General features: G+C 43.8%; 10 protein-coding genes and 2 long non-coding RNA genes across 18 annotated transcripts; 6 read left to right on the top strand and 6 right to left on the bottom strand.

Moving 5' to 3' along the window:
* Nucleotides 1–8,409: 8,409 nt before the first annotated feature.
* LOC133911345 (uncharacterized) lies at nucleotides 8,410–12,565 on the bottom strand. Its single transcript, XM_062353550.1, has 10 exons — nucleotides 12,348–12,565; nucleotides 10,945–11,937; nucleotides 10,225–10,309; nucleotides 10,040–10,135; nucleotides 9,789–9,941; nucleotides 9,594–9,701; nucleotides 9,274–9,393; nucleotides 9,032–9,157; nucleotides 8,834–8,917; nucleotides 8,410–8,743 (listed from the first exon to the last, which is right to left on the bottom strand). The coding sequence occupies exons 2-10, from the start codon at nucleotides 11,925–11,927 to the stop codon at nucleotides 8,618–8,620; spliced, it is 1,881 nt and encodes a 626-aa protein (XP_062209534.1). The 5' UTR covers nucleotides 11,928–11,937; nucleotides 12,348–12,565; the 3' UTR covers nucleotides 8,410–8,617.
* A 2,139-nt stretch (nucleotides 12,566–14,704) lies between these two features.
* On the top strand, nucleotides 14,705–18,408 carry LOC133911347 (uncharacterized). The gene is made up of 2 exons (XM_062353551.1): nucleotides 14,705–15,061; nucleotides 15,877–18,408. Exon 2 carries the CDS (start codon nucleotides 17,464–17,466, stop codon nucleotides 18,211–18,213), a length of 750 nt encoding a protein of 249 aa, XP_062209535.1. The 5' UTR covers nucleotides 14,705–15,061; nucleotides 15,877–17,463; the 3' UTR covers nucleotides 18,214–18,408.
* Nucleotides 18,409–29,439: 11,031 nt separating this feature from the next.
* On the top strand, nucleotides 29,440–31,311 carry LOC133911348 (tubulin beta-2 chain). Its single transcript, XM_062353552.1, has 3 exons — nucleotides 29,440–29,880; nucleotides 29,967–30,236; nucleotides 30,336–31,311. The coding sequence occupies exons 1-3, from the start codon at nucleotides 29,487–29,489 to the stop codon at nucleotides 31,013–31,015; spliced, it is 1,344 nt and encodes a 447-aa protein (XP_062209536.1). The 5' UTR covers nucleotides 29,440–29,486; the 3' UTR covers nucleotides 31,016–31,311.
* A 2,052-nt stretch (nucleotides 31,312–33,363) lies between these two features.
* LOC133911349 (uncharacterized) lies at nucleotides 33,364–37,663 on the bottom strand. Its single transcript, XM_062353554.1, has 3 exons — nucleotides 37,357–37,663; nucleotides 34,517–36,424; nucleotides 33,364–33,992 (listed from the first exon to the last, which is right to left on the bottom strand). Exons 2-3 carry the CDS (start codon nucleotides 36,413–36,415, stop codon nucleotides 33,666–33,668), a joined length of 2,226 nt encoding a protein of 741 aa, XP_062209538.1. The 5' UTR covers nucleotides 36,416–36,424; nucleotides 37,357–37,663; the 3' UTR covers nucleotides 33,364–33,665.
* Nucleotides 37,664–61,994: 24,331 nt separating this feature from the next.
* Nucleotides 61,995–64,482, bottom strand: LOC133911350 (voltage-dependent chloride channel 1, chloroplastic-like). The gene is made up of 4 exons (XM_062353555.1): nucleotides 63,762–64,482; nucleotides 63,497–63,664; nucleotides 63,085–63,291; nucleotides 61,995–62,603 (listed from the first exon to the last, which is right to left on the bottom strand). Exons 1-4 carry the CDS (start codon nucleotides 64,476–64,478, stop codon nucleotides 62,400–62,402), a joined length of 1,296 nt encoding a protein of 431 aa, XP_062209539.1. The 5' UTR covers nucleotides 64,479–64,482; the 3' UTR covers nucleotides 61,995–62,399.
* A 2,283-nt stretch (nucleotides 64,483–66,765) lies between these two features.
* Nucleotides 66,766–80,740, bottom strand: LOC133911351 (mediator of RNA polymerase II transcription subunit 12-like). Of its 4 annotated transcripts, none has more exons than XM_062353558.1 (14): nucleotides 80,428–80,739; nucleotides 80,281–80,361; nucleotides 79,861–80,173; nucleotides 78,714–78,773; nucleotides 78,358–78,463; nucleotides 78,094–78,165; nucleotides 77,097–77,150; nucleotides 76,859–76,966; nucleotides 75,950–76,099; nucleotides 75,508–75,858; nucleotides 73,124–75,423; nucleotides 69,472–72,006; nucleotides 67,986–68,304; nucleotides 66,766–67,794 (listed from the first exon to the last, which is right to left on the bottom strand). In XM_062353558.1, exons 3-14 carry the CDS (start codon nucleotides 79,980–79,982, stop codon nucleotides 67,360–67,362), a joined length of 6,612 nt encoding a protein of 2,203 aa, XP_062209542.1. In that variant the 5' UTR covers nucleotides 79,983–80,173; nucleotides 80,281–80,361; nucleotides 80,428–80,739; the 3' UTR covers nucleotides 66,766–67,359. The 4 variants fall into 4 exon arrangements, with proteins under 4 accessions (XP_062209542.1, XP_062209541.1, XP_062209540.1 ...); XM_062353557.1 differs by having other exon boundaries at nucleotides 80,261–80,361; XM_062353556.1 differs by lacking the exon at nucleotides 80,281–80,361.
* A 12,344-nt stretch (nucleotides 80,741–93,084) lies between these two features.
* On the top strand, nucleotides 93,085–96,072 carry LOC133911353 (uncharacterized). 2 transcript variants are annotated; one of them, XR_009908643.1, is made up of 5 exons: nucleotides 93,085–93,164; nucleotides 93,376–93,823; nucleotides 94,756–95,308; nucleotides 95,379–95,508; nucleotides 95,579–96,072. It is a non-coding gene; the product is annotated as an uncharacterized LOC133911353 (long non-coding RNA). The 2 variants fall into 2 exon arrangements; XR_009908644.1 differs by having other exon boundaries at nucleotides 95,191–95,308.
* On the bottom strand, nucleotides 94,898–100,176 carry LOC133911352 (uncharacterized). 3 transcript variants are annotated; one of them, XM_062353560.1, is made up of 7 exons: nucleotides 100,036–100,176; nucleotides 99,234–99,498; nucleotides 98,788–98,846; nucleotides 96,443–98,006; nucleotides 96,251–96,363; nucleotides 96,053–96,164; nucleotides 94,898–95,445 (listed from the first exon to the last, which is right to left on the bottom strand). In XM_062353560.1, the coding sequence occupies exons 2-7, from the start codon at nucleotides 99,388–99,390 to the stop codon at nucleotides 94,898–94,900; spliced, it is 2,553 nt and encodes an 850-aa protein (XP_062209544.1). In that variant the 5' UTR covers nucleotides 99,391–99,498; nucleotides 100,036–100,176. The 3 variants fall into 3 exon arrangements, with proteins under 3 accessions (XP_062209544.1, XP_062209545.1, XP_062209547.1); XM_062353561.1 differs by having other exon boundaries at nucleotides 96,251–96,358; nucleotides 96,441–98,006; XM_062353563.1 differs by lacking the exons at nucleotides 99,234–99,498; nucleotides 100,036–100,176 and having other exon boundaries at nucleotides 96,443–97,860; nucleotides 97,941–98,006; nucleotides 98,788–98,847.
* LOC133911354 (uncharacterized) lies at nucleotides 98,410–100,041 on the top strand. The gene is made up of 3 exons (XR_009908645.1): nucleotides 98,410–98,443; nucleotides 99,209–99,365; nucleotides 99,487–100,041. It is a non-coding gene; the product is annotated as an uncharacterized LOC133911354 (long non-coding RNA).
* A 9,334-nt stretch (nucleotides 100,177–109,510) lies between the features above and the next one.
* On the top strand, nucleotides 109,511–110,511 carry LOC133910849 (major pollen allergen Cyn d 1-like). The gene has a single exon (XM_062353087.1). It carries the CDS (start codon nucleotides 109,511–109,513, stop codon nucleotides 110,336–110,338), a length of 828 nt encoding a protein of 275 aa, XP_062209071.1. The 3' UTR covers nucleotides 110,339–110,511.
* Nucleotides 110,512–115,007: 4,496 nt separating this feature from the next.
* On the bottom strand, nucleotides 115,008–116,049 carry LOC133911605 (uncharacterized). The gene is made up of 2 exons (XM_062353924.1): nucleotides 115,918–116,049; nucleotides 115,008–115,823 (listed from the first exon to the last, which is right to left on the bottom strand). Exons 1-2 carry the CDS (start codon nucleotides 116,047–116,049, stop codon nucleotides 115,008–115,010), a joined length of 948 nt encoding a protein of 315 aa, XP_062209908.1.
* A 1,559-nt stretch (nucleotides 116,050–117,608) lies between these two features.
* Nucleotides 117,609–118,012, top strand: LOC133911641 (major pollen allergen Cyn d 1-like). Its single transcript, XM_062353973.1, has one exon. The coding sequence runs from the start codon at nucleotides 117,632–117,634 to the stop codon at nucleotides 118,010–118,012; it is 381 nt and encodes a 126-aa protein (XP_062209957.1). The 5' UTR covers nucleotides 117,609–117,631.
* The last annotated feature ends 10,440 nt before the right edge of the window (nucleotides 118,013–128,452 follow it).

Here is a 128,452-nt window from a genome sequence, read left to right on the forward strand (position 1 = left end):
CCGGAGGGTCCGTGTTAATTCGATTTAGATTTAGAAGAGAATCCTCGCTCGGACCCTCACCCGGGTATTTTGGCCTAACCTGGAGGTTCCGAACTCAGCCCAGACCTTCCTAGTTAATTCAAAAATAGCTACCGAGAACCTCTATCCGGAGTACAATCCAGAGGTTCCGAGTTCGACTCGAAGTCTTCGGCCTCCTGTTAGCTTTCTAAAGTCGTTTAGATAAGTTTACTATTATTTCATATGTCTTACAATTTTAGCTTGGTGTTATGCATATTATAGCATACATTGTTGCACCTCATCTATGCTCATCATTGCATGGGTTCTTCTTTAGTGAACGAGGATCTGGAGCGTGACCCGGGTGTGGTTGAAGGTTACACCGAGCCACACGGGTTCTGTGAATTCTACGTGGGTAGCATCAGGCAGCAGCCTGAGTAGCAAGACAAGCATCTAAGCATGTTTCTCTCATTAATTTGGATCATATGTGTCTAATGTGATAAAATGTGTTTTATGTACGTTATGCATATTGTTGAGTCAATGTCAGGTCTTATATGGGTAGAACCTATGTTGATGTATTATACCCTATTAGTTATTAGTGATCCATCTCCTTGTAACTGAGGTTTAACTTGATGATTGTCTAGTTTAAAATTTAATCAAAATGCTTAGCCATGCATAGATTCTTCGGTAGAAGTCAAGCGATGGTTCAACCCCGTTCACGAGCTATAGGCTTTAATTACTATCACATTAATAACTCTATTGGGTTGATGGTGTCAGTTGGTTGAGTAGTGAGGATGAGACGAGATGTGGACGGTGTTAGGAGTAGGTTAGGAGAGGAACCGAGCACCGTAGACCGCTTACGTCGCTTAAGCACCGATCATTATTGCAGTTGGCTCTAGCACTTACCGTACTTATCACATATTGATCTAATGGTAAGATAAGCCGAATACCTTTGTAGCTACGATTATTTGAGCTTGCACATCGATGATGTGAGCGGACGGGTTTGTAAGAGACACTTTAGGTTGCTTCAGGAGTTAACCTAAGTGGGCTCTATATCGAGCGATGTCTAATTCAAATGGTTATGGCTTATTAGAAAAAGTTGACACGAGTACCCCTTGGATGGACCTATATGGTCACTCAAGTCATATGGTCCTCGAGTCTTGTGGTAAAGTTATACCCTCCTGCAGGGTGTAAAAATATTTCAAATATCGTGCTCTCGGTCATGAGCATGCTTTTGTCTATTTGCAGCAGTTGTAGAGTTACGAGTTTGGTTTGAGGTGGTTGTTAGATTGAGATGGTTCTTTACAGATATTATTACTATGGTTAATTTTACATATATGTTTAGTTGATAGTTATGAGTTAGATAGTTGTGTTGGTTAAGTCTAGATACTCATAGATGTTTTTGTCAAATTTTGCTTTCGCATATAAATTTCCTAAACTTTGTGGTCGTATTCTTGACAACATCCTAATTCATAATCCTTGGAGTTGGGTTATCTATAATTACCCAATATAGATTAAGTCTTGCAAGTACCTTCCTACTCACGCTACTCTTTCAGGTGCTACCGGTGAGCATGAGCTGATCTTTAGCTACTTTATGTCCGCCAAGGGTGGTGACGGGCATGAGTATGCAACTACTCGGAGGTCATGCTTTTGTGATGAAACCTAAGGGCATATGGCTCCATCCTCCTTTTGTTGTTTATAGCTTTAGTTTCCGTTGTATAGTTCTCTTTGTATAGGAGTTGTTTAGTTTCAGTCTCCTCCTAACTCTCTTTTGGTGTAAATTGTAAGAAATTGTGGATGTTTAAGAACTTGTAATATAATTAAATTGTTCACTCTTTGTTAAGCTTTGTTGTGATGTGATATGTTGGAAAGGTATATGTTCCGATCTTAGGCACAAAACACGTATCAGGACTACCAGAGCGGTATTCTGATTAATCATTGAATTTATGATTAAGTAAACGATCAATTTAAAGATTAATTAGAACACTATTTGGATATTTACTTACAAGCAGCCACATATTTGACATATTGTAGAGACAGATGTATCAAAAACAAGCACGAATGGATTACATGCATGATAGAAAAATAGAGCTTGCAACTCAAATCATGGTCCAGAGAGACATACCAAAATGCATAATATGTTTTTGACTGGAGAATAAATCTGTTGACGTGAAAAGATATCACGCCAAACACTGAGCACCTCGTGTGCATAATTCGGCGAGCAGTACCTAGGACACCCTGGTTGTGACGATGTGTTAACGGACCTTTATCGTCACCCATACTCAGGAGGGACCCATCGGAGCGCGGATGGTCGGCGGCCTATCCTTGCTCGTCAAGATCAAGAACATATAGCAATGTAGATTGGAAGAGAGAACAGAACTACAGAAGCTAGGTAAAATAGATAAAAAAAAAAAGCAAGATAGATTGTATTTTTGATCGATTGGTTCATTATTTTCAATCGACCATGGCTCTCTCATATTTAAAAGGTGACAGGTCTTAGCCATAAGAGATCAGAACTCCTAATTTAAATCGAACCAGACTTACAGATATAATTCGACTATGACTTTTGATCTCCACACTTTCTATAACTAACATAACTTTTCTAATCGACCACGTAAACTCTCATATATCTACCCTAGTATCTTTTATTGTAACTCGGCCTTCTTAGATTCCATTACATGCTTGACATATCCATGTGCTTGAATTCGATCAGCTCTTCCACCTGTCTGGAGACCAATTGCTGAAACAAATCGTGATCACTGATCGTAGTCACTGGTCATGGTCATGAAGTACTTGTTCACTGATCAGAGTTACTGTACATATGGTCAGAAGTACTGTCTATTTGACCGAGCACGGTTCACTATGGTTGGAAGACTGTTCATCATAGTCGGAACATTGTTCATCGTGGTCGGAGATACTGTTCGCTGGTCGAAGTACTGTTCATCGATCAACCAGGAAACTTCCAGAATCAAAATTCTTCACAATATGTCAATTTTGGTCATCAACACATGCCCTCCCATTTTTTTTTTTTGGTAAAGCTTGCGTACCAAAAAACATATGTTCTCTACTTCTACATTTCTTAAGATGATAATCAAGACATCGACCGTGAATATCTTAGGATGATAGTAACTAATACATCGATCTTACGTCTTTGCTTATTAATTCACTACACCATTTAACGAAACTCTGAAGGTAACATAAAATCATATTAATATCCATACCTTCGATTGGTGAAGCATCATTAGCATGCACCAGCGACTCTCTATAATCAAGTAATTCTTCATCTTCCTTGTCATCTTGCATAGGCACCAGCATTGTTGTTGGTGAAAGGGTTGTTGTAGGAGCTGTTATAATATCTTGTTTTAGTCTCCATATTTGCTTCACGGGTTTCATTAGTTTAATCTCATTGAAAGTAGCATCTCGTAACTTTTCAACTTGTTACTCCACCAATTCTTGCTTGCGTAACCACTGCAATCTTTGTTTCTTTGTGTGAGATAAGCCTGAGGGACACCACCTCAGCTGTAGGTATTTAGAAAGCATTTTGGTTCTACTTGCTTCATAATCATTAGCCCTTGAAATAACTTGGACAAGAGTATATATGTGTTTAGACTTGACCGATTTATCACAAAAAATAATCGGTCCTTTGCCAAGTTCTTCTGCCAATATTTTCATTAAACCACTCTTAATAATATCAACAGTAGTAGCACATGCTTTATCAACATTACAATCTGAAATTTGAGTAGAAGCACTACCCTCCTCAGCCCGGTATACCTTCTTCACATCTCTAGTATATTGAACATCACTAGAGTGATTTGTACGCTTTAATCGGTCATGAACTTGACATGATATTCTATCAAATACTAGCCTCTGTGGTGCTATCTACATCGAATAAAAAGGATTAAATTGCATAGGTAGGGGTGGCATCCATATATTGTTATAGCCTCAAGTTGGGCAAGGAGAAAAAGGCAGTGGAAGAGGAATCCATGACCATGGCGCCATACCGAATGGCAGGTAGATGTTAGTAGCGTTATCCTCCCTTGATTGGTGATGATTATGCTCTCCTCGTCTTGAAGGTGATATTGATAGCTTAGCTCCACTTGGCTGATTTGTATATGCTTGGACGGCCTTATCTTTATTTAGACAAAAGTTGCTTGAAAGTGAGCTTGAATTTCTCAACCTTGTCATGTTTCTTCATCTTGTTGATTTTTCACCTGCCAACCTCCGGATTCTTTGGCTTGATCATCTTTGGCTTAGCATTAACATGCCCTCAGGCGGCTGAAGTGTTCTCCGCAATCTTGACCAATCCTTTGCCTTCAGGAGTTTTCTCAAGTAAAGTCTCTTTCAACAAGTTTTTATTCTCCCCCAAAGGCTTTGGCCTTTCTTCACCAACGATTACATTTTTTCCTTTAGTTGATTCGGCTTGAGTTGGCCGAATTAATATACTCTTGTCTTGTAGATCAACCATGTTAACTGGGAACGGTTGAAGGTCTACTTGCATCTCTGCAAACTTCAATCGTCCTTCTTTAATAGCCGATTAAATCTGTCGACGAAAATATTGCAATCGTTAGTAGCATAAGAATATGAATTATGCCACTTACAATAAGCTCACCTCTTTAATTCATCTAATGGTGGAATCATATAACCATGAGGCAGTTTAATCTATTTTTCATGTAGCAAGTAATCAAATATTCTATCACACTTTGCTACGTCAAAAATAAACTTAATTTCTTCTTTCCGATTCTTAGGAGGCGTCGGCTTAAGAGTAGAGCAAACGAATGGTTTAGACTTAGAAGACCAGCCCATTCGACCACACATACATCAGTATCGCCATCGTTTGAATTTACAGATTCATACTCAAGCATGTGCACATTAGGACGATCCTCTCTTACTCTATCATTTGATCTATGAAAAAATTTAGACTCTTTAGCCCGGCTTTTTTGAGCCAGAGCTTTTTATAATACTTGGCTAACATCTAAGAAATCTTGATTCTCAAGCTTTTCCTTTAAATGAGAAAGTAAACCAGAATAAGCTAAGGCGGCCAAATCTCTATCAGAAATTGTCATATTAAAACATCGGTTTCTTGTATCTCTAAACCTTTGAATGTATTCAGTGACGGACTCATTGTGTTTTTGTTTAACTGATATTAAATATGAAAATCTAAGCTCAGTGTCCCCAGTATAAAAATACTCATAAAATTTCTACTCTAATTAGGGCCACATATAAATAGAATTAGGTGCCAAAAAAATAAACTAGGTAAATACAGAGCCATACAATAATAAAGAAAATAATCTCAGTTTTAACATATCACTAGCACTAGCTTCACCATACTGCAAGATAAATTGAGCGATATGTTCCAGAGTAGTTGTCTACCATCATCCCCAGTAAACTTAATAAACTCAAGCACTCTATACCCTCTAAGATATAGAATATTATCATAGAAATCAGGGTATAATTTTTTATAAACACATACTCTACCCTTAGGTTCTACCCTAAAGTGTTCCTTCAAAATACTAGTATTTTGCTCTCTAATATTTTCATGCCCCATAGTTTGCTCTGCCGGGGGCCGAGTAGGAATCACATTAGTTTGTTACTGCTGCCCAAAAGAATATGGTGGTGTATCATGAGAATGTGGCACAATGAGCTGCGTATATAGAGCACTTTATGTAGGCACTTTGAAACAAGCTTTCGTTAATGGACCATAAGAGATACTGGAGCCTTGTGGAGTATAGGTAGTATACTATATGCAACGGTATTATATTGAGCTACCAGCATGTTTGTTAAAATTTCATTAACTCGGCTGTTACCACTAGCTACATGTGGAACCAAATTAATTATATTGTATGTAGTGTTTGATAATGGAAAAATAAATAGTGACCTCCAGTTTAGTGGCATCTAGTGAAGTAGGTGGTGGTGTTACAGCATTGGCCGAACCTACAACATTAGTTCGGTTATAAATTTATTCAATCGGCATACTTTGTTGTGTAGGCATAGGTGGTATAAATTTTACTAATGAATCAAACAGACCTTGCCGAATTCTACTGTCATTATTAGAAGTTGAAGCACCAGCATCATGTGATAGAGGCCGTTTAGTGTATCCTTAACATTTTGCATCTCAAGAACTATAGACTCTAAACGGGTACTGAGTGATTGCTTAAAATCCTTAACTAATACATCAAACTTGTTACTCATAATAACACCTACTTGTTGATCAATCATCAAAGCAATTTTCTCTTCAGAAGGAGGTGTCTTACTTCAAGTGGGAGTTACCTCGAGCTTGATATAGATAGGTGTGAAATCTCCTCCCTTTTGGACGATGCCCCGCCTCATCTTTTGGTAGCGCGAAGCGAACGCCCTATCGAACTCCATCTTGCGTTTTTCATATTCTTGTTGTGCCTCCTCATCTAGCTCCTCAATGGCAGGCATAATGACGTTGCCGGGGTCGACTTCGGATCCATTCGTCATGGCTAAGGTTTTAAAATTTGGCTAAAAGGCAACCAAAAGTTTCTTCCCTAGCGGAGTCATCAAAAGGTGTGTTGACGCGAAAAAATATCACGCCAAACACTAAGCACCTCGTGTGCAAAATCCAACGAACAGCACCTAGAATACCCCAATCGTGACGCTGTGTTGTCAGACCTTCATCGTCACCCACACTCAGGAGGGATCCCATCAGAGCATGGATGGCTAGTGGCTTATACTTGGTCATCAAGATCAAGAACATATAGCAATGTAGATTAGAAGAGAGAATATGATTACAGAAACTAGGCAAAATAGATAAAAATGAAAGATAGATTGTGTTTTTGATCGATTGTTTTTTTTTCAATCGACAATAGTCCTCTCATATTTAAAGGGTGGCAGGTCTTAGCCGTAAAAGATCAGTACTCCTAATTCAAATCGAACAAGACTTACAGATATAATTCGGCTATATCTTTTGATCTTCACACTTTCTATAACTAACATACATTTCCTAATCCATAACGTAAAATCTCATATATCTACTCGAGTATCTTTTATTGCAGCTCGGTCTTCTTAGATTCGACTACATGTTTAACGTATCCATGTACTTGAATCCGACCGGCTCTTCCACCTGTTAGAAGACCAACTGCTGAAACAAACCATGGTTATTGATCGTCTCACTAGTTATGACCACTGGTCGTGGTCATGAAGTACGTTCATCTGATCGGAGTTACTGTTTATCTGATCAGAAGTACTGTCCATCTGGCAGAGCATTGTTCATCGTGATCGGAATGGAATACTGTTCATCATGGTCAAGGTATTGTTCATTGATCGGAGTATTGTTCATCAGTCAACTAGAAAACTTTTAAAACCGAATTTCTTCATAATATGCCATTTTTGGTCATCAACAAAATCCAGGCAGGATGATTCATGATAATTTCTTCAAAAGCAAAATACTGGGACTCTGAAGCGCAGACCAAGGTTGCTCTCTAAAAATACCTTCATTAATTTAACATGTGCCACGTATGAAACACAAATCCAACAATTAGGGAAGGAATTGTCAGTGAAAACTGGACCCTCAGTCTAATACGAAACTTAGAGTGGATAATCGTGATTAATTTCTTATTGTACCAGCGTCCGATCTCCAATCTCGCAGGAAGCGAGCACTGACACAAAATGTTTCTTCAGAATGTCAAGCCATGCCGACACTTGTCGTCCCCCACTCCTGAAGACGGGCACCAAATAGAAAATTCTGCTCATAAAATGAAGTAGACATACCTTTCAGTCAGAAATGACCATGGACACCAAACACCTAGAGCCATGCTTTTCCTCTATGCCAATGTGCGCAAACTAAGTTTGTATCAGAGTGCTCCAGTAAATGCCGAACAATGTGCAGACTATTTGTCATCTCTTTTTGCCATTTTTCAGAGGTGCAGCACAAGTTGCAGGGTGCTTCGACACAAGGATTCTGCAGCTACAACATAAAATAAAACTGATGCTGCACAAACGATATCGAATTACCAACTGATCGATGTTGCAATCTACGGTGACACGGTTGCCACACCGCACAATGAACGAAACCACCCTGACCACCATTCACGCAACACCACAGCTGCAAGATTACCACCACATTCAGACATAGCGTCATCAGTCACGCAGAATAAATACCATGGTTTACTTGTTCAGTGGTCAAGTTAGGGAAGAAGGCATTCAAGGGTGTTGTAACAATCAGTTTTGAAAGTTCAAGTCATGCCACCTTAACATGCACATATTTCCACCTTAACATACTATCAGGACACCTTAGAATATGGTGCTTTTGCTTGTCACTTCGCACTAGCTAGTGCTTGCATCTCTATTGTCTGTTTCTCCGATCTGTACTCACTGGTTCAGAAATGGCTCCGTCATTTCTTCTTTCTGAGTTCAGATCAAAGCAACTCGACCTCAATCAATTAAATACCACCGTTCACCCAATTACCAATTTGAAGCAATATATACTTGTTCTGTTATATGGTAAACCAAGTTAATACGCTGATACAAGTGCACGCATGACCATAAGCTTCTACAACAAGTACTTGGGATACATCCTCGTCCAACATGACGATGACAAGGTCACGGGGGATTTAGAGGTAACAAGCTTAGGCAGTACACATCAGAGGGCAGCACATAGCATTCACTTCAGGAGGGTCTTAACGATGGACTTGACGTTCAGTTTCTTCAGGTCAGTGTAAGACTGACCGCAACCAACGAACATGACTGGGGCTCCAGATATGTAAACCATGGAAAGTGCTGCTCCAACCTGCATGGTTTTTAAAGTTTGTATCAGGGTGCTGCAAAAGGTGTATCCATAATAATTATCTTCTAGCAAAAAATTTGTACAAGTTCAGACCTTGTCGTCAATGGTGTCAAACTTGGTGAGCAGGATACCATCAATCAATCTAGCAGCAGGAACAGCAGACAGGTCTGCCAATTTCTGTTCAACAAATAAAAATGTTCAATACAGTCAGTAATGAAAACTAAATTCCATATGGCTAATGTGTAGGCAGCATTCTATAATATTCATTCGTCTTTGAAAGACTATCCATACCTGGTCAAATTTAGTGAGCTGATCCACTGCATCATTTCCAACCAATGCTTCACCAACAAATAAAACCAAATCTGGGCTGTTGAGATTGATGAGCTTGGAGAGAGCCCTCATGAGTGGCTCATTGTCCTGACAGATTCGATTAAACAAAAAGAGAAGGTCAGAGCAGCTTGAAAGCAAGATTACATTTTCCCATACAAGCACTGAAAGATACTTAAAACATAGAAACTAAACCACATAAGTACCTGCATACGTCCAGCAGTGTCAACCAGAACAACATCTGATTTATTTCGGCTTGCTTCCTGAATAGCTTCCCTTGCTACAACTGCTGGGTCCTTTTCATAACCCTTCTCGAATATAGGAATCTGTGCACAATGCCATCGCGTAAATTTCCATGTACAAAACATGCCTATGGGGGAGAAAAAACACATAGTATAACTTAAAAGCATAGCTCAATCCATACATAAGTGAAACTAATCCCCTATTATGTTCTTTTCAGATGGCCCTCAAGAAATATAACTGGGCAGTGCAATTATCGGATTGTCAGGTAGAAGTTAGTCACTACCTGAAGCCTACGAGCATGAGTACGCAGCTGCTCAACAGCACCAGATCTAAACGTGTCACATGCTGCAAGTGTGACACTGAGGTTATGCTGAAGAAGCCAATAAGCAACCTGTGAAGTTCCAAGAGCACACGAAATGAGCGAATTTCCAAGGAACGCCTGTTTTCTTTTTCATGGATGGTATTTGGAAATGCATACCTTTGCAAGATTGGTGGATTTGCCAACTCCATTCACCCCAACAAAAACAATGACATATGGTCTCCCACGTTCCTTGGCAGCATGTACATCTCTCAGTATGTCAATAGATCGCCTTGGAGTCAAAATGCGAAGAAGAGCCTCCTCCATAGCTGTCTGCAGAAGTGACCATCAAATAAAGCATATTAAGAACCTATGGAATGCACAGGTAAGATAAAAGATGCAGATATTTAGTACGAAGGTGTGATAGAAACCTGGACGGTAGAGGATATTCTTGTGAAAGATCCTAGCTTCTTGCCCTCAAGGCTAGCTGCAACCGATTCACAAAGCTTTTCTGCAATTTCCTCTGCCTGCGTAAAGATGGCCAACCTTCTTTATCCGAACTAAAAAAGCAGTCTAGTTAGTATAGCAAATATACAAACTCCGAATAAGCACATACCACATTCTTGGTCATCAGCCTATCTTTAAGAGCTTTGAGCGCCGGTTGCAGATCAGACTTCTCCAGTACATTATTACCCGCAATACTGAGCACACCAAAGTACAAAATATTTCATTAAATGATATGTTCGTAAGAAACCAGAATGCAATATGTTCAAAGAAAGCAAAGCTGGCAATTTAACAGTTTGTTTGGTGCCACGAGTAAGGTAAAAAATGAGAGATGGGCAACTAGCTCCCACCACAAAAATCTATCAGCACGTCATGATTGATATGTTTATATTCGAACTCAAACTACCATTCTGCACTGCATTTGATTTCTAAGCTTTATTACTTGATCAACTAACAACATAGCACAAAAGGACAAAACATAATGTTAGTAAAGCGGTTTCCATGATGTATCAGGTCTTCACATATGAAATGCTTTAGCAATATTTCCCTAATCACGCAATGCGGCCATCTAAGTTAAGGTAAAAGATCCGGGGCCGGTCTGAAACTAATTCCAAAGCATCACAAAGAAGACACCTGATACACAATCATGATTTTGGTTGCAAGACCCAATACTGCAATCCATCTTATAAGCCAATTATTAAGAAAACAGTATGCTCTAGCTCAGATGACGTAAGTGTATATTAAAGTGAACTGCAGCAGATTTAAAGCCTAAGTAAACTGAGCATAGCTTATTCAGCTAACAATATCAGCAAACAAGGAGCACATGCAGTACCTCTGAAACATTGAGGAGATCCATCCTTTCTTTTTTGGGACATCTTCCACCCCTTCCTCCTCGCTGTCGCTGCTGACATAGTCATCATTATCCATCATGCTTTCTCCCTGGTTGACCACCACATGCTCTGTGACCTCGTCCTCTCTCTCATCGGCTGGGTCTGTGAAATCCAGTTTCTTGTAGGAAGGTGCGTCATCCCACACCCTCTGTGGCTTCCCTTTTTTCTTTGGCTCGGGGGGTTTAGTCAGCTTCTTGGTTCCATTGTCAGTAGCATCATTGTTCCTAACTTTCTTGTGGTTCCGCAACTTCTGTAACTTATTTACATCAAAGGCCCCATTATCCATGGGTCCTCCATTCTCCTTCCCTTTAACAACAACAACATCACGGGCATGAGAATTGTCCTTCTTAAGACCACCATTCTCTTGCCCATTGAAGATACCATTTGGCAAAGTAGTGTGCTGCTCCTTCCCGGAGTCTCCATCAGAGTCATCCTTCCCAGAGCCACCCTTCTTCCCACCAGCAGCAGGACCGCCGCGGACCTTGCGACCACCAATCTTCTGGGAAGCAGCCGGCAACGGACGGGACAGCACGGCCTGTTTAGACTTGTTCATATCCTCGGCCCGCGCTTCAGCCTCGAGATGTAGCTGCCGGAATATATCACTGAAGTCATCGTAGTTGGTGCGCTTGGGGTCGTAAATCTGCGAGAACTCCTTGCGGACAGCAGCAAGGAGGTCATCGACGTAGAGGAGGTGGAGCATGCGCTGGTAGACCGCCACAAAGACAAGTCCGAGCTCGTTGTGGAAGGTCCACTTGAGCGCGTGGTTGTCCTGGGAGAAGCTGGCGTCGGCGGATCGCTCCTCGAGGAGGCAGGAACGGATGAGGGCGTCGATGGGCGAGCCCTTGAGGGCGGCGCCGCCGAGCGCCCGGCATGATGACCACAGGATGAGGCCGCCCCGCGTGAAGATGAGCAGCTCCTCCAACATCTTTGCGAACCTGATGAGATCAAATTACCGAAACATGAAGCAGAATTGCACAGCCGTATAGATAGATCAACTAGTAGTTGATTTGGGTTCTGTTGATTTTAATCAACAAAGCAGTTACAGATCGAAAAATCGTACTAACAATTTCGAAAGGAGAAGAAGGGGAACCAGATCGGAGCAAGCACGAACGGATCCCCCGAATCTACAGGGCGGCGCGAGAAATTGGCTAAATTTGGACGGTTACTATTGGATTTGACATGGAATCGGAAAGGAAAGACGTGTTTTTTTTTCATAAATTGGGGAGGGGAGGGGAGGGTACGCCGGAGAAGCGGGTGACGATTTGATGATCCGGATGAGGATGTAAGCATGGCGGACGGGATTGAAGAAGAGAGAGAGGAGAAGGCGAGTTGTTGTTGTTGGTACCTTTGGACGCGGAGGGAGATTCGATTCCTTTGCTTGTCCCGACGAACAAGAACCCTTGCCCAAACAGGTTGCTGGGAGAAGAAGATCGATAACCTGCCTCTGCCTGCCTGTAATACTATACTAATAAGAAAAAAGGGCTGAGATCCAGAGTCTGGCCCACGAAGCAATTTCGATTTGCAGCAGGAGCACAAGAACGATTGCCAAAGTCGCCTCGCTCAAGCCTGAGATTTCACCAAGGATTAGATTTCGGGCAGATCACGAGTACACAAGGACTCAATCCACCCAATCGGAGCCCTTCCAGCCACGCGCGCCGGCCCAACACAAACGAGCCAACCTCACGCACACCCTGTGCGCCCTTGCATCACGCCCGTGACTTTTTTTTATATTTTAGCCTTTTTAAAATTAATATTTTAATAATAGCCTATCGAAACTTAAATTTTCAGAAACTAACCCTTTTTATCAAGCCAAAATACCTGACGTGACTCCCCAATATAGTCACATCATATTCATTGGCATGACTAAAGTGGTCACGCTGGCGGAAACTCCGACGCCTTTACACGTGGATACGACGAACAGTATTTTTCGGATGAACAGTATTTCCTACGGTTTCAATTGTTCTCTTTTTGCTTTCTCTATTTGAACAGTGAGGTTGCTGTACTCTAAAATTTATGAAACTTTTTCTGTATGTCTTATAATTCATGATAAATCTATTTTAAAAGGATTGTCATTTGTGGTCTAAACCATACCAAATTTATTGTATGAATAGTTCAGAATATGTTTTAGCCGAACCACATACATGATTTTTAAGAAAACTAATAAACTTTAAATAAGTAGACTAAAGAGAAAGAATAAATAAAAAAGAGTAAAGATTGGTATATAAATTACAATAAGTTATTTTATGTAGTTATACCTACCATCCGAAATGTAGAGGTGTCATATTGTCTTCTTAATACATTTGACATAAGTTGTTGTAGCAGGTTCAATAGAGACCCTTTATCCTATTGTGTCTGTATAATGTTAGATTATATGTTATTTTATTAAAGTTATATGATGGTATTACAATAGATAAAATGTATATTAGGAATGGTAGATGTAATATATAAATGAATATATAGTTACCTGACATATCTCTAGTGTAATCAATTCTGGTCCTTAATGTATCAACGGATGCTAGAGTATATGCATACTTGGGGAACGTTGGAGAAGCACCAGGGAATTCAATTACCTCAGTGTGACCCGTGAATTTTATCATGTATATGTAGTCAACTGCTCGATAATTATTCTTAGCTAGGAACACTTGAAAAAACTTTATGAAATATACAACTCCTTCTCTAAGGTGTGGTTTGAATTGATCTACATGGCGTTGTGGCACTTGAGCTTCCATTACATTTCCCTATACATTTGCATAGAAAATTATTTTAAATGATGTATACTCTTTTATTTTTTCTAAAGTACCTAATGTTTGTGGATATCTCTTGATCCAATAGTACAAAATCAAGTCTATGGACCTTTTCTGGTTTGTCATCCAAAATATATTCGGATAATCTTGCCACGACAGATGTGTCGTCATTTCATGCTAAAAGCTCTGTCGTGTAATCACCATCGGATGGCTCATTCCAATCCACAGTTAAACTACTTATGGATAATAGTTGCCACTGTTTCATTCAATATAACCTAAATTGTGTATAGATTCTTGATGAACATATCTCATGGCTTAAACCTAAGAACATTAATGTTATCAATTGTCTACTTTCAACAAAATTGGAAATTCTTTCCTAATTTAAATGTACGTTTCAAAATGCTTAATTCACACTGTAGTCTCAAAGGCTGTGGGTAGCCATAGCACTTAGCCATGTTTGAACATACGCAATTTAAAGTTTATTAGTTTTCCTAAAAATTATGTGTGTGGTTCGGCTAAAACATATTCTGAACTATCCATACAATAAATTTGGTATGATTTAGACCGCAAATGGCAATCCTTTTTGGCTCCACAAGTCACCTAAGTATTATTGTTATAGATCAAATTGTAACATATACCAACATTTGAAATTGAATAATTCAAATTCTACGACTCTTGTGACGCCCGTTTTCTCTCCGCAGCCCAGCCCAGCCCACCCCGCGCGCGCGTCGCTGCCAGAGGGGCCCGCCCGTCAGCTCCTTCGTCCCCGCAGCTCCCGCGCGCCGTATCCGAACCGAACCCGCAGCTGCCGCGCCGAGTCCGATTTCGCCGCGCCGTCCGCCCTACGCGCTGCGCCCCGCAACAACCCGTGCCTGCCTCGCCTATATAACCCAGCAGCGCCGCCTTTTCCCCCCTGCACACGCGCAAAAACCCGAGGAAGCCGAGCGCCATAGCCGCCGTCGCCGAGCCATCCGCCGCGCCAAGTCCTCCCCGCCGCGTCCGAGCTCGCCGCCAGCTTCGCCGAAGCGTGAGGAGCTCGTTTTGCTGCTCGCCGAAGTCTCTCCGCCGTCGGAACCAAGCTCTCACCGATCGCCGGTAATCTCCGCCGCCCTCCTCCGTCGCTAGCATCGCCCGATGGTCCCCGCGGTCAGCTAACCCCCCCTCCGGCACCTTATGTCTCCCAGGAAGCTTCCGCGCCCGTCGATTTCGCCTCTCCGCCGTCGCAGCCGGATCTCCGTCGACTTCCGAGCGCCGCCGCCCGCCATTGTCGTCGCCCGTCGCCGTCAAGACCTCCCCGGCCGTCGACAAGCCCCCGGTGAGCTTCCCCGTGCGCTCCCCGTCCGTTTGCGCCTTTCCCCGTAGAGTTTGGTAGCCCGTAGCGTGGTTTAGCGTGTCTCCGGCGATCCTCCGGCGAGATCCGAGGCGGCGCCGCCGTGTTCCGATCGCCGCCGGCCTGTTTTTCCCCCAATCAATCTCAGCCGTCGGATCCCCTTTGAACGCTCCTGATTAGATCGCAAATACCCCTTCGCAACCCAGTAGAAAGCCGCCACGTGTCCTCTTTAATCCAGTCAGCAGCAGAGACATGTCAGCGCGCCACGTGGATGTCCCTGTCCTACGTGGCAGAGCCCAGTCAGCAGTGGATGCCCAGTCAGCAGCCCAGTCAGCCTGTGACGTCAGCATTGCGCATTAATTAGGATTTTCAGTATAAAAAGAATTCCACCTATTCTCGGAAAATAGGGAGATTTGCAAGGAAACCCCTAGGCTTCACTGTTTTTGCATATAGGCCCTTAGATAGTTCTGGATAATTGCAATTTGGCCCCTGGACTATAGGATAATTGCAATTAGGCCCCTGGATTTTAGGGTAATTATGTTTAGGTCCCTGAACTTTGCACTTAAGCCCCTAGAACTATCTGTTTTACAATTTAGTCCCTGCAAACTTTCAGAAAAGCCCCTGTAGAGTAGAATTAGTGTAACTTTTCCATACGACCTCCGATTTAGGTGATTTTCGCGCCCCCGAGATCGTAGCTGCGTGTACTTTCCGTTCATAGCCTTTTTAGAGTTAGTTTCTCCTGTTTAGTGTGTTGTGCTTAGCTGTTTTGTTATTTCTTTCCGGTGTGTTCTTCGGCTTAGGAGGAGAGCAGAGTGCCAGCATTCAAGACCAAGTTTTCGAAGATTTTGAGCAGCCAACTTACGAAGGCAAGTGTCCTTGATCACCTTGATTTAACCATAGATCATTATAGTTTACTTTTCCTTAGTTGCATGCTTGTCTAATTTTGAATCCCATGAATAGGGTTTACTAGAATTTGTATGGCCATTCCTTGTAGCCTTTTTGGGGTTTTGGGTCTTGTAAAAGGGTAGTCATGCTAGTGCAGTCATGGATTAGAATCATTATGAACTTTGATTAATAACTATGGAACAAGTACTTGGGAGAATTGATAATCTTGTAGTAACTTGAATTTAGGGATCCCAACTGGATGGCTAGTATGTGGTGGAGCTATACAGCAGGGTTTGTGTATGTTCTTGTGTGGGATCCTAAGGACCGGTTCTTGGAGCCTGTAACCTGGCAAAACAGCACAACCATGAGGCCTATATGGGTACGGCCTGGCTAAGTAACTAGTGTTCTTCGCATTCTGTACGCACCAATGGTTGGTTCGGTGGCACAAGAGGGGGTCTCTGCAGTGGATGGGATCCCTGTTAGCGGTGAAACCTTAGTGGGTGCTTATAGATGTGGAGATACTTTGTAACAGCCTTGTAGTGAAACCCCGGCCATACACCCCGGAAGTGTAAGGCAAAAAGGGAATCACGACTCGTGGGTAAAGTGTGCAAACTCTGCAGAGTAAATAACTGATCGATCAGCCGTGCTCACGGTCAAGAGCGGCTTGGACTTCTTCAGGATTAGATGAGAACTTTAAGGGTTGGTTTGGGTAGTCGGGAGGTGGTACTCCCGATGAGTCGGTAGCCGGATATGGGATATCTGGTGAGTCTGGTAGTCGGATGGAATCCGATGAGTTATGTCCTTATATTGTTGGAATAAAATCTAGTAAATAGGATTGCTAGGTTGTCTGAGTCTGTTTTAGCTGAGCATAGTCGCAGTAAATCCCCAAGTTGAACTTTCCTTGTCAATAGCCTGCATGTCATATTTTTCCTCCACTTGCTGAGTACTTTATGTACTCACGCTTGCCTTTTTCCCTACCCTCGGATGCTGCTCAGAAGGTGAAGTCTTCGAGGAAGTCCCGGGCGAGGACGCTGATTTCTAGAAGGAAGAAGGCGTTGATTGAAGACCATGTCCTAGGCTGGTGTTTCCCCCGGACAACGCCTGTGGATGGATGGGTGTTCCGCTGCCAATTGAAGATTTATTAGTATTTTCTTTCAGACCTACGGGTCCTTTTGTAAGGATTGTTTACGTTATTTGAGACACAGTTTATGTTATCACTAATGACGTCGCTGCATGTATGTAAACTTGATCCTGGCATACATGTGGAATACATCTGGTTGTTTCCTTTAAAACCGGGTGTGACAGAAGTGGTATCAGAGCCGTGTTGACCGTAGGACGCAAGCCTAGTTAGAAATGGTCGATATTAAGGACTGAGCTTTGCAAAAAAAAAAGGGGGGTTTTAAAAATTCTTTTACTCCACCAGTGTTATTGTCCTCCCTTCCTTGGCCCTTGTTTATAAATCTTTAAAATGTTTACTGATTTTCACTTCTTCAAAATTTTAGATGGCCCGCACGAGACTGACAGCCCGCAAGCAAGTGGGAGGCTTCACCCCTGCAAGAGCTACCTCAGACGTCACATGGGCACATCAGGCACCTGCAGAGTTCCACACCACCGGACTGCATGCGGGAGAGTTACCCCGCAAACTCTGGTCGATCCTCAAAGGCTTGGGGTATCAGGAGGCCCCGGTCTACAAGGGGGTCAGGACGCCACTGAGCAACAATGGATATTCTTGGATGGTGGAGGTGGCTATCTACGAGAAGATTCCGGATGGCGACGGATGCAAGGTACGGAGGATCCATGCAGCCATCGCTCCGAGGGAGAGTTTTGCTGCCGGGATTGGCGATGCCGCTCGCCAGGCCCTGGCAGTGCTTTGTGCAGAGTACCATGGCATTCTTCAGACCACCCCCTACCACTACTACCCTCAGCGAGCCAGTGGTAGCCTGGAAGTCACCTTCGCCCCCTCCAGCAGAGAAGGTGATGCAAGGTTGGTGGAGCAGGTTCGCTTCACGGATATCCTGACACTGGAGCTGGACGGAGCCCTCGACGAGTTACACGATACACACCTGAGGCTCGCCGAAGCTGAAGCAAGAGTTCGAGATCTGCAAGCAAAGATGTCAGAGGATTCGGAGGAGGAGCCAGAGGAGAGGCCTGACCCAGAGCTGCCACACTCTCCTTCCCGCAAGAGGCTCCGCCTGGAAGCTGCTATACGGATTTCACCTCAAGATTTGTCAGAGGGTGGCGACAGTTCCTAGGCAGTAGTTTCCCTAATAATAGTCAGGATCGTTAGAGTCGTTGTTTAGTGTGATGTTTGCTTGGTGCTTTGCTTTGAGTTAGTTGTTAAGGTTGCTTAGTTAGTGTCGGTGTGGTGTCTTTCGCTATTGTTTCCCCTATCAATCAATCAATCAATAAATCAGTTTTGAGTTTGCCTTTATATTTCATCTGCTTTTGCCCTACTCTCGAGCTCAATCGCATAATCTTGCAATCGCCAGATGGTGAACATGAGGAACCCGAATGGTGCTGGTGCTAACCGAAACAACACCGAAGACAACAATCCAAATGCTCACCCCCAGGATGACAACCAGGACACGTTCCCCTCCTGGAGCAGGCGGACCAATCGGAATGGGGTGGATGCGTTGCAGATGATGCTGCGCAGACTCAGATCCTGCAAGGATTGGCACAGACAGTGGCGAGACTTCAACAAGCGCCCCCAGTTCATCAGGCCCCGCCACCACAGATGCAGCCACAAAACAAGTTGAAGGAATTCCTGAGCACCAAACCTCCCGTCTTCGCGCAAGCAGTAGAGCCGATGGACGCAGATGATTGGCTCAGGGCAATTGAAAGCAAGCTGCAAATATCTCAATGCGCCGGCAGAGAGAAAGTCCTATTTGCTTCACACCAACTGGTGGGACCCCGTCGGAATGGTGGACGGCGTACACAGCTGCCCACGAGGACCCACAGGAGATTAACTGGAGAGAATTCAAGGACAGTTTCAGGAAGCACCATGTGCCAGAAGGAGAAGTGAAGCTGAAACGCAGGGAGTTCTTGGCATTAAAGCAAGGCTCCAGGTCAGTGCGCGAGTACCTCACCAAGTTCACGCAGCTGTCTCGCTACGCCCCTGAAGATGTGAACACGGATGAGAAGAAGCAAGATTGCTTTTTGGAGGGTCTAAACTCGGGACTCAATTACTCTCTATCGGTCTGTGAGTATGCAAGTTTCCAGAAGCTGGTGGATAGAGCATTCATTCTGGAAAAGAAGGAGCAGAATATAAATGAAGAACGCAAGAGGATGATGCCTGGACAGTCTTCAGGCAGCAATGTCCGTCCCCGTTTCAACCCACCCCCTCTAGGACAGGTGTATCGTCAGTCTGGCCAGAACCAACAACAGAGAGCACCTAACCAGGCTGCAGGGACCTTTAATCAGCCAAAGCAGCAGTTCCAGCAGCAGCAACGCCCGACTAATCAGGCCTCACGCCCGGTGAACCAGAATCAGCAGCAGCAAGGCCGCACTGGCCAAGGGACCAATACCATTGGCCCATGTTTCAGTTGTGGGAATTTTGGACATCTCGCTAATAGGTGTCCTCGGAAGCAGCAGGCTCAAGCAAACCAACAGCAGCAGAATCGCACCGGAGGGCAGCAGCAGCAGCAATCTCGTCAGAACTTCATGAGCGGGCGAGTCAACCACGTCGCAGCAGAGGATGCTCAAGACTCCCCAGATGTGGTGCTTGGTATGTTCCCCGCCAACTCCCACCTTGCTACAGTCTTATTTGATTCCGGAGCCACACACTCTTTTGTTTCAACTAAGTTCGTAGAAAAACACAAGCTGCCCATAGCCGTAATGAAAAGCCGATTGTTAGTTAGCTCTCCAGGAGGAGAGATGGAATCAAGATATGTGTGCCCTAAGATAAACCTGACCATAGAAGGAATAGAGTTTCCTACAAACCTTATCGTCCTGGAATCAAAAGGGATAGATATCATTTTGGGGATGGATTGGTTAGCCAAGTATAATGGAGTAATAGGATGTGCCACCAAGACAGTTCAGTTAACACATACCTGCGGCACCAAGGTGGAGTTCAAGGCCACAACAGAATCTGGAGGAAATGTAAAGATCAACCAAGCCAAGGCAGTAGAAGAAGTCAGGATAGTTAATGAATTTCCGGACGTCTTCCCCGAGGAACTGCCAGGTATGCCACCAGATCGAGACATTGAGTTTGTTATTGAATTAGTACCTGCCACTGCCCCCATATATAAAAGGCCTTACCGTATGGATGCTAATCAATTGGCTGAGCTCAAGGAGCAAATCCAAGAGTTATTAGATAAGGGGTTCATTCGTCCTAGTACTTCACCCTGGGGAGCCCCGGTTATCTTTGTGCCAAAGAAAGATGGAACCCAAAGGATGTGCATTGATTATCGTGCACTTAATGAGGTGACCATTAAGAATAAGTACCCCTTGCCTCGAATTGAGGATTTGTTTGATCAGTTAAAAGGAGCAGGTGTCTTCTCCAAGATTGACCTACGGTCGGGGTACCATCAGCTAAAGATCCGAGCCTCGGATATCCCTAAAACTGCTTTTGTCACCCGCTATGGTCTGTACGAGTTTACAGTGATGTCTTTTGGATTGACCAATGCCCCAGCATACTTTATGTATCTCATGAACAAGGTTTTCATGGATTATCTAGACAAGTTTGTAGTGGTGTTCATCGATGATATCCTGGTCTTCTCGAAGAATGAGGAAGAACACGAGGAGCACTTGAGAATGGTTTTGCAGAAACTCAGGGAGAATCAGTTATATGCCAAGATGAGTAAATGTGAGTTTTGGTTGACAGAGGTGTCCTTCTTGGGACATATCATCTCGGCAGGAGGAGTAGCCGTGGACCCTAGTAAGGTAACAGAGGTTCTAAATTGGAAGCCACCACAGACTGTCTCGGAAATTCGGAGTTTTCTGGGTTTGGCGGGATACTATCGCCGTTTCATAGAGGGATTTTCCAAGATCGCCAAACCAATGACAGAGTTGTTGGAGAAAGGAAAGGAATTCAAATGGACCACTGCACGAGAGGCCAGCTTCCATGAACTTAAGAAGAGACTAACCACTGCCCCAGTGTTAGTTATGCCTGACACCCAGAAGCCATTCTCGGTGTACTGTGATGCCTCGCGGCAAGGGTTAGGGTGTGTGCTAATGCAAGAGGGCCATGTGATAGCCTACGCCTCAAGGCAATTGAGGAAGCACGAGGAGAACTACCCTACCCATGATTTGGAACTAGCAGCTGTGGTTCATGCACTCAAGATATGGAGACATTACCTGATCGGGCAGAGGTGTGAGATCTTCTCTGATCATAAAAGTTTGAAGTATATCTTCACCCAACCTGACCTTAACCTTAGACAGCGTAGATGGTTGGAACTTATCAAGGATTACAACTTAGGAATCAACTATCACCCAGGAAAGGCAAATGTGGTAGCAGACGCCCTGAGCAGAAAGGCTTATGTTAGGATGATGACCCTACGGGAAAGACAGCCTGGACTGTGTAGCGAGTTTGAAAAACTTAACCTGGGTATTGTGTCCAATACAGAAGCAGTTGTGATGGAGGTGGATTCTGCACTAGACCAGGACATAAGAAAAGGTCAGAAGGAAGACGAGAAAATATTGGAGATCAAACAACTCATTAAAAGGGACAAGGCTCCAGGATTTACGGAGGATGAGCAGGGAGTGGTATGGTACAAGGGAAGGATATGTGTTCCGAACATTAAAACTATTCGAGAAACAATTTTAAGAGAAGCCCATGACTCAGCTTATTCTATTCACCCTGGAAGCACTAAGATGTATCAGGACCTCAAGGATCAATATTGGTGGTACGGGATGAAACGTGAAGTAGCGGAATATGTGGCCCTATGTGATACCTGCCAGCGAGTCAAAGCTGAACATCAGAGGCCTGCCGGATTACTCCAACCATTAAGAGTACCCGAATGGAAGTGGGAGGAGATTGGTATGGATTTTATAGTGGGATTGCCCCGAACCCAATCCGGGTACGATTCTATATGGGTTATAGTGGACCGGCTGACCAAGGTCGCTCACTTTATACCAGTCAAGGAGACATACAAGGGGCAAAAGCTCGCAGAATTGTACATGTCTAGGATCGTGTGTTTGCATGGGGTACCCAAGAGGATAGTATCTGATCGTGGTACCCAGTTCACCTCACGATTTTGGCAACGACTGCATGAGTCTATGGACACCAGATTGGACTTTAGCTCTGCCTACCACCCACAGACCGATGGGCAGACAGAAAGAACCAACCAGATTCTAGAGGATATGCTGAGGGCATGCGCCTTAAAGAATGGGAAGAGTTGGGATAAGAACCTCCCTTATGCAGAATTCTCATATAATAACAGTTACCAAGCCAGCCTGAAGATGGCCCCTTTTGAGGCACTATACGGAAGAAAGTGCAGGACCCCACTATTCTGGAATCAAACCGGAGAGAGCCAAGTGTTTGGCCCAGAAGTCTTAAGGGACGCAGAAAGGCAAGTGCAGGAAATCCGGGACAATTTGCGGACCGCACAATCTAGGCAAAAGAGTTATGCCGACAATCGACGTCGAGAGATGATCTTTGAGGTTGGAGACTTCGTATATCTCAAGGTTTCCCCGATCAGAGGTCTTCGCAGATTCAAAGTCAAGGGTAAGCTAGCACCTCGATACATTGGACCCTTCCAAATATTGGAAAGGAGAGGGGAAGTGGCCTATCAACTAAATCTACCACCTCAGCTCTCTGGTGTGCACAATGTCTTTCATATCTCGCAACTGAAGAAATGCCTGAGAGTCCCGGAAGAGCAGCTGCCCATGGAGGAACTGAATATTCAGGAGGATCTTTCCTATTCAGAATACCCGGTCAAGATTCTCGAAATATCTGAACGGGTTACTCGGAACAAAAGGCTCCGGATGTGTAAAGTACAATGGAAACATCACTCAGAAGCAGAAGCTACATGGGAAAGAGAAGATGATATTAAGGCAGAGTTTCCCGGCCTTTTTCCCGATCTTTCCGAATCTCGAGGGCGAGATTCATCCTAAGGGGGGTAGGTTTGTGACGCCCGTTTTCTCTCCGCAGCCCAGCCCAGCGCCATCTGCTTCCAGCCCAGCCCACCCCGCGCGCGCGTCGCTGCCAGAGGGGCCCGCCCGTCAGCTCCTTCGTCCCCGCAGCTCCCGCGCGCCGTATCCGAACCGAACCCGCAGCTGCCGCGCCGAGTCCGATTTCGCCGCGCCGTCCGCCCTACGCGCTGCGCCCCGCAACAACCCGCGCCTGCCTCGCCTATATAACCCAGCAGCGCCGCCTTTTCCCCCCTGCACACGCGCAAAAACCCGAGGAAGCCGAGCGCCATAGCCGCCGTCGCCGAGCCATCCGCCGCGCCAAGTCCTCCCCGCCGCGTCCGAGCTCGCCGCCAGCTTCGCCGAAGCGTGAGGAGCTCGTTTTGCTGCTCGCCGAAGTCTCTCCGCCGTCGGAACCAAGCTCTCACCGATCGCCGGTAATCTCCGCCGCCCTCCTCCGTCGCTAGCATCGCCCGATGGTCCCCGCGGTCAGCTAACCCCCCCTCCGGCACCTTATGTCTCCCAGGAAGCTTCCGCGCCCGTCGATTTCGCCTCTCCGCCGTCGCAGCCGGATCTCCGTCGACTTCCGAGCGCCGCCGCCCGCCATTGTCGTCGCCCGTCGCCGTCAAGACCTCCCCGGCCGTCGACAAGCCCCCGGTGAGCTTCCCCGTGCGCTCCCCGTCCGTTTGCGCCTTTCCCCGTAGAGTTTGGTAGCCCGTAGCGTGGTTTAGCGTGTCTCCGGCGATCCTCCGGCGAGATCCGAGGCGGCGCCGCCGTGTTCCGATCGCCGCCGGCCTGTTTTTCCCCCAATCAATCTCAGCCGTCGGATCCCCTTTGAACGCTCCTGATTAGATCGCAAATACCCCTTCGCAACCCAGTAGAAAGCCGCCACGTGTCCTCTTTAATCCAGTCAGCAGCAGAGACATGTCAGCGCGCCACGTGGATGTCCCTGTCCTACGTGGCAGAGCCCAGTCAGCAGTGGATGCCCAGTCAGCAGCCCAGTCAGCCTGTGACGTCAGCATTGCGCATTAATTAGGATTTTCAGTATAAAAAGAATTCCACCTATTCTCGGAAAATAGGGAGATTTGCAAGGAAACCCCTAGGCTTCACTGTTTTTGCATATAGGCCCTTAGATAGTTCTGGATAATTGCAATTTGGCCCCTGGACTATAGGATAATTGCAATTAGGCCCCTGGATTTTAGGGTAATTATGTTTAGGTCCCTGAACTTTGCACTTAAGCCCCTAGAACTATCTGTTTTACAATTTAGTCCCTGCAAACTTTCAGAAAAGCCCCTGTAGAGTAGAATTAGTGTAACTTTTCCATACGACCTCCGATTTAGGTGATTTTCGCGCCCCCGAGATCGTAGCTGCGTGTACTTTCCGTTCATAGCCTTTTTAGAGTTAGTTTCTCCTGTTTAGTGTGTTGTGCTTAGCTGTTTTGTTATTTCTTTCCGGTGTGTTCTTCGGCTTAGGAGGAGAGCAGAGTGCCAGCATTCAAGACCAAGTTTTCGAAGATTTTGAGCAGCCAACTTACGAAGGCAAGTGTCCTTGATCACCTTGATTTAACCATAGATCATTATAGTTTACTTTTCCTTAGTTGCATGCTTGTCTAATTTTGAATCCCATGAATAGGGTTTACTAGAATTTGTATGGCCATTCCTTGTAGCCTTTTTGGGGTTTTGGGTCTTGTAAAAGGGTAGTCATGCTAGTGCAGTCATGGATTAGAATCATTATGAACTTTGATTAATAACTATGGAACAAGTACTTGGGAGAATTGATAATCTTGTAGTAACTTGAATTTAGGGATCCCAACTGGATGGCTAGTATGTGGTGGAGCTATACAGCAGGGTTTGTGTATGTTCTTGTGTGGGATCCTAAGGACCGGTTCTTGGAGCCTGTAACCTGGCAAAACAGCACAACCATGAGGCCTATATGGGTACGGCCTGGCTAAGTAACTAGTGTTCTTCGCATTCTGTACGCACCAATGGTTGGTTCGGTGGCACAAGAGGGGGTCTCTGCAGTGGATGGGATCCCTGTTAGCGGTGAAACCTTAGTGGGTGCTTATAGATGTGGAGATACTTTGTAACAGCCTTGTAGTGAAACCCCGGCCATACACCCCGGAAGTGTAAGGCAAAAAGGGAATCACGACTCGTGGGTAAAGTGTGCAAACTCTGCAGAGTAAATAACTGATCGATCAGCCGTGCTCACGGTCAAGAGCGGCTTGGACTTCTTCAGGATTAGATGAGAACTTTAAGGGTTGGTTTGGGTAGTCGGGAGGTGGTACTCCCGATGAGTCGGTAGCCGGATATGGGATATCTGGTGAGTCTGGTAGTCGGATGGAATCCGATGAGTTATGTCCTTATATTGTTGGAATAAAATCTAGTAAATAGGATTGCTAGGTTGTCTGAGTCTGTTTTAGCTGAGCATAGTCGCAGTAAATCCCCAAGTTGAACTTTCCTTGTCAATAGCCTGCATGTCATATTTTTCCTCCACTTGCTGAGTACTTTATGTACTCACGCTTGCCTTTTTCCCTACCCTCGGATGCTGCTCAGAAGGTGAAGTCTTCGAGGAAGTCCCGGGCGAGGACGCTGATTTCTAGAAGGAAGAAGGCGTTGATTGAAGACCATGTCCTAGGCTGGTGTTTCCCCCGGACAACGCCTGTGGATGGATGGGTGTTCCGCTGCCAATTGAAGATTTATTAGTATTTTCTTTCAGACCTACGGGTCCTTTTGTAAGGATTGTTTACGTTATTTGAGACACAGTTTATGTTATCACTAATGACGTCGCTGCATGTATGTAAACTTGATCCTGGCATACATGTGGAATACATCTGGTTGTTTCCTTTAAAACCGGGTGTGACAGAAGTGGTATCAGAGCCGTGTTGACCGTAGGACGCAAGCCTAGTTAGAAATGGTCGATATTAAGGACTGAGCTTTGCAAAAAAAAAAGGGGGGTTTTAAAAATTCTTTTACTCCACCAGTGTTATTGTCCTCCCTTCCTTGGCCCTTGTTTATAAATCTTTAAAATGTTTACTGATTTTCACTTCTTCAAAATTTTAGATGGCCCGCACGAGACTGACAGCCCGCAAGCAAGTGGGAGGCTTCACCCCTGCAAGAGCTACCTCAGACGTCACATGGGCACATCAGGCACCTGCAGAGTTCCACACCACCGGACTGCATGCGGGAGAGTTACCCCGCAAACTCTGGTCGATCCTCAAAGGCTTGGGGTATCAGGAGGCCCCGGTCTACAAGGGGGTCAGGACGCCACTGAGCAACAATGGATATTCTTGGATGGTGGAGGTGGCTATCTACGAGAAGATTCCGGATGGCGACGGATGCAAGGTACGGAGGATCCATGCAGCCATCGCTCCGAGGGAGAGTTTTGCTGCCGGGATTGGCGATGCCGCTCGCCAGGCCCTGGCAGTGCTTTGTGCAGAGTACCATGGCATTCTTCAGACCACCCCCTACCACTACTACCCTCAGCGAGCCAGTGGTAGCCTGGAAGTCACCTTCGCCCCCTCCAGCAGAGAAGGTGATGCAAGGTTGGTGGAGCAGGTTCGCTTCACGGATATCCTGACACTGGAGCTGGACGGAGCCCTCGACGAGTTACACGATACACACCTGAGGCTCGCCGAAGCTGAAGCAAGAGTTCGAGATCTGCAAGCAAAGATGTCAGAGGATTCGGAGGAGGAACTCACTTTTTCACAAGTAAACTAGGGTTGAAAATAATTTTACAAATTATTACGCCACATGATAGGAATCTTAATGAATTTTCTCAGATTTTTGGGAATTCTTTTGAGCCTTAAAAATTACTAGAATTTCTAAAAGTAACCATTTTTGGAGTTTTTATTTTGAAACCAAATGGGGTGTTGAGGTGAATCCTTTTAAAATGGATTCATCATGAATTATAGGACATATAGAAAAAGTTTCATGAATTTTAGAGTACGACAACCTCACTGTTCAAATAAAGAAAGCAAAAAGAGAACAATTGAAACCGCAGAAAACACTGTTCATCCGAAAAATATTGTTCACCCGAGTCACACCAACTAATTTGGCGTGACTCAGGCTGCCACGTTGAATCCACGTGTAAAGGTATCGGAGTTTTCGCCAGCGTGACCACTTTAGTCACACCACATTTTGGCGTGATAAAAAGGGCTAGTTCCTGAAAATTTAGATTTCGGCAGGTTATTATTAAAATATTAATTTAAAAAAGGCTAAAATAAAAAAAAGTCCCACGTCCGTCGCATGTCCTCCCTCTCCTGTGCGCCTCCGCCCCAGCACCCATTGGCCATTGCGTCCCGCCCCCGCGCCTTGGCTCAGAGCGTCGCGCCCTTCCCAAGGCCACAGTGTCACCCTCAATCGCATCGTCCTCAACCGCAACCCCTCGGCCCCAGCCGTTACGCCTTTAGCCATCTTCAATATATACTTTAAAAATGTATCTTCTATAATACTATTACAGCATCCTCTTATATTATTACAATATTTTTTATTTTTCTATCTCCAACAGACACCCTATTTCCTACCTTCTACTACTCTTCTCCTCTTCTCGGACCCATAGTCAACCTCTATAAACATTATTGCGGGGTGCTACAGTGTTTTGGCAAATTTGAAGTACCTGATTATCTCTCCGCAACACTGTAGCACTGGATATTGTATCCGCTGGAGAGCAAATTCGAGTGCTATAGTGTTTTCGGGGGTATTGTAGCAGTGGAAACCTCCTCTATTGGAGATGTCTTTAGCCCTCTTCCATCAGAATTAGCTACTTAAAAAACTATTGAAGCTCTTGAATAACTTAGAACTAGTAACAAATACTGATAAAAAATACTTATATTACTGAACAAACTACTTAAACTACTGGCACAACTGACAACTACTAACACAAATTGATGAACAATTTTAACAACTACTGACAAAAAATCATTAACACTACTTAAAAAAATATTAATAAGTACTAACACTATTGACATACTACTGAACAATTACTATAATTTAGAACTACTGACACTATTGAATAACAATGACTACTATACTACTGAACAGTTTTTTAGTGACTTAAAACTGCTATCATACTAAAAATTACTAAACACTACTTAGCAGCACTACTGAACAAAACTACTAACATACTAAACCATCTAAATTAAAAAAAATTACTAAAAATCTACTGAACAATAACTACTACTGAAAAACTAATAAACACTATTGAGCAGGACTACTAAACAAAACTATTGATATACTAAAACATACGAATCATAGAAATTGCTAAAAAGATTTATTGAACGACAACTGCTGAAAAACTATTGAATACTACTGAGTGACACATGTCAGGCACCGGGCGCACTCGATTGGGCAGCCACGTGGCGTTGTGGGCGCATGCTGGTGCGGGTGGGCACACGCTCAGGCAGGGCGAGACACATGGTGGCGATTAGATGTAGACATGGGCGTGGGAGGGATTGAGCTAGACTATATTCGTTGCTAGTCTTCGCCACCATTTCATGAGTTTGTATAGTGGATGGATATTGAGCAGTCATCAGCAGATGTGTTCCTTATTTACAACGAGCACCAAACGTCATGAAGATGATTCCAACAAATGAAAGCAAATAAGAGGAGCGAGGCTGAGCACAAACATGTGAAGGGGGAGCAACGAAAGCTGAGAGAGGAACAAACCCGCCAAAACGAGGAGGCCTGTGAGGCGGGGAGAGATAGAGGAGGTGCGAGACGGCATGTTGGGCTTGTGAAGCAGGACTAGATGCTGCGAGAAAAGAAAAGTATCCCTGATGCACTCAGTAGAGTAGCGATAATAATCAGTTTGTTTATATTCCCTAATGCATATTAGATTTAGAAACGGTATATAGCTAGGCTAATATGAAAATGTACTGTATATGCCATCTTGTCTGTTGTTTCATGAATAAAATTATTATATTCAACTATTCTTCTAAAATGATTCCACATTAGGTTGTTCCGCATATGTCCGGAAAGAATGATGTTTGAAAATTGTTTTCTCCTCGTTAAAGTAATAAAGTTTTTAAAAAGTGTTAAAAAAGTAAAAGCAAATATCGACATTTTGTGTGTCAACAAGCCCCTGTTGGGAAAGCAGGCCGGCCTATCGGCACTCCAGTATGTCTTACGCAGATTGTAGGTTGAAAGAAAACCCAACCTTTTTAGCATTATAACCGTTAGGCAGAGGCAGTCGCCCACCGGAAGAAAACTCCAAGTGAGAGAGAGCGCACAGTGCCCCAGATGATCTCATCTCACAAACGCTCCCTCCTCTCCCCAAAATTTCAAAATTCGAATTCCCTCGTCTCCTCTCCTCGCCTCTCCTCCAATCATTCCAGGAAATGGGCTCCCCTTCCTTCCTTGTCCTTGTATAAATAAAGCCCCCACCTCCCAAACCCTAACACTCCCAATCCCCCCCCCCCCTCACCCGCCGCCGCCTCCTCCTCCACCACCCTTCGCCCAAGATGAGGGAGATCCTTCACATCCAGGGCGGCCAGTGCGGCAACCAGATCGGTGCCAAGTTCTGGGAGGTCGTCTGCGCCGAGCACGGCATCGACGCCACCGGCCGTTACGGCGGCGACTCCGACCTCCAGCTCGAGCGCGTCAACGTCTACTACAACGAGGCCTCATGCGGCCGCTTCGTGCCCCGCGCCGTCCTCATGGACCTCGAGCCCGGCACCATGGACTCCGTCCGCTCCGGCCCCTACGGCCACATCTTCCGCCCCGACAACTTCGTCTTCGGCCAGTCCGGCGCCGGCAACAACTGGGCCAAGGGCCACTACACCGAGGGCGCTGAGCTCATCGACGCCGTCCTCGACGTCGTGCGCAAGGAGGCCGAAAACTGCGACTGCCTCCAGGGTCACTCTCCTTCCTTCCTCTTTTGTCCTTGCAGATTCGCCTTTCCTTTTGATGAGGCTCACGGATCTGATGAATGGACGCTGCAGGATTCCAGGTCTGCCACTCGCTTGGTGGCGGCACCGGCTCCGGGATGGGCACGCTCCTCATCTCCAAGATCCGCGAGGAGTACCCGGACAGGATGATGCTCACCTTCTCCGTCTTCCCCTCGCCCAAGGTCTCGGACACCGTCGTCGAGCCATACAACGCCACCCTCTCCGTGCACCAGCTCGTCGAGAACGCCGACGAGTGCATGGTGCTCGACAACGAGGCGCTCTACGACATCTGCTTCCGCACGCTCAAGCTCACCACACCAAGCTGTAAGTGCTTTTTTTGCCCCTTTGTGTTGCTTTCTTCCTTGCTCCTGTGCCTTGCCTGCTTCGGTTGCTGATGACCCCAACCAACAAACGCAATGGCAGTCGGCGACCTTAACCACCTCATCTCTGCCACCATGAGCGGCGTCACCTGCTGCCTCCGCTTCCCCGGGCAGCTCAACTCCGACCTCCGCAAGCTCGCCGTGAACCTCATCCCCTTCCCGCGCCTCCACTTCTTCATGGTCGGCTTCGCGCCGCTCACCTCCCGCGGGTCGCAGCAGTACCGCGCCCTGACGGTCCCCGAGCTCACCCAGCAGATGTGGGACGCCAAGAACATGATGTGCGCTGCAGATCCACGGCACGGCCGCTACCTGACGGCCTCCGCCATGTTCCGCGGCAAGATGAGCACCAAGGAGGTGGACGAGCAGATGCTCAACGTGCAGAACAAGAACTCGTCCTACTTCGTGGAGTGGATCCCGAACAACGTCAAGTCCACCGTCTGCGACATCCCGCCCACGGGCCTCAAGATGGCCTCCACCTTCATCGGCAACTCCACCTCCATCCAGGAGATGTTCCGCCGCGTGAGCGAGCAGTTCACGGCCATGTTCCGCAGGAAGGCCTTCTTGCACTGGTACACCGGTGAGGGCATGGACGAGATGGAGTTCACCGAGGCTGAGAGCAACATGAATGATCTGGTGTCGGAGTACCAGCAGTACCAGGACGCGACTGCGGATGAGGAGGAGGGCGAGTACGAGGATGACGAGGAAGCTGAGCTCCAGGACTAGTGCAAAATCGACTCTTCCCTAGGTTGAAATTTCAATGGAGTACTACCAAGTGTTGTTTAGGTTAATACCCAAGTGGGGTACTATGTTTAATTAATTTCACTCACTGTCATGTCATGTCAAGTCATGTGTCTGACTACTAGTAGTAGCAGTAGTGGTATTCTGTTAATACCATCTTGTTTCCAATTGCAGATGGTCTGTCTGTTTACTGGTTGGTATCTGTTCATTTCCTTGTCGATTTGATTGTATTATGTATGCTGCTACACATGTTCTAGTGCAGAGCTGTTCTTTTCCTTGTCGATTTGATTGTATTATGCTATGCCCTATGCTTTTGTGGTCTGGTAGTACTCCAACAGCTGCTCAACATGCTCGAGTACTACCAGTACCAGAATGACACGCTGGTCCAATCATCAGCCACTCCAGAAAACCTTTCAGGCAGTCTAGAGAACCTTCCCAGCCAAGATTATTTCACCAAGCTTCTTCCACAAAGTACAGAAGAACTTCCAGCGATGAACACAACCTCTGGTTGTGCACTGCTCAAAACATCGATACAGATCATAATTGATCAACAGAAATCAAAAACAACGTTAACACTTAAAGCTATCAGAAACCGCCCAAGATATAGATACTAAGCCATTCCTACAACTTTCAGAGATACTTTTGGTGATACGTAACAGCTGAGCTATCTAAAACATCTACTTCAGAGGAAAATGTATTGCAGGTTGAGCTAAATCACCTACAGAGAAGCTAAGTTAAGCCACCGCAAGCAAGGGCCTTCGACTCATCCTGCTCCACTGCAGTGCAGGATGAGAATCGGGGTGATGTGCACTCTCCCATATCGCCAAGGGTATCCTGAGAATTGCCCTGTCATCACCGATGGTAACCTGCCAACTGGGTTCATGGATTCTCCCGTCGCCAACAGTAACTTGAGCTCCCATCACCAATGCAAACCTGAGAACCAATAGGATCCTGAGAATTGGGTTCATCTGTGCTCCCAGTGCCAATGGAAACCTGAGAACCAATGACATCCTGAAAATAGATGATGACAGGGCAATTCTCAGGATGGTCAGAGTTGGGTTGGGTCAGCATGGTCCATCACCACCTCAACTGTTTGTTCTCCTTTGGCATCTATCTATCTACTACTGCTACCACTAGTACCCCGCTAGCAAATTCTCTAAACAAAACAAAGATGCTTCTGCCTTTTGTTGTAGGGTACCAACAAACACAGTGAGGACAGCAACGCTACAAACGAGTTCGTTTTCATTCTGCGCAACCAACCTCAGCCAAACCACAAACTTTCAGGTTTTATTCAGTAGCCACCAAAATTTTCGCCGTTTCACAGTTCTTATCCAAGCTTACCATGCGTATCGACTAAAGAAACACTAAGTTTAACAACCGACCACATATACTCTTGTTGAATGACACACTACCAACACTTGATATCTTTCGTACCATTGACGTATGGATGAAGAGTAAAAATGTTGTGATTACCAAACTCATATTTCTCTTATTTTTCTCAATCAACAAATATTTTAAATTAACGCTTCCGGATGACGATCAAAATACTGTGAAACAGATGAAATACCCGTCGGAAATGTAGCTTGAGTAATGAACAGCAGTCAGTGCCTTAGAATTGCTACCAGAACAAAATAAGGCAAAGAGTCCCGCTTCAAAATAAGCAGACCTTGATATGCGTGCAACAGAAATCACTATGCATAATTTGTTTGAGAAAGTTGGTTGTCCCATCCGCTTTCTTTTGTCGTAAGGGTTTTTAGCCAATTTTTTCTTTTAAAAAAAGAGTACGGTTTATATGATTTTAGATCTAGTTTCTCTCATAAACTGTATCAACTCCACTCTTCTAATATAATCCATCACTTTGTGGCTCTTGGAAGCTTTAGTAGCTTTAGGAAAAAAAAGATATACGTGCAACAGAAACATCTTTTTACTGCCAAAGCTCCAGCTTCCGTAGAGGCCAGGCCAGGTCAGGCTCCAATCAGCCAAAATTTCAAAAAATTTCAGTCAACTCATAGGATTCTGCAGTGCAGCAGACATAAGCGAACACGCAAGATCCCGACAACATTTTGCGCTGTCGTAACCCCTAGCTCGTGGCCCAAACCCAACGCTGTCAAACAAATCACTATGCATAATTACAACACCAGGAACTTCACTGTGCACAACTGGAACGGGCACTGCATTCCACAAAGCCTAACAGTAGATTAATGGACACTGTCAGTACCAATGTGCCTTCAGTTCAAAACTTCAAAATGCAGTCAGAACTGCAAATTTGAAATGCACAATCAAAATGAACATTAAGCTCAGAGATGGGATACTAAAATCTTTGAAATGATTTTACATACAGAAGCGATGGCCAGCTATTTTTATTTATATTCTTCCTGTTGGAACATGGAACTGGCTTCTAAAATTTTCTACTTGACATTTCAACAGTACATTATGGCCTTACTGCTTGCTAAAGGCTAAAGACTAGAAACTACATGCAATCTCCATCCTATGAACAAGAAAAAATTGCCCCTTTAATAAAAAAAAAATGATCATGAAGCCAAATCATGACTGATGAATGATGTTACACACAATAAGAACCACAGGTTTTTATTATATTTTCCCCAGGGTTCTTCATGCTTCAACCGCTCACACCCTATACTCTTCCAATGGGAGAAAAAGGTGGGTCGAGCAGAACAGATGGAGGCGCCTTTTCTCTCCTCTTCCTCGGCTTCTTCTCTTCTGCTGTGACTGCTTCAATCAGGTGCCTCACATCCTCCTCAAGGAGCATCTTAAGTGAGCTGGAATAGAGCTTGTGCTTGCCCTTCTCAAGACTGACGGCCATCGAAGCTTCAGAACAGTGCAACAGAGAAATGCAAACTGAGAATGCCTGTAACGCTGATAACCGCGCATGGAAATCCACCAAAAACTGTCCTTTCCCATTGGCCTTCATGGAAAGGGCAGGGAGCTCTTCTTTGCTACCCTGTTTGAAAAATGAGTGCACATGACAACTGCTCTTGTTTGTAGTATGATCAACATATGGATGGACTAGATTGCATAAGCATATAATCGTCAGTAAAATGAGCTTTATGACCCAACACCGTACTTGTTGTGCTTAATATTTATAGTATGCTTGCAAAGGCCTAAATTATTGAGTTCTAGGCTATAAGCCAATAGAAAACTTGAACGTTATGCCTAAGCCGGTCATATGGTCAACAAATTTTTTTTCTCGAACCGGCAAGAGAGCTGCCTGTCATTGAATTAAGAAGGAATAAAAGTAGTACATGGTGATATGGTCAACAAATGATTTTATGGCTAGAGCGAATGACCGCAAAAAAACAAGTGGGTCTGAGGATAATTGTCCTGAGCAGCAAAGTATTAGTTACTTCTACAATACATTTAGATCATTTTTGGACTCTCTTTTGGGACATCACAGTGTCCTTATAAGCAATCATAAAGTAAATTACCAAAACAAAAATCCATCAATATGGGGATTGCGTAGTGTACCTGAACGAAGAGCTCCATAGGATGCTTCGCATTTATCGTTATAGACTCAGCCCAGTTATTATCATATGCATTGCCAAGGACAACAATGGGACAAGACATGTCCCATCCGCCACAATCACAGCCTCCACCATACCTCCATCTATCTAGCAAGGGTGATGGGGTGGCTTCATTGTCGCTCGGTAAACCATGTAGTCCACTATGTGTAATCACTTTGACAGTACAAGGAGATGAACCATTCTTCATTTCTTTGGACTTAACTTTATGAAACGGAACCTGGATTACAGTTGCCGCAATCTCCAAATGAGGATAAAGATCTTCTTCAGACCATGGGCAAGATGTTGATACATCTGAGTTATTTCTTGCATTCTTTTGCTGGTCCATCAGATTAATCCTCCGTGGAGATTCACCAGAGATTGATTTATCAAGGACACTGCACAGTGGCGGTTGAGTGGTCTCTGTGCATTGAGTCTTCTCCTCAACAACACGCCTTGCATGAGCAATATCATACGAAACAAACTCGTTGACGACGGAGTTATTCACCGTACCATCTTTTCCAACTTCAGAGCATAGATAAGAAGAAACCTGCACCTGGCCTACAATTGGGGGTGAACACCAACCTCCATCTTTGGAGATCCTTCCAGCAGCGCTTGATCGCTGACGACCACTATGGAAGGTGTAAATAGAGTTCAACTCATTCCCAGTTTTCCAACTCCTGGCAGAAATGGATTCTTCAGGGTCCTTGACACAAAATTCAAAAACCTGTATACCATTCCTGGAATCCAATTTAAGAACCGCTTGAAGATGAGCAGGTGACAAAGCAGATTTGATATGCTGTATCTCTCCATTTGGTTGGCAATTAGATGCTTGTTCAGTTCTTGAAAAATCACTCAGCAATGATTTGCGGGATATGGGTTTTTTCCTGCTAACAGGCACAGTTGAGTTGGGGTCTCCCTTTTCCATGAGAGATGGGCTCCTAAGAGATTTGGACTTCATGATAGGGTCCAGAATCTTCTTGAAGGGGCTTGATCGAGCTTTAGTGTTGCTCTCTATGCCATGCTGAACATTTTCAGATGGAGGGGTACCATCAAAGGAGCTTACTTTCACTGACATGGACTTAGAACTGCTTGCTGAATCTCTCTCCCTCTCACCACAGTTATTCTCGCTAGGACATCCACTGGTCTTGAGTTGGTAATTTGTTTCTCCACTGGTCTTGTGTTGGCAATTTGTTTCTGTACCTTTACCTGACTCAACGTCTAGCAAATGAGCAGCTGCATTTCTGCAGGAGCCCTTTGTGAGCTCTTTCTCAAGAGAAATCTCCAAGAAACCATTACCTCCATCATTTTTCAACAAGGTGCAGTCCAAGCGTGGTCGGTCTAGCTTAAAATTCTCGTCAGGTAGCTCCCGGAATGAAAGATCCAGAAAGTCCCTCGATGCTCGATGAATCCTACGATTAGTTTCCACAGAAGACTTAGTCCCTGACCTCCGATTCTGGTGGGAATGCAGGTAAGCTCCACTTGTGCTAGGCTGGGAGGTTGAGTCGACAATATCGAAGGACAGAAACGCATCCCCGTCAAATGCAGAATCTATTTTCCTCCTGCCCTCCTGGATTTTTCTGATTCTGCTAATTTCACTAGAGCTCTGGTACATAGAACCACGCTTCCCCATGATGCTTTGTTCTGCATTTGTATCGTGGCTTCTTGTTGGCAAGCTCTTGCAGTGGAAATTTGGGATGCGGTCCAGGCGTAACTCCCCTGAGTTGCTCTCTGAGCATTTCAACTGACTGTATCTTCTGCTTCGACTCTCATTTTCTTCACTGATGCAGTGGGAGGACTGCAAAATTTCAGGACCTGCTCCCAATCTGGAATGATTCTCGCATTTCAAGCCAGCATCATGCTCCATAGATGAAACCTACCATATGAGCACATGATGTAAAATTAGACTCCATGAAATGTGATGCAGAGCATTGCCAAAAGAGGGGATGGAATATTTTGTTAGGACATGTCTTTCTTTTACTTTCAAGTTGCACATAGCGAATTCCTCTAAAATATTCCCATTTGTTTTAGTGGAAACATGCACATTGTGGCATCAGCTATTCAACTCTCAATTCTCAACCAGAGATTAAGCATCATGGATAACCCTTGAGCAACAAAATAGACAGAAATAAGAAAAAGGAGAGCATAGAAAACGGGAAACGAATGAGCAGCATATACATCAGATCTCTTGTTCTGTTTGACGGTATAGAAGTATCGAATATAAACAAATGAAAAGATAGAGCAAAACTATGAACTCCAAATTCCAAAAGCTCCCAGTGTGCTCCAATACGGTGCCCAGAGAAACAAGTTTTCTCCCTTTGGACAAAACAATTCAGGCTGTGCACACCAGATCTCACCAAAGAGCCTAAAGATTACCAAATAAATACTTGAAAAATGAGGCAAACATTGAAGGATAACAAACACAAAGACATTTTTTTTCCGCTCAAATAGTGTCAGGGATGATACGCAGTACTAACATCGATTAGAAAACAGAAACCACGCTATTTTAAACTCCAAATGAACCTGCTACATTCAGGGGGGAAATCCCATCTTTCGTCACGGAAGTGCAGAGAGACTCAGATTTCCGCGCTCAAATCATATTATTGCAACCTAAATCTCTTCTATGTGAAAAAAAAACCCAACAGTACCACATCTGCAGCATCTCGCACACATTAAAAATCCCATCTTTGCCGCAGAATCCCACCTCCCCCAAATCCCTAACTCAGCACTTGAGACACTGCAAAGAACAACAGGGCCTCTGCAGTCTAGCGCCACTCCGGAAGTGGTAGAAGCAAGAAGCGCCATTACCTGGGGAGAAGCTTGCCGCCGGGAATCAGATCAGCACGTGAAATGGGGACAGACTCCCCTCTCTTCCTCACCTCCCCCTCATGGAGCACAAGGGCATGGGGGAAGATGCTCGTGTTCCTCTACTCTGGCTCTCACAGTACCACTACCACTGCACTTGGCGGCTGGGCTGCCTGCTGAGGTATACTAATACTGGCACTAACAGGTAACAGTAACCTCCTTGTGCTGAGGCGAAAGCGAAAGCACAGGGCGAGAGAGAGGGGGGTAGACAGAGGAAAGAAATACGAGGGACAGTTCCTCCAGGGATCTTCTCCTCCGGCCGCTCATTAGACCACAAAATGATTAATTAACACCTTTAACTAGGATAGGAGGGAGTAATTTACTGGCTAGTAGCATTCTTTGACGACGATGGGAGGATTTACCGTTTTGCCCTCTTTGGGCCGTTTGTCAGTCATAGCCTCGTAGGGCTGTTTGCTTGGTTGGCATGGTTCACATACGTCTTTAAAAAAAATGTAGATTTTAGGTATATATATATAACCCTTTTCCACATCCTGCCATTGAATAGTTCTTGTTCTTGGACTATATGCTAGAACTTTATAGCTTATAGCTTTGTTGTATTAAAAAAACGCAGCAAATATTAATCGAGCATGGATTCTTTCTCCAGTAACGTTTCCACGTGTGATGGCGATCGTGGCACAATTGCGCCACTGCCTCATATGGTTGCAAAGAAGGGCAAAGGAAAAGATGTGCGGGATCTTGTTGATCTACCACAAGATTCTCTCGACCTCTCCGAATCAAAAAAAAAAAAAAAAAGAAGAAGAAGGGGAGAAGCATCTAAGTATCTATCTAACGGTATCGATGTTAATGGCAGGCGAAGTAAATTTTTGAAGGCCAGATGCCTTGGTAGGAGAAGTAACCACCTAATAAATTGTGTTTAACTGTCTATACGGATGCCAGAATTAGGCTCCCGTATCTGTACATCCATGAGTACATGGTGGTGGAGGCAATACGATAAAATGGAAAAAAAATAATCTAAAATTAGATAATATATGTGACCGTATTTATCGAAATAGATAATATATCATCGTATTTATAATTTTAGCATCCGTATTTGATACCTTATTTATCAAAAACTGACTTTCGGTACACTGTAAACAAAAAAAATGCAGATCCGGACATATTTGACACATGAGGTACCAAATATGACACTATAACCCATATTCAACATCTCATATGCCGAAAATCAGGTGTATTCAGTACACGAGGTGCCGAATATGGGACACAGTGTCATATTCGACTCCTCGTATATCGAATATGGTCTGTCACTTCGGTGCATGCGGCCACGTCCTGCTTTTATAGTGTCGCCGTTGTTTTGGTGCTTTCCTTTCGACGCGAATGGCCGGCAAGCATGCATGTTGTTTTCTTTTGCATGTCGGTACATCGTTTTGTTGCTGTCGGTGCTTTCGGTGCATCACCTGTAGCCCGCTACAAAATGAGGAGTGAGGAGGAATGGTAGAGGCGAGTAGCGGAGCGTGAGGTAAGGAGTAGCAGCGCAGCGCGAGGCGAGGAGGGGCAGCATCGCAAGGAGATGAGGAGCAGCAACACGAGGAGAGGAGGAGCAGCAACGCGAGATCAGTAATAGTAAGTACTTAGATTATGTAGGTAATTAATATAGATTAATAATAATAATTAGAGTAAGTAGATTGTTTAAGCCGATCAATTAGATTTGATAAATTATATTAAGTTGATAAATTAGAGTACTTAGATTATATATCTGATTAATACTTAGATTAGTAATAGTAATTAGAGTAAGTAGACCGATTAATCTGTTAAATTACATTTGTTAAATTATATTAAGTTGATAAACTAGAGTATTTATATTATTTGAATAGTTTGATTATACTAATTTAATTAGTCAGTGTAATTATATTATTGACTTAGTTTAATTAGTCAGTGTAATTATATTGATTATATGAATTTAATTAGAAGACGACGAAGATCAGCGAACCTAAGGGGTACAAGGGCACCTTATACTATTCAACCAGAAAATGACGAGGTCGATGAGGACAATGATTTTATGCCACCAATATCTCGACGTTCTAGCAGTAATATAGGAGAATGTTCAAAGAAAATTGCAAGAGGACGTTCACGCACCATATCGATATGGCGTACGACCAATAAGAAAATATGATGTGCTCCTACTGTGATAGCTCAAGATGATGACAAGGACAACGATTTCATATCACAATGACCCCTCCCTCCGAGGCCTTCATCTCTGGAGGACACTGATGACCCTAAATATTATGGTGGATTTGCTTCTACCCATCCTCACAACTTCTAATCACTAACTCGGCGACGACAACCATCTTACCCTTATAGCATGGATTGACACAACTGACATTCTTTCACTAGTTTACATCGCCACTTTCCACCACCATATTGAGATAATCTAGGTAATCAACAACTATAAACTATGATAGTAAGAGTGGAGACGTCCAAGAGGATAAGACGGGCCCCGCAGTACCATCGGTGCAAGGTACGGTACGCACGCTTCACATGATGATGGCTTGAGAAAAGTATATCTAGCTAGGTGTGGGTTAGCGAAAAAGGGACCACATGTAAGTTCTCATTCTCTTGTATACAAAGAGGAGAATGAGTCTAGCAAATGGGGACTCATCTATAACCAGGTCACAAACACTGATAATAAAATACATATGACGTAGTGCTGTTATCCTTTAGGAGGCCTGAAGCTGGATAATCCTCGTGTTGTTGAGTTCATCATAAACACACGCACATTGCAAGCGTTGTTCACGTGCCCATCGACTGATACACACCAGAATAATTGTTAGGGACTAATCCTCGATATTTGGCGTGCCACGTAGGGGGCACATTTTTTGTGTTTCGATAAGTGTTGGAGATTAGTTTGGGCAACCCATGGCCTGATCCATGGTAACCACTTAATCCCGTTCTGAGTACCCTAGTCACCGCAAGGTATTTTTCATGAGGTATGACCCAGATGAGCCCGATGTGCTCCGGTTATGGGACACGGAATCAGAGTCCAAAGGCTCCGAGGCTCAACGAGAAGTTTGCATGATAGTTCATGCAACGGGGGCAGCGAAGGCTCCTGTGTTCCGGGTTCCGGTGATGATCCCCAAGCCATACGTCCATAGGGGAACCAGACTGGCGCTGGACACGGGGACGCTTTGGCACAGCCCAACCACCACAGCGTCTCCTGGAGGAACCATCATAGAGGATGCGGTCCTTGGCGGTCAGCCGTCACGCCACACAAATGCCAGGTGCTCCCCCTCTCATGATATGTCACCACTTCGCACTCGATAGCTCGACTATGAGGCACCCACCGGTAGCGAATTCTTCTTAGCCACCCACCGGTAGCAGTATCAGAGGGTTAGCTAGTAGTGCTATGGTTGTGTGACCTCGCCCTCTCGGTTGAGATCGTGCGACACCAAACTACGGCGGCAAACACCATGTCCATTACTAGAACTGGTGAAGGTCACAATCACCAAGAATCGCGACAGGCCCCATGGCAAGAAAGATCCCATCCTCCCTCGGTAACGGAGAGTGCTCGGAGACTCCCACCATGTTGGGATAGCCAATCCTTTGACCTGCATGACTCTCTATGCCAACATGACCTTCGCAGCATGATCCAGAGCGAGGTGGCAACCCGAGAGCAAGAGGACCGCGCTTGGCGATAGCAGAAAGAGGGCAAGCCATCCTATCACTTGACTCCCTCAGAGATGGCCAAATGGGCCATTCGGGCTGGCTCGGCACGGACCAGCTACGGCACGGCCCGAACGGCCTATCTACTGTAACAGGTCGTGCCGTGCCAGCTCGCATGCCTCCCCCTCAGCCCACGACATGGCTCGTCGGTCACCGTGCTGTGCCGGGCCGACCCGAGCACGATTTCGGCCAGGCGGCATGGTCGGTCCGGTGGGCACGGTGCCACGGGCGGCCCGTTGGCACAGTCAGCCCTGAAAACATAAAAAATAGCCACAAAATTAAAAATATATATAGAAAATAGATAAAAATATAAAAATAGATAAAAACTTAAAAATACATATAAAAAATAGAAAATAAACGGGCATATGTGTGCCGGGCTGTGCCGGGCCCGTGCCGACCTGGGCTGGGGTGTGCCTATGCCGGCCCAACTCGGTCGGGCCGTGCCTACAGTGTCGTGCCTCAGGTCGGCCCAGTAGGCACGGCCCATTGGGCATCTTTAGCCTCCCTCACACAGGGGCATTAGATTCCTCCATCCCCTCCCTAGGACCGCGTGACCGTCATCTCTCTCCCAAAGCAAGCGTTGTTGCTCATCAACGGGTGACTCGCCATCACAGAATGGGGTGCAACGCCCTATCAACCCGGTTGTGAGAGGTGCGCTGGCCAGATAAGTTCTTACCAGTTCTAGATGAAAAGTATGATGGCTCGACGAACCCCAAGGAGTTCCTACAGATTTACACCACCATGGTGCAGGCCATGGGAAAGTCATGGCTAACTACTTCCCGACCGCCTTGACTGGTTTAGCCCGGTACTAGCTTATGAAGCTCCCCCGTGAGTCGGTTCACTCATCAGAGGATTTGTGCGACCAGTTTATCGCCAACTTTCAAGGGACCTATGCGCAACTCAGGGTCAAGGACGACCTATACCAAGTCAGACAGTGACAAGGTGAGTCATTGCGAGACTTCAACTGACGCTTCACCCAGTGCCAAAATGCCATTCCAAGAATCATGGGTGAATTTGTGGTCATAGAATTCAAGAGAGGGGTTAGAGAGCAAAAGATGATTGAGAAGCTAGCCACCAAGGAAATCCAAAGCACTACTAAGCTCTTCGGGCTTGCATACAAGTGCGCATAGGCCGCTAAGGCTCAAAAGCCTCAAATTGATGCCAGGTCATGGCCGACCTCTCACGAGCCCTTCTCCTCCAAAGGGGTCAGCTGGAAGGAGAAAAAGAAGAACAAACGCAAGAAAGAATCATCCGACATCATGGAGGTCAAGCAGACCAACCCAACCGAATTGGCGCTTCGAGAAAAAAAGGAGGGGAATAAGGGTCGTGGCTACTACCTGATCCACCACATAGATGCGCACGACATGACCGAGTGTAAGGTTGTGCGGGACATCATCGACAAGGAGCTTGAAAGGCATAAATCCAGGCACAACGAGGATGGTGAGGATGGAGCCGACCACGACCAGTCGGTACTGGGGTACCAACAGGCCAATCACATGGTCCACCATATCTTCGGGGCACCGCAATATATTCCTCGAACAGGGAAAACAAGTCGGTGGCTCAAAAGGTGTTGGCGATCACATCAGGCCAAAGCCCGTGTCAGAAGTGGTCATAAGTGTCTCTTACCTTCAGTCAGGTTGACCACCCTATGAGTGTCAAGCGACCTAGTCGCTACACTATTGTGGTTGAACCCACCATTCAGAATATCCAACTGGGTCCCGTGCTGATCAATGGACGGAGCTCCATAAACCTCATCTTGGTTGAAGCGTGAGACCATCTCCCCCTTCTTTGGAATTAACCCGGGCTCTTTGGCTAAGCCCTTGGGGCAAGTTGAGCTGCTCGTCACCTTCGGCTCGACAAGTAACTTTAGGATCGAAAAGGTCATGTTTGATGTGATAGACTTTAGGATCACCTATAATATGATCCTAAGGCAACCAGCGATGGCCCAGTTCTTGGCCGTCGCCCACAATGTGTATTAGGCGATTAAGATCCCTGGTCCAACCGGGGCCATCACCATATTTGACAATGCAAAGATGACCCTGCACTGCGACAAGAGGAGCCTCGACATGGTCGAGCTAACTCTCGGGTCACAGCTAGAGAATGCTACGTCTAGTGGTCACCCGGTGAAGATTCACGTCGAGACCAGCTAGGACTAGCAGCTCAAGGCAATATTCCTTTATGACTCTGACCTGACTAGGACGGTCCAGATAGGGGCCGACCTAGACCCCAAATAGGAACTCACACTCATCACTTTCCTTCGGACAAACGCATACGTCTTTTTATGGAGTTCGTATGATATGCTCGGAGTCCCTAGGGATGTGATCGAGCACAAGTTGTCAATACGACCTGACACACGACCAGTCAAATAAAAAGCGCGTCGGTTCACAACAGACCGAAAAGAAACACTTTGTAAGGAGATCGACAAGCTCCTGGAAGCAAGCTTCATCCGAGAAATATAATACCCAGAGTGGCTGGCTAACACAGTTATAGTACAAAAACACAATGGTAAGTGGAGGATGTGCATCGACTTTACCGACCTCAACAAGGTGTGCCCGAAAGATCTCCTCTCTCTACCCCGGATTGACCAACTTATTGATTCAACCGCTGCCAATGATCTTCTAAGCTTCTTAGATACAAATTCGGGGTACCATCAGATTAGCATGTATAGGGAAGATTAGGAGAAGACTGCTTTTCTGACACCCTTCGGGGTCTTTTGCTATGTAAAAATGTCTTTTGGTTTAAAAAGCGTCGGTGACACTTACCCGCATTGTATTCAGCTCATTCTACGAACACAACTCGGTTGAAACTTTGAGGCGTATGTTGATGATGTGGTCGTAAGGAGTAGAATCAGGGGCGACCTAGTCACGAGCCTCCAAGAAACGTTCGACAAACTTCGAAAGTACCTCATGAAGTAGAACCCTGAGAAGTGCAAGTTTGGAGTCCCATTAGGAAAGTTGCCCGGCTTCCTCGTTTTCAGTCGAGGAATAGAGGCAAACCTTGATAAGATCAGATCCATCGACCAGATGAAATCCCCGACTAGTCTAAAAGAAGTCTAGAAACGAACAAGATGTGTGGCAGCTTTGAGCAGGTTCATCTTAATGCTGGGAGAGAAGGAGTTGCCACTCTTCAAGCTCTTGAAGAAGAGCGGCCACTTCTGGTGGACTCCAAAAGCAGAAATGACTCTCCAAGATCTAAAAAGGTACCTCTCCTCCCCTCCTGTACTGACCACACCTCGACCAAACGAGGAGCTCTTTCTCTATGTTGCAGCTACCCCATAGGTCTCGAGCGTGGTACTGGTTGATGAGCGAGAATGTCTTCAGTGACTAGTGTACTACGTCAATGTGGTCCTACATGACGCGAATGTTTGGTACCAACAAGCTTAGAAGCTGCTATACATCATTTCTGATGGACTCCTGCAAGCTCAGACGCTACTTCCAGACCCACAAAATCAAGGTAATCTCCTGGTAGAGGGACACCTTTACCACAAGGGGAGCAACGACCTTTTACTGAAATGCATCACTCAAGAAGAGGGGAGCATAGTGCTCTCTGATATCCACAGAGGCATATGTGGTAGCCATGCTTCTTACCGCGCTTTGGTCAGAAAAGCATTCCGACAAGAATTTTATTAGCCTACTGCCCTCCAGGATGCTTGCGAGCTGGTGAAACAGTGCGAATCAGGTCAATATCGTGGCCGACAAACCAACCTACCAGCCCAAGCATTGCAACATATACTACTTTCTTAGCCTTTCGCTGTATGGGGGCTTGATATTGTGGGACTGTTCCCTAAAACCTGAAGCGGTTTTGAATTCCTATTCGTGGTAGTCTACAAATTTACCAAGTGGATAGAGGTTGAGCCCATCAAGAATATCATCGCCGTAACAGTGATTAATTCATATGGGGGCTGGTAGTGCGGTTTGGCAGTTCAAATCGCCTAATTACAGACAACATGACTCAATTCGTTAGTAGTGCTTTCCAGGACTACTGTGAAGAGATTGAGGCCAAAGTTTGCTATACGTCGGTGGCACACCCACAGAGCAACGGACAGGTCGAAAGGGAAAATGGGATGATACTACAAGGGATCAAAATCCGAGTCTTTGATTGGCTTAAAAGTTGTTCAAGATGTTGGGTGAACGAACTACCTACAGTAGTCTGGTCGCTACATATGACTCCCAGTAGGGCTACGGCCGAAACATCTTTCTTCCTTGTTTTTGGCAGAAGCAATGCTTCCCTTCGAGATCGCCTTTCAATCACCTCGATTGACCAACTAGTTGGACGACAGCTAGGTGGCGCGATGAGAGGATGATGTAAACCTGATCGAAGAGTTCCGTGAGTGTGCTCTAATTCGAGCTGCCCGATATCAGCAAAGCCTCAGATGCTATCACAACTGCAAGGTGTGGGAGGGGAGACTGGTCATAGGCGACCTCATCCTTAGGCAAATTCAGAATAAGGCTGGTCGAAATAAACTCTCCTCCAAATAGAAATGGCCCTACAAAGTGGTCGATGTCACCTGACCTGGTGCGGTCAAGCTAGTCATGGAGGACAACCGTGAATTACACAACTCCTAAAACATCGTCCTACTACGCAAGTTCTATGTGTAGAGTTGCTCGGAGACATGCATCTTTCTCTATTTTGCAGAACCTTCTGGACAAACGTGGAATATAACATGTAAGCTTTTAAAGTTCAAAAGATCAGACTCTATTTTGTAGGATTTCACAACCAACAACGGACCCCTACCAAACTCTATTTTGTAGGATTTCACAACCAACAACGGACCCCTACCAAAGTGGCTTTCCAACCACAGCACGCGACAACGCTCGACGGCCACTACGGGATCTGGCGACCAGGAAGTTAAAACAACCAGATGGCCGATGGCTCTTGAACAGTGTGGGATCTGCTCACGCAATGTCAAAGGTACGAACGACTCGGGATAAAGACCACAAGGCCACAAGCCCCCACTCGGGACGAGTGCTATTTGCCACCGAGAGACTTGTCGTGCTAAGGGTTGTTCCGTGCTTCAAAAGCCTAACTAATGAGCAGGATGGAACAATTAGAACCTACTCGCCGCAATAGCATAGGGAAAACTCTATGAACACTCTGAACTATGGTTCAGACCAGACGGTCCAAAACTCACAGGGTTCCCGTATGGTCTTCCAGTCATCAGCGAGGCCATCAGAAAGGGCCAAAATATTTTCATTCATGGAAAAGATAGGTTACATGCAGGTCAATTACATTCAACTGGGCTAACTACCCTATTACATGCTTGTTCCTTCCCTCTCGACAAGAGTGGCTAGAGCCAGGTTGACGGAAAGTTTCTGCCTAACTCTTGCAAATCGTAAAGATCCGCCACCTCAAGAATTAAGAAGTATATTGTCAGAGGATGAACTCCTGTCGCAGGGATCCCGAGAGACCCCTTTTTAGAGATTCGGCCGGGGGGATGATCCTGAACGAGCTTGTTTGGGAAATAAACGGGAACGGAAATAAATGCCGTGGCTGGTGGTGGGAGATGATCGACCTAGTGCAAGAAAGATGGGTGCACCGGGGTTTAGACAGGTTTCGGCCGCACGAAGGCGTAACACCCTACTCCTGTGTGAGTGTTATCTCTCTCTTTGAGGGGAATTCTTCAAGGATGTATCTGGCTACAGGGGTGAGCCGTCTACAGAGAGCTTGAGGCTCTCGTGTTCTAGCTTGGCTTGAGCTTGTTTGTGATGTTCTTCATCTTTTGATCTGGGCTTCGGGTGCTTCCGGGTTGTCCCTTGAGAGCTTCGGGATCTGAGGCGGAATGTCTTTATGTGTTCTCCATCCTTTCCTTTTATAGGCGCGCCGACCTTGACTTATCCTGAATGGGAAAGAGGGGGCGCGAGTGCCAAGGCGCCACGGAGAAAGGCGTCATCATTCCGTCTTGGCGAAGTGACAGGGGCGGTGGAAAATTGCGGTGTGCACCCAACCACCCGCCACTATGGAGGTCCTCCGGCGCCATTAAGAGGGCCCACCGGGCAGCCGCAGAGGTGCCCGGTGAGCCCACCCTGTCTTGTTCTTCTGTCAGGGCAGGGTGGCAGGCGGAGCGCTTCGATTTTGGCAACGTTATCCCGAGGCACCCGGGTGAAACGGGACGGGACCCGTGCATTTAATGGACCCACGCCTCCCCCTGCCAGAGCATGGCAGGGTCTGACACTAGGGCGTGGGCAGCTGAGAATGTCATGATGTCAGGCCGCGCGTGCCTATTAAATACGGCATTCGGGCCTTTGACTGGCTGACACCCCGACGATGGGACCCTTCGGGTCGTCGAACGATCTTGCGCGAACCTTCGGGGAACCGAGTCCTCGGGGGCGGTCACGTGCAGCCCCGAGCACTCTCTCCCGAGCACTCCGGTGAGACCTTCGGGGAACCGAGTCCTCAGGGACTGCCACGTGCAGCCCCGAGCACTCTCTCCCGAGCACTTGGGTGAGACCTTCGGGGAACCGAGTCCTCGGGGGCTGCCACGTGCAACCCCGAGCACTCTCTCCCGAGCACTTGGGGGAGACCTTCGGGGAACCGAGTCCTCGGGGGCTGCCACGTGCAGCCCCGAGCACTCTCTCCCTAGCACTTGGGGGAGACCTTCGGGGAACCGAGTCCTCGGGGGCTGCCACGTGCAGCCCCGAGTACTCTCTCCCGAGCACTTGGGGGAGACCTTCAGGGAACCGAGTCGTCGGGGGCTGCTACGTGCAGCCCCGAGTACTCTCTCCCGAGCACTTGGCCGTTTGGGTCATCGGGGGACTACAATACTCGAGGGTAGGCGAGGACCCTTCCGAGCACTTCCTTCCCGGTACTTGAACTCTGCGGATCATCGGGGAACTGGGGTGCTCGGGAACCAGAGGCGGTGGCCCCGAGCACCTTCTCCCGGGACTTAGCTTCTTCTTATCTTGCAGGGCGGACCTCGCGGGATGGTGACGTGTGGCGGATGGCCGGCCCGGTCTCGGGACTCAGGGACCCCTGGTTCCTGATACACCGACATATATGGACCCCTACTTGGCCTTAAACTAGTCAAGGAAGCTCTTATACTCTTCCTTAGGGTGGCAGCTGGTCACCTTGGGAATCAGACAATGACCTGTGTGAGGGTCAGGGAGGGTGGCCGGCGCGAAGACCCTGCTGGAGCTGCTGACCGGCGATGGCAAACTTGGCTGACCCTCCTTCCGCTTATCCTCCACCTTCTCTTCTTCATCGGTCTTCTCCTTCAGAAGGTCCCAGTTGATCTCCTCGTCATCGGGGATGTTGATAACCTCGACCGGGGCAACTGCTCGGGCTAGAGACCAAGCAGGAGCGGCAGGGGAGACCCTCTCTATATTGAGGGAAAAACGATGGCTGTCGGCTCCAACTTTGCGAGCAGGACCTTGAGATTGTTTGCCCCTAGGAGCACCACAGCAAGCGGAGCAGGCGTCAGAGGTGACTTGACCCTTGCTAAATCCTCCAAAATCATTGACCTTCCCAACGAAGAATGGAAGGAGGACATTATGATCCACAAGAAGAGTTGTCTTCTTGCATTGCAAAAAGCATCGATGGGTGGCCGGCTAGGTAAACTCCTACTTTCATAGCATGACCGACTATTGATTCATACCTAGGGTGGAAGGCGGAGCCACTGCGGGAAATATCTCCGATCCTATCATTTACTACCCAGGGGGCTCATGGCTGATTCCCGGTCAAACCGTGCATGCGTGGAAGCGTCTGGACACCAACACCTTAATTTTTTATACACATCTTGTCATGACACCTCACTCTCGAAAGTACTGAGGAACCTTAACCGGTGTGGCATCCGAACCGCTCAAAATCCAAGGGGGCACGCATGGGAACCAAAAGTCTCTTGGGCCCAGCGGCAATCAATGTTTCTTTCTCTCTTTCTCAGGACATTTAACCTCCCCACGCGACGTGAAGTTCAGAGTCAAACTCTGAAAGCTAACGGTGTCGACGACCACTCTCTGGTGGACTATGTTCCCTCGGGGCCTAAGTGGTGCGATCAGACCTGACCACGACCATGAGGAAGATTTGGGACTGCTGTCAGAATATTGAGTAAGGGGGCATCCTACCTAACAGGCCCCACATGGGATATGGCGTCCAACGGGGGATATCTCCTGAACCTTGGCCCATCGCATGACCAGCCCTTGGCTCGCACGACTAGTGCGAGGTTTGCGCGACTAGCCTTCTTGCGATTTAATGTGATCCCGCCATCATCCCTTGCTGGTCACAGGGCGTCCATATATAACTTGTCTAATCACATTTATTGATATCTATCAAGTGTTTTCCTTCACGAGGCTCCTTCTCCAGCAAACAAAGTCCTGGTCGGCGCAGATGGGCAGTGCCTCATCCCGTAGCATTAATTACTACATAGTAGGGTGTTGCGGACCAACTTAGCACCACGCGACAGATGGGATAGGGTCTGCAGAACAACTAGGAAAGTGGATGAGTTTGCAGATAGACTCACAGATGGCTGGGATAGAACGACTTGATAGATGAGCTTGCGGCGCACGTCGAAGGGACAAGTAGGGCTACCGAGGTAAGGTAAGAGTGGAGGTGTCCAAGAGGATGGGACGGGCTCCATAGTACCACTGGTGCAAGGTACGTCACGCACGCTTCATGTGATGATGGCATGAGAAAAGTACATCTAGCTATGTATGGGTCAGCGGAAAAGGGTCCACTTGTAAGTTCTCCTTCTCTTGTATATAAAGAGAAGAACAGATCTAGCAAAGAGGGACTCATCTGTAACTAGTTAACAAACTGATAACAAAATGCATAGGGCATAGGGCTGTTATCCTTCAGGAGGCCTGAACCTGGATAATCCATGTGTTCTTGAGTTTATCACAAACACACGCACACCAAAAGCGTTGTTCACGTGTCCATCGACCGGTACATTCCAGAATCATTTTCAGGGACTAACCCTCGAGTATGTGCATGCCGGACTATTTTTTCTAGAGATGTTGCAGATAGCTTGTTGAGGACATTGCACACATCGGATGATCCGACTCTTAGAGGTGTGAATGCTGGATCATACAGTCTTCACTATTTTTCTGTGTTGTGCTATCAATTGAGCATTTTCATTTTGACTGATCTATAATAAAGTTGGAGATCGTGTTTACTTGTCTCATGATGTGCAACTTGGCGGTCGATGATGAGATGATCGGGGCTAAGTGTGGAGCTTGGTGCCGGACAATTGAGGAGGCCAGACGTAGTCAAGGGTAATATTTGTGGTACATATGGAGGGCAAGTGGAGCGTGAGAAAATAAATATGATATATTGATAAAGTCAAGCGAAAGGAATGCTGGTGCAAGTGAAGGTGGCCTGAGGGATCAGGAGCAGAAGAGACTTATCGATGACCAAGATCATATGATGGAGTACACGCGTCGACATCAGAGCACTTGCTTATTGTGTAAGCAAGTGACGGTGAGTCATGCTTTGAGAAGCGTGCAAGGCGGTTTCGTAGTTTTGGCTCAAGATAGTGGAAGGATAGAGTACATGTGGTATCATCGTGAAACTTGCATTAAGTCGAAGCTAAGTCATGAAAAAATCATGGTCACCCGATGGACGAGGAGAAAGATTGACAAAAATACCATCGGTGTTAAGTAGGAGTATATTGGAAGAAATGAGCATTTTAAGAACAATCTAGAAAACTTAGCAGTCAATGAACCTAGGATATAAATAGAGGGAGAGGGCTGATTGAGTCATTTGAGCCAACCATTTAAGAGATGTAAGCTAGGGTTTTAGAAGGGTGAGAGGGGTGCTTAGCCTATGTATTAGGTGAGAGTTTTTGTGAGTAAAAATATATTCTGTAATCTGCCAAAAAGAGAGTTGACTTTTGTAAAAAAAATGAAGTATTTGTTTTCTTGGATGATTGTGTTCATCTCCTTCTAGTTTTCCTCTATTGACTCATTTGTTTTGTTGCAAGTTTTTTTTCTTTTTGATTGTGATTTTCGTTTTGGTTGTTGAGTTGAAATTTTCCTACCTTGAGAAGTCATTATCCTTGTTGTTAGAGGTATAAAATTCGCATATAAATGTATATAAGTGGGTCTTAAATTCTCTTACCTCTAAATCACAAATTTGAAAAAAAAACACTCGGTGACTATCTTTTCTGTTCAAAATGTTTTTTAGTCGTAAGCTTTTGTGTACGATGATGTATGTATTGGATTTTAATATAACCTAGTGTTCAATTCTAACCATAAGAGACATGCTTCTCTTGCGTTTTTTATCGTAACTTTTTTCCTCTTTAGTTTTTTTTAATTTCGCTTGCTGTTTTGAGGTTGTATTGGATGAGAAAGAAAAATCCATTTCGAAAAAAATAATAAGATGACTATTTAACCTCCCTAGTCGACATTCTCCTTCCATTAGTCCTCCTTAATCCTGTAGGATCGGATCAGAGTACGTACTGCAGTAGTACTAGCTTGTTCCATCAAAGCGATGGATATATCGAAGCTCAAAGTAGTATTGGAAATTAATCGCATGCACGGGCAGACCGATCGGCCGGCGTGAAGGCATTATACATTGTCCAAACCAAAGTAATGCAGCAGCTTCACCGTGCAACGCGTGATCTTGATTGTGCATGATAAACCCATTGCGTGATTTACTTGTGATTGATCAATAACGTAGCCAACAACCTATGGCTGGCATGCATGCATCTGTGAAATTAGCTCCAGAAGCCACATATCAGTACTAGATCACTTGCATATAAATTAAGGATCATCATAAAAGAAAAAAAAAATTCGTCGCTGAACTGTGAATAAGATGCTTTTGATAAAGTTCCTTCTGAACAACAACCGGCCGGTTCGTTGGTCCTCTTTAATTGGTACGAATTGCACGGCAAATAGTAATTCGTATGGTAAAGAAACTGTTGGATAAATACAAACTTTTATATTTAATTTAACTTGTAATTAGTGTCTCATTGTAATATTTTGTCATGATAATTTTGATTAAAAATTAGTCTATTTTATAATTAATTTTATTTTACTTAGACCCTTTATTTAGATATTTTGCTTTTTAAACCAAATTGAAATTGAACCGCTAATTTTGCATATCTGATATGGACTCTTTGGTCAAATCTAGACTATTAGATATTCGTAATAATGAGTGGTGTAGATTTTTTTCATATTAACATAGTAATTTTGTAGTCTTACGAATGAATGTGGTGGCTCATTTTCCCTTCAAATAATAATATAATAGATTCCTAGATAAATCGTAAACTCGAACTGATATACCATCATTATTATGCAACAACAGTATAATATATATATATATATATATATGCATATAATATATCTACACATGTCTAATATACTCTATAATATAAATGAAAAAATATTGCACAACATGACTAAAATTAGATTGAAGATGCATAAGGCGACGAGAACCTTATTCGCGCAATGATGCAGTTACATGCCATGATTTCACACAGGTGTTGTGTGCCACAGCCCGGTGAGACGAGCACGCATGTTCTTTTAGTGCTCTCATCCACATATGATAAGTGAGTGAAGTAGACAACTCTTCATAACTTGGCCTCCTGTAGCAAAAATGACATTATTAGGCTATAATTGTGATTTTATTGATTAATAATAATATAGTTATTGAGACTAACATGTTTGTCAAGAATATATGTTAGTAGGTCTTATAGATGTAATACATCAAGAAGTCATCGTATCCGGGACAAAGTTTGATTGAATTGGAGAGGTCTTAGCAGAATTGACCTCACCGGATAGTCCAGTGCAGTAGAGTTTGCACTCACCGGAGTATTGTGTATAGGGACTGATAGCCTCAACGAATAGTCTGGTGCTCAGTGTGTTGAACTCACCGGAGTATTTCTGAAAAAGGGGAGAAGACTGGGGACCTCACCGGTTAGTCCGGTGATCTGCATTGGATAACATCGGAGCATTTCTTGCAGATAAGAATGCAAGTGTAAAGACTGAAGATCAACCCACCGAAAGATCCGGTGATTGGTTTGTGCACACCGAAGTATTGCACTGTAGCATTTCTTGTAGAGGCGACTGTAAGTACCGAATAATAAAGATAAACTCACTAGATAGCTCGATGATCACAAAGATGAATGCACCAGAGCATTTTACACAAAGAAGAAATGAAGCGGTCTGGCTCAAGATAACTCACCGGAAGGTCAGATGATGGATAAAAATTTCTTGTGTCGAGTTTGTCTCTCTACCTTATTTACGTTTTCGTATTTACATACTTGCAGTTTACCTTGCTAGAGTAGGTTGCAATCCTCTTAAGCAGTAGAGTAGACACACTAGATAAAACTAGAGCACATTTAGATAGAATTTGAGATAGGTTCATCTTGTGAAAGTTTTTGAAGCCAATTTGGTTTAGATTTCTAAGTGTCCTAATTCATCCTCCCCCTCTTAGGATGTCACCGTTCATCACAATTAGTATCAAATCCTAGTTCTCTTGATAAGCTTAACATCTAAGAGTTGTGACATCCGAGATTGGGATAGATACCCATAGTGCTCAACTTTTCGATGGCATAAATTTTCTCCGTTGAAAAATTCTAATCTCTTGTTATTTGTAAGTTAAAGGTTTAAATGTTTGGAGAGTCACCGAGGAAAGGATGAGATCTCGCATCACCAACAAGGAGAGATAATTAGATGAATTGGTGAAGATTATCCTTTTTATCATCTTTAAATATTGATATATTTAATCATGTTTATTCTCTCACCAATGCACATAATATTTGGACTAGTATCATTAAAATACATGAATGCACAAAGGATATGCGCAATGAAAAATATCTTATGCTTGTTACTAAGCTCGATAGCATCAAATAATTTGCCCATAAAAATGCTAATGACATGTACTTACATTTGAATATTCTTGTTAATGAGATCAATGGGTTAGGTTTGACGCCAATTGACAATGATTAAGTGGTGAGAAGAATACTTTAATCTCTTCTTTAAAAGTATGAATTGATAGTCTCCATCATCTATGACACCAACGACATCAAGAAGATAACTTCGAGTCAAAGGCTTGGCAAGATCACCACCCATGAGATGACCATGAACATGGGGGTGAAAATATCCTCCTCATCCGACATCAAAAACCTTGTTCTCATCAGCAAGCAAGCTTCATGTCTACACATAAAGACGAAGATGAGGAGGCAAGAACAAGAGTCAAGCTCAAGCGAAGATGATGAAAATAAAGATAAAGATGAAAAGAGTAATGAAGATGATGAACAAAGCACATCAAGTTATGAAGAAATTGATCTCAAAGTCATTAAGCTCATCTCTCAAGTGGAGAAGAACATCAAGAAGATAAATGATAAGATTGATCAACGAATCTCCATGAAAGACTTAGTCAAAACTATTGATTGCATCAAGAAGGAGAAGAAGACCAAGAACAAGAGGGAGACAAAGGGAAGTGCCAAAGTATTTGCAAGCATGGGAAGATGGGTTAGTGAAGATGAAGATTCAAGCTCAAGTGATGAGAGCTTTGCCACCCACTCCTCCAAGAGAAACTCTTCCTCAAGGTCATCATCAGGAAAGTCAATGTGCAAGTTATCACACAAGTGCCTTATAGCCAAAGGTATGAAAAGTAATGTAAGTGATGATAAATCTGACGACGATTCTCCCTCCTATAATGAACTCCTTCATTTGATCAATGAGCAACAAAGGGATCTTAACAAATAATCAGAAGAGTTTAAGAAATTCAATCCACTTAATGACATTCATGCTATATTTATTCCTAATTATGAATAATTATTGAGCAAATTCAATTTTCTAAACAAGGATCATGGTGAGCTTAAGGTAAAATTTAAGTGCATTGAATCTCAATCTAATACATATCTATTTAATTTTAATCCTAAGATAGATACTTCTGCTTCTTGCAATGATTTAATTGATATATCATGACCATCCCTTTGCAATGAGATATCTATTGAGGATGTTCTTATAGAACCATCTAATGAACTCATTGTGCAAAAAAATGATGAGCTCAAACAAGAAGTCGAAAAGCTCAAGAAGGAATTGGCAAGATTAAAGGGCAAGAACCATGTCCAACCTCCTCAAGATAACCGTGCAACCATAGTGAAGAAGCTTATGGAGGAGTCCACCATGATATGCTTCAAATATTATCAAGAAGGCCACAAGTCCTTCCAATACAAGCAAGTTAAGAAGTAGACCAAGGAGAAGAAGAAAATAATGAACCTATCCAACAAGACATCCAACATCTACACCAAGCCCAACTACAAAAATACGACCAAGAGCAACCACTATAAGCTCAAGAAGAAGAAGAATGGTAAGGTGGTTGCACATATAGTTAGGAGAAAAAATTAGGGGTGGAACCAACCTATTTGGATGCCAAAAAAGTCATCACTAACATGAAAGGGACCCAATCAATTTGGGTTTCAAAGAAGACTTCAAGCCCGATGTGGCTATGGGGATTGCTCACAAGATGAAGTCAAGGTTTAATCAAAGAAGCCATGTACATAAGTTTGGGTGCTTTGATAAAAATCATGATCATCATATACTCAAATATCTATCCAAAGGTAATGAGGTAATAGTAGCTAGACTTGTGTTCATGTTTTGAACCATGATCTTGTCTAGGATTGCATGTGCATATTTTAATTTATTGCAATACCTAGTTTTCATATGGTAGGTTGCTTGTGCTTGTCTCTAACCTATGACCAACCTACATGGTTTATTAATTGTAGGTTCTTTTCATGGCATTAGTTTCACAATTGGTATCTTTTATATGGCATGAACCAATCTATATGATACCCTCCTTATTGTTATTAATAACAAGTGCATATGTCTCACAAGTATTCAACGTTTGTACATATTTATAGGAGTATATCCTATGGGTTGTGATTTTGAGACTAACATGTGTTACTAGATGTATCTTTTGTTTTCTCATAGAGAAATCAACATGTCCCCAGAGGTATACAATGCTTAAATGCTTCAATTGGTATCATTGTTAATTTATTTTTACATTTAAGCCACCTTCATGCATGATATGACTTAAATTTTCTACCTCTACTTATTATCTAGATGTGCATATATTACTACATTCCTACAATTGGTATTCATAAGTAGGTCTCATTACATCTATGCACGCATAAATGAGGAGTTTAGATTATATCATGTAAGTTTTATGAATTATGATCCTTGTTTGTATTTTTAATTGATATCAATACCTCATATCCTCACAATTGGTATCATGAATTATATCTTTATAATTGGTATATATTTTCAATTGGTATAATTTCATTGAATCATGATTTATGAAACTCTCTCCCATGTGCTCTAAAGTTCTTCCTCGAGTTCAATATATATTTGTAGCACTTTTTGAGATTGTTGACAAAGGATGAGTAGTTTTATGACCAAAGCAAGATACAAGATGTCTTGAAATATCTAAATTGACAAAGGGGAGAAGAAGAAGATACAAAAAGCAATTTGAGGCACCTAGGTTGACAAAAGGGATAAGCTCTTGCATGGATCGATCAAGGGAGATAGTGGCAATGGAGAAATGAGAGCCACAACAAAGGAGGACTAAATAGTAAGAATATGCATCCAAGTAATGTGGCAAGACTTTGTGATCTTTATGATTGGTATTATTTATTATTTACCACTTGTTTTGGTTGTGTTGTCATCAATCACAAAAAGAGGAAGATTGTAGCGAAAATTGCCCTATTAGACTATGATTGTGATTTTGGTGATTAATGGTAATATAGACATTGGGACTAACATATTTGTCAATAATATATGTTAGTCTCATGGATATAATACATCAAGAAGTCATCGCAGCCGGAACAAAGTTTGATTGAATTGGAGAAGTCCTAGGAGAATTGACCTCACCGGATAGTACGATGTAGTAGAGTTTGCACTCACATGAGCATTATGCACAGAGGTTGATAGCCTCACCGGATAGTCTGGTGCTCTATGTGTTGAATTCACTGTAGTATTTCTAACAAAATGAAGAAGGCTGAGGACCTTACCGAATAGTCCGGTGGCCTGCATTTGATAGCACCGAAGCATTTCATGCAGAGAAGAATGCAAGTGCAAAGACTGAAGATCAACCCATCGGAAGGTCCAGTACTTAGTTTGTGCACACCAGAGTATAGCACCAGAGTATTTCTTGCAGAGATGACTGCAAGTGTTGAAGAATGAAGATCAACTCACCGGATAGTCCGGTGATCACAAAGATGAATGCACAGGAGCATTTTACACAGAGGAGAAGTGACGCGGTTTGGCTCAAGATAACTCACTGGAAGTTTCGGTGATGGATTTGAAAGTACATCGAAATGTCTGAGTGTCCACAGAGGCTTTGAGTGGAGTTTCAACGGCTAGTTTCTAAGTTTGTACTCACGAATGATCCGGTGTTAGTATTATTGTTCTCACCGGATCATCCGGTGTTAACAGCTTTTATGAGTCGTTGGGAAAATGGCTAGTTAGCGGGTTTGAGGCTATAAATACCCCTCTACTCAGTCATTTGACGTGTAGCATGCTGCTAGAGTCTAGACATCCAAACCACTAAAGTGCTTAAATTGATTATCCAAGGCAATTAAGCATAAGATTAGAGAGTGTTCAGTGCTAATAGGCCTAGAATGAGTTGTAGCTAGATATTGCAACTTGAAGAATTGATCAAGAAGTGATCCTAACTTATACCCAGTGGCACGTCGGCGCTTTGGAGTCTTTATGACTCACCGACATCTTGAGCCTTAGCGGCTCAAGCTTATTGATACTCCGACTTAGTGTGAAACGGCGATAAGATATGTGTACGGAGATGCGGAGACCCTTGCCTTAGTGATTCAAGCTCTAAAGTGATCACGACAGCAAGTGACTGGAAGAGAAGCTAGAGATGAGATCTTACCTTGGTGACTTATCGTGCTTGAGATCTTGTCTTGTTAACTTGGTAGCGCAAGAGCTGTGATCGAAAGAGTCGTGCCGACCGGGAGCATGTCCTTTATGGAGCTCCAACATAGATCAGTGGTGGCATTCATGACATCAATACTACGGGATAAAAATCTCTTATAGTAAGTTTGTCTCTCTATCTTATTTACATTTCCGTATTTACATATTTGCAATTTACCTTATTAGAGTATATTACAATTTTCTTAAACGATAGAGTAGACATATTGGATAAACTTAGAGTATATTTAGATAAAATTTAAAATAGATTTATCTGGTGAGTTTTTAGAGCCAATTTATTTTAGATTTCTAAGTATCTTAATTCACCCTAATAGGATGTCAAGATGAGACTTAAAAAATGCACCCGCATCTATTTAGTTAGACCTTTAAATTTATTTGAAATTCTTTTTAAATACAATGGACTAGGCCCGTATATTTAACAGAAACTAACTAGCTAGTCCTTGAGTACGTACATACGTACGTACGTCTCTCCATCTGTACGCCTGGATTTGGTGGATACGCACAATGAACACTTAGGAGGCATTGCCGTGTTGTTTAGCCAGTTTGGATGGCCAATTATGCTCTGTGCGGCCTGAGACATAGCGTACGACTCCTACGTTACTCAGCTGTCGATTTGGTCACTCTTGCACACGCAGCTAGCTCCCTCTGTGTGTGTGTGTGTGGAAGATGTCCAAAGTGAAGTAGACTGGAGTGGGACAGGACAACTTTGACAACGTTTTGTGTTGGCCCCTTGCCTGCCCCTCACCCAACTTTTGCCCTGTCGTGTTTTTTGATTTGCACCGTGCCGTGCGTACACGAGACTAGACGCTCTTCCTTTGCTTGCGGTGGTGTTCAGTTCAGATGGGCAGGCAGGCAGGCAGGAGCCACATGACCATCTGGAATTCTGGATGATGCCATGCAAGTTTCCCTCCCATCCCGGACAGAGAGTGAGAGGAGAGGCCGACAGTAATGATGATTCCGGCAAGGCAAAAGGTAATCACGTAGACCTCAATCAACCTGCCCATCAAATTGTCTCCGCTGCAACATCTTTTCTTCTTTTCCCCTCCTGCATGCAGCATCCATCATACCCGATGGTCCGCCGCGCCATACATCTGCAGAAGCAGAATACTGGCGCAGTACCACTACTTGTACTCTTTGCAAACTAGGAGTATATGTATACCAAGGAAATTAAGTCCATCTGTACATGCACCTTCGATTCCTTTCTCTACATGAATCTTCTCTGATATTCTGATGATAGCATGTCAGCAACCAGTTAATTAATTATAAGATAATTAGAGGTTTGGCTAACTAATTAATTTAAGATTTGAATTGACCCATAAATAAATTTAATGCTTAAGAATAATGCAGCTTGCATTATCAAAATAACTCTATTTTTTTTATTATTATTAGTCTAAATCAATCCTTTACTAATCTAATTTTAATCTTTGATTAATAATAAAATAATAATATATTAAGAATATAGACTTACATGTGGGACCCATGTGTTGACTTTATCCCTAAAAGTTTGCCTTAACTTTCACTCCAAGAAACATTCTTAGTGACAAGGCAAGATTTCAAACCTTTCTTGATAGCTAATGAAACTCTTCTTCTTGCCTAAGGAAAATGATAGTGATAAGAACAAGAAAACTTGGCTCTCAAGAAATTGAACACTATAAATAAGATCATGATAGTTCTCCATTCATCATACCTCCTCTTCTCATCCTTGAGATATAGTCTCACACATAAGCTCTAACGGATACTTTGAGGGCAAGATAATTAGTGGTATTCTCGGATTTCTAGTTATACTATATCTGGTATTATAGCTTTCAACAAGTTATTAGATCGATCTTTATTGAAGTATTAATAATATCAAGCTAGATTTATACAAGGGGCAACTATTTCTTTGAGATTTTGGCATAACCTAGCCAAGCTGCGTTGGCATCCTACTCTATTACTATTATGATTTTATCTGCAACCTACGTTGACACCCTATTAGAGTAACATATTTATATCAGAATTATTGTCTATTTATATTTCAATATTGTTGATACATTTTAAGTTACCAGGAGTGCCTAGTGAAAGATCTAGTCATATAGTCGGGACTATCTTATTCACCTATATGGTGTGGTATGTGCATTGAAAGTATCATTTAGGACTATCTATAGGAAAAGCTCAGATCCCGTCGTGGTACAAAACACAATGTGATATTAGTGATTAGACAATCTCTGCAGAGATAATGAATAATGAAGTTTGAATATAAAAATAATTTAAGTTTATTTATATATGTAATGTCTTTATCTTGTTAAGTATTTTATCCTCTTATTTATCTTGGATGTTAAACAAAGAATCTCAAACTTATGACCAAGATATCGATAATAGTGTAGTATTTAATATTTTATTTACATCAAAATAAGTTATATAAGCATACATTTAATCATGTAAATTATGTCTTCTTATATAAATAAAGCTTCCACTAGTTACTCTGTAAACCACATTTTTATTTAAGTATTTTTTTTGCCTTAACATAGTTATGAATTTTTAATCTATAATTTTGTAACGGGCATATATTTGGGGCGTGACATAGCATGAAAAAAACACAGGGCACCGTACCTGTACGAGAGAGAGGGTCGTTTCAGCTGGCATCTCTCGCAAAACTGGGACTTCAGGCGTCGTATCGTATGTAGAGGTTGGGTGATTCTTGTGTGCTCGTCAAATTAGAACCCCCGGTGGAAATCCCACTCTCCATGAAACCCCCCCGCAGGAAAACATGTTTACAAGTTGCCAAAGCATAGGATTAATAGCTGGATCATTTCATAGGATTTTTATAGAATTATGCATGGCGTGCTACTTTGGTTCTGGAGGAGTACCTCAAGGTTGCATCGCATGGCATTACATTTTGATTTGGTTTGGTGGGCAGGAAAGTTGCCAAAGCTGAGGACAGGATTAGGTGAGACTAAACGGCATCTTAATCTGGGTTTGCGTCCACTAAGTCCATTGTAAGCAGTGGCGAAGCTTAGGCTGAAATTTAGAGGGCGCTGATGAAACTAAATGGTTTCAAACTAGATCACAGAGGGAGCCAAATCAATAAAATATAATAGATTAGATCAAAATACACTACAAAATAAAAAAAAATACACTATAAAATATAGAAAATTTGTTCAACCAGGAAAGTCACAGCCAACTAGCCAAGCATATGCATCGACGTGCCCTGCAAGCATCCACGACCCCAACCAACATAGCTAACCCCACAGGCCCAGATAACTTCGTTGTCATCTCATTTCACTGGGTCATATCCGAAATCATAGATTGTCTTGCAGCTTTTTAACTGAACCCTGGCCTTCTTGATCGATGCATCGTCTTAATTTCATTCTCCCAGGGCTGAGGCTATTATTTTCTCTTTTTGGCCAAACTTAATTACTGCAAATTCAACATGTACGTGTGCAAACTGTAATTAGATACTACGTACCGACTGTCAAAATATACTCCTCTACAAGCTAGCTAGCTAATATATTTAGGACAGATATACAGTAGTGTATCGATCAGTGCAGTACCTCATGTAAACCTTGTACAAATAGCTGGCTAGCAAGCTCATGGATGGATTCAACTGCACGTAAACATACAGCAGCTAGAAGCTAAATAAGTATATGATGCATGGTAACGCTTGCCATGCAATGCCGTCCTTGATGAATATTGGGTTCACAGGTCACACAACCATGCATGCCATGGCAGTTCAATAATCAACCTTTTCGCTTGTTCACTTTCGGATTGGAGGTACCCCAGCCCAGCTGTTGTCTGAACTGACAGCTCGAGCTGATGATGTTCCAAGGAGACCCCTCCTAGCTCACTGCTGACAATATGTAGTAATCCAGGCTGCTGGGTGGATACACATCAAGGTTGGACTATATTCATCACTCTACTTCATTTCATTTTAAATAAATAACCCAGGGCCATATTTACCTTTAATAAAGCCATCCAGTACTGATGACAGTACATACACAACTCCTGGTGTCGATATATTGTTAGAAAGACACAGCAGCACCCCATAGTAATCTAAGCAGATAGATAGCTCATCAAAACTATATACAACAGCTAGGAGCTTTGTGTTTGTTTATACAGAATCTGGTCTTCTCACCGTCTTTGTGCATGAGTACTTCTTCTTGCATGGTACCTTACCTACTCGACGGAAGTACACTACACTACACTACACTAGCACAGTTCCTCACTTTATTCTACTCTAGTCCAACTCTGCTCTAGACCACCAATCTCAGCTCAGCTTTAATTTCCCACCTCCAAAGCTATCACATACAACGGATTTACATAGGATATACCATACCAGGAACTGAGCCACACGACCATGGAGGTATGATACACACCATCTCTAATTAATCGATATAGCAATGCGCCTGGATTGCTTGCGATGCCATCCTTGTATTATTCACAACCTGCTCAATCAATCTTCACTTCTTCCCTTTTGGAGCTAGGCCAGCCATTTTCTGGGCATCTACTGCCTCCATGGCCCTTAGTCTTGGAGACTAGTCGTGTGTGAACCGAGTTCTGCACTGCCATCATATCCTTCATGCCATCGTGGAGCTGCTTGCACAATGCGTCAAGAGCTAGCATGGGGAATGGTTCCTCAATAAGAACACCAACCTGAAATGCACTAGTGTTAGTTGTAGAATACAGGCAAGGGGCAGGGTGAAATACGGAGACTCATAAATTGGGCACAACAAACTGAGTATTGGATTTCTGAAGATCAATCGGCAGACTTGAGAGAAACATCCACTGCCTAATATGCCGATTACCAAGTCATCCCAAATTACACTAGATTCTCCAGCTAAATAAACAGCCTGCTGCTTAAGCTGTTTCTTACAAACTCCAAAGGTCGATCATCCACAAGTTGATCTGTGACTAATTTTGTACTGATAAAACAAACAAATGCCCATTTTAAGGTCATTCTAAATCACATTAAAACTACGGACCTCAAAGTTCTAGTGGGAGTAATGTCACCATTCTGAAATGAGTTAGTGGCCTTAAACTTATAATAGCATGAAGCCTGCTAGTGTTTTGTAGCAATACGATGAATTTTTGCACAGTTGAGAAAGCAAGCATGAGTTAGTGGCCTTAAACTTACTTCCTCAATGCAGAACAATGAGGCAGCACTGACAAAAGTAGCCGGGACAACAATCCATTTACATTCATCCCAGAGTATCACTGGAAGTGTAAGATGCCACAGAACAAGAAATCTTGAAGTAAGCCTAGTGTACGACAGAGGAATAGGGATCCCGATGAGCTGCTCACAAACACCAATTCCTTCAAGAAAACAAGACAGTTTAGACTCCTACAATCAAGAAGATAAATAGCATTAGGTCACAGAATTATATGGTGCCTGGTTTGCAAACAAATATGTTAAGACCCAGACAGTATAAGGTAGTCACCTGACACCTCTAATCTCACATTTACAAAAGCAGGAGCAATGTCCAGTTATTTACAGCTAACTAAACTACCAAGCACAGAATTTGGCAATGACAAGATAGAATAGTTACCATGATGCTCCGCTTCTCTTCGTCAAAATCTATCATTTGAAGGCTTTGTGAAATGAACTCAATAATACAGCGGGGCCGGTGTTTCGATCCCAGAACAACATTCAAGTCATCTTCTGCAAGTAAACCCTGAAGGTCCTCTTTTACGTCCGAGTCACTAATTATGTGACACTGAAAGATGCCATCAATTGTAACAGTAAGCAGTGAAAACAGAGTGAAATGAGCAATACGCTCCAGGACTCAATCTGAAGTAGCAGTATTAGAGTACCTTGAGCGCGACGGGGAAGGCGAGGATGTAATTGAGGAGCGCGCGCCTAACCGGTTCGTCGTCACCGTGTGCTCCGCCGCGATGAGAAGGATGATGCATGACCATCCCAGCGAGGTCCGCGGCGCCGGCGAGCACGCGCATCCACGCCTTCCGCCCCTCGTCGAAGCGCGCGTAGGAGGCCTCCGTGCGGAAGACGAGGAGGAGCGCGAGCGCGGGTGCGGTGAGCTGGTATGGGAGCGGGGACGCGGTGAGCGCGTAGGCGGGGAGGAGCGTGTTGTAGGTGGCGATGGCGGTGGCGAAGGCGGTGAAGGCGGAGACGGGAGGCACGAGGGAGAGGATGACGCGGGAGGAGAGGGAGGAGAGGAGGTGGCGCAGGTGGCGGCGAGAGCTGCGGTGGTCGCGCCAGGAGGCGTGGTTGTAGAGCGGGCGGCGGTCGCGGACGCGGCGCTCCTTGACGGAGTCGGCCCAGTCGGGCACCGCGGAGAGGAGGGAGAGCAGCGGGTTGGGGTTTGGGGAAGGGGCTTTGGTGGCCGGGTCGGGGAAGCAGCGGGCCACGTGGAGGTGGCGGCTGGGAATGGTCGAGTGGTGGTGGTGGCCGCGAGGGGTTGGGGGTTTCGGCGCCGGAGCCGCCGCCGCCGCCATGGCCCTGCGCTTCCGTGGAGTGGAGTGGAACCTGTGGCGGAGGAGCGGATGTGGCAACAGAGGCCACATCTGCATGACAGGTGGGGACAGGGTGATATTTTCAGGGACATTTCTAGGGAGAAAATATGTATGTGAAATGTGATTGTAATATTGTTTCTGATGCAACGACTAACTTAGGCCATAAATAGAGTGTCTAACGTTAACATTGGGCGTATTTAGTTCTAAGGATTGTCATTTGAGAGCCCTACTTATTTCGAAGCATTGGTTTTAGTAGATAGAACACAACTCTGATTAATTTGCTATTCTGCTCTTATGTTCCCGCAACTTCTATTATAATTTCGAACATGGCTAAAGAAGAAATCATTTGCATCGAGTAGTCTGTTTCTTGTCTAGTTCCTATTGTGCTGTCTAGGCCAACTTTTTTTGGCAAATTTCCGTGGGACGTTTATATAGATGTAGTGCCCATTGTTGTACTATTGGACTTCTACCTGCTTAATTGAACATCTGAGCTCCTATCATTCCGAAACAATATAACATTGTAGAAATGTAACAATTAAGGTCAGTGGTGAAATGATAATGTCGCTCCTTAAACGAAATAATATTTTTCTACCAACAACATTAGCAAGTGTGAAATATAAGGGAAAATGCAAACAATTAAGTGTGAAATATAAAGAAACTTTAGCTACGATCATGACGTACATATATACACCCAGTTTTATATATAAAAAAAGCTTTCTAATTAGTATATATACAACTAATCTATATACGTCTTGAGTCCAAAAGAGAAGCTACAAGTGACGATACATGGTCTCAAATATTTGGTGACGAAATTTTACATTATCAAACCCACTAGGAACCACATTACGTCTAGAATGCATTCTTTAGATTTTAGAGTCCATTATGTGTTTTCTAAATCTGTTAAAAAGCATGGGTATTACATAAATTCTTGTAAAGGAGACACAAAAGTAGCCACAGAAAGCGCCGCAATATCTCAAAAGTTTTTTAACCATTTGATGTAAAATATTTTCATATTTTCCAAAGCCTAATCTTACCACAAAATTCCAAATGTTTCATTCTCCAAAGGGTTTATCTCAGAAACGATAATAAGAAATTAAAAGTCAATGCTCTAACATAACTATCCAAAGTTTGATATTTGCAGGGAAATATCTAGAGAGAAGATATTTATGTGAAAAGTGGTCGTAATCTTGTTAGTGATGCAACTACTAACTTAGAGTGTCAAACACCCACATAAGACGCATACAGGTTCGAAGGGATGGTCCTATTGAGACCCGTAGCTAATTGCTATTCTGCTTCTGAACTCTTTCTCTACTTATAATTTAAAATGTAAAATTTTATAGTTGTGCATAAAATTAAGAACATTGATAAAATGACAATTTTGCTCCTTGATTGTTGTCATACTTGTTGATTCCATTCTTTTTCCCTCAAATGCAATAAGTCTACCAACAACATTTTCAAGTGCGAAGTACAATAAATAGTGTGCCTCAAAATCGTGGAACGAATTACATTTATAACAGTTGAAAAGACTAAAATGATTTATGTTTAGAACACACAGGGAACACGCATTGAATCTTCCACCGTCCCTGTTGTGCCTGATGGATCAAGTTGGTAGGAGCACGATTGTTGATTGTACGCTCCAGTTGTCCCCAGTATGCATCTGCCTTTCTTTGTGCCTGAAACACCGACTCAAGTATGGAAGCCCTTGATGCATGTGCCTGGGTGGAATGCATGCCTCCACCAACGCTTTAGCTCAACGAACTCCTACCCGGCAAATACAAAGGCGAGGGGTCCCTACAGCCTTCCAAAGAAGGTCGGGATACTTGCCCCCTTAAAAAAAGGTGAATTGTAGTGCGCCTCAACTTGCAGAAGCATTACAGTTGCATCAACTCCCCATGACCGATGAGCACTAGCTTACCTATTGGTTGAGTTCGTCGTCATCCTTGCCCATGTCTGCTCCGATATGATCCTCAGTTAGGATCGTACGTGCGACCCTAAATTTGCCAATTTTATTCTCTTATTTTGGAGTAGATTTTGACTCTCCCACTGCTCCGACTCCAAGAGGCGACGCCTCTCCTCATTGGCCTCAGCCATGCCGATTGTGATCTCTACAAGTCAGGTGGCCATGGCAACTCATGTTCATGTGGTTCGAGTTTGGATTGCAGGTGGACGCACGCGCGATGCCGTGGCAGCACAATTGCAAGATCGCTCTGTACTGGATTTAGTCGTATTCCATGACTTCGGACATTTTTAGCCTTCCAGTTTGAGATGTGCACCTCACATTTAATCGCCATATCTTTAACCTTTCAATTTAAAGATGACTAGATGCCTCGGAAAAAGTAAAGTCTTAGTAACATATTCCCTTTATATAGTACAATCTACAATACAGTTAGGAGAAAATGACATCGAGCCGAAGGCAAGTTTTTACACAGAATACGAGTCCAAACCAAATAAAAAATGCTTCTCAAGCTTCTTCCACCAGCCACGATACATCAAATGGTCAAACCTCTTCGATTTCAACCACCACCAACTATTAGATCAAAGAATACAAGTGTGATTCAGTGGGTTACATCTCGAACAAAAACAAATACATGACTTTTGCTAACAAGCAACTGCATATCTTCCTAAGCTACACAGGTCCCCCGGGGTGTGTTTTCTGGGCCATGGTTGAGGAATGGATTAATGTTCCATTATATACACAATCGCTCCCGCAGGCCCTAGAACAAAACGGGGCGAGGGTGGTATTATACATCGAGGCCGCCCAATGAGGTTACGGTTTCCACTTCGTTGTACAAAATTCCCTCAAAAGAATTCTTTGGTGGCTGACTTGCACACAGCAGCAATGTAAAAGACCATAACTCTGGTGCTAACAATTGAACCTAATCTGAAACTTAGCCGTCCTTGCCTTCAATTCACAAAAACAATGGTACAGGCGTAGGCGTCAGCTGTCATCATCTAAAGATCCAATGTAGGTTAGTTCTGTCCTCCTCACCCTCACAGCACCCTTGAGCCAGCTGCACGCTTTCAGATTAGCATGATCACCGGTGATGCCACTGGTACCATTGCTTCCAGATGATGTGGAGGGGCAGCTTGTGCCATCTTCGAGAAGGGTCCATGGATCTACCTCCATCTCAGGATCTTGGGAAGGCAATACTGCTTTGCTTCTGCTTGAGATATTGGTAGGCACCCAACTGAGAGAACTCTTCTGTTGAGGACCTGAAGTAGATGTACAGCTCTGGAGTGGTGTTAATGCAGCCAAGGACAACTGAGGAGGTTGACATGGTATAGATGGGTGCCGACATGGTGGGAGAATTGGCATGGCTGCTTGGATCCTCCGTCTGATTGTTCCGGGCAACTCCATGTGATCCAATGCAGACTGCAAGAGAAATTCAAAATTAGAACATATGATATGGGGTCAACCACTTGTAGCACATGATAAAGGATACATGAAGTGCGAGTCAGTCACTTGTAGCATATGATAAAAGAAAAAAACATTTATGAGGACAGATGCAACAGTCTAAAAGAAAACTAGTATAGACATTTACGAATTTAAGCAAATGAACTAACCTGCAAGCCCTCAGCTGCTTCACTATCAAATGCGGAGAAATCTCGTTGAGTTCTAATGGTCGACTTAGAGGCTGACCTTGACTTAAGCCAACTTGGCTTGCAGCTGCCAAGAAGTGCATGGAGAACACATAAAAGCCTCTCAAAAAGACTTTCACCAGGGCGATCAAGCAGGACATCCAGGGGAGGTTCCAGCAAAGAATCCGCTTCCCTCCTCAAAGCAGTTGCATTGGTAGGAGGAAGGGGCAAATCCGCATCTTCATAAATCAAGCGTGTTGCAAGCAGGCCTAGTATTGCAGAAGCAAGTGTATGTCTCATGCTCCTAGAATTTCCATAGTCAGTATATGTAAGAATAAGAGAGTGATCATTAGCTATGAAAGGAAACTATCCCAATTTTCACTTGAGGGACAGTAACACCCTAAAATATCAAAGGGAGCAACCAATCCATTATACAAAAAAGCAAAGGGCTAAAGAAAAAAATTCACACTACTAATCTAGAAAATGTAATATTACATGCCACACAAAAAGAAAAAACACTACGAATTTTCTAACGGATATATTAGTCATCATAAAAGTATAGTTTTGACTTGTTCATTTATAAGAAAATCGCATTTAACAAATACTGCATTGCACATTAAAAGTGTCTCACAAAAGCTCGCAAAATAGGTATATTCAACACAGATATTCAAGCAAACCCCTCCATAATATAAAGATATGTGCTGATATCATGTCTTATATTCCAATAGGTATAAGCAAACTTTTCATCATATATACATTGTAGCTGTAAAGATCTATATTTTTCCTGTTAAATGATACCGGTCAAAATAAGGTTTCCTCAGGGTTCTTGCAGGCTGCTAGAAGTGTACCACAAATCAGTAGGCACAAAATAACTCTACATGCTTCCAAGAACAGAGACAGGCACCCGTTGCCAGGGATTCAGCCAAGGGTCTATGCCAAAAAGCCCATACCCCTAGAGATTTTTTTTTTTTCCAAATATAAAGGGCATGACTCAGTCCAGCCTGGAGTGTACCAATTTCTGACTTCGCTCTCACATGCTTAAATCAGCAGTATACATAGGTTCGCTAAAAATGCTCAGAGTGATGGTGTCTCCTAATTTAATTCTTTTTTCCAATGAAGCCATGTTAATAGCACCTGAAGATGGAATTTCACCTATCGCACAATATTGTGTGTGTGGAACCCCAATGAATAAGTAACTTGTGTGCATTATTAGCTAAGAAAAACTTTGAACAATGCCACACAAAGCTAGAGTATCTGAAAACCCACAAATAGGATCAAATGCTGAGCTCCTCTAACAACAATAACAAAGCCTTTTAGTCCCAAGCAAGTTGGGGTAGGCTAGAGACAAATCCCACAAGATCCAATTAAAAAGATGATAAGAAAACAACAACAATAATAAAGGCACTAGTAATGGTAAAATATAGTAAAAGACAATAAGCTCAACTCCAAAATAAACAATATTTAACCTCACCTTTCTGCGATAATTACTGGAAGCAATCTAATGATAAATTGGAGGCGCAACCACAATGCTGCCTGCAGCGCAGATGCTGAAGGAGGATTTGGATCATTACCAACCGGAGCTCGCCTGCCAATATTTGGACTTCCACCTCGAATTCCTTTACGACCACTGGATTTGTTTGATGAAACTTCATTTCCCGAAGGAGCTTGTTTAGCACCGTTTCGTGCTATTGCTTTGATATGTTCACTGATAGCCCCCATCTGTTTGATCAAATCACCAGAAAGTATACCGCGGATATCAGCAGAACTTCTGTCGATGCATGGCAACACTAATTCAGCAAGGGCTTTCTCAGTTAAATATTTGTTTATAGATCTAATCCCTTCAATGCTTCTATCAACACTATGAGAGGTAGTCTTACTAGGCTTTTTAGTATCAACAGTGTCATCCACAACTTCTCCTTCCTCAATTGAAGTGACTTCCAACTTCCTTTTTGTGGTTTTATTAGCTATGACATCACTAAGCAAGCTGGACCATCCCCATGGTTTCCAAACCTGTGCCTTTGTTGAAAGCCCTTTTCGTTGGGCGATATGAACAAGCTGCTGTCTTGTGGACCTGCGCCCAAGAATGGCATCTTGCCCTTGTAAGATCCATTTTACATCCATGACAAGAGACTCCTGAAGTTTTCCAAGAAGGTGGACAACTTCTGAGTAGAGAGGAGCAGCATCAGGTCTAGCAAGTAACCTTGATAAAATGACTTCAGTAAACCCTTTCTCACTTTCAGAAAGAGCAAAACTCTCAGCAGTAGGGGACAATGACCGAAGTGATTCAAGTGCTGTCTTGCCTGCTGCAACTTTTTCCATAAGAGCCTGTTCATCTAAAAGAAGCCTCATCTCAACCCATTGCCAATGGAATTTTGCAGGCTGAAGAGTATCGAGTAGTTGCATAAGCCTCTCGGAGAGTTTTAACTCAATATCTTTTGTTTCACAAGGCTCGGAAGCACATGAGCCATCCCCCTGAATAATTGTTGGTGTATTGCAATCAACAAGAGCATCCAGAAAAAGCCGGGCACGGAGAGGTACAAATGACATTATTTTTGAATTCTTGTCTGGGCTGTGACTTTCGAGCATCGCTGCAAACTCAGAATCACCAACATCAGAAGCAAGAAGATCGTACAGCTGATGTGTATTACGGAAGCAGATATCTCGAAAAGGCTGATGTCTGCTAATATCATTTATTGCGTTCAACAGAGACGGATAAAGCTGCACATCTTCACGGCTAAAAATATATCGTCTCCAAAGAACCATGGCAAAAATTGAATAGGCTGGAGGAAAGACCACACTTAAAGGAAGCATCTGCTGCAACCTTGAGAGTGCAAGAATGTAGGACTCACCAAGAATATCTGCAATAAGCCCATCATAAACAGTTCTGCAATTTCCCAATAGAATCCTAAACCAATGTACCAAAACTTCTATGGAATTCTCCATCCTGAAAGTTCCAGTAGAGCGGGATACACCATTTGTACTTGTTTTCAAACTTCTTAGGAGCTGCAGAATGTCCAAACCATCTTTTATTTTTAGAGCAGCAACTATTCGCTCAAGACTGACAGCTCCATGAACAACAGCTCCTACGACAAGAGCAGAAACAGCAGCAGCTACTTTTGTGGTCCTCCCAACAAAGCCTTTTCCTGAGTTGCTTAGCTCACTTGTATGATTTACGTACGCATCATGGGCCTCAGGAGATGGTTGAAACTGATTGCGGTGGATCTTTGGAGGAGCAAAAGCTGTTGTCACAGCTGAAGAAGCTTCAACAGCCAGAGCTATTTCAAATACACGACTAAAGCGATCCCCAAGAGCTTCTTTCAGTAAGCAAAGAGAATTTATGTGGATATGCAAAATGTGCCGAACAAAATTTAGCGAATTATTCACAGAATGATCTTGATAGTTACCTCCTGTGAAATCCAAATGTTTAGCTATGGCATGCCCAGCATTGACAACAACAGCAGAAACAGCAGAAGCAACTATTGAAGGGTCTCCATCTGGATTTGCACCCCCATTTTGCCTGATACATTCTACCAAGCCCAAGACAATGTCATGTGAAATTTGATAGCTATCTTCTTTCTCAAAAGAGGGTGGACTTTTGGGTGATGCAAGAATTTTCTTTTCCTTCAAATTGCGTTGAACCTCATCAGCTTGCCGCTGCACTATCTCTTTCATATTCTGCATAACTCTTAAACTCTTTCCATTCAACTTTTGACGGAGTTGCTCATCAATCTCCTCACCTGCTGAAACCCCCGATGAAGAAACCAAATCACCGTCAATTGACCGCCCATTATCAAGCTCAGCTAACAGTCGCTGATCACATGTGGTCCTAAAATTTTTCTCCCACCTGCCCACACTAGCCACATCTCTGTATTTCTTTAAAAAATATCGGACATAAGCAAAAGCTGCTGAACCAAGATGTCTGCCAGTTGCTAACAAAGAATTTCTGTTCATTGAAGCACTTAGAACTTCGGGCAAGATATCAGTCGCAAGAAGTATGTTCTCGTACCTGTAAGCATTGCATAATAAAGAGATCAAAACCATGTAACAGCATGACAAAGTTCAACATGTTAGAAGATAGGAATGCAACCATCACAATCGATGGACACTAAGAGCCTCGTCTAGCTGGTGACTAGAAATCCCTCACTGGAGTCATCAATAATCATTTTGCTTGCTAACTAATCACGTGACATATGGTTTAACCAACAACTATCTATGCTGCAGCATATCTGGCCTGTTCCCCTTTCCACCTTTTCACATGATCACATCATAAAAGTCTACTAGGTGATGCCTAAAGTTGGTCCCACTGTGTGGATATCTCCCTTTTCACACCTGGAATGCATTATCTGAGTCCAACCCAAATAGAAAAGTAAATTTAAGTGACACAAATAATCTGATGGGAATCAAATAAATTTGCCGTCGTTCCCTTTTTTAAGATTAATTCTACCTTGTTCACTAAAACAAGGTTTAACTGAACAACCGACAAGTACACTCAAGATAATATATCTGGAAAATTAAAAACTTAAGCATGTCTATGTATAAAACCAGAAACATAAGGTAGATCTCATAAATTGCAGGACATATCACAAAAACAAAAACAAAAAAGAAAATAAGGATGCAAAGCATGCATGTACTCCTGCAATTGATAGAGAAAAATGGTCAATATTTTAGAGTGGTCAGCGGAGATTACAGAGATCCCACAAATATTCTATTGCTATTTTACTGCAAGCGCCCCTTTGACATGTGTTTGGATTAGAGAAGGCCTAAATAAACTCAAATCAGAATGTGCATTACATTTTTGTATTTTACAGTGAACTACATATGCCGAAATAAAATAACAAAAGAGAGAAATAATATCCCCTAGTGTCATTAAAATATTACTCCCTACGCTCAGAGATGTATAATGCTTTAGAAAGAGTGGTCAAGCATCCTTAACTTTGATTGCTAATATTTGGTACTTTTTACTAAAGATATTACTATGAAAAGTGATGGCCTGAAATGCTTATTGGAAATTGTTTATTGTCCAAAACGTCATATGCTCTTGACCTGTTTCCCATTTGTCTAAACAAATCATTGCATGAAAACTTTTGAAGTACAGTAGAGCATCAGGATGAAGATGAACATACCTAAGCAGAGATGAGAAGACAAGTGCCTCGCTGACCTGACAAACTTGGTGTTCTCTGTTCTTCATATGCATAGCACTCCTCCCAGTTTGACCTGAGGAACCCAATCCACCACGAATTTTTGCCAGCAACCATACAAGGAACCTTGCACCAGAGACTAAATCACAGCATGTATCCAGTACATAGAGAATTGACAGCAGCTCTTCATCACCTAGCCTCCATTTGGATACAGTTTTATCGTTAGGCTGTACGGAAAGGGTGCTTATGGAATTGGTAGCTTTAGAAGCAGTCATTTCATTTCCTTCAACAAGTTGTCTTACTGATTTCAACAGCCACAAAGAGATAGATCGTCTTTCCAGCAATCTAAGTCTCTTTAGTGACTTCCCAACTTCAGTCAAATTTGCCATCCTCATGTGATCAACATCTTTGACATTGTCACCATCAACACTAGGTTTATGGTGGGGGCAGCTCAGCTTGCTCTCACAAACATGACTAGTAGACGCCCCCTGGCTACCTTCAATTCTAGCAGCTGCAAGCTGTGCGAGACTTTGTGTTTTACGAACCACTCTTGCCCTACCCCTAGAAGTTTGCTTAACAGACTTTGCGGGTTCAATATTGAAAGATTCATGTAACTTTGTCCCTTTCCTCACCCACCAAATATCTTCCTCGTCTGATTGAATCAATGGAAACCCTTGAAAAGGAGAGGCGCTATCATCCAGTTTCTGCCCCTTAGATCTCATACAATCCTCACAGCCATTTTTCACTTCTCCAGTATCAACTTGTGAGAGCATTTTAGTCAATGATCCTTGAATGTTTGTTTTGTTTTCGCAAGGTTCTGATTCCACTGGGTGAGGATATGTAAAATGCAACAGCCTTGACACCAGAGCTTTTACATCTTCTACTTGTTCTGGCACCCTTCCATGCTTATCACCTCCTGATGCAACTGGAAGATCACTCTGCTTCCGAAGGAAGGAAATTGAATTATAATCTCGTCTGCTATTTGCATCAAATGAGTGGCCATTTGAAAGTTCTGAAAGCACAAGGCGGCGCTCACTCGAATATGTTGACATCATCTCGTATAATTGTTGCTCTTCAGAAGTGCTAGTTTCCTCAAGAATATCAAATAAAGAAGACCCAGGAAGGTGCTTCAAAGTTCTGTGATGCCTCCTTTTTCTTTCCACATCCAACATTGTGTCATTCTTGTCAGTAATTCCACTAATAATTAGCTGCCTAACATAAGCTTGAGGATAAAATATACCATTGCGGATAAGTTCTATTATGAGAATATCCACCCGCGTATAACCAGCAGCACTGCTAACATCATGCTGATCCAACCAACACACAATAATATCATGCAGTGGGCCAGGGCTTTCAAAGATATCCTTGCTATCCTTCTTCTCGTCCACATTCTTTGCATTATTTCTCAATCCAGAGGAATCATCCACTGCAACCGCAGCTAAACAAGCATCGCTCAATGAAGAACCTTTGGCAATATTATTCATGACAGTGCGAGTGCTACTCTTAGAACGAGGCAAGTTATTCAGCTCATCCATTTTATTCTTCAAGATAGACACTGCCACATGTATCTGAGACAAATCTCTTCTTCCTGTAAATTTTACATTCTGGCAGGGAGATATACGGCAATCACGGTAATCACATGTTGCCCATTCACAAAGGAAAAATATAGAACAGATAAGGGATAGCTCAACAGTCCCAATCCACATCAGAGAAGACTGCAAACAAGGGCTGACTTCTTTAATCCATCTCTCTTCCATCAATGCATCAGATAAATCATTAAAGAGTGAAGAATATGCCACTGTCAAATTTCCTGTGACAAGAGCCTTGTCCAAAGCTTGTACCACTTTGGCTGCACCACGCGCTTGAAGGTTAGGGTTGGCAATGGTAGCGAGATCAGATGCACGCTTCTGAATTGAACAAACAGCATAACCACAGGATAAGTACCGATACGCATCACGCCTCCTAGAACTAGCAATTCCACCACCACCAGTTATCTTCAACAAAGCACATCTACCATATACATCAGGGGCCACAGATGACGGAAGAGGAAAGCAATCCAAAGAAACGAATGTATCTGGCACTGCAAGTACCATGTATCGCAGTAACTCAGCTATAACAGAAGAAACTGATTGCCTTTTTGGACTGTCAACACCAGAAGCATCATTGAGACGTCTAACTAATAATTCCACAAACATGCGTACATATGTTTGTGAGAGAGTGATGGTGTCAATCAGACCAAGTACAATAGGCAAAAGAAGCTCCAAAACGTCAACTGAATCTCTCTCCTGAAGGAGATAAATAGATCAATAATTGCAGTTGATAAATAGGAACTGAAACATTATGTTACTTAATCTATCAAACATAAGTACCTGAAGTTGGTTAAATAACCACTCAACAAGTACCGACGGAACAAGCAATTCTTCTGTGAGATGCCATTGGATGAGACGAACCATATATCGCCATTTGAAGTGCACCAAGGGTTCTTCAGCATCACCAGCAGCTGGGGATACTTCGGTTTTCATTTTTATTTGATTGGTTCCAGCAGTAAGGCCTGGTGATGACTGCTCTCTAAAAGATGGAGGTACAACAGCGCCCTCTTTCAAACAAAATTCGTCCAAAATCTGTTGTAAATATTCGACAACATCCTTTGTCCACTGATTAGATCGTTGATTATCAGAGGCACCTGTTGAAATACTGTTGGATGTAGGTCGGGCATGTGGCTGTAATTGAATAGACATCATTACAATGATTTAGTATGTCATTTGGTAGTAAGCATGCAATAGGTTAATAGAGATACAAGAGGTCACAAACCTGATTGAGGTATGTAACTTTCCCAAACCATGTTGCTCTTAGCAATGGGACATTATATCGAGTGAGGACTTCAAAAAGTGATTTTCTACGATAACCATGAGGAACATGCTCAGATAATGAACGCAGTCGCTTATTTGGCTGGGCAAGGGCCTGCAGAGCAATGATGCATGTAAGAAAGGAGAGTACTTAATGTGGGCGAGCTGAGCTTATGGCCACAGCACCAGTATAACGAAAGTAAAAACGACGTTCAACACAATAAATTTATAAATCAAATCTTTAAAGCTGTAGTATAGGCCTTTGGACCGATTCTACGGATGCAACTCTTCCGATTCGGTAGGGGAGGTGAAAAAGGCTAAGCTGCATTATTTCCCAAGTAAAAGAACTGCAACCTCAAAAAATATTGTACAGTTGGAATTTTAAAATGTCAACATTCACCCCCATAGTAAGGAAGGCAGTACTACCTTCATTCTCAAATCCAATAGCCTTTAACATGGGTACTTTAGTAAAACACCACCTTGAAAACCTAAAACGATATCTATTTGAGAACAAAATCAAGTTCCTAAAACGACATCTATTTGAGAATGGAGTGTGGTGGATTGGTGGCTTAGGAGTCATTGATTGAGTGTGGCAGAAATCAGGAGGGGTAAACATGTCATGGACAGAATAATTTATTGCAACCTTGTTCTATGTGCCAAAGGCTAAAACGACATAGAGAACCGAGGTAGTGTGTCCTTAACTGCTAGGCCTACAGTTCAACTATCAAAATACTCAAAACGAAGCAAAACAGCTAACTATCAAGACAAGCTTGAGAAAAATGTTTTGCAAATTAGATAGCAATACACGAAATATCCACCGAGATCCCATTGAAAAGAATATTATAATAACAAATGGCAGGTTAGTTTTCTCAACCTCAGCCCATTTTCTGCGTGTGTCCTCATTACATGGCCTTTGCTCTGGGTAAACTCCAGACTTTATCAATAGAGATCCGGAAAGAGGAACTCCATAAACTTGGCCAGCCTGTTGAAACAGGAAGAGAATCATTTTTTTTCTGTTTGACACAATATCAGGAGTTAAGAGGATAATTTTGCATGCACCAACACCGAAACAAAATAGCAAATACACCAAAACAAAAAGATGGCACAAGTACCTTTCTCTTTTGAGCACGAGATTCATTGATAGCCCTCAACCTCTTCTTTAGCGCCTTCATCAAACAATGAACACCACAAAGTGTTAATCGTAGCCTTAACTGTGCATGCCATACACCAAACAAACAAAAAAATGAAAGGAAAAGGGAAAAGGAAGGTTTGTGGAACAAAATAAACTATAAGATCTTATCTCGTACACTGTCTACCAGCATGAAAGGCTTAATAAATTCCTGAGGAGGACAACAGAAATCTATGCTTCACATCATCACACTCAGCAGAACATGCAGTTCATGAATATCAAAACATGACAGGTAGAACACAATCAATTCCAGGGGTCCCCCCAATTCATCTCAAATACAAAATCAAGAAATAAAGAAAGTCAACCATTGAAACTCAATGCCATGTCTCCTAGCAATTACTGCAGTATCATCCATTTCAAGCAATACAGTTTTATCATGTGCACTCACGCTTACCTAGAAACGAGAATACCAGAACTAAGCTTTTCAGTAAAAAAAAAATGTTCTTTCAGAGTACCTCTGATGATCAGCTGGTGTAAGCAAGCAGTTTATCATTGAAAAGGATTTGCTACCCACAAAAGCAGTCTGTTCTAGGGCTGGTCAACTAAATTTAGTACAAGAACATATGCAGAATGTCATGACATCTAGCATTTCACGTGTTACAGCAAAAAAAGTATCATTTTCAGTTATCTATCAAGACTATCAAACAGCATTGAAGAAAAATCAACCAATTACGAGTTGATGCAGGATTAATTTACAGAGGAGTTCTTCTGTCGCGCAACCATGAATTATGCTAGAACAATAGTTTGCTATACCATTTTTCTGTCACCCATAAGCTTATGCACTGAATATCTATTTTATCCCCCCTTGTTATATATGTCGGTTCATTTTGTGCAACCAAGAAAACAACCTTTTCTATCGTTAGGTCAAAACAGATAGTCTCGTAGGCTAATTCAGGAAAAATTGGAAAGACTGTTCTTACCTCCTTGCACTTTACAACAACATCAGACTTGCAGAAGTACGGGATCTGGCTGAGTACAATCTCTCTAGCTTCCTATCAAGCCCGGGAAAAATTAATATCAGTTACTGTATAAGATTGATGAATATGTCCAATCTCTAGAAGTGAATGCTAAGTACAGATGAATAGAATAATGAATTGAATTTCTGAAAGTCTAAACCTAGTGGAGCAAAAAAATTGTATATGATGTCCATAATGCATTGTATACACTTATGTTTCCAAACACACCTCAATTCCTTCAACAGTCTCCTTATACCCAGATTGCACATACTCTCTGGTTAATGTCTCTTCAGGACAGTTAGGGGTCTGAGGATAGAAGTCAGGCGGCCCAAGCCTAGAAAATAGCCATAGTGTAGAGGGATACCGCATAAGATCAAGTGATCATATCAGAAGACAAATCAATAAGTCTCAACTACAAAAGGACAGTGAGAATGTGTTTTATATGCAAAAATCATGTAAAAGCTGAAAGAAAGGGCAAAAAAAGTAGAGGAAATACAATCAGTCAGAGGTAAGTAGTTAAGCACACAAATTAAGCAAACTCTAGCTCTCTCAGTGAACTGCCTTGAGTCAGAAGTTGCACGTACTTGTTATTAAGTGGATCTTTGTCACACTTTAACTTGTACGGAGCTAGCTGTTGTTGGCGCCTGAAAGACAGCGGTATTAGAAAATGCACAAGGAAAGTTTGAACAAGAATAGAGTGCCGCAAGAGAGGCTGCTACTACTCCCTACAGCACCGCCTCATATCGGATAAGCGAGTGAATTTAGGACACTTATGTCTAGTATCCAAGTAGAAACATGTATTCTAGCCATTAGATATTACAGTAGAGGTCAGAGGTTGACAAAACACGTATTCTCAAGTTGACAAAACACAAATAAGAACAAGAAATGTTTCTATCTCTGCATGTGTGTTGCTTTGGCAGACTGGCAGCCAAAGCAGCTTCCATACAAGCTCCCAGCAGTTCACTCATTTGACCGCACATGATTCTCTGCTAGACCATATACGCTAAAGTATAGTTCAATAGCATAACAATGGTGAGGACTTGATTATCTGCTAGACTGGAACACGCTGTTCAGACTTCTGAAAGCACGATTCTCTAGATAATACATTTTGCATATGTTGTACACTGTGACAATGATAAGAAATAAACAACTAAGATTTGTCACAAGTATTATTTAACAGATGAACTAATCAGTCAGTCTTCAGGACAGATTATGATAATATGCTTGCAGTGGAACAGGGTGGCTTAGCTTGTACTTGATTCAATCAATAATAGAATCAGCATCGAGGGTTTTATCGATTCTTATTGCAAGCACTACCATAATAATACAAATGTAAACAATACACATTCCTCGTTATCTCTGTATAGAACGTTTGCTTATTTAGGGGAAACAACATGTAACAGACTACTTTCTTGAGGCTGGATGACAGTTTCCATCAGGATTAAACATTTATTCTGCTGATAGGCTGGAAAAATCTAAGTATAGCATGGAGCCAGTTTGTTCCGAAGTTGGATAACGTAAACAATAATCTACCGTTATGGTACTAAAGGAGGTACATGTGTAGCCTCATTTGAAGAGTTACAACATCATATTGCGTACTCAGTCATTACACCAAGTAAAATCAGACCAGACAGAGTGCAACTCACTGTCATGAGTCACTACCAATTATGTTAAAGACTTAAAGCACTGAATACATTGCATGGCTAAACGCGGGGGGGGGGGGGGAGTCACCTCGAGGTCAGGGGGTAATTAGCATTAGAGAAGGACGACGCTTCCAACCTTGCGCTCTCCCTACCACCAGGCGTGCTGCCGCTAAACCCGGCACTATTGCTGGCGTTCGCGTACCTTTGCATCGCCCCCAGCAAGTCACCTGAATGCTGCCCGCAACATCGGCACGCCAATCACTTGAACAATCCAGCAACACTCGCAAAGGCAAGCTTTTTATCTATTGATTTTTTCTCTCTCTCTCTCCCGGTAGTAACAGCAAGAGCTCCAGGTGCTGCAGTGGTGCTCCCTCCAGGCGAGGTCGCTCCAAACTCGATCCCTGCACGGAAGCACGGTAGACGAGGTCAGCGGGAAAGGCCGGAAAAGGCAGGAAATTCGAATAAAAAAACAGCGGGAAAGGAGCGACAGATCGCGGGGCGGCGAAACCCTAGAAGCGGATGAGGGGAGCCGCCTCAGCGGCGATTGGAGGGGGGATCCGCGCGCGACTGACCCGGATTGGCGCGGCCCCTGTTCCCAAATCCGAGAGTAGGGTTTTAGCGGGCGGAAGAAAGGAAAGATAAGGGAAAGAGTCACCTTGTGCGAAAATGGGGCGGAAAAAATGGCGCCCGAGTTGGGGGAAGCGGGGAGCTAGGGTTTGGGGGCGGATTGGATTGGATGGGAGAAGTGTAGAGGCGAACGAACGGGAGCGGGGGAGGAGTGATTAGTAGTGGATCGGGGAAGGCGGAGCGAGCGGAGGTAACAAGCTGCTGCCTGATGCGGGGGGTGCTCGCTCTCGCGCTCCCTCTCACACACAGATACAGAGATGTAGTCAGATGACTCAGATGTATGGCAGCAGGCAGGGTCGGGAGGTGGAAGGAAGCAACAAGCGAACTCTGGTCCGTGACGTCGGGGTGGAGAGGAGACGAGAGGCTGGCTCTCTCCGGGTTTTTTAATTTTGGTTTATTTAAAACTACTATTTTATTCAAGCACGTGAAAACTGAATTTTTAGAAACTGTCATATTTGATGATGCTAAATTTATTGGCGTGATCTCCCACATATGACACGTCAATTTATTTGGCGTGACCAAGATGTCACGTTGGTATGATGTCGCAATAACCAGTTCATGTGGCATGTTTGAGTCGCGTCTGTATTTTTGCATAATCGGTTGGTATACTAAGCCCCTTAACGTGACTAAGGTATATATCGAGGGTCAAGTTGACTCTTCGCTCCCGCACGCTTTTCTTCCTCTCTAATTGCTTTCTCATATCTTTCCTTTCCTTTAAATCTTTCAATAAATTTAGTAATTTTAGACTCAAAGCAAAGAAAATTTCACTAGAGAATACTCATTGAAGGTAAATATTCTATTTTATCTATTTAATTTCGATTTTTTTTTCTGTACTTGTAGTTGGTTTTGGAGTACCTAGGTTTGAAGATAAGGCGATGTGAAAATTAAAATTTGGTAAGATTAGCTATTGTTTATTTGTTATTGTTTAATGTTTAACCTAGCATGTTTATTATTCTTGTATGGGATCATTTCACTCTCGTATGTGTTGGTGTGAAATTGACTGTTCCTAATATAGTGTGTAGGATTTGGTAATGTTGAATGTATAAATTTTTTGTGCACATTGAAACAGTAATTGTTTGGTATTCGTGCAGTTGTATGGTATGACTTTCAATTTATAGTGTATGTAAAAGTGGGCATAAATTGGTAAAAAGTATCCTGATGTTACTTGCAAGGATGCCCATGTTCCTCCTGCTCTCTCCATCCCGACCTGTGACTATGGTAAACCTATTGTTGTCCTTCGGTCGTTACATGAAGATACTGTTGGCCGTGCTTACTACCTGTATAAGGATTATCGTGTGAGTATATATTTATTTTGAGTTATGGTAGAAGCATATCTCATTACTTTTACTGACATTGTGTTTTATTAATTTTCAGGAGTGGGAGATATGCTTCTTCTTTTAATGGATTGATGGGTCTAAAATGTATAACCCTATGATTTTGAAGGTGAAACGGTTTATCTCAATATCCGAAGTCACACAACAAATTTATTCGTTGGATTCCTCCTCCACCAAATCCTCCAAAAACGACGGATAACGAGAAGTGCAAAGTGCGCAAAAGACGTCTACCGGATCCTCCGTTATGCAACTGCAGGAAGCATAGCATGTAGTGTGAACCTTCTGAGAGATCTCCTTACTTCCGTCGCAAAGTGGTGACAAAGGTAAAAAAAAATACGCATGTTTGGTGTTCATAATTTGGGTGTATATCATGAAATTGAATGTGGCGGCATGGTGCTACTTGTAACTATTGGGATTTACTGTACTATCCCAATGGCAAATGGATAGAGGACCATAATCAAGTCAAGGGGATAGGGTGATAGAACAATATCGTCCAAGGAAGTGCAGTTGTGGTGTTTATGCTCCATACGAGATAGTGTCCTCTAAACTTGGTGTGGGGTACTACTGCGGGTATGTTGTTGATAAAGACATGGTTTGTTTGATGTATATTATCTATATTTTTTGTTTTTATATCATATGTTGGTTGTACCTTATTAATGAGAGTTCGTATGAATTTGTTTTTGAGAATAGAGTATGCGGAGATATTTATGAGAGGAGTACCTTAATAAAGATGAGGCAAATCATGAGATCGTACGGAAGAGTAAGCATCGTTCAATGGTGCTGTTAAGCTATCTAGACAACCGTAAGAAGTCAACTCATAATTTTTATCATGCTATGTATCCCCAGCACAAGAGGAGAGCTATGGAGGTTGAAGAGGCAACGGCTAATATGGTGCAAATAGAGACAATAAAGGCTCTTATTGCTAATTTACTTATGGTTGTCTTGGACGATAACGATGATGACAATGATGATGTGTTGCTTTATGAAGGATCGAGCGATTAGCATGCGGGTCAGTTCGATGGGTATATTGTTGGTGTCCTATATTAACATGCCCGTCCACCGGTAGCCCAAGAATCATGATCACATCCTGCAGCGTGAACGTGGCCTCACCGCAAGGGAGGTGGAAAGTGTGTGTCACCGACCTCCAACGGTCCACTAATGCACTCAATGTCGCGTCGTCGAACATCGGCAACCCCGATGTCACCAACCTGACCAACAGCAAGAAGCCTACGCGATGAATGTATGGTGCGTACCTCTCATCCCACCGGAGAGGACTGTGAGTGCGTACCTGAAGATGTCTCAGCACCTGAAAGGTACAATTCAATTTGGAATTATCAATTACACATGCACGCCACTTACAATTATACATAGCAGCTACAGATATTTGGTACCTTGCCATTATGGACAATGAGGTGTGCTCGATGGTCCCCATCATAGAATGTCTCAAGGAGAGAGAAATCAGAGTGCACCATCACCCTGCAATATAAAGTGTCAAATAGTCATTAGATATTTAACAGAAAGATCGTAATTGGCATCATATAGAAATATTTAGACAACGAACAAAATGCATTATTGAATAGATCACTACTACCAAAATACGGTTTACTTCCCCCTTCTAAAATTCTCTTTTTTCTTATGAATTGCCTGATTCCTTAGGCCCTTCTTGTGTTGTTCCATCATGTGGCCAAACTGATGACATATGGAGCAACGTATTTTAATTGACGCTTCATCAAAGTCACCAACCCCGTGCATGTCATCACTATAACCATTATTAGAATCATCCATCTTGTATTGGAGCCGTTTTCTCTTTCTCCTCCCTGGTTTTTGTTTCAGTAGACCACAATCAGGCACATAATCATCATCATTGTAATCTGGCCATTGCGAAAGATCAAGTAAAAGCTCGAAGGTGGACTCCCATATCTTCAGAGCCATTCTCTTAGAATACACTAGGGTCAAATAGTCAGGGGGGTATACTCCACTCTTCTCATTCGGCATGCTGTGATAACAAGAGAGCATGAGACATGCAGCAATTACGGGGTTCTGCATGTGCACTCCGTTGTAGTTAAGTCTACTATGCATATCCTGCCGCAAGAGCTCTCACCACCTAATGTGGTTCGAAATGCTGATGTAACACTGTAAACATAGTTTCTTGGATCAAAGAGCTGTGTTTCGCAGGTAGCAGATATTTTCACCTGCTTTGTGAGGTGCTTAGAGATGGCTTTTCCTCACACCTCATCAGCATCGAGTCCGCTACGTGCTTTCGTCCACTGATCAATAAAATAGAAATTGCATTTGTGGAAGATGTACTCCACAATGGCAGACACATGCATTGCATAGATGCCTTTCATGATGTTGTTGAGCAACTTCGAGATATTTATGGTCATTGTTTCATACCTACAACCACCCTCATCATACGCTAGTACCCATTTGGACTTATTATTCATTTCGCTCTGCAACCACTATGTCGCAGGCTCGTTCAAAATCTTCTACAATTCTACAAGGCTTTTGATGAAATGTCTCTCCTCTCTAACTTTGCAAAGTATCTTTAGTTTCTTAATTACCTTCTTGCTCTCCTATCTTCTTCAAATGTTAGCTGTAAAATGACGCATGCACCACCAGTGCACAAGTGGTGGATAACCCACCATTTGTTCTCTAGTTGCATTAAAGAGACCCTGGTGCCAATCCGATATCCATACAGACTTGGTGTCCCGCTCTATTTACATGACGGCGAACCAGATACAAGAACCAATACCAACTTTCGTTCCTCTCTCCTTCTGTCAACGCAAATGCTAGGGGATCAATTGATCCTCCGCATTGATGCCAACAACAATCATCAGAGCATCCTTGTACTTTCTCGTCAAGAAAATGGTGTCGACGCTAATCATGAGCCTACAATGCCTGAAGGCCTCCACGCATTGAGGGAAGCACCAAAACACACGCTGCATGACGGTCTTCATTACCCCACTATCATTGCCCATCATGCCACCAGTCGAAATGAAGCACTTTGTTCAGGGATTGAAATATGAAATGCATCTAATATCCTAGACACCCTCACGTATACCTATTTTCAATCTCCCTATAGTAATGTCATAGCATGTTGGTTCACCCTTTATGCCTTGTCATACAACACCTGGTAATTGGTAAACCTAATTATAGTCTCAATTAGAGAGATCATAGTCGTGTCCGAGTCTGTCCAAACGATGGAGGCGATGCACTGACTAAGATACCTCGATGTGCACTGCAAGTGCACTTGTTTTGGACTTACCGACCTACAAGTGTGGGGTTGTTTCACATTTTTGGCATTTCATCTTCAGTCGTCACTTAGAATACGGACCCATACATCACATCCACAACATTCCTGGTATTTGATAGTGTACCACTCATTCGCATAAAAATGAATCACGTCGTACGCCCTGTGGTGCCGCACTGCGTAGTTCCTGAATCAGAACTTCACTTCATCAATACTATCAAATATCATCCCCTTTGTTAATCAACTTCTTCCCATTGTTTCGCTCCTCCTCCATAGGCATTAAGCTATTATCACATAAAGCTTCCTTGGTCAATAAAATATCTGTGTACCCCAGCACCTCGGGCATATGCACATGTACAACCTTCAATGTACTCATCTCCTGCTCCGTGTAAATTTCATTCCACCAAGCCCCGTTTCATCCTCGCTCGCTTCTCCTTCAGCCTCAGGACCAACATGTCATTGCTCAACACCAGACACATGTTCTATATCTTCTACCTCATCACCTTCATTTTCGCCCTCACTGTCTGAAGAGAAGACTGGAATTTCTTCAACATTTCCTTGGGCCTCCTCTTCCTAAAAAAAACCATCATCGAATTCATTGCATACAATAGCAAAATCAAACTTATTAGAACCATCGGTAGATATCTCCTTAACGGAGGCACAAGGTACCTCCGGTACAGTAACATTGGTGAAATCAGAGATACCGACAACCTTTGGGACAACGGTGGTAATTTTTTGAGCCAAATACTCAATGTGCTCAACTTCTTTGCTAAGTCTACCCCGTACTTCTTGAACTGATGGCATCAAGCGTCCACAAATACCCACGTTAACTACAACCTCTGCGCAATAAACTTGAGAATCATTCACACAATCCTTGAACAACTTCCAATCATCCTGCGATGTCAACTCCATGACAACATAGTGAGATCTACCACTACAGCTAGCATCAAACTTTCCATATATGGTTATATCATTTTCATCCACATCGAGATTCATAATTGACCTAACACGAGCAATAATTTCATTGAAACAAGACGGGCTCCTAAATTTCAACACATGCTCCCTCATCTTATCAAACTCCCTATTTGCATTAATCATGCCACCATAAAACACAGGAACAATCCGATCCATCTACACAAATCATCTAAATATTTCACATATGCAAAAATATGTAACACATGCAAATTTTACATATAATCAATTCCAATCCCTACGCCTCATCATTTTATCACAACCATTCAAAATTATATATATATATACACACACACATACATATAACATTCATTGCTCATATACGTGGAGCCTAACCATATATGCCTTAATTACCTACGTTCAAACAATTATACGCAACAAATTCTACAGGATACAAATATGTAACTATACATTCATAGCACGATATTTAACCTTCAATTTAACAAAAAATGTACAAATTTGATAGATCATCATCACCAAAATACTAAACCCTACCTACCATTCACCTAATAATGCAAGAAAAAAAACCGAAAATAGATGGAGAGAATGGACGAGCTACCTTACTAGGACACTTCCCCATGAAATCTGCTTCGAATTGGGCCCTAATGGTGGAGGATTGGCCGATGAGACTCCCACCGGCGCGCTCGATCTAAGAAGAGGGAGAAGGAAGAACAATGTGCAGGTGGGAAGAGCCGACATGACCCTCTATATACACCCCAGTCACACCAAAGGACTTTACACAACCGATCATACCAATACTACTAGCATGACATCCGGTCATACCAAGACTCCTAACACGATTCAAGCCTGCCACATCGACTGACAGTCACGGTGTCATACCAGCGTGGCACTTTGATCACACTAAAGAGGTTGACGTCACACGGATGGGAGATTACGTCAATACCTTTGACATGACCAAAAGAGCTAGCTTCTAAAATTTTAATTTTCCATGTACTATTAATAAAATATTAGTTTTATATAGGCTAAAATAAAAAAAATTCTTCTCTCTCCCTGGCTGACTCCTTTTCTGTTCCCAAGCTGCTGCCGCGTGTGTGGATGGCGGGGCTGCGGATCAACTTTGGGCTCCTGTTTTCGTTCTCACCGGTGCTTGGGATTTTCTCGACAAGAGTCCTTGTCCGTTTAGAAGAGTGAAAAAAGGTGAGTGACATATACGTGTGGTTTTTATGATATTTACGTCTTTTTTTCTTAGCACATAACTGACGCCCACTCTACTCATATCGCATGTATATATGCGTGTCTTTTACACAAGCTAGGGAGATATTAGAGAGTTTTAGATCTTGGTGTATGGAAAATACATAATACTATTAAACACACGCATGTATTGATAACCTGCTTAGGATCTAATCTCAGAGGTGAACACATAAAAATAAATCTCAAGCGAGGTGAACACCTACATCCAGCGAAAATCAAACGATACGCCTAGCGACTTTGCCAATAGAGCTAACACTCCATATTTTTTTATGGTATATAATAGAGAATACAAACATACAAAGTTTACTGGCAACTCTCGTAGCTCGGTGGCTGTCGATAAAATTATGTGTTTATACCCTTCTAATTGTGAGCGAGCCGTGGTTATTGGTTCGGCACATGTCTATGTTTCTTTTATGTGACGTTTGATTGACGTACAGAATCCTTTAGATGGTGGTCTGTACAGGGGCGTGATTCTTAAGGTAATTGTAGACCTATTCTTGTAGTGAGCATCAAGTGAAGTACTTTGATGCTTTGGTATATCAAGTTTATCGCCTCTAACTATTTTTGGTACGTTCGAAAATGAATAGAAGGGAATAGATCAGATCTTCCCCATTCTTCCGAAGGTCAGGCATTGGCTTTTTCCACAAACAGTGTCTCAAAAAATTATCGGTATTTTCTCTCACGGAAAACTTCGCTGTCTTTTTCGTTCCCTTGGTGGGTAGGATATTCCAATTTCAGTTAATGGATATTCTACAACATTCCGATAATGGTTTATTCTATATCCCGGTTGAAGGATCAATCTTGTAAGATCTCAATCTCGAAATCTCATGTGACTCCTGTATCAGATCCTGAATTAAGTAGCTGATACGCATATTATAACAATTATAGTATCATAATCAAACTTTGTACATAAGTACAAAAGGCTACAACCCAAATAATAATAATACAAACCTGACCGAACGGCCAATAAAAGTACAACGGAAAGCAAAGACCCAAGCCACAAGCAGTTAGGGTGCGAACGCGACTATTGTGACTACGTACTCTTCATCCTCGTCTTTGCCTCTGGTGTTGGCAGCGTCTGCTTTCTCATCTGAATGACATCAAGAGTGAGTACGGAAGGTACGCATCAAGCCCTATACTATTTTAAGGTGTTGATAGATGCATAAATTGGTAATTTAAGGATAAGACTTTACGGTTTAATTTGAAGTGCAAAGCGGTTTATGCATGTATTCAATTACATCATTTATTATTGACTTTAAAGCCACTTTAAATGGTTTAAAACCAGGTAACAAGCTTTATTTGTGGTTTTTCGGTCTTGGGAGGGGCTACACCTCACTCTGCAATCTCTATTACTATATCTGTTGTACCTCTAATACCACACAGCTTCTGACGGATTGAGCCAGAAATCTCATCACACGGACATCTAATCCATACACCCACTCATCAAAACGCACACACCCGGAGTCTACTCAAGCTTGATCATGCATTCGCATGTCTATGACTGTGGACACGGCTATTCGAATAGATTTACACTCTGCAGAGGTTACACAACTATACCCATACGATATGCTCAGCCTCCATCCGTTACCGAGACTCTCCAAACACCTTTCATGTTAGGCTTTTCTATGAGACACCCCAAGTACCAGAGAACATGTTTAGAATACCAGATTAGCTATGCCGTCTCTCAAAATATTCAACAGAGGGTCAGATAGACACTTGGCTTCTCACTGCTCCCCAGCCTCCTAGTATGATGCCCAACTCAGTCCGGTGAAAAAAAAAGTCAAGTTCTACCAATTCAAGACGCATGGTTGTACAGGAGTGGGTAAGCATGACGGCGCAAGACTTGTTCCTTAAGCGGTCATGGCAGATATCTTCTGACAATTAACACCACATAGTGACTCAAGCCTCCAGGAGCATCCTCATCCAAAATACTACTCCACTTGCCCCCGCCAAACAGTTTTCATTTACTTTTACAAATCACCCTCAGAATCCCACATGACATCAAGGATTTCACAACCATCGCGGAATTCACAATAATCAAAGATTCATAGTATATGAGTTGTCATTGATAACATTAAATCTTATCTCCGAGGAGAAGTATTTTAAAAGCGACATCTCTGAGGAGACATATTCAATTCTAAGCATGCTAGATATCATGGCATCGTCTGACGTTAATATAGATAACGGTAGGTAATACTAGGGTGATATGTATTCTGGATGATAATATTCAAGGCATAGCATGTGTTTGATAGGATTAACTATTATAAATAGTTTGTAAAAGTGCAATACATAGCACATGCGATAATAAGTCAAGCTTTAGTTGATTATGTAGATTAGTTGAAAACATAGGTTCATTATGATCAAGTAAAATAGGACTTGCCTTCTTCGAAGTTTTCTTCAGAGTATTGGTTGTAGTCAGGATCCTCCTCGCTCCTAATGCTTCCTGCGTAGCACTTGCAGAATTTTGGTTGCTCTACAATTACGATTACGATCAATAACGGCTATACTAGAAAAGAATCAAATAACACCAAATGGAAAACCAAATGAGTCCTAATGTCTATCACAATGTGACGGATGAGTAGATCTCGATTTTAGATGAATTTTGGCGAAAGAATCGTCGAAATCGAAGCCAGAACGGAAAAATTATGGCTCCTAGAAGATTTAATCTAAATTAAATTAGAAAATACAAAAAGATACTATTCATAAGTGGGACCCACACAACAGTAACCCAGGCCCACATGAACAATAACCTGCTGAGCTGAGATGGGCCCAGATTGGACTGGATCCGGACCTGGATGGGTCAGGCCGGGCTTAGGCTGCACAGTGTCGAGCTGCACAGTATCAGCCTGCTCGGGTTTGGGCTGGGTGGCTTAGCAGGCTACGGGAGATGGGCCAGCTCACGAATACATGGCCTTTGGCAGCTGGGCCAGCCTGGTAGGCCAGCCAACCACTGGGCTGAGCCATGGCCCAATCGGCCGGGCCAAATCACGGACGGCTTGGCTGGGTTGCATGGCGCACATGCGGCGGCCTGGTTACACACGCGCGTGGGCGCGCGGACGCGCAGGGTGGCCAAGGTGGGAAAAACGGCCCGGTGAGGATAATGTTGTCGGTTATGTAGAAGCTTATAGAAGAGAATATGCTTTGACTTGTAGGTGGTCATTTAATTTTTTGAGGATTGTTTCGTATGTCTATAACTAGTTGGAATATAACCTTTTGAAACTCTATGCATGTTAAATGATAAGCTATCAGAAGCATAGACGCTATCTTTTTTGATTTACATAGAATTAAAATTGTAATACGTGGTTATAAAATAAGATAGGTTTTGCTCTTTCAAAGCAAGTTTATTATTGTTGTATGTTTATATTTATGTCACCTGCACTTTAACATGAAGAATGAATGGTGGATATATGTGAATGAAAGAGGCTTATATTAATTATCTACAAAATACTTGTATGTTGCTGTATGTTCACGGTTGTGGACTATATGGTTTATATTTTGGCATTTGAAATATATTATATATATTGAACTGCATTGTATTTTATTTGCAATGGAAGTTATGTCATGATCTTAGGGTCACGACTGTATCGGTACGCAATCACACATTGTTCGATGAGGGGTACGATGTAAAAGAAGACACGTCATTGCATTTATATGCATTGTTGTGTGAAATTGAATATTTGGATATATTAAAAAATTGCATTGGAAGTTGATATGAGAAGTGATGCTTCTCTATTTATATCTATTGTGGTATGCTTTGCGGATTTATGAAGATATTGAAGTTTTATGTGGATTTGTATTGTACAGTATTCATATATATCATATTGCATTGCAATAATATTCTATATACAAGTTGATTATGGTGAATTGTATGTAGATATTTGAGTACTCTTATTAACTACACAAGGTATGTCGTTATGAGTAGGTCTTTTTTTTTTTTGTAAAAATGCCATTTATTGTTAATACGGCTTGAGCTCTATTCATGATGACTTGGATATTGATATTTCATTACAAGTCCTATTTAACTTTTAGAAGTTAAAAGTCAATTATGTTGTTGATATCTTGTCATATAAGATATATTGTTTCTTTGTCTAACTTATGTTACGGTTAAGTTCAATACGAACATGTGATTATTGATTTTTTTGCAGAAGTAACTATTTAACTTGCTTAAAAAAGAAATATGTTGGGTAATGTTAATATCTTTATAACTATTAAAGTATTAAATTGATGCTTTAAATACCGTGGTTTAAATAGCTTGTTAAAGTAGTTCGTTTGCTGAGATTATCCAATCTTACCCTTATTTTTTCTCTCCCTAGATTGTACTTTTGAAGCTAGCTTAGAGGGAATGACTTAACAATACGTCTTACACGTTCATGACATTACTTATACCATATAAAATAGTGCTATAATAATAATATAGTAGATGCTGGTGTTATTGTTTGACTATCTTAGTAACGCTTTAGAGCGGTTAAGTTCTTGATATTTTCTTTTACTAGGATCTTAGATGTTAATATGTTGTTCTATATATATATATATGTTGTTGCTTTCGCGTTGTCTCTTGCTGCAAATGAGGTGTTGTCAATTTTTTTTATAGTTCAATATGTTTATAGCGTAGTTAAGTAGCATTTCAGGTATTTGTGGGACTCGAGGTGTTACACGGTCTTATGACTTCAGCAAGTCTACCACCAACCACATCGCGTAACCCGCACCATTCTTAACTATCCATTTGCTCAAGTCTCTATACTATGTTATAAAAACGTTATCACCAATTTTATCTCAGTTGCGTAATACCGTTATCACATTTGAGTTTAACAATTTTATCTCAGTTGTGTAATACCGTTATCCCTCACTGCAACCAGTGATTGATGCACTGATGAAGCCGTGGATGTCAATTTCATGCTCCATCTGTACCACCTTCTTGGCGACTCCGATGAGCCGATGCGGCAAGTCCTCCGGCTGGCAGAGTCACTCAATCCATCAGTGCGTCAAGAGTGATCATGGCACTACAACAAGCCTTGCCATTGGGCGCCGCGCCGCTGTTTGTATCATTTTACATCATCGCGGTTTCATACGAACCTGCTTTAAATTGAGTGGAATCGTTAAGAAATTAATTGTGTTCGGATTAAAGGAGATGAATGCTGGTCATTGTCAGATTTCTATTGTTCTGAACCATAAACAGCTGAAACAAAGCAACATCTTCACACATACCTTTGTTTGGGTGCGCAAACAAGTATATTTTTGCAGAATGCTGAAATTGCACGAGCTATGAATAGTTAAATTGATTCATAGTACAAGGATCTGAGATGGCAAAACAGAGAAAATGGCAAAAAAAAAAGAAGAAGAAGCCTTTCTGTCGGCTACGGAGGCCTGGATGCCAAATACATTCACACCCCAAAACTCAATTATTATAGAATTATGATTAAATATGAAAAGTAATAAAAGAAAATATCAAATAGACATAAATATACACTTAGAAAAACTAAAAATATTATAAATATTATGCAACCAAAGTAAACATCCAATCCATGTCAAAATTCAGGATGCCAAAAGATACTCCGCTTTTACAGTCACTTTTTTAGAAACTATAATCTAGAAACGGTATTTCAAAATCCCAAACTTAACAAAGCCTTAATAACCTATCTGGCTTAGTGCTATTACTAGTTCTCCTTTTGATCATAAATACTTGTCGTTTTTTATTTTTATAGTTTTCGATGTATAATTTTGATTATTATTATTTTATTAAAATATTATTAAAATATCTAATAAAATATAATATTATGAAAGTATTTTTAAGAGAAATTTACCTGTGTGATTTTTATATTTTTAAACTAAATATTTTAGAAGTTATTAACCATTAAAATTTTAAAAGTTTAAAGTATTTATGACCGGAGATGTATATTATTATCAAGTGAGACAAGAATTTTGTAGAATTCCCATGCCTGTCGCTTCCACCAAGTCATCTCCGGCTAGGGCAGGCCATTCGCTCCCTCCGCAAGCACGGTGAGTCGATCGCCCCCCGTGCATTCCTTCCACCAAGTCTCGCAGTTTGGTTTCTCCTCGAAATTTCGATTCGGATGCTTCGATAATTCGGGCAGTGAGCTACCTGCTCGAATCAGGCCCGAAAGAGTTCTGATGCTTCATGCAGTTAGATTTCCGCTCATTTAGCTTTTTGACCCCCAATTTCTTGTACCAATTCGCAACTTTTTATTAGGGTTTGACAGTTTAAGTGGCGCTCTCAATTTTACTACTACAAATTAAGAGCAGAAGAAAGATTAATTGGCGGATTTGGCATGTGGTGCGCCGCACACATGGACCTCACTATGCATAAAAGAAATTCATTTCACAGGAGGAAGTGGATCAGATGCTGCTGGGAGCGAGTAGGACCCAGGCACTCAGGCAGCACCAAATAAAAAAAAATAAAAATAAAAATACAGTGCATCAACCATTCAGCCTTTTTCCCTCCTTGAGAGCCAACTAGTGATAGGAGCATTTGATGCCAGCTGGAATGGAAGGAAGCATTGTCATTGGGAATTTATTTGTGCAAGGATCACTCTTTCACTAGCTTACATCAGGTGACAAACTTAGTGACAGCAAAAATGATACATGATATTCCTTTCATCAATTCTTCAAGAAAGAAAGAAAGAAGCCCTTCCATTACGGTATGACCATCTTCTCTCGTATATGCAAATCATGAATCATATCTTCAATCCTAGATGTATGCCCTTCTTGCACTGAATGTATACAACAGGATTTTTTGGTGATGTAAGCTAAGAATCCATAGAATCGCATGCATGCATGTCAGTAACTGCTCCTACTCATATGATCATATATCGTACTTTGTTTACAATTAGTCAGGAAACATAAAAGTTGCTGACTATTCGCATTTCTCTAGCTGAAGACCATAGTTCGATTCCCACCAACCACGGCTTTAGTGGGATATTTGTGTGGATTTTCCACTATGATTTTCTGGGGTTTAAATCCATGATACCTGGGTTGTGAGCCTTAAGTGTCCCCACTTGCAAAAAAGTCAAAGGAAAGGAAAATGTAGTCGCTAAACTGTCATTCCATATCATGAAACTAGAGCTTAAGTTTACAGACCTGCATGTATCAGATGTCAATCCAGCAATAGAACTACTCAAGCAGAGAAAAAAATAAAGTATGATCTGAATTAAGTGAAACACATTCATTGATGATACGTTAGTACACAAAATCAAACACACACAGACACACGCACAGATGCTCACACGCGCACCTGGACACTCAGTGTTCTAAACTTTGCTGAAACCAACATGTTGATTGTCATACATAATCGATAGCATACACATAATAACAAGAATACACACAAGCGGTAAGATGAAATTCACAGGACCCTCAGTCAGCGCATGCTATCATGCTTTTGGCGCAATAACATGCCTTACTGTGCGAAGCCATTGACTGTGAATCTCTTAAAAATTTATATCCATTGTATGGCTTAGAAATATGTGGCATAATAGCTGCAGCTGGTGTCTTTAAGAACAATTTTTTCTGTACTTGGACTCGTTAAGTGAACCACTGAAATTCGCAAGCACACATTGTTTCTGTGGTCCTCCAGGTTCAAATTTCCGGATTTTGCCACACAAACAGGTTATTGTCAGTATGGTAACTTCTATTTACGAGTTATAACTCTATTTGTTGCACAACCAATCTACAAATAGTGTTAGGGAGACTTCAACCGTGACCAGGAGACCGAAGCTTCAAATCCACAAATTGTAAGCAACTTCGTCTAATATGTCATCTAGTATGAAGTCCCATATCACCACAGTGATCTCTTCACTTTCTGATCGAAGATCCATCCAACTGCCATCTTTAAGATCCATGCTAACTAGCTGGTCTAACGTGCTTGGAAATTGATAATGGAGGTGGCGCTCAACATGCTTATTGATTTCTGAGATGAGATTTTGTTCCATTGGAGGTGCCCTTATGTTGTGTTTGAGAGAAGATAAGCATGGGGGACTTCTGAAGTATGTACTCTGGATTTCTGTCACAGCTTCGCAAATGCAGTCAAAGAGGAGCTTTGTATCATCTATTTGATCTCCTTGATGTAGTTCTTCAAACAAGCAAGGGCTGATTAATTCATCCTCTATATACCATACCTCTAAATTCTGGTATGTGCATAATTCTGATAGCTCTAGCAGTGCCTTTATGTAACCTAACCTGACATCCTTGTCCTCCCAGAAAATCCCTTGGTCCAATCCATCATCTGAGGTGTACTGCGACCTCAAGATATCTTTGTGCAAATCACCTGGAGATCATTGGAGGATCAAAAGAAATCATTTAGATTTTTTGAACATTTTATTTTATCAATGTAAGTGGAAATGTTAAGTTTGATTTTTTCGTAAAACCAGTTATACATTTTATCATGCTTTCACTGTCAGGATTGTCAACATCTTCATGGAAGAACAAATCGAGAACAGATACAGGACTGGGTTGCTCTTGCTTTTCGTGGTTTCCCTCGGGAGAAAATTGTGATATCTAGACAAGTAGCAAAAGAAAGGGCTTAACTCCTTGATCATTCTAGTTGCTTGGGAACTTTGGAAACATCGAAATGATTACGTTTTCAATGCTACCTCTCCTGATGCAAATGAAATTGGCAGTGGAAGCAGAGGGCACTTTGTGGTGTGCAGCCGGGGCTAAGGAGCTCCAAGGGTTAGTTTCAGGGGCTAGCTAGGTGCTGCTGTTTTTTTAGGTCCGGTCGTTCTTTGTTTGAGTCAGTGGCGCGTGTGTATTTATAAGTTTGTAAGGGGTGGGATTGGTGTTGTTCTTGTTCTCTTTCTTCTTTAATGAAATGATACACAACTCTTTTGCGTATTTGAGAAAAAAAAACTGTGATATCAGCTCAATAGACGCACTTGATCGGGGAGTTGCCGGCTCTTGGTATTCTGGCTTTTCAACAACATTCTCATGTGAGCTTGGAAACATCCAAACATGCTCTTTTCCTGGTTCTGCTTCTTCCACCACATTCTTCAATATAAAGTACACGAATTCAGTAAAATAAGAAAATATGTGGAAACATGATGGAATAGCACTGAGTATTGGGTGGAACATACTAGAGTGGAGTTATATCTGCATCGCTCTTCTGGGATGCACCATGCATTGCTCATTTTTTCTGAGCAACCCAGCTTGTTAATTTCTTCAGTGTGCACAGTGTCAAGCTCAGCACCTGCAATATATTCATTTTTTAATAAAAAATAACGATGTGTTATTCAGCCATTGTGAGGACTATGAAAGTTTTTACTTACCGTCTTGTGTTGTTACTTGACTTTCTTCTTTGATGCAATGGCTTTCCTCAACAGCCTGCTCATGCAGTGCTTCACTAGGACCACACGCAACACTTTTTGAAATTTCCCCCGATTGGCTTTCTTCTTTTGCAAATTTCTCTCTCTTTGCCTTGTATATGGCACAAATATTTGCCTCTTCAGGTGAAAGGTCAATGCAGTCTTTTTCTTTAGGGCTACTTCTAGGTGATGGTGTGCTGCATTGAGGGAGGGAAAGCATTCTTACTAAGGACCTTGAGATCTGAAGTGTTGGGTACTTGGCGGTTTGACTTTTGTCCTTCAGAATCTCTGTTAGATGTTTCTTGGCCTCATCGTAGAAGACAGATACACCCTTTGATGATGTAATTATGTCACTGTTAATTTCCCCTGGTCCATCATTTCTTTGCTTTGGCCTACTGCTGGTTGAAGGTCTAACATTCTTTTTAGCAGTAGGTGAAGCTTCCCCTTCTGAGGCCTGTTCAGCGAGCAGTCTGGTGCCTTTTTTAATTGTGAAAGCTGAATTTTTGAGCCAATATGGATCTCTTTGGAGGTTATCTTCATACACTGAGGGTCTTCCTTTTCTAGCTTCGCTAGTCACGATTCTGAATCTCCTCCTGACATCCTTAATTGAAAATTTTGAATTTTCATTTGCACTCAATTCTGGAGCTTGAGTTGAACTAGTGGCCGTGGTAGGGTCAATGCCTCTTCTTGGATTTGGCTTCAGTATAACTATTTTGTTAACTGGCTGAGAACTATTGGTTCCTTCTGTAGTATGCTTTCTGTTTGATCTTTCCTTCTTCCAGAAAAAGATATGCCTGCTCTCTTTACCACGTGTCTTGGTGGACAACTCATCCTGATTTGGACTCTTAGTATCTTCTACGGACTCGGCATTCTCTGGCGTTTTCGTGGGCTCTAGGTTGGTCCCTATCTGTTTGTTTTGGTGCCTTTGGATGCTCTCCAAAATATGTGAATTCGGCTTCTGAAGTATCTTCAAGAGAAGTTCAGTGTCTGAGCTTAGCATCTCTAATGCATCTCTGAATTTTTTGGGTTGAGCTTCCCTGCTGCTACAAAGATGTTTGCCACCAGCAATCTCACTTTCCTCATTCTGTGGAGTTTGCTCATAAGCAAGACTGCAAGGACTATTCAACTCATCAAGCTTCGTTTGGATTATAGACCTCAGCTCAGTACACAGTTCATTTTTATTCTTGCAATTTTTATGTGGCCACTCATCATGGCAACTATGGATTTGTCCCAGGAAATCTGCCAAGGCAAGTTGAAGTTCATTTTCTTCTGCTTCTTTCATGCACTTGGAACCACTGGGATCCAAAGATCCAGATGGGGAAGTCACTGTGATGCTTGTGTTGTGATTTTGGTCTCCCTTTGATTTGCTGTTCTGCATTGAACTTTTGTCCAGACAGACACCATGTCTCAGGTCAGCTAATATTCTTTGAACCTCATCATTTGTAATCTTCAACTGTTTTACCTTTCTTAACTCGTCCTCCATAAGTCTTTTGACTGTTGGTTTTCTTGACCTGCATTCCTCCATGTTCTGAGAAACATAAGAGCAACGGATCTATACTTTTTAAGAAAATAAGCTCTAATATGCAGCAAAACAGTACAGAATGGGATGCTGGACACAATTATAACACATCCTTTATAGGAACTTGATGAAATTTAGATCATCTATATCAATTTGATGCTTTATCATGCTAACATAACAGTGAAGTAAATCTGATATATTAGGAAATTCATTTTTGTGTGAAATTGTGTTGTTTTAGTTAGAAGGAAGTAACTTTACAAGTCCAACAGATATAGAACCGAGTGGTGCTACCATGCTATTTATTTACTGAACAGTTCTTCTGCAGGTTTATGACCAAAGAGTAATTTTTTATACGAACAATAATGTCAAATCTTGAACCATGACCCTTCTGCATCAAGAGTGCATGATGGATTGATGGTTGCTCAATCCAAGTTCATAAATGACAGGTATTCTTGATGCCTTCTACTGCTTAATAGAAATGTATTTGTGAAATCATTTTGGCATGCTTTTCTAATTCTTTTACACAATCATATATTAAAGTACACTTATGTCTGAAGTGTAAACTGATTGCAATTAATGCAAGGTTTTCCACAGGTCATAGAAATTTTTTATGCAAGTAACCAGGTAGTGAAGAATGGCTAGGCTCACTAGACATCTGCTGCATCATTGTGGTGTTAACAAAATCGTTTAGCAGACTATAACGAGCAGCAAGCACATGACTATATGGTTTCTAGTCTTTAGAGCACATCTACACATTGTGCTTATAAGATATAAATATAAAAAAACTTACATCCAAGTCTTCATCTATTTCCTCAAAGTCTCTAGATTTCTTTCTTGAATGCCCTCTTCCTGCAATCATGCGTGATGCATCAGCAGCAGTGCAAACTCCAGTAACTAAGTTTATACATGCAAAGTTTGGTTCTAGACTGTAGATTACAGGGATTTGTTGATACCAGTTTGTAACATTGGAAAAATGTGTAGCCAAGGGAGAATATCATAGATTAATATGCAGCTGTTGCATTAGTTACCTATATTACTATACTTTGTTGGCACAATTTCATCAAGCTGCCTATTACAAGGAATAAAAAACATGAGTACCAGTTTTCGTCTCTTATGGCTTTGATCATCAATATTACAATAAGGAAAGGTAAATTGACAGCAGTTAAACAACCACCATCCCACTTCATAACTAATACATTTTGTTGTTAAAGGAACTGTGACCCTGAAGAGAATTACCAGCAAATCCACTGAAAGTGTGCCTTCTGCTCCCTTGCTTCCTGTCCAACAGGAGCTTGGCGTCTTGGCGAAAATAGAACATGCGAATGAGGCCCGACATGCAGCCTATATTGTTCTCCTGACGTCGCATAGGTCGTCTTTGACTCCTCTTCCCCATTTTGTATTTCTTTCTTTCTCTCTCTGCACTCTGCAGTTGAAGTATCACCCTTGTTTTCTCCTGATCGCTTAGTTCGCCGAGCTAATCCTTTTGCAGCAAGTGTGGTCCCTGAGCGATTTGCAGTTAGATCAACAATAAAAGCTCATGCAGTGACACATGCCAAATTTCTATTGCAAAAGGGGAGGGGGGTGGGGAGCGCTTGCCAAGCCTGGAGAACAGAAGAACTGATATTTTTGCACAAATAATACAAGGTAATTGTGAGCAAATACCAGAGCAAACCGGCCACTCTTATCTATTTTAATGGAACTGTTGAAGAAAGCAAGGATATGAAAAGAAATATGCTAGAAACTCCTCCAATATTGACTTCGAAGTGAGTGAAAGATCCAGCAAAACCATTTTCACATTGTGTTTAAGAGACATCTGCCAAAATTGTCAGGGCCTTATATTACATTTTACTTTCTCTATTACTCGAATTAGTAAGCATCATAGCACTAGATTATATGATCTCAACATGTAGGTAACGACCATGCATACAAATGTTTCCCTTAAACAAACAAATTCGACTACAAGTAACTCTAGAAAGTGCAAATCAAGAAGGAAAGCCAGCAACTAAGAGTAATACTATTTCATTTAAAACTCACTTACCTGATAACTAAGACTCCAGAGAAGGCACAAGAGGAGAACCATCAGAGCTCTTCTTCAAGGTCAGTTGTTGGCCGCGTGAGGAGATGCTAGGACCTGCAGCTGTGAGCTGTGCTGTGCATCCTTTTGGCGACGACGACGGAAGGAATCAGAAGCCTTTCTTTCCTCGTCGGTCAGTACTGCTATCTTTTACTTTTCCGTTTCTTCTACTTCTTCTCTTTCTCCCTCCTTGAAGAAAGAAGAATGGAGGCAGCAGAGCAGGCCAACCAGGTGGGGCAGCAGCTATGGCGCCGTTGAATCCCACCACATGCCATGCACAAGCAAAATGCTCTTTTGGCCGGTGTGTTGCTGTGCCGTTCCCCCACCCCTTGCTCGCTTTTCGGCAGAAAAAGTGGCAGGCAGTGGGTAGCTGCAGGCAACAGCCGATCCAGAGCTACCTTTGGTAATTGTGCGCTAAGCCTGTAGCAATGATAGAATCTTGTGGGGCTTGACTCTTGAGGATCGGTCTAGCCACACTACATCTGAATTGATCCCCGGGTAAGCCTTAAGGATATCGGAAGGCAATTTGCAATTTGCAGGAGATATAGATACTGGAAGGAGGACGTTTTTGTATGGCTCTGTTGGGAAAAGCCAATAGGCAGGCAGGTCCATTGTGTCAAATGTCAGATATGCACGGATCCGGATGGCATCAAACTTTCCTTGCTATCCGCCGACAGCGAGGAGCACCAACAGCTACGAGTAAGTAATGGCGTATCAGGTCAGGATTTTGTCAATCTGTTTACCATAGTGTGGGACGTCATTTTACGAGGAGACTGTTTTAACAAGAAGAATCTGTCACTACTAAATTCATTTGGATAATTTAGAATGTAGCAGTATAAACAACGGATAGACAATTCAATGGATAGTCTATGTTGCTGGTTCAGAAACCAATGGCACTCTTTTTCATAGGTGATTTTACTCTCAAGCCTGAAGCTTAGATATGAGTTAGGGGGGGGGGGGGGGTTCTGATAAGTTGTATTCCATCGTGTTGTCTTGCCTGCTGCGCACTGCACTGGAGTGCAAGATAGAACGTGGCTTAAGCCTGTGGTTACGGCCGCTCCCTTCCGCATTCAGTATCAGCTTGACCATTTGTCCATTTCTGATGCAACTTGCAAATGACCATTTTGAAGAAAAGGAATTGCAAGGATACTTTCTTCAAACTGGTTGGCCTTCCCGACCAAACCACTACCGTTGTTGCACTATGGTTTTCCTACCCCATTTTCTTTACCTAGAGGGACTATCAAATATATATATATATATATATGGTGGTGGTACAGTAGTGCTATTTGGGTGTCTTCATATTTTCATATAACTGATGCTGTACGTAGACGTCACCATAAATAGATTTAGTATACTGCCTAGTTCCCTCGAGTCTCTTCTAACTCACTGCATTCAGGGGCGATGAATCCGAGGCCGAGCGGTTGCTCGTCTTGCAGGCATCACAACAAACAATGGTACGGAAATGGTAAGAAAATGCACACTGAGTGGTGATTGAGGATACCAGCACCACACACGTATATATACACATGGTGACTTAAAATACTGTCAATTATGACTCATAAAATAGTCAGTTACGAATATATGATAAAAAAATATATAATTACGACTAGAGAAGGTATCTGAATTATGATCATATATATTTGTAGTAACTGAGCTATCTTATGAATCATAACTATATTTCTTTTGTAACCGTGGGTGCACAGAAATAAACAAGTTACGATCACATGATAAAAAGTACATAATTACGATTATATATATTTGTAGCAACTGATATCTTGTGGATCGTAACTGTACTAAGTTTAGGATCGTAACTGGGGGTGTAGGTAGAGGTGAACTACGTTGCGTCATATTATGTGCCTATGTGTAGCGTGCATGCACTCGCGTACGCCCGACCGAGCCAGCCTCACGCAATCAAAGAAGATCTGACGTGCGCGCTAGCCTCACACAACTGAAAGTGCTACCACCCACCACCCTGTGGGCCTACTAGATGACCAAATGCGTTCCCATCCCGTGGGCCTACATAAATGAGTTACAACATGTAGTATAGAGTGATTGTAACTACAGGCATAAAGTGGTTACACATGTTATAACTAGATTATCTACCATGTTGTAACTGTAGTGTTCATCAGGTTGTAACTACAATACTGCAATGCTTAACATGTTGTAACTCAGTTCTACATGTTGTATTTCAACAAGCAACGTTGCAATTTATCATGTTGTAACTACAATGTTCTACATGTTGTAACTAGAGTGACTACCATATTGTAACTGCAACATTGCAATGCTCACCATGTTGTAACTGCACGGGGAGGAAGGATGGCTCGGTCGGGACGTGCGCAGAATAGCCTCACCGTATATATATATACTGCACCTAGGGTGTAGAATAATTCTGGTTGAACCCAACCAACTCCTTGATCCCACCCTCCGCGTGCAAAGCCAACCACAACCACATCCTCTTCTCTTCTCCCCTATGTGCTTCCTCCTGACTCGCGACCAGAGGCATAGAACTGAGCAGAGGTGAAGTAGAGTGGAGCAGGAGAAGCACCGCTGGCGATCTACGCCCAACTCCTCCGTTGAGGGGTGTACGATCAGAGCCTTGCGGTGAAGGAGGCTTGGATCCTGATGGCAGATCTCCTTTCCTAGCGTTGGCAACCTTGCTCCCTCCATGGCAGCTCGTTGAAGCCCCTAGTGACTCCGCTCCCTCCCCCGATGGCTGGCTCCTCCTCTCGGTGGCCCAACTCCATCCCCTGCGAGCTAGCTCCCTCCATGGCCAAACTCGGTTCAGTAGCTATGCTTCGAGTGGTGAGGAGGAAGATGGGGCGAGTTACCAAGCATAAGGAGGAAGAAGAAGATCCAATTACTGAGAATTCTCTTTTTACCGAAAGGATTGAAATGATTACTGAAGAAAAACTAATATTTCTTGATGATAAAAACTTGTCCGAATAATATTACTATTGAATCCTTTGAAAAGGATTCTAGTGGAGATTTTCTATAATTGCTAGGATTAAATTCAGTAGTTCATCCTTATATTTATGAGTTTAGTAGTTCACTCTATCTTCCTACTGAAGAAATTTACGGATCAATAGTCCTTTAGTAGTTTTTTTTTCTTTAGTAGAAATCATATTTCCTTCAGTAGTAGTGTAGGGTTATACCGGAGAATTTTACTATGATTAGGTAGTCATCCTTCCTTTTTCTTTAGTAGTTATACTGAAGAATTACTGAAGAAATTTATCATGAGTTGGAGACCTAAAAATCATAGTAATTTACTCAGTAATCTTCATTCCATTATTAAGTAGTTTGGCTTGTCCTACATTTAGTAGTTTGTGGATTCAGTAGACCCCCCTTTCTAGGTTTCAGTAATTATTTATTTATTTAATTTTTAGACGAAGGCCCCCCTTACCCGACCTTCATTGGAGGCCTCTACAGGGGTGTGCAGAACAGGGGATCCAACCACCGTCGGCTCGGCTCACACTTGGAGCTTTGCCACTACGCTATGGTGCCATCTGCAAGTTTTAGTAGTTATCAATGATGTCATAGCAAAAAGATTCAGTAATTCTAGCCTTCAGCGTTTAGTAGTTCATGTTTTAATGATTCAATACTTGAACTTCCTAGCACTTTTGTCTTCAACCTTGGTAAACCAAAATCGATAACTGATCCCCATAACCCCAATCCACATACCTCGCCATTATTGTCCAAATCCTGGATAGCCTGTCTTCTGTAGGTGTAGATCCGATTCCTCCCCTTAGTTTTGTGTCAGCCGTTGTTAGCCCAGTTTCAAATTCCTCCCTTTTTGCACCGTCGGTCATGAACATGGGGCTTGTGAAGGTGCAGACATCGCTAGAGCTAGAGTTGCAGGCAGGGAGGTGCGACGTTGCTACTAGGAGTGCGATGCAAGAGCAGGATGGTGGGCGGCCTGATCTAGCAGCAGAAGTGGTGAGGTGCAGGGAAGAAGAGAGGAGCTTGGGCATGGGAGCTGTGCATAGAAGAAAGCGGGCCTATTTCCACGACGCGGAGGCGGTGCAACTAGGTGCAAGGAGGTGGGAGCTCGCAAGAGGCATGAACGGGTGCAGGTAGGTCGAAGCAGTCGGACGAGGGGAGTCATGTCTGGGGTTGTGGTCGTGAGTTGGGTTGGAGAACACGAGGTCGTGCTTGGTCGATACGGGGACAATGATACTGCAATCAAGCATGGGCGGTGTAGTCGTGATCGATCGGGCATGAGATTAGGAAGCTGGTTGGTCCATGTGTAAAATATTATTCTACACCCTACGTGCATAATAGTGTTTCCATGTTTGTATATATAGTATGTACGATACAAATCTAGAATGATGTCCATATACCAAATGATCAGTTATTATCCTCAAGGAAATTAAATAGGTTCAATGCTTCCTTCAATTTGATCGACGGAGTAGATTGATGAAGTGCATGGCCTCATAAATACATGTTAAAATACGATCATCCGATCGTATTTTAATTCTGAACCCTCAGTGAGCCACGTCGTCACGCCGTTACGACCATCCGATCTGACACGTGGGGGAAAATCAGCCCTACCTTTTGGTTGCTTCTTTGTATCCTTCCAGACCTCGAGGCGTCTCCGTCGACGCCGGATTCCGCAGTGGCGTCATCAAGCTCGCCATCCTCCGCCCCGCGCCGCTCCTCGGTTTGCTCGCCATCATCTTTTCGACAAGCCATGCTTCCTGGGCTTGCTTGCACTGCAGGTCTGAGCTTCATTCTTGGGCCTCTGTACTGTATTGTTACTCAATTTTCATTGCAAGAATAAAAAATAAAATCACTTCATTAGTGCCTCAATCTGCTGTAAGTTTCTTTTGCTACCGGTGTTTGGCTCACCAGAGAAGCCACTGGTGTTTGGTTCGCCTGGGGCCTTTCATCTGCTACCGGTAGTTGGTTCATAGGGGCCTTCGGTTGGTTGTGCAGCACTGGTCCTTCAGCCCAGACGAAAAAGAAAGAACTGAGAGAGGAGGATACTGGTGAAATTTCAACTTCGATTACTTTAATAATCAATACATAATTGCGGCATTTGCATTGCAGATGACCTACTGTTGAGACTTCTGTTAGCTCTAACAATCCCCTGCACAGAGAGACAAAGATCAGCTAGTTTAGATCAAACAGTGGCACCACATTGGTTTCTTTCAGCAGACCAAGTGACATGGTTTCAGAATGCAAAAAGGTATACACGATCGTCCATATGTTTTAATTCATCTCCAAATTTGAGCTAACTTGTATGTTTATATGAGCATGAACCGAATGGACACGTATTGAGATAACAGAACTTCACAGACCAGCAAGTCGGCATGACAATTACTTCTGTAGTTGTGTGCATATGCCAACCATCAGAAAAACCCTAAAGACAAACGAACCTATTGGATTTGTATCTAAACTAGCTCTGATTCATAGCAGAAGAAACTTAGAAATTTGCCACCATCTCTTTTGTAAAAATTCTGAAGATGTCACTCTGCGGTTGCCTTAAATCTGCCTGTATTGTTTCGACCAGACTGAAAGGGTCGAGGATATCTCGTCCAATTTGCTGGAGTGGGAGTTCAGAACACTCAGCTGATCAGCATTGCTTTTGGTGCTGCTCTCAGCAAGTGCTTTAAGATCATCTTGTCCCTTAAGCTGTGATAGCATGAGCAAATAAATCAAACTTTGTTGTCTGTGAAGATAAAAAATAGTAGAAGAAAGGACTGAAGCATCAGTTATCCTTACAATTTTCTAAAGTGAATTGTCTAGAAGAACAACCTTTTGCTGTATGCTTCCAGCTGAACATGATGCTGAGTAAGAACATAATTTGAGTGCGGAAGCTCCTGAACAAACAGAAATTGCTGCAGTCGCTTGTGATTGGGAGTGAAGTAGCTATTAGGGGGACTTACAGTCTAATGATGCTTCCTTCATGGCTCTATTTAACTGCATAACATCATTTTTCACCGAGTATAGTACCATCCCCATCTTATGCACCGAACTTGCTAGATGCTGAAATTTGCGCTCAAACATCCTCATTAGGAGCCTGACCTGTTAAGATACAGACTGTCAAGCACACCATTCAAAATAGGGATACAATGAAACTATGGCAGCTAAATGACTGTGTACTATAGATAAAAGATGGCTTCAGTGTTTTTTTTTTAAATTATAAAAACATGCGCCGTACCAGCCAACAAGCTTAGTGAACAAGACAAAGAGTATGAACCTATTCAAAACCAATTGCACCTCAATTCCCCCCTCCCCTGCAATGCTACTCCTACTTTTCTCTTCAAAAACTACTATGCTGGTGTGAATGAAATGGGACATATACCAAACACAGCATAGGGGCATGAGGACTTACATCTACTGTCTGGAAGAGAGGGGTTCCACCGTTGAACAGGGTTAATTGGTATTTTAGCCAGTTGCAGCTGAGATTCAACGAAGGCATCTTCTTTGATGAGCCATCATGCAACCCGAATCTTTGTCACCAATTAGAAAAAAACTGAGGTCACAATTGTGCAAGAAACTATAATTACACATCTCTGAAAACTAGTGTTGCATACTAGTGGAATCTAGAAGGTCCTTAAGTGACTCTAACTTCATAATGCTTTTCATCGTGTCAATCCCATAGGCTTTAGAGACACATAAGTTACTAACTTCATAATGGCATTACATTACCGTAATATTTCTTACCAATTCCACGGACCGTGTCATTTAGCCTAATCCTTTTCATCGTGTCATACTATCATACAACACTGGCAATAAACAATAATTCGGGAGACCGAAATCCTCATTTTTTTCCAGCTTCCTACCACATCTCAACTGCTTTAGGTACGATTTGAAGCTCCCTTCTTTCCAATCATTTACAAGCTTCTCTCCGATCAATCCTCCGCTGGTAGCCAGAAGAACTTGTAGGCCACCGCCAACACAGCCAGCCTTCTATATCTATGTGTGATCTTAGTTTCATGTCCAGTTCTTGATGTGTCTAGTGATTAGTTAGGGAGCAGAACCTTGTTGTTCTGGGGCCAGCTATTGTGAAACATCTGGGAGCAATTCTTATTACATCTTCTTGATGGTGCTTTTACATTTGAACTATTTACACATTCATGTAAGATCATGTTTAATGTCTATGTGTTGTTTTGCTATCTTAATAATATATGTGGGATTGTATCCATGCTCTTCTTATCACATTACTTACAACAGTTTCTTACAAATATAAGATTGTTCTAGCTGCGACAAAATTGGCATGCCTAGATTTATTCGGAAGTAGAATTATTGCCTACTATTCAATTTTTGCTTGTGATGAATTTTGGTGTATGTGTACTGTGTTATTGCCTACTATTGAATTTGGGTAGCAATTTTTTGCTTGGTAATTCTCGAACCTTCTCCGAATAGAGTCAACATACCTTTCCTTTAATATTGTCCCTTTATAAAAATCAATATTATTTTATTTGTTAATGAACTACAAATAGTGCATGTGAAAATTTCATAAAGGTGGATAGATCAACAAGATCAGCCCTGTGATCCTTGCATTTTCTCTCCTTCAATTCCTCTTCCACACACAAAGGTTATAGTACCTGTAAAGAGACTGCCTTCAATTCTGCAATCTATAAATATGTATTATTCCAAATATTAAAGATTATATATACATATACATGTAGTAGTCTAACATCATTTTTGTGATACACAGAAGTTATATGAAATATGATAGAACTTGTGGTTTAGTGGACATCTGTGATATAATTTCAGTGATCCATCCACTATGTTGTTTTCTAGGTAAACAATAATCTAATGGTCAATTAAATACTATGGGGGCAGAAGAGGACTATCACCCCTAAGAAACCATAAGCACAGAGGATGCTAACACTAGAGGGCGCTCCTGTACAAGATAGGGTGGATGCAAGCAGGAGGTCAGATCAGAGCCCAAGCTTGCACCCGTCATTCTCCTCCAACAGCAGCGAAAGCGAGCACTCGTGGCACAACCCGAGCCCTGTTCCGTGTAATCGGGAGAGCTGACGTCGGGCAAGTAGCCCCGACTACGATCCCTCCAAAGAGGTATTGAGATGAGTCAATACATTTTATACTTTTTAAATAGAGGAATATTTTTTGTTTATGTTAACTCTTCTTGTTTTCTATGTAGAGGGTGAAAAGATCTCCGCGTCGATCATCTACGCCACAACCTTATGCTCCCAACACATCTTTGACAGCATCCTCTGACACGTCACATGGTTGTGAGGAAGTGCATTCTCCAAGTCAGACAGCTGGTAGTGGTGTACGAGCTCGAAAGCCAAGGACACAAACACAATGGTTGACAGACAAGGTTATCGTCATGGGAATCGATGCAGACGGGATACCTACGAAAAAAAAGGCCTTGAATAGATTCTGGATGGTCGTAAGGCTCATTGCTCGGGAGTGGGTAAAAAAAACGACTAAGTTCGATGACCTCAGTGACAAAGCGAAGATGGACTTGTTCGATAATGACATCAAGGAGTATTTGGAGTACCCTGAAAATATGAGTGAGCGTCAAATGAATGTTGTGGTCAAGGCAGCAACGAAAGCGATCACGAAACTTCATCAAAACTTTAAGAGCAAGCTTGCTAATTGGTACTTGGCTAAAGGGGTGGTGCCCTTCGAGAGCTACAAACACTTGAAAGCCGAAGATTGTGAATCTTTTGTGCAGATGAAGAACTTATAGCAGTTCAAATAGGAGAGTGAGGAGAAGCAGCTTCAGGCTGTGAACAAACACAATTACAGAAACATGGGGGAAAGGGCAAAATGGCAAACAGATGATGAAAAGTTAGTCAAGGAAGGCCGCAAGAATCCTTGGTTGCAATTCTCGGGACAATCACGATCATATTTGCGTGTAAGAGGTGAGCTGTCTGAAAGCAGACAAATCACATTTAGAAATAATGAAACCCAGTCAATTGCAAAATAAGTAAAAGAAAAGGTAGTCAAAACTAGCCGAGATTCTTTCACTAAAGTTAGGAAACATGATGTTCTCTCGGTAGCGCTAAACAATCCGAAGCACCCAGGTCCGAGCGCAAAAGTTCCACATATTACAAAAGAAAGTTCCCGTAGTTGGTTGAATGGGTTCCAAATGTTATTGTACAAAAGTTCCAATAGTTGACCGAATAAGTTCCAAAGGTTACATTACAAAAGAAAGTTCCCTTAGCTGGTTAATAACGTAATTGGAGGAGAACTTCCAGTAGTTGGCTGCTACGTCGTGCATGCGGCATCCCTCATCGATGTCCTCTCTTCTCGTCTGCCGCTCGTCCACGAGCAGGAGAGGGTTAGTTACCTCGGATGGCGGTCAGCCGCAGATGCCTGTCCTGAACAAGCTCGTTCGATTGACCGTGCATGCAGGGACGAGCCCTGCGTTGGTCGCTGGGCTGTGTGTATAAATACCAGCCCCGGCGATCGATCATCACCACGAATCCCAGCCTAGCTAGGAAGGAATTGAGTGAAAATGGCCTCCTCCTCCTCCTCCTCCTCCTCCTCCTCGCAGCTGGCGGCGGTGGTGGCACTGGCGCTGCTGGTCGGCGGCGCGTGGTGCGCGCCCAACGTTCCCCCAGGCCCCAACATCACGACCACCATCGACAGCAAGTGGCTGGAAGCCAAGGGGACGTGGTACGGCTCCAATCCCGCGGGCTTTGCCCCTGACGACAAAGGTGGTGCGTGCGGCTACAAGGACGTGGACAAGCCTCCCTTCAGCGGCATGACATCGTGCGGCAACGAGCCCATCTTCAAGGACGGCCTCGGCTGCGGCTCCTGCTTCGAGATCAAGTGTGACAAGCCCGCCGAGTGCTCCGGCGAGCCGGTCGTCGTCTACATCACCGACATGAACTACGAGCACATCGCCAGATACCACTTCGACCTGGCCGGCAAGGCCTTCGGCGCCATGGCCAAGAAGGGCCAGGAGGAGAAGCTGCGCAAGGCGGGAGAGATCGACATGCAGTTCCGCCGCGTCAAGTGCGAGTACCCGGCGGGCACCAAGATCGCCTTCCACGTCGAGAAAGGCTCCAACCCCAACTACCTGGCGCTGCTCGTCAAGAACGTCGCCGGCGATGGCAACATCGTTGAGGTGGACGTCAAGGAGAAGGGCTCCAATGAGTTCCTGCCCATGAAGCACTCGTGGGGCACCATCTGGAGGCTCGACACCCCCAAGCCGCTCAAGGGCCCCTTGTCCATCCGCCTCACCGCCGAGGGAGGCGGCAAGCTCGTTGAGGACGACGTCATCCCCGCCGACTGGAAGGCAGATACCGCCTACAACTCCAAACTCCAGTTCGGGGGCTAAACTGGACGGGCATCGGCCCTATTCTTCCATCCCTTCCGCTCCATACAGATATATAGGCATCTTGCCTACCATTGATTGATTTTGCCTAGCTACTACATCTCCATCTCCGTCTCCAGACAGATATATAGAGAGAGAATAAGTGTCCGAGAGATTTGTGAGGTGTGTATAAATTAAAGGGGAGGACAAATAGCAGCAGAAATATAATGCTGTCGTTTTTGCTCTCCCGCACCCACTGTTCACCGGCTTTTTGATTATGTGTAACCGCTCGAATTGACAAGGTTACATTATAAAAGATCGACTGAAATGAATCTTTTTTTCCCTCTTGAAGTTATATTCTTTCTTCAGCTGCACGTGTATCCTTGATCTTTTGTTAGATCACAAGACCGGTGAAAGTAGCTAATAAAATTCTCTCGATTCTTTGGCATCTTCACAAGAAAATACCAAAGGCAAGCGAGTTATCCGTTTGATGGAATAAAGCGACAGAAATCAAATCGGGGATGAATCGTCCATTCATCAGGCCAGGGAGCTCAACCATGATGAGGTTATCCACAAGAGGCATTAAAATTTCATCGAAATTCCACGAAAAGAATTATAAACCGAAGTTGAAATCCCTGATCCAGAAGGTTCAGTCTATGCAATTTCAATATCCGTATTGCCATGCTACATTTTTTATATAGAAAAAGTGGCATCCAAGTAGGCGAGTTATTGGCTTACTGCACCAACCCCTTCTGCATTCAAGGCATGAATAAAATGGTGAAAACATGAGCATAAACTTAAGTGACACTAACTTCATAATGGCATTACAATACTGTAATATTTCTTATCAATCCCACGAGCTGTTGTCATTTAGCCTAATCCTTCTCAGACTCTCGTACTGTCATACAACATTGGCGATGAACAGCAATCTGGGAGACCAAAATCCTCTTTTCCAGCTTCTCACAACATCTCAATCACTTTAGGTGAAGGCGTGGCAAATCAGATGCAAAACACGCAATGATTTTCATTATGGCCGGGTTCGGCATATATAGGATTACACGGTTACAACCGAAGCAAGATATCAGGGATACATGCAAGTCAGTTTTGCTATAGATGAAAAACATCCGATAAGCTTGGACGCGTGATTCCCTGGCATGATTGCATGGCGTTGCACTGCCTGGGCATGCAAGGCATGCAAGCCGTGATGGATGGCTGCCGTATACGTATAGGACATGCAAGCCGTGACGGATGTGGAGGCAGCACGTAGATGTGTCGTCTAACACCCCCCCGCAGTCGGAGCGGAAGCGTCACGGACGCTCAGGCTGGAGCGAAACTCGCCGAAGGTCGCCGCCGGTAACCCCTTTGTGAAGATGTCCGCGAACTGTTGAGTGGTCGGGACATGGAGCACCTTGACGTCGCCTAGTCCGACACGTTCATGCACAAAGTGAAGATCGATCTCGATGTGCTTCGTGCGTTGGTGCTGGACCGGGTTGTTGGAGAGGTACATGGCGGAGACGTTGTCGCAGTAGACGATGGTGGCGCGACGTAGAGGGCGGTGTAACTCATGCAAGAGTTGGCGAAGCCAGCATGGTTCCGCAACAGCATTGGCAACAGCTCGGTATTCTGCCTCAGCGCTGGAGCGCGACATCGTGTGCTGCCGTTTGGAGGACCAGGAGACGAGGCTGTCGCCGAGGAACACTGCATAGCCAGAAGTAGACTTGTGAGTGTCCGGGCAGCCAGCCCAGTCTGCATCCGAGTAGGCAACAAGGGAGGTAGGATTCGTGCGGTGGAGACGCAGACCGAAGGACATTGTGCCCTTGAGATAGCGGAGAATGCGCTTCACCAAGTTCAGATGAGTCTCCCGGGGGTCATGCATATGAAGGCATACCTGCTGAACGGCGTAAGCAATATCTGGTCAAGTGAAAGTCAGGTACTGGAGAGCACCTGCAATGCTGCGGTATTGAGTGGGGTTCGCAACAGGAGGACCAGATGCCAGGAGCTTAGCACGAGTGTCGACTGGGGTGGCGCACGGGTTGCACGAAGACATGCCCGCACAATCAAGTATTTCAGCGACATAGTGGCGCTGAGAGAGGAACATGCCAGTGGCATCGCGAGTGACAGTCATGCCAAGAAAAAAAATGGAGTGCACCCATGTCGGTCATGGCAAATTCTTGCTGGAGAGAGGAGATGGTCCAGTGAAGAATAGCCGATGTGGACGCAGTTAGAATAATGTCATCAACATACAAAAGAAGGTAAACAACATCTGAACCTCTTTTGTAGATGAAAAGAGATGTGTCTGCCTTTGATCCGACAAAGCCAAGAGAGAGCAAGAATGTGGTAAAGCGACTGAACCAAGCGTGCGGTGCCTGCTTAAGACCATAGAGAGAGCGGTTTAAGCGACACACGTAGTCGGGATGCGCGGAGTCAAGGAACCCAGCAGGCTGCTGGGAATAGACAGTCTCAACCAAAGAACCATGGAGGAAGGCATTTTTTACATCGAGTTGGTGTACCGGCCAATCACTGGAAATAGCCAAAGTGAGAACAGTGCGAATGGTGGCCGGTTTAACCATAGGATTGAAAGTTTCTGAGAAATCGATGCCTTCCTGTTGGGTGAAACCGCGGAGAACCCAACGAGCCTTGTACCGGTCCAAAGAGCCATCTGGCTTTAGTTTGTGGCAGAAGATCCACTTGCCGGTCACAACATTTGCATCGGGAGGACGAGGTACAAGATCCCAGGAGTGATTGGCACGGAGAGCATCGTACTCGGAGTGCATAGCTTCGCGCCAATGTGGATCATGAAGGGCAGAGCGGTACATCTTTGGGATGGGGGAGAGAGGCTCAGCATGAAGATTTGTGCGTTGCAGCGGCTGCCAGAACCCACTTTTGCCGCGGGTGCGCATAGCGTGGTCGTTAGCCACTGGTGGAATCGGCACAGCGGCGGGAGGCAACGAGGCAAGTGGTTGTGCAGGCGCGAGTGCAGCATGCTCAGGGGCGGTAGGCGGCGCAGTGTGAGCAGGCGCGGTCGCGGCAAGGTGATTTGGTTCACTGGGCAAAGGGGAGAGCTGCAGCGGTGTAGTAGTGTCGTTTGGAGGCACGAGCGCATGAGGCACAGGTACGGTATGTGAAGGGGCCGGGACCGTGGGAAATGGCACGGGTGGGGCGGTTGGATTTTCTGGTGAAGAGAGAAAATCAAGGTCGTGTTCTTGAGGAGCCAGTTGGCAAGAGGCAAACGGAAAAGATGTCTTGTCAAAAATGACGTGACGAGAGATGATAACGCGCTGTGTAGAGAGATCTAGGTAGCGGTAGCCTTTGTGGTTTGCCGGATAGCCAAGGAACACGCAAGGAGTGGAGCGGGGAGCAAGTTTGTGAGGGGCAGTGGCAGAAAGGTTAGGAAAACAAAGGCATCCAAAGACTCGGAGGTGATCGAGAGGGGGTGGCTGACCATAAAGGGCAGCGAACGGTGTACCGGATGAAAGAGCTTTAGTGGGGTGGCGGTTGAGAAGGTATGTGGCAGTATGGAGCTCCTCGACCCAGTAGGGGGGAGGCATGCTAGCTTGGAATAGAAGGGACCAAACGATGTCATTTGTGGAACGAATGACACGTTCAGCCTTGCCATTTTGTTGGGATGTGTAAGGACAGGAGAGGCGAAGAGCAACCCCATTTGTAAGAAAGAATGTGCGGGATGAGGCATTGTCAAACTCGCGGCCATTGTCGCATTGGATGCCTTTAATGCGAGTGTTAAACTGAGTGTTGGCATAGGCGAAGAACTGTGTGAGAGTAGGAAACACATCGGACTTGAGGCAGAGAGGGAATGTCCACAAGTAATGAGTAAAATCATCAAGGATGACAAGATAATACTTAAAACCTGAGACACTTTGAACAGAAGACGTCCACAAGTCACAATGTATAAGATCAAACACACTGTAGTTTTAGAAACGGAATCCGAAAATGGAAGACGAACATGGCGGCCGAGTTGACAAGCATGGCAAATAGCATCATCGTGTACAATTTTATTACATGGTAGAAGGGAGGCTAAATGGGAGAGGCACTGACGACCGAGATGTCCCAGACGGTGGTGCCACAACATTACGGAGGTGGAGGTCGCAAGAGCGCAAGGGGGAGGGGCTACCGAAGGCCAGAAAGGGTAGAGATCCCCCGAGCTATTGCACCTGATGATTATGTTCTTGGTGCGAAGATCCTTCACGGAAAGACCAAAAGGATCAAATTTGATAGAACAATGATTATCAGTTGTAAACTTGCGGACAGAGATCAAGTTTTTAACTATATGAGGTGCGACAAGAACATTGTGGAGATGAAATGGACGCACAGAGTTGGGAAAAGATTTATGACCGGTGGAGGCAACGGGTAGCAGAGACCCATTACCGACGATGATATTTGTGGGTGTATGACTAGAGGGGGGGGGGGAGGAGGAGGAGAGTGTACCAGTATCGGAGGTCATGTGAGCGGTGGCGCCCGAGTCCATGAACCAGTTGGAGTTTGCCGGTGGAGCCATCATCATGGTGTTGAAGGCGTTGATGAGGGATTGCTGATCCCAGGACGGCAAGGACACCGTGGGAGTGGTCGGCCACTGCTGCCACGGGGTATAGGGAGTCGGACCAGTCGGAGCAGGGATGGGCGCCAGTTGCTGTGCCGGTGGTGCAGCGTGTTGCGCATGCAGCGCATGCTGCTGCTGCTATGTTGGCCGTGAGCCAAGGAGACTGGCCTGGACTGCCTGCCCCTGGGGAGGCCCAGACCATAGCTGGAGTGTTCCGGTCCAAGGGTTGAACACCGTGGGCCAGGAAGCTTGGGGACGACGGTTGTTCTGACCGGCGCCATCCCGGTTGTTGAATCGCTGGGCACCATTGTAATGCCCGCTACGGTTGCGATGACGCTGATTGTTGCTGCCATAGGAGCCGGAGGAAGATCCACCGGAGGAGTTGGAGCCCGAGTTGCCAGACCCGCGCGCGCCGGGATCAGACCCGCCGGAGGTGGAAGTGGGCTGATGGCTGCCGCCGGAGCCCTTGATCCCAGTCGTGCTAGAGAGGAGAGCTAGGGGGCAGGAAGCGTCGGCATTCTTGTGAATCTCTTCTAGCAGCAGGGTGGTCTGTACGTCGAGGAACGACGGGAACGGACGTTGGGCGCCGAAGATGGGACGAAGATGAGCGAACTTGTCATTCAAACCACGAAGGGTATTGAGGACAAGGCTCTTGTCGGTGACGGGTTGGTCGACGTCGGCCAGTGCATCAGCAAAAGTCTTCATCTTGTGGCAATAATCAGATACCGAGAGATCACCTTGGACAAAGTTTTTGAACTCGGCCTCAAGGTAAAGTGCTCGGCTCTCCTTGTTGTTTTGAAACAGATCAACGATGCTTGCCCAGATGGTTGCAGCGTTGGGGTTGTCGTTGATCATCACCATCTCGAGGATCTCCGAGGAGACGGAATTGTACAGCCACGAGACAACCGTGGCGTCGAGGCGAGACCATGTTGCGTCAGGCGCGGAGAGATCTCCCTGGATATGATCATCCAGGGCATATTTGCGAAGTGTAAGCTGGAAAAGGCCACGCCACTTCGAGAAGTTTTGCGGCATGGAGATCGAGGGTCACCGGAACGAGCGTCTTAATGTTTGCGACGGCCACCGCCTGCACCCAAAGGACGGCCTTGGCTTCGGCGTCAACTTGGGCGGCCGCATCGGCTTGAGCGGCGGCGGCGAGCTTTGCACGTGTCGGACTGGCCATGGAGATGGCGATCAACAGGGGGAATCTTGCGATCGGTTTAGGTGGGCGGAAGCGGCAGGATTAACCTGCTTACTGATACCATGAAGGCGTGGCAAATCAGATGCAAAACACGCAATGATTTTCATTATGGCCGGGATCGGCATATATAAGATTACACGGTTACAATCGAAGCAAGATATCAGGGATACATGCAAGTCAGTTTTGCTATAGATGGAAAACATCCGATAAGCTTGGACGCGTGATTCCCTGGCGTGATTGCATGGCGCTGCAGTGCCTGGGCATGCAAGGCATGCAAGCTGTGATGGATGGCTGCCGTATACGTATAGGACATGCAAGACGTGATGGATGTAGAGGTAGCACGTAGACATGTCGTCTAACATTAGGTATGATTTGAAGCTCCCTTCTCTCCAATCATTTACAAGTGTCATCACATAGCCAATCTCTAACCGTTTGGTTGCTAAGTTAGTCTGATATCCAACGACCAGCTGCACTCACTGATTGCAGCACGTGGTCGACGTCCTGGACCCTCTGACAGATGTCACATCGGATTGCACCTGGATCATGACCGAACTCGACACAACTTAATAGATCGAAACCAGCCGCCACAAACTCCAACCGGCCTGGCCCATGCGATCCCGCCCACCATGGCCTGACCTAGCGTATGCATACAATGCGCGTGCCTAGACAGGCTGCAGGCTAGGCTGCAGGCTAGGCTGCTGGCGTCGCTGGGTAGGCGGACTAGGTTGAGCTGCTCTAAGCCAATGTGTAGAATTACTAAATAGCACATGTGTATACACACACACACACAAGCTTTCAACATTATTATTAATTTTTCCTTGGAAACACTACGTGAAAGGGAGGAGAATGTAAGGTCAAGTTTAGGAGTAGGGACCTTAAGCGACAGGGAGAGAGTGTCGCATCATGCAGAAAGCGAGGGACCTTAAGCCTACCATTGATTGATTTTGCCTAGCTACTGCATCTCCATCTCCATCTCCATACAGATATATATATATATAGAGAGAGAGAATAAGTGCTCGAGAGATTTGTGAGGTGTGTATAAATTAAAAAGGAGGACAAATAGCATCAGAAATATAATGATGTCATGTTTGCTCTCCCGCACCCACTGTCCACCGGCTTTTTGATTATGTGTAACTGACCGAATTGACCAAGATTACATTCTATATGATCGACTGAAATGAATCTTCTTTTTCCTCTTGGAGTTATAATATTCTTTCTTTAGCACTTCATTGTAGTTGAGCACTCCGAATAATACATCTATAAATATGTACGACTATTAATTAATTAATTAAATCATGCATGCACGCAGGCCGCTGGACGATTCTAAATTAACTAATTGCAGACATGTCTCGACCATAATAGCTGGACAGGGTTAGTTACCTTGGATGGCGGTCAGCCAAAGAGGGGTTGCATGCCTGTCCTGAACAAGCTCGCTCGCTTGACCGTGCATGCAGCGACGATGTTGGTGCGCCCTGCGTTGGTCGCTGGGCTGTGTGCATAAATAGCAGCTCTGCTGATCGATCACCATCACAATTCCACCAGCCTAGGAAGGTATTGATTGAAAATGGCCTCCTCCTCCTCACAGCTAGCCGTGGCGGTGGCACTGGCGCTGCTGGTCGGCGGCGCATGGTGCGCGACCCCGGGCACCAAGATCGCCTTCCATGTCGAGAATGGCTCCAGCCCCAACAACTTGAAGCTGCTGGTCAAGGACGCAGCCGTCGACATCGTCGAGGTGGACGTCAAGGAGAAGGGCTCCAATGAATTCCTGCCCATGAAGCAATCATCGGGCACCATCTGGACGCTCGACACCCCCAAGCCGCTCAAGGGCCCCTTGTCCATCCGCCTCACAGCGAAGGGAGGCGGCATGCGCGTTGAGGACGACGTCATCCCCGCCGACTGGAAGGCAGGCACCGCCTACAACTCCAAACTCCAGTTCGGAGGCTAAACTGGACGGGACCGGCCCCATTCTTCCATCCCTTCCGCTCCTGCATGCATCCTTCATTCTTGCCTACCATTGTTTGATTTTGCCTAGCTACTGCATATCCACCTCCGTCTCCCTACAGAGAGAGAATAAGTGCCGAGAGATTTGTGAGGCGCGCTTATAAATTAAGGAGGGCAAACAGCAGCAGAAATACAATGCTATCGTTGTTGCTCTCCCGCGCCCACTGTCCACCAGCCATTTTGATTATGTGTAACGGATCCAATTGATACAATATTTTAAGAGACAATTTAAATGGATCATTTTGTGTGGATTTCAATTGCTTTCTTCAGACTGGTTTGATAATCTTTACCTGTGTTGATTCTGCAAAAACAAAACCCTCTAGCATCGATGTGAAGCATTGCTTGATTATGCAGTTTCCAAGCGGTCTGGACAATTTGGAGTAGAACGATGAGGCTAGATAATTTTCAGTATAATACGTAAAGGGGTGCCCCACCAGGCAGGCTCCATGCTACCAAGTGTCAGTCAGCGAACAGATGTTTTCAATGTTGGACTTAATCCTTGTCGTAGGTCTCGGCGACTCGTTTCACGCCAATGCGGAAGGAAGGAGTTCGTATACGGTTCGTATATGGCTATAGTGTCGTTCGTATGTGCATAGAGTTCGAGTCAGAGTCGGATCATGGGATGGCATGATTCATGTTAGGATTCAGAGTTAGCAGGTCTTGTTTTATTGTTCTCATCAAGTTTCTGCTGTTTGATGTTATATTTGTTTCTCGTCGAGATACGCGGGTTCGTTCTCACCGAGTAGTACGCAACTCAGGAGTTGCTGGGCGTTGCTGGTCGATCGGCGTGATCGAGAGCAGCACGTACATGGCGGATAGCTAGACTAGTCATGGTTGAGCACGTACGACTGGTCTATCCTTTTGGTCGCTCGGGTGGTCGAGGAGCCTGGTTGCTTGCGTTGTCGCGAACCCGGAGTGGTCGCGCTCGTGATCCAGTTGTCAAACCCAACATCTGGTATCAGAGCCGGTAGTGCGCAGCACTAACTCGTGAAGATGTCAATCGTACCTTAGGGTGAGGTGCCGCAGGAGAGCGGTGGTGGGCCGTTCATGTACCCGCAGTTGACAGCGACAAACTACACAAGCTGGGTGATTCGCGTGCAGGCGATAATGGAAGATCAAGGCGTCTGGGAGGCAGTCGAGGTTACAATATTTTAAGAGACAATTTAAATGGATCATTTTGTGTGGATTTCAATTACTTTCTTGAGACTGGTTTGATCATCTTTACCTATGTTGATTCTGCAAAAACAAAACTGGTTTGATCATCTTTCAATTGTGTCTATTTGATCCAAGGTGCGGGAAAATTAATGTAAGTCGTGATGTTAAATTCAATCAAAGCATGGAGTGGAGCTGGTGTACAAGTACAAGCGGCGGGGAGCCATCTGATTTTGATGTCGAGGAGGCGATAAGCACTGAGCCGGTGGTGGGTGGCTCTGTGCCACTCGCGGGTGGTCCAACAGGTGTGCCAACGCTCGCAGCACATGATGATCAAGTTCCTTCATCTACTCCGTTGGTCGACGAGGTAGTGTCGGAAGGGCCAATAACCAGGAGACGTGCTGCATCTCGCACGACAGCTGTCTCTCCAACCCCTCCCCCCCCACGAATCTAGTGGTGCTGCCGGCACCTGAATTGCCAGTGGATGATCGGACCACACCGCTATCAAGCGGGAGAAGCAGCACTGATGAGGGCCCTATGTGCTACAGGCACATTGACGACATCATGAGAGATGCTCCAAGGGTGGATCTCGATGAATACATGGAAGAAGAGGTCATGCTCGTGAAGATGGAGGAGCCGTCTTGCTACCTTGAGGCCGCTGGGTAGCAGGTCTGGGAGGACACTATGGCCAAGGAGATCGAGTCCATAGAGAAGAATGAGACATAGACTCTCACGGCATTGCCAGCTGGTCACAAGCCAATTGGGCTCAAATGGGTTTACAAACTGAAAAAGAACTCAGATGGAGATGTGGTCAAGCACAAGGCAAGGTTGGTCGCGAAGGTCTATGTGCAGTGGCAAGGAATCGATTTCGAAGAAGTGTTTGCACCGGTGGCTAGGCTGGACACCGTACGCGTCATCCTTGCTATTACAGCCAACCGAGGTTGGCAAGTTCATCATCTGGATGTCAAATCAGCATTCTTAAATGGTGAGCTCGAAGAGGAAGTATACATGACCTAGCTGGAGGGATTTGTAGTGAAGAACAAAGAGCATCTTGTGCTCAAACTCAGCAAGGCGTTGTATGGACTTCGGCAAGCGCCACGAGCCTGGAATATCTGTCTTGATAGAATCTTAAAGCAACTTGGATTTGTGAAGTGTGCTCAAGATCACACCGTATACATAAGAGGAACAGGCTGACATGGAGTTATTGTTGGAATATATGTTGATGATCTTATTGTGACAGGAGAAAGTCCAGAAGAAATCATCGGATTCAAGGAGCAGATGATGAGTGAGTTCGAGATGACCAATCTCGGATTGCTTAATTACTATCTCGGGATTGAGGTAGCGCAAGAAGATGGGCGATTACAATCAAGCAAACAACATATGCGAAGAAGGTTATTGGTCAATTCAGTATGCTAGATTGCAATCCCACAAAATTCCCCATGGAACAGAGGGCGCAGCTGCATAATGATCCAAATGGGCAATTGGTTGATGCAACTGAGTATCATCGCATCATCGGTTGCCTAAGTTATTTACTCCATACAAGACTCGATCTTTCATTTGTTGTCGGGGTGGAAAGCATATTTATGGAAATGCCTACGGTGATGCATTACAAGACAGTAAAGCAAATTCTTCGGTATTTAAAGGGCACCATGCATTATGGTATTGTGTATAGCAGAGGAGGAGAAACAGAGGTGATCACCGGCTACACAGATAGTGATCTGGCTGGTGACATGGATGACAGAAAAAGTACTGGAGGTATGGTTTTCTATATTAATGATAGCCTGGCGTCATGGAACTGGTAGAAGCAGAAAACGGTTGCTTTGTCTTCCTGCGAGGCTGAGTTTATGGCGGCAACGGCGGCAGCATGCCAAGCATTGTGGCTTAGAAGTCTGTTGGGGGAGCTGACAGGAGAAGAGCCCAAAGCAGTCAAATTATTTCTTGATAACAAATTAGCGATTACTTTGATGAAGAATCCAGTGTTTCATGGCCGCAGTAAACATATTGACACCAAATTTCATTTCTTTCGTGAGTGCATTGAAGATGGCCAGATTGAGGTAGATTTCACCTGCACAAAAGAGCAGCGAGTTGACGCTCTAACGAAGGCATTGCTGGCGGTGAAGCTGGTGGTCATGTGACATCTTTTGGGAGTTCTTGATCTTGACCATGACAAGATTAGGGGAAGTATGTTGGACTTAATCCTTGTCATAGGCCTCGGGGATTCATTTATGCCAGGACGGAAGGAAGGAGTTCGTATACGGCTATAGTGTCATTCGTATGTGTATAGAGTTCGAGTCGGAGTCGGTTCGTAGGATGGCACGATTCGTGTTAGGATTCGAAGTTAGTAGGTCGCTATAAATATGAGTTGTAATCTCTAATTTTTGTAAGAAAGACACAGAGTCGTGCAAGTCACAAGTTAAATAGAATCTAAAATTTCCTCAAGATAGTTTTTGCCTTGTTTTATTGTTCTCATCAAGTTTCTGCTGTTTGATGTTCTATTTGCTTCTTGTCGAGATACGCGAGTTCGTTCTTGCTAAGTAGTACGTGACTCAGGAGTTGCTGGGCATTGCTGGTTGATCGGTGTGATCGAGAGCAGCACGTACACGGTGGATAGCCATACTAGTCGTGGTCGAGCACGTACGACTGGTCGCTCCTTCTGGTCGCTCGGGTGGTCAAGGAGCCTAGTTGCTTGCGTTGTCGTGAACCCAGAGTGGTCGCGCTCGTGATCCAGTGGTTGGACCCAACATTCAAGACCACAGGCTCACCTTGCGACCAAGGCAGGGCTCCTGCGACCAATCCCTTGGTTGCAGAGCAAAACTTTGAGAGTAGCCCCTACTGCTTACAGGGCAGGTACTCATATAACCAGTCGAATCATATTTAATATCACTCACTCAAGTGTTTTTCTTCCCCATGCACTCCTTTTCGGCGAGCATGGTTGTGGGCAGGTGTGGTGACGTAGTGACCCGTCTCGTAGCATTTAATGCTATAGGATGGCCTCGCAGGCAAGCTTGATGGTGTTTGGTGGATGGGACAGGGCGTGCAGGTCGGGTGTGCCTATCCGTCGTCATAATGAGCTAGGAGTAGTTGACATTATCGGGTATAGATATGCCATAGAGTTTGGCATGGTCTGTTTGTATGTGCACCTTCTCTGTTGTTATATAAAAGGGAGGACCTAGCTTGTAGGATATAGAAAGACACATTCTGTAACAAGTTTATCCAATTCATAAGAAAATACATATGACGTAGGCTATTATCCTACAGGAGCTCTGAACCTGAATAAATCTTTGTGTTCTTGAGTCCATTAAATCTAATCCTAATAAACATTGATCAACGCGTCTATCGTTTGGTATACCCCAAATTCATTGTAGAGATTATCCCATGATAAATAGGACTTGCCTTCTCCGGAGTTTTCTTCAAAATCTTGGTTGTAATCTGGATCTTCTTCGCTTCTAATGCTTCCCGCGCAGCACTCACAGAATTCTGGCAGATCTGCAATTGCGACTACGACCATTAACGAGCTATACTAGGGAGGAACCAATCACACCAAATGGAAAACCAATGAGCCTTAACAAACATCATAATGCAACAGATAACTAGATCTTGATTTTAGATGAACTTTGGCGAAAGAATCACCGAAATCGGAGCCAGAACGGAGTAGTTACGGCTCCCGGAAGATTTAATAAAAAATTAAATCGGAAAATTATGAAATAACACTATTCATAGGTGGGACCCACATGAATAGTACCCAGTGGGCCTAATGGGCTCAGATTGGGCCGAATTTGGGCCTAGATGGGCCTGGACCGGGCTTGGACTGCACAGTAATAACTACACAATACTGGCCCATTCGGGTCTGGGCTGGCTAGCTAACGGGCCAGAGGAGCTGGGCCGGCCCACGATGCACGGCCTGCTGGCCAGGCCGGTTAGCCAGCCACTGGGCTGAGCCAGGCCGGCTGGCCAGGCCGAGACATGGCCCAGTTGGCTTGCGCGAACGCGCCAGCGCGCGAACGCGCCCGAGCGGCGGAGCGGAGGGGAAACAAGCCGGCGGCGAGGAATCACGGCGGCGCAGCACTGGAAAGCTCACCGGGATTGAGTTTTCGCCGGAGTTTCACGACTATGAGTTATCGCCGGGCTTCTAAGCGACATGGCGGACTCGGCAAGGATCATCTCGACGGCGACCGGCGGAGAGAACGATGCCAGATCACCGCCGGAGAGGAGATGGCGGCGTGGCGCAACTGGACAGCACCTCCCCCGCACGGAGAGGGGCCAATCCTGCAAGGAAAAGAGGCCTAACGCCTCTAGAGCATATGGCACGATGGCCGGATCACAGCACAGGGCAGAATCATGCCGGCGGCGAGCGCAACTGCGGCGGCGGAAACCAAAACACGGCGGCGCACGGTGAAAAGCTAAGGGAGAGCGCGAGGACACCTACACGCTATCTAGGAGGGGGGTGCTAGGGCTTGGGGTGCTCACCGAGCGCAGGAATGACGACGGGCGGGGTGGCGGTCGGCGATTCGTCGGAGAGATGGCGGCAGCGCAGCTCGGCTATTGGCACGGACGAGCTCCAGTCGAGCTTCCGGTGAACAAGCAGCGGCACAGAGACGGCGGTAGTGTCCTGAAACTCCTTGACGGCACGTGGACGGTGAAGGGGTGACGGCGAGGTTGCAGCGGCGGAAATGGCGGTGGTGGTGGTACGGTGGCGCGGCGAAGTGGAGAAAAGGAGGGAGAGAGAAGCACAGGCTGCTCTACTTATAGACGGGAGGGAAGGCACGGGGAGGCGGTTCACGTGCTGGCGTCACAGGGACGTCGGTGGCGAGGTGGCGGCCGGCGCCCACCATTTTCCCCGGAGCATGGGCACTCTGCGCCGGCCAGCGCGTGGGCCGCGGAAATCACGGCGCAGAGGCATGGGTAGCAGGGAGAGAGAGAGAGAGAGAGAGAGAGCGGAGGGTGAGCGGGGACTGCGGAGAGTGGTCGGGCGTGCGCGAGATATTTCCCGAAGAGACGGCGACCGGCGATGTCGTCGTCGCGCTGGAGGGGAGAAGGAAGGAGAGGCGCGCGGACGTGTGCGGGCGGATCAGCGACGCGTGGCTCAGCGGACCGCCGAGGGCGTATGAGTGCGCGCGCGTGAGTGGGCCGATACGACGCAGCGAGCTGGGCCGGACGCAGCGCGTGGGAGAGAGGAGGCCGAGCTAGCCAGCTGGGCCAAGAAGGGAGAGGGAAGGGAAAAGCCGGCCCAGGGAGAAAAAGAAAAATGGAAGGAGGAAAAAGAAGGAGAGAAAGAAAAGGTTTTGGAATAATTCAAATTTGGAGAATTTGAATTTGGTTTTGACTTTGGATTCAACAACTCTATTTTGAATATTTGAACTTGGATCTCGAGATTTTCAAGATGATTTGAACCAAAGGATCCAACTAAATTTTTTGGATTTGCGCTGAATAGAATCTAAAAGTATATTTTGAATTTGATCCTAGTGCACTTCGAATACTGTTGCAACTTAGCATAACTCATAATTACGAAAGTATACATATACTTGTATATATACATCCACACTCCTATTTTCTTAACCTTAATCAGCCTAATTTACCCTAAAAAGTTTCAATTTGGAGTGAGATTTGCACTAATTGGCAGGCTTAAACTCAGGATGTTACAGTTTGCATCTCCGTCTTTCCTCCTTCTTTAACCTCTATTTGATAGATTTTATGCTTTGAGTTTTAATCGACCATTTTGTATCTTTATCCAAAATCTTAGTACAAGTGATTTGGATTGATGTTAGATTTGATACTAGGTTTGCCCTATCTACCGTGAGATGCCACAGATCTAGTGTAATTATATGGAATTTTTAATCACATGGTTAATCTCTCAAATAAGGTAATTGTTAATGAAGACTGAATGTTTTTACATTGTAGATGGCGGATAAAAGTTGGATGTACCTTGAAACCAGGACTTGTCCGGAGTACCTGAGCGAAGTGAAGAATTTCATGAGTGTTGCGTTGGCGGATCGGTTCACTGTTTATGTCATCGATGATCCAATTATAGCCTGTTCTCTGATTTTTAACCAGCGCAACGTGACATTGTAGGCCCACACACACAACTCATGTGAACTAACAAATGCCAACACATATTCGGTTGTCTAGACGCTGATCAGTGATCACCTTGCCGCTCGCTATTATTGGAAGATAGGCAGCAGCATCAGGCAGCGGTGCTGACACACTATTACAAAAACACCTTTTCTTTCCACTATCACTACCGGTTTTTGATGAAAACCGGCACAAATAATCAACCAGGGAAAATTGATAGTGGTAGTGCTTATCACCGCTGGTTTTTATAGAAATCGATGATGAACCAACCAACCTACCATCGAAATATTCTAATTCCCACACCGCCCCATCCTTATCTCTCTGTCACACACACCAATGCATGTGGCACATACTACTCATTTCTCACCACACACATGGGAGGACGGGTCCGAAGACGATGCCTCCATGAAGGGCAGATCCGACGGTGGCACCTCCATGGGTGGACGTGTGGTTCCGGCAGTAACACCTCCATGGAGGACGGCTCTGGTGATGGCACCTCCATGGGAGGGCAGATCTAGTGGTGGCACATCCATGGGAGGGTGTGCATGTGAGGAACCATCCAAATTGTATTTGGATTAATCAATTAAGCGATTATTTAATAAGATGAAAGCTAGCACACATCTGTCTCTCGATGAGTCACATGCTAACCCACATCTCACCACAACAATTGAAGCCCCCTCGAATAAAATGAATCCAATCCCGGTAGTCCCAGCATGTATTTTATGCTCAAGATCGAAACACACGCATTTAAAACAAGCTTCATCACATCAAGGCATAATAAAGAGAGAGTAAGGTAAATATATTAGAAGCATTAAGGTTATTACAAGTTCAAAGTTTTAATATCAATGAACGCTAGGAGAACAAAATACAACTGGTTCATCTCCTAGCATGTTAAAGTTACTAAGCAGCCGAATTAATGTCTACAAACATCAAAAGAGAGGTGGCACTGTTTGCCTTAAGTCACCATTGAATCACCACGAGTAGACCACCACTACTCCTACCTGTCACCAACATCAGCATGCATGAAGTAACCATACATTACTCTACCTCTTCCTCACCAGCAAAAATGCAACACAAACAAGGTGAGTATGAAGGTACTCACAAAACTTACTCTATAGTGGGTATATATAATAACCCGACTTTAAGGATCATACATTTGGGAATGCGTAGCAAGGAATCAGCCACAAGGTTAAATAGATTTATACACAAAAGTCATTTATCGACTCAAGAGTGTGAACATCTACAAACTTAACCATTCGTAGCGTCATATCATGGGATCATAACCATAAACTTAACTGTCACTTGATCATAGTCATCTCGACAAAAAGTATCACTAACCACTTCTCAACATACCATACAACCCAATGTCGGAAACTTTATGATTGATGCAGATGGACATATTCATGCTTATAACTGAGAGTGTAGCAATTATAATTGATCTTACATCCTACAGGGATACATCTTTACCCGTATGACTCGGGTTCATCCTCTTAGCCCTCTGAGACAACCTTTCTCATACCCAGAACAACCCACTTGCACTTACCCTTATGGCATTTTTGTCCCCAATTTCTCTTGGGCCGTAGGCATGATGTTTTCTGTTAGGCTTCTTCGTGTACTCTCTTTCTAGTTCTCTTCCTGGTTGTCCTATACGATATCACCTAACCTTTTTTCCCGAAGGCTACCACGTGACTTTGACTAGCACCTGAAGAATGCACATCAATGTCACATCATCTCAAGTAGGTTTTCCTTTATTGAACAAAAGTTTCGATAGTTGGTAGAATAACACTACATGAAAAACAAACAAAAGAGACACAACATAAGTGATAGGTGTCTAGGACCTGTCACTAAAGAATCTTTAGTGACAGGTCTTGCTACGATCTGTCACTTATTTAGCCTAGGGTTGGGACTGGATCATGCCCCATCACTGATGACATGTCATCTGTGACGGGTCATAACGTTACTTGTTACTTATGATATTAGTTACGGGTCATAAATACACCCATCACTATTATATAATACATTAGTGATGGGTCTTCCTGGGCCCATCATCAGTGATGAGTAATGTTAGGATCCTTCATTTATGATCTGGCATTAGTGACGGGTCTCCCTAGGCTAGTCAAAAGTGACTAGTGATGTTATGACCCGTCACTAATGACTCTCCTCTGTTATTAGAGCTGGCCATCTACTGCGCGCCCAACAGTCACAAAGTGAGTCCTTTGGCGCCAACTTCTGGCGATTTTTTTGGGTTCTGTTAGAGACTCTTTAATATCTTGTTGATTTAAAGTTTAAATTGCTGCTATGTCTTTTAAGATTTGCATCTCCGTCTTTCCTCTTTCTTTAACCTCTATTTGATAGATTCTTGTGCATTGAGTTGTCATCGATCATTTTGTATCTTTATCTAAAATCTTAGTACAAGTAATTTGTATTGATGTTAGACTTGATACTAGGTTTGCCTGATCTACCATGAGATGTCACAGATCTAGTGTAATTAGATAAAATTTTTAATCACATGGTTAATCTCACAAATAAGGTAATTGTTAATGAAGAATGAATATTTTTATATTATAGATGGCGAATAAAAGTTAGATGTACACTGAGCTTAGTGAACAAGACAAAGAGTATGAACCTATTCAAAACCAATTGCACCTCAATTCCCCCCCACCCTGCAATGCTACTCCTACTTTTCTCTTCAAAACCTACTATGCTGGTGTGAATGAAATCGGACATATACCAAACACAGCATAGGGGCATGAGGACTTACATCTACTGTGTGGAAGAGAGGGGTTCCACCGTTGAACAGGGTTAATTGGTATTTTAGCCAGTTGCAGCTGAGATTCTTCTGGCACACAAGAAGCTGAACTGACAGGCAACGAAGGCATCTTCTTTGATGAGCCATCATGCAACCCGAATCTCAGTCACCAATTAGAAAAAAACTGAGGTCACAATGTGCAAGAAACTATAATTACACATCTCTGAAAACTAGTGTTGCGTACTAGTGGAATCTAGAAGGTCCTTAAGTGACTCTAACTCCATAATGCTTTTCATCGTGTCAATCCCATAGGCTTTAGAGACAAACATAAGTTACTAACTTCATAATGGCATTACATTACCGTAATATTTCTTACCAATTCCACGGACCGTTGTCATTTAGCCTAATCCTTTT

The sequence above is a fragment of the Phragmites australis genome, chromosome 3 (assembly GCF_958298935.1).
Source record: "Phragmites australis chromosome 3, lpPhrAust1.1, whole genome shotgun sequence".
In the NCBI taxonomy this organism is placed as follows: Eukaryota; Viridiplantae; Streptophyta; class Magnoliopsida; order Poales; family Poaceae; genus Phragmites; species Phragmites australis.

Bases quoted from the DNA above. Each gene is read 5' to 3' on its own strand.
- LOC133911345 (XM_062353550.1), bottom strand. From the start codon at position 11,927: ATGTTGGAGGAGCTGCTCATCTTCACGCGGGGCGGCCTCATCCTGTGG. The intron at 9,158-9,273 runs GTACTTATGTGG...CGAATCTGTCAG, and splicing joins ACACTGCTGGACGTATGCAG to GACAATGAGCCACTCATGAG. The intron at 8,918-9,031 runs GTATGGATAGTC...TTTGTTGAACAG, and splicing joins AGCTCACTAAATTTGACCAG to AAATTGGCAGACCTGTCTGC.
- LOC133911347 (XM_062353551.1), top strand. From the start codon at position 17,464: ATGGCCCGCACGAGACTGACAGCCCGCAAGCAAGTGGGAGGCTTCACC.
- LOC133911348 (XM_062353552.1), top strand. From the start codon at position 29,487: ATGAGGGAGATCCTTCACATCCAGGGCGGCCAGTGCGGCAACCAGATC. The intron at 29,881-29,966 runs GTCACTCTCCTT...TGGACGCTGCAG, and splicing joins AAACTGCGACTGCCTCCAGG to GATTCCAGGTCTGCCACTCG. The intron at 30,237-30,335 runs GTAAGTGCTTTT...ACGCAATGGCAG, and splicing joins CAAGCTCACCACACCAAGCT to TCGGCGACCTTAACCACCTC.
- LOC133911349 (XM_062353554.1), bottom strand. From the start codon at position 36,415: ATGGAGCATGATGCTGGCTTGAAATGCGAGAATCATTCCAGATTGGGA. The intron at 33,993-34,516 runs GTACACTACGCA...TTTTTCAAACAG, and splicing joins CTATGGAGCTCTTCGTTCAG to GGTAGCAAAGAAGAGCTCCC.
- LOC133911350 (XM_062353555.1), bottom strand. From the start codon at position 64,478: ATGCAGATGTGGCCTCTGTTGCCACATCCGCTCCTCCGCCACAGGTTC. The intron at 63,292-63,496 runs GTAACTATTCTA...TCTTGATTGTAG, and splicing joins AAGAGAAGCGGAGCATCATG to GAGTCTAAACTGTCTTGTTT. The intron at 62,604-63,084 runs GTAAGTTTAAGG...AGTGCATTTCAG, and splicing joins CATTGTTCTGCATTGAGGAA to GTTGGTGTTCTTATTGAGGA.
- LOC133911351 (XM_062353556.1), bottom strand. From the start codon at position 79,982: ATGCAAAGGTACGCGAACGCCAGCAATAGTGCCGGGTTTAGCGGCAGC. The intron at 72,007-73,123 runs GTATGTTCATCT...CAATGCTTACAG, and splicing joins GTCTTCTCATCTCTGCTTAG to GTACGAGAACATACTTCTTG. The intron at 67,795-67,985 runs GTTAGTTCATTT...TTTCTCTTGCAG, and splicing joins AAGCAGCTGAGGGCTTGCAG to TCTGCATTGGATCACATGGA.
- LOC133911352 (XM_062353560.1), bottom strand. From the start codon at position 99,390: ATGGGGAAGAGGAGTCAAAGACGACCTATGCGACGTCAGGAGAACAAT. The intron at 98,007-98,787 runs GTAAGTTTTTTT...TATGTTTCTCAG, and splicing joins AAATAGATGAAGACTTGGAT to AACATGGAGGAATGCAGGTC. The intron at 96,364-96,442 runs GTAAGTAAAAAC...AATATATTGCAG, and splicing joins TCAAGTAACAACACAAGACG to GTGCTGAGCTTGACACTGTG.
- LOC133910849 (XM_062353087.1), top strand. From the start codon at position 109,511: ATGGCCTCCTCCTCCTCCTCCTCCTCCTCCTCCTCGCAGCTGGCGGCG.
- LOC133911605 (XM_062353924.1), bottom strand. From the start codon at position 116,049: ATGGCCAGTCCGACACGTGCAAAGCTCGCCGCCGCCGCTCAAGCCGAT. The intron at 115,824-115,917 runs GTGACCCTCGAT...GATCATATCCAG, and splicing joins ACATTAAGACGCTCGTTCCG to GGAGATCTCTCCGCGCCTGA.
- LOC133911641 (XM_062353973.1), top strand. From the start codon at position 117,632: ATGGCCTCCTCCTCCTCACAGCTAGCCGTGGCGGTGGCACTGGCGCTG.